The 123720-nt window shown below is 40.5% G+C and overlaps 3 protein-coding genes, 1 long non-coding RNA gene and 1 pseudogene across 9 annotated transcripts; 4 read left to right on the forward strand and 1 right to left on the reverse strand.

The window, feature by feature from the left end:
- Positions 1–11404: 11404 nt before the first annotated feature.
- TEFM (transcription elongation factor, mitochondrial) lies at positions 11405–18331 on the forward strand. 2 transcript variants are annotated; one of them, XM_028109246.2, is made up of 4 exons: positions 11405–11493; positions 12397–12860; positions 15400–15549; positions 17011–18331. In XM_028109246.2, the coding sequence occupies exons 1-4, from the start codon at positions 11463–11465 to the stop codon at positions 17446–17448; spliced, it is 1083 nt and encodes a 360-aa protein (XP_027965047.1). In that variant the 5' UTR covers positions 11405–11462; the 3' UTR covers positions 17449–18331. The 2 variants fall into 2 exon arrangements, with proteins under 2 accessions (XP_027965047.1, XP_027965048.1); XM_028109247.2 differs by lacking the exon at positions 15400–15549.
- A 1911-nt stretch (positions 18332–20242) lies between these two features.
- On the reverse strand, positions 20243–68418 carry ATAD5 (ATPase family AAA domain containing 5). 4 transcript variants are annotated; one of them, XM_028109009.2, is made up of 23 exons: positions 67074–68418; positions 60386–62289; positions 59271–59379; positions 56220–56384; positions 54376–54502; positions 53718–53799; positions 47408–47592; positions 44794–44951; positions 43681–43840; positions 42903–43232; positions 40722–40818; positions 39345–39424; positions 38755–38897; positions 38504–38654; positions 33444–33617; positions 33028–33161; positions 31708–31801; positions 30533–30597; positions 25254–25434; positions 23010–23191; positions 21654–22513; positions 21067–21222; positions 20243–20972 (listed from the first exon to the last, which is right to left on the reverse strand). In XM_028109009.2, the coding sequence occupies exons 1-23, from the start codon at positions 67137–67139 to the stop codon at positions 20894–20896; spliced, it is 5682 nt and encodes a 1893-aa protein (XP_027964810.1). In that variant the 5' UTR covers positions 67140–68418; the 3' UTR covers positions 20243–20893. The 4 variants fall into 4 exon arrangements, with proteins under 4 accessions (XP_027964810.1, XP_027964809.1, XP_087884508.1 ...); XM_028109008.2 differs by having other exon boundaries at positions 21067–21225; XM_088028382.1 differs by lacking the exon at positions 33444–33617 and having other exon boundaries at positions 21067–21225.
- On the forward strand, positions 67191–72968 carry LOC114213745 (uncharacterized). Of its 2 annotated transcripts, none has more exons than XR_015769361.1 (3): positions 67191–67338; positions 68881–68971; positions 72635–72968. It is a non-coding gene; the product is annotated as an uncharacterized LOC114213745 (long non-coding RNA). The 2 variants fall into 2 exon arrangements; XR_003610266.2 differs by lacking the exon at positions 67191–67338 and adding an exon at positions 67575–68013.
- A 3184-nt stretch (positions 72969–76152) lies between these two features.
- On the forward strand, positions 76153–111054 carry CRLF3 (cytokine receptor like factor 3). The gene is made up of 8 exons (XM_028109011.2): positions 76153–76341; positions 88475–88682; positions 91417–91504; positions 91977–92154; positions 94594–94816; positions 95506–95638; positions 108170–108282; positions 109587–111054. The coding sequence occupies exons 1-8, from the start codon at positions 76225–76227 to the stop codon at positions 109841–109843; spliced, it is 1317 nt and encodes a 438-aa protein (XP_027964812.2). The 5' UTR covers positions 76153–76224; the 3' UTR covers positions 109844–111054.
- A 4399-nt stretch (positions 111055–115453) lies between these two features.
- LOC114213993 (ubiquitin-conjugating enzyme E2 N pseudogene) lies at positions 115454–117493 on the forward strand (annotated as a pseudogene).
- Positions 117494–123720: the final 6227 nt, after the last annotated feature.

Below are 123720 nucleotides of genomic sequence, written 5' to 3' on the forward strand. Positions count from 1 at the left end.
TCTGTGGTCCCTGGGTGCCTGGTAAGGCACTCACTGCACACACTTGCCTTTCCCGCTGTAGGTAAACAGCTGTCTGTCCTATGCATATAGCTTTATGCACAAGGATGTTAGATTTCCATCCTGATAATTGCAGCTGAAGTTCTAGCCCACCTGCCTGTATCCCCAGTTCCACATACATGCATGCATACATGTGAATACATAGGGCAGCATGGTATAATGGAATGAATCCAAGAATACAGGGTTTGAATCTTGGCTCCACCACTTACTAGCTACTTGGCCTTGGGCAAATTCCTTCATTTCTCCGAGCCTTGTACTGCTCACCTGTAAAAATGCGATGTGGGAAGATCCACTGAATAGGGTCATTGAGATGTGCCGGTACGTGCGTGGCACACAAAATCCTCAGAACACAGTGGCTCCCTTGCTTTCCCTGCCCCTCTGGTCAGCTCATGGGATCATCATTTGGAATGCTGTGTATCATTTCCCATCTTCCACAGGGTGGAGGAGGTCAAGCTTCCGGGCCTGGGAGGAGGGGGACGTTAGTTACCAAAAATAACCGGCCAGGAGCGTCTGGACTGAAGCGGGTGAGACCTAGCCCAGCGGCAGCTCCAGAGGAACCAGAGAGAGCCCAGAGGAGGTCAGAGGGCATGGGGCTGGTGACCAAACAGAATGAAAGATGATTCATTTCCTCTGCTTTAGATGAAAAAAAGAGACAGAAATAAATCTCCCAGGAGACACATGGGAAAGGCGAAGGGGGAGGCAAAGAGGGGACAGGGCAAGGATGTCATTTCTCTGCTGCCCACTGCCAAGACCCCCAGCCTTCCTGGCTCATGCACCTTTGTCCTGCCCTCCTCTGGCACGTCAGAGGTCCCACAAAAGCCAGAGGTTGAGAGACTCCTTTAGTTTGCCCTCTTCCTGTCCTTATTTCTGGAGGTTTCCATTTACAGAATTCCAAGCCTTAAGGTGGAATTTCAGACATCCTCAGAGACTAAATAAATACAAAAATATTTAAGAATAAAAGGTACTATAGTATTTTGTTTGTAACGGGTTTCTTTCTTTCTCTGGGGCGAGGCCAGGGTGATAATGCTAATTAACAATTATTGACTATTTTACAGAGAGTTTCACATCATTTGATCACATCTGAGTTCCCTAACTGCCCTCTGAGGGCAGCATGCTATCCTCAGAGGAGTGAAGTTACCCAAGGTCAAGGAGCCAAAATGCGCGGAACAGGGGTCTAAATCCAGGTCTCCTGGTGTCCACCAGCCCCAGGTTGTATCACCAAATCCCACAGGACAAGCTTGCCCTCCCTTCTGTCCCTCCATTCCTGGATTTTTTTCTCACTTCTTAAAAACTGTGGTAAAAGCTCTATAATGTAAACTTGGCCCTTTTAACCATTTTATTTATTTATTTATTTATTTATTTATTTATTTATTTATTCATTTATTCATTTATTCATTTGAGAGAGACAGCGAACACAAGCAGGGAGAGAGGGAGAAGCAGAGTTCCTGCTGAGCAGGGAGCCCGAGGTGCGGCTCGATTCCAGGACCTAGAGGTCATGATCCCAGCTGAAGGCAGACACCCAACCCTCGGAGCCATCCAGGCCCCCCTCTTTTAATCATTTTTAAGTATACAATTCAGTGGCATTAATTACATTCACGATGTCATGCAACCATCACCACTATCTGTTTCCACAACTTTTTCATCACCACAAACAGAAACTCTACAGCCCAGTCGTGGGTATTGGACATGATCGGCATTCAGCTCAGGTCTGTGTTCGGTAACCAGAAGCCACTCCTGAGGGAAGAAGAGCCCTGGGCCAAAGGCTGTCATGACTGGGATCAGGGGCCAGGCTATGAGGGGCAGGGTGGGCCGAGGCAGCCTTCTTCATGGACTTAGTCCGTACAGCAGCTGCAGGGGTGAGGGGGCAGTTCAGGCCCTGGGACAGAGTGTCCTCTGTAAATAAAGCTCCCAGGGTCCCTCCAAGCACAAACATCCAGCCCTGCTCTCAGGGTCACTGTCTGTTGAGCTGAGCCCAGCCACCACAGGGCTGGAAGAAAGCTTTCAACCACATTCCCAGCGCTGGACTTGGCTCAAGATCCCTGGAGAATAGATCACAATCCCTTTTAAAATTTAAATAATTATGTTTACTAGATTGTTTTTTTAAACTATAATTACAGGAAATTTGGAAAATACAATAAAGAAGGAAGAAAACACCACCCACAATTATGACCATCATTTATTCAGGGATTGCTGTATTTCAGGCATTATTCCATTTTATCTTAAATACAACCCTGAAGTATAAACTAACTTTATGCCCATTTTACAGTTGAGGCAACTGAGACCCTGGGAGAGAATTTAAGTACATTTGTCCCAGGTTACACAACTGAGATGATGCATCCTGGATGATACGTAGTCTGGAGCTGGGATTCAAAGTTTGCCTTGGGCCCTTTCATCAATATATTAGGTTGATAGTATGAAGTTGACTTACCAAAATAGTAATGTCATGCAGTTCAACCTAGTATTATTCTTTTAATAGCTCTACCACCAGGTTTTTTTTTTTAAGATTTATTTATTTATTTTTGAAAGAGAGCACATGTGCAAGCAGGAGGAGGGGCAGAGGGAGGAGAGAGAAAGAATCCTTAAGCAGACTCCCCCATGAGTGCGGAGCCTGATGCGGGGCTCGATCCCAGGACCCTGAGATCATGAGCTGAGCCGAAATCAAGAGTCAGCACTTAACCCCCTGAGCCACCTAAGTGCCCCTCTACTACCGGTCTTTATTAACTTTTTCCTAAATTTTCTTCTGGCCGTTTTTATATATATTTTATATCCCTGGGATCATATTTTACAATTTTATATCCTTTTTTCTTTTTACTTTCTTTACATAATGCCTCTTATTGTATTGTTATAGGCGCTTCATAACATCATTTTAATAGCTACATGATAGTCCATGAGATATGTATATTTCCTTGTTGTCGGACATAGATTGTGACTGATTTTTTGCTGTTATACATAATGCTGTAATGAGTATCTTTGTGCCCAAAGTCGTTCCCCTCTTTAACGCTAGTATTTTCAAGTGCCTGCACCTCCTGTAATTGCTCACTGGTTTCCTGGTCTCCCTTACTCACCTAAGCTTCATGAGGGGCAAGGTCAGGTCAGTTGTGTCCTCTGTTGTATCCAAGTATCTGTCTGCTGCGTAGCAGGGATTTGAAAAATATGTGCAAGATAAACAAAGAAATGAATATGGGTAAAAAAATAATGAACAATAAAGCGAGAGGACTTGGGATCACGAAAGTGTTTTCCTTTTGAAGGGAAATAACAGGCAGGCATGTGAAACAGCGGAAAATCAAGTGGCCAGGCAAAAGAATCTGATCGAGTTTACCTATTTCTTTGTATATTCAATATTACTTTGTCTTTGATAGAAAGCAGCCACGAGCCCAGAGGGACTGCCCACTGCAATGCTACCAAAGTGTTTGCTCCTTCACTCATTAAATATTTATGGGGGATACACTATGTGTCAGACACTGTTATGGGTACTAGGGATATATAGCTATAAACAAAGCAAAAGGGTCCTGCTTTTGTGCAGCTTACCTTCAAGTGGGAAAGACAGAAAATGAACAGAGAAACAAATATACCTATGTACAATATAGTACCAGAGTGATAAATGCTGTAAAGAAACACAGAGTAAGGGGATAGAGAGGGATAGAAGATGCTATTTGGACAGAGAGGTCAAGGAGACGCTCTCTGAGGAGGTGATATTGAAGCAAAGATCTGAAGGAAGGGGTTGAGCCAATGAGGCACCTATCTGAAAAGAAGAGTGTCCTAGGAAAATGGGCCAGCAAGTGCAAAGGCCCTGGGGTGGTAACATCCTTGGGGGGTGCTTTGTCCATCTCCTTTGAGCACAGAGCTGTCCAACTCCATGCTGTTGTGCCTTGCTCAAGCTGCTTCCTCTCCTACTGCAGCCCCCTCCTCCTCTACCCCACCCGCTTGCCCAACCCCCACTGTTCTAGCAAACTCCTGCCTCTATGCCCAAATTCAAATCTTACTTCTTACTTCTTACAGTTTGCCCTATCTCCTTTACCTATTTTCTCACAATGTTCATAATCATCACATGGTACTATGATTTTTTAAATCTATTTTGTCCCAGTTACCAGTGATTTTGTTAAAAGCAGATTGTCCTATCCGTCTTTATATTCTTGGTGACTAGCAAGTGCTGGGCTGAAAAAATGTTGATCTATTTATGTGAAATGTCCAGGACAGGCAAACCCATAAAGACAGGAAGCAGATTCCTGGTTGCCAGAGGCTGAAGGGGGGAGGGGAGGGCCAGAGAGTGACTGCTAAATGGGTACAAGGTTTCCTTTTAGGGTGTTGGAAATGTTCTGGAACTAGATAGTGGTGATGGTTGCACAACACTGTGAATGTACTAAATACCACTGAATCGTACACTTTAAAATGGTTAAAATGGGCCGCCTGGGTGGCTCAGTCAGTTGAGCATCTGACTATTGATCTCAACTCAGGTCTCAATCGCAGGGGAATAAAATGGTTAAAATGGTGATTTTTTTGTTGTTGTTATGTAAACTTTGCCACACATACCCCTAAAAAATGTTGGTTGAATTGGGTGGAGTTGAGAGCCCCTTTATTACAGCTAATCTGGCGTGTGGGGTTTGCATTCTGAATAAAATATAAGGAGTTGAAGCATCCAGTTGTGACATCTGAAGAACCAGAAAATAAGTCCCGAAGTAACACATGATAATTAGGTGTTTACATTTTATAACATTACCTGGAGCACTGTGTGACAAGTTAGCCACAGTTTACTCACAGCTACAATTGAAGGGATTAGGGTGACATCTGTTGGAAATGTGGTTTGAACGTTGGCGTGCTAACACTGTTTTAAAATTGGGCTCAAGGGCGCCTGGGTGGCTCAGTCGGTTAAGCGACTGCCTTCGGCTCAGGTCATGATCCTGGAGTCCCAGGATCGAGTCCCGCGAGTCTGCTTCTCCCTCTGACCTTCTTCCCTCTCATGCTTTCTCTCTACCATTCTCTCTCTCTCTCTCCATAAATAAATAAAAAATTTTTTTAAGATTTTATTTATTTATTTGAGAGAGAGAGAGAGAGAGAGAGCATGAGAGGGGGGAGGGTCAGAGGGAGAAGCAGACTCCCTGCCAAGCAGGGAGCCCGATGCGGGACTCGATCCCGGGACTCCAGGATCATGACCTGAGCCGAAGGCAGTCGCTTAACCAACTGAGCCACCCAGGCGCCCCTAAATAAAAATCTTTAAAAAATAAATAAATAAAAATAAAAAAATAAAATTGGGCTCAAAAATCTAAAACTTCAATTTCCTTTAGTTATACCTAAATTAATCACATAGAGGAGTATTTTATTTTTTAAAGTTTATTTTTTTAAAGAAATCTCTACATCACACGTGAGGCTTGAACTCACCATTCTGAGATCAAGAGTCAGCAGTCTCTTCTGACTGAGCCAGTCAGGCGCCCCAAGGATTATTTTGGAAAACACGTAGGTATTATCCTCTTGAGGAAAAAAAATAGCTTCCATTGTATAACATTTTCTATTTTCCCAATGATTTATATAATTTCATTTTTTTAAATATTTTATTTATCTATTTGACAGAGAGGATGACAGTGAGAGAGGGAACACAAGCAGGGGGAGTGGGAGAGGGAGAAGCAGGCTTCCCGCTGAGCAGGGAGCCCGATGCGGGGCTCGATCCCAAGACCCTAAAATCATGACCTGAGCCAAAGGCAGACGCTTAATGACTGAGCCATCCAGGCGCCCCTAATTTCATTTTCACAACAACCTTGTAAGAGTGGTAGTTTGAACTTTATTTTGCAAAAGAGAAAACTGTTCTTACAGAAGTAAACTGAGGGCTGCCTATTTGTGGGAATCCTGGCTGTTTGAGGAGGTGATTGACTTTGACGAAAAATAAAGTAGATGATATCACTAAATAAACATTTAAACCTTATAGGATGCGGGGCGCCTGGGTGGCTCAGTTGGTTAAGCGACTGCCTTCGGCTGGGGTCATGATCCTGGAGTCCTGGGATCGAGTCCCGCATCGGGTTCCCTGCTCAGCGGGGAGTCTGCTTCTCCCTCTGACCCTCCCCCCTCTCATGCTCTCTCTCTCTCTCTCATTCTCTCTCTCAAATAAATAAATAAAATCTTTTAAAAAAATCTTATATGATGCATATCTAATTCAAATGACTTGGAGAATTACTCTTCTTCTAAAGATTTTATTTATTTATTTGAGAGAGAAAACGGTGGGGGGAGGGGCAGAGAGGGAGGGAGAAGCAGGCTCCCTGCATGAATCACTAATTTTTAATATCTTTTCCCAAACAAAATGAACTTTATAGATGTAATGTATGTGACATTCATTAATTTTTTTTTCAACAAACACTTAATGAACCCTCAGAGTGCCAGGCAATGTGCTGGGTATTACAGGGGATATGATTATGGCCTATTTCCTCATGCGCTCTAGAGGGATTTTGGAGAGGTGACTTGTCCTAGTTCATGCTTTTAGTATGGTGGGAATGGAACACAGGGTTAAAACACAGGATTGACTGATTCCAGAGTCTGAGCATAACCACTGGGCTCCTCTATCTCTAGGAGGGATGTTGAGACCTGAAAGATGGATTTTTGATATAATCTGGTTGGTTAGCTTCCAGATCCCGTTGGGTAAAGGTATAGGGAGTCAAATAAGGGGGAAAAGACATGTAGTCAAAAGCCAAACCAAAACAAAATGCCCTATAGTTCAAGACAGTATGTATTTTGAGAGAGAGAAGTCAAGTGCTTGGCAAAAAGGAAGATGCTCTGGTTTGGCAGACAGGGAGGCTTCACAGGGCAGGGGGCACACTTGTTGGTCCTTGTGAGGTGAGAATTCAGACCATTTTTTTGCAGAGGGGGGTGGGAATCTTAGGAACTGGCAGGCACAAAGGTACAGAGGTGAGACAGCGTGAGACGTGTGTGGGGAACTTCATGTCGCCCTGTTTTTCTCCTGAGTGGGTGTATTAAGCAGGAAGTTATCAGCTTCAAGTAACAGAATACTGATCTACAAGTGGCTGAAACAATTAGGTCAGTCTTTCTCTCACTGAACCAAAAGTCTGCAGATGGATGGTTTTAGGGATGATCCAGCAGCTGAACAATGTCATCGAGGCCTAGGAGGTCCCCCTCTTTCTGTTCTTCACGCTCTTGGCAGCATTGCCCGTCCTGCAGCAGGAGACTGCTCCTCTCAGCCCATCAGAGCCTCAGGAAGAAAGGGGAGGGGGCCGCTTCTCTGCCCACTCTTTATCACGATATAAAATCTTACCCTGATATGCCCCCAAACTGAATCACACCCACTCTTAATCTTAATCCTTAGCAAGGGAAATGGGATTACCATAACAGGTTCACCTTCCCTGAAGACACAGCCACTCGCCTTCAGTTAGGGACCTATCAGGAGAGGAGCGCTGTGGGTGGGGGGTGCTACAGCAGGTGCCTGGTGGAGAGCAGAGACAGGGCTAGAAGATGTAGGTGAGGCCCCACCTCAGGGCGGGAATTGGGAGATTTGGTCAGGCCTGGGGCTGTTGGCCAGGACAGGTAGGATGTGTATGAAGGGCAGGGAAGGGGTTAGGTTGATAGGCAGCTGGGAAATTGATGGGGGGAGGGGGGAGTATTTCAAGAGCCCGAGTGAGAGACATGAGACCCTCATTGGGGTAGCCACAGCAAGGGAGAGTTAAAAAAAGACATTTTGCAGTAAAGGTTGATAGAACTTCTTGTGTTTTTATTTTTTTATTTTTATTATTTTTTAAGATTTTATCTATTTATTTGACAGAGAGAGACACAGCGAGAGAGGGAACACAAGCAGGAGGAGTGGGAGAGGGAGAGGCAGGCTTCCCGCTGAGCAGGGAGCCCGATGCGGGGCTCGATCCCGGGACCCCGGGATCAGGACCTGAGCCGAAGACAGACGCTTAACAACTGAGCCACCCAGGCGCCCCTAACTTCTTGTTTTTAGGGTGGCTCAGTTGGTTAGGCGACTGCCTTCGGCTCAGGTCGTGATCCTGGAGTCCCAGGATCGAGTCCCGCATCGGGCTCCCTGCTCAGCGGGGAGTCTGCTTCTCCCTCTGACCCTCTCCCCTCTCATGCTCTCTCTCTATCTCATTCTCTCTCTCAAATAAATAAATAAAATCTTTAAAAAAAAAAAAGAATGTGTGCATTGCCATGCAGTAGTGAGTCATGAAATTAATATTGACTTCGTGGTTCCAACTAACCCAGCTTTCAAAAAAAAGAAAATCTCTTAACTCCTCAAAATCCTTTCTGTCTTGGGCGCCTGGGTGGCTCAGTTGGTTAAGCAACTGCCTTCGGCTCAGGTCGTGATCCTGGAGTCCTGGGATCGAGTCCCACATCGGGCTCCCTGCTCGGCGAGGAGCCTGCTTTTCCCTCTGGCCCTCACCCTTCTCACGTACTCTCTCTCTCATTCTCACTCTCTCAAATAAATAAATAAATCTTTAAAAAAAAATCCTTTATGTCTTTAATCTCTTTAACTTGACTTTGTCCTGTTTCCTTTTAAATCTTTCTAAACATTGCCTCTTCGTCCTTTTGGGAATCTGAATTCTCTACTCAACCCCAGTACGGGTGCTCCCAGAGTCTTCTCCTTGACTTGGTGTGGTTTTCTCACACTATCCTCTCCCTGGCTCATCCCATGCACTCTCATGGGATACAACGCCATCTCTCTACGCTGACAGCCTCCAAATCTATACCCCAGCTCAGTCCTCTCCCTTGGCTTCAGACTTACATATCTAACATCTCCACCTGATGTCCTGCAGGTTTAAAAATGGATCAGTGGGGTTTTTTTAATGAAATAAAATAGAAAATATCAAGATGCCTTATATGTAATAATGCAAGTATTTTTTAACGAAGCTTTTGTTTCACACCATACATCTATGCGTCCTGTGTCATGGCCAAAAATGTTTTAAAAACATAGAAACCAGGGGTGCCGGGGTGGCTCAGTCGGTTAAGCATCTGCCTTCAGCTCAGGTCATGATCCCAGGACCCTGGGATCGAGCCCCACATCGGGCTCCCTGCTCAGCTGCTTCTCCCTCTCCCTCTGCCCTTCCCCCTGCTCTTTCTCTCTCTTTCTCAAATGAATAGATAAAATCTTAAAACACACACACACACACATACAGAAACCAGGTAACGGGCTAGACATAATGATGAAAGGAGTGGGAGGAGCCAGGGATTTCTGCAATACAGACAAGGAAATGAGAAGGACCTGGTGTCTGGGGAAAGTTACAACTTTCATTTTGAACAGAGTCTGGTTTCCAGTAAATCATGCACCTACCGTAGCTGCCTCTTTCCTTACCATTTCCAGCTTCAGATCAAAGGATATTGAATGAATGCTCTGAGAAATGCGGGAGTTTCCCCTGAAGGTCATCAGTAATTAGCTATCAGGAAGAGGGAATGCTTTCAAGGGGGAACTAACATTTACTGAACCCTTAGTATGTGCCTGGCTCTCAGCATCCAGTTTTTAATGAGAAATCCTCTTAGCAGCTGTGTGAGGTAAGTACCATTATCTTCACTTTACAAATGAGGAAGCTGAGGTTCAGAGAGGATGAGACTGTCTAAGGTTGTGCAGTTAGCGAGTGATTTGTTGCATCTGGTGCCAGGGAACGTCATCATCTCTGAAAGCGTCAATCACCAGGGCTCCTTATGGCTCCATGTCTTAGTTTTCTAGGGCTCCTGTAACGAATTACTCTGAACTGGGCGGCTTAAAACAATAGAAATTTATTTTTCCACTGTTCTGGAGGCTAGAAGCATGAAATCACGATGTAAGCAGGGCTGGTTCCTTCTGAAGGTGAATCTGTTCCATGCCTCCCTCCTAGATCGTGATGACCCCCTGGTGATTCTTGCCTTCCTTGGCTGGTAGATGCATCACTCCCACCTCTGCCTCCATTCTCACATGGCGTTCGTATGGTCCTCTTCTTTTAAGGGCACCAGTCATATTGAGTTAGTCACCTGCCCCTACTCCAGGATGACGTCTTTTTAACTAATTACCTCTGCAATAACCCTATATCTGAATAAGATCACATTCTGAGGAACTGATGGCTAGGACTTCAACATCTTTTTTTTTTTTAAGATTTTATTTATTTATTTATTTATTTATTTATTTATTTATTTATTTGACACAGAGAGAAAGAGCACAAGCAGGGGGGTAGGGACAAGTAGACTCCCCACGGAGCGGGTAGCCTGATGCTGGGCTCGATTCCAGGACCCTGGGATCATGACCTGAGCCGAAGACAGACGCCTAACCAACTGAGCCAGCCAGGTGCCCCATCCCATGAGTAATTCTTATGAACACTCAGGACTCCATACATCTCCACTGCCTCCTGGACAATATCTACAAAGACACTGCCACCTCATAAAAACACAGGCCCACCACCTTTCCCTTCAAAAGCCACCTCCCTCCTGACTTCCTTATTTTTCCACAAAACTAGCTAAAATCTCCCCACCTTCCAGAAAGAATCCTTTCCACTCTCCTTGCATCTTCCAGGTTCAATTCCTTACGGTTGCCTGTCCCTTGGAAAGATACACTAGTTTCCTGACTCTCCTTGCTTCCCTGGCTCTTCACCTCCAATCCAGCCTCACACTTTTTTTTTATAAAAGTTTTTATTTATTTATTTATTTATTTATTTGAGAGAGAGAGAGAGCCCAAGAGGGGGTAGGGTCAGAGGGAGAAGCAGACCCCCCGCTGAGCAGGGAGCCCGATGTGGGACTCGATCCCTGCACTCCGGGATCATGACCTGAGCCGAAGGCAGTCGCTTAACCAACTGAGCCACCCAGGCACCCCCAGCCTCACACTTTTATATATGGACAATTTTCTAGTAACAAACCTCTGGTCTGACCCTATTCAACTAACCTCATTATGCATTCGGGGCCCAACCAAATGTTGTGCCAGCCTCATCTCCCCCCCCCCCCCGCCACCCCCCGACCCCTATCCCTTCCAAATGGAATGCTGCTCCGACTTTCCAGGCTCAGTGGCAAAGCCACCTCCTCCTACTTCGCCCTCCCCTGAACCCCTGCCTCTCCCGGTTACCTCATTCGCCTAGTAATAGGGTTATTTGTGTACCCGTCTATGCTCCCCACCAGACTCCGCTCCTTGCCCCCCAGGCAGGGCCACAACAGGACCTTATCAGTCCATGGGCCTGGAATAAACCCAGGGAGGCTCCCTGAAGGAGGAGCCTTGCACCTACAGTCCACCCAGGGGCTCGGGATCCGGGGACACCGCCTGGGCGGAAGTCCGCCCGGAGGCCGGCAGCGCAGGAGTGGCTCACGCACTGCTTAGCGGGACACACCTCCGGCCAGCCCCGGAACGCCACTCGGCCGGAACCTTTCCGCCGCCAGGCGGGGCACTTTGAGGCGAAGCACGTCCGGGCCGGAAGTGGAGGAAGATTGGACTGTGGGAACCAAGTGCTTTGCGTGGGACAATGAGCGCCTGTAGTCTCCTCGTGGCGGGAGGTAGGGTACCTGGAATACTGGGTTAATTTCCCACTTGTCCTTAGCCTCTGGTCCTGGAGTACTTTCTCCCGCAGGTCCCATGTCTAGCTGTCCGTCTTGGAGTCCCAGCTGAGCTGACGGGGCGCCTCGGAGCGACTGTGCTTCCCGGGCGAGGGGTCCGCGAGCGGCCCCTTCCCCGACAGTGTGGCGGGCGGAGGGTTGAGATGCTAACAGCCGTTTGCTCACCTCTGGCTGTGGTATTTTCCTGTGGCTGCAGTGTCCGAGTGACTTCCCATTGGTTTTGCAGAATTGTTTCTTACGTGGTGTTTTGTTTTTCTGCTTGCGGAAACAGTCATAGTAGAAATCTGGAAAAGTGTACCGGTGAAAATAAAAACCGCCCCGTACATCTACCACTCAGCCAAAACATGTCTTATAAATGTATACAATTTAATTTTATTTGGTTCCACCGCGTAAGACACAGCGAGAGAGGGAACACAAGCAGGGGCAGAGGGAGAGGGAGAAGCAGGCTCCCAGCTGAGCAGGGCTCGATTCCAGGACCCTGGGATCATGACCTTGAGCCGAAGGCAACGCTTAACCATTTGAGCCACCCAGGCGCCCCTAGTGAAAATATTCTTAACAAGAGATATTAATTACAGAAAGATCCCTCTAAAGTTAAAAATGTCAAAAACATTAAGCAGTTGAAATCGTTTTAAATACATGTTTTCTTATGGGCATAAAATATCTAGGTAGTAAAACTTAGGACTTATCCACAAAAAATAGAAGACATCTCTTGTGAGTATGGTATACTAGTTCTAAGATTATGGGAAAGTCTCTGTCCTTTTGCGAAGGCTCTGGTCCAGCCACAACTAATACTAAAAAGAAGTAGGACATTCCAGCTTACATTTTGCTAAATTTTCCTTTTAGGAAGGTGGCGATGTTTCCCTGTTCCATTAAGGTCATCCTTGTTCCAGGTGCTACATAATTCCTGCTGTCGGAAAAAATCCACTGCACCTAAGAAGATTATTCCCAATGCTGCTATTTGTGATGAAAATACAAAGGAGCCTGGAAACGCACTTGACAAGCTCTTCTCTTCAGAGCAGCAGGCTTCCATCTTGCATGTGTTGAATACGGCGTCTAATAAAGAACTTGAAACTTTCAGATTGCTTCGTGGAAGAAAATCTGTCAATATTATAGAGCACAGAGAGAAGTTTGGGCCATTTCAGAATTTGGAGAGTTTAATGAATGTGCCCTTGTTCCAGTATAAAACTACCATTCAAATTTGTAACTCCATCCTTTGTCCAGAGACTGGAGGGAAAAAAAGAAAGTTCCAGGACAACCGGCTCTTGAGAAAGCTCATCAAACCGGAAATAGAAAGAGGGAGACTGAAGGTATACTGTTTTTCTTAATGTCCGTTATACTACTCCCTACATATTGAGAACCCACTTTGCAAAGCACTATTTTGGGCAGCAGGACAGCTTATAGTTTAGCTGGTATGTGATCAGCACGGAAGAGTGAGATGGAGAGAGAGGAAGTGGGTAGGGAACCGTGGGCTGTACCTGTGGCGCAAAAGTTGACCAAAACCTGGATCTCAGAGAGGGAGAATGAGGCTCGTTGGAGGAGGCGGGCTTTCTAGGAAGAAAGAACAGTTGTAGAGAAATAGGTCTGTGCAAGGTTTATATAAGAGGAATTGAGGAGCTATCTGACCGTGTTTTGAGGGGTTATATTGAGAGTAATGAGAAATTAAGATGCAGAGAGGGTTATGGCCTCTCTGCATCTTAGGGAGTGACTTCAGAACGTTATGTTGGTCTTTTCAGTAGGATTTAAAGTTATTTTCTGTCCCTCCCCTTTACCCCCTTTTAAAAGGCATTCTATAAGCAAATCCTTTTCAGTGTTGTCTTAAAAAACAAATATTAGAATTACTTGGCACATCAAACGTTAAACCTTGGAGTAGGCGCTTAGGTCCTTTGTAGCAATACATGATAAAATATTCTCATTGCGTACCAATAGTAAGCACACTTTCTGGACCAGTAGTTCTCAGTTTTGGGAGAATTATGGATACTTTCTGAAAACCTGATGACAGCTAAGGACCCTCTTTTCAAGAAAAACAACCAAAAAGCGCATTTACATAGAATATTGCATACACTTTCAGAGGACTTGTAAGTTTCATGAAGTCCATTCAGGGACTATGGACAGAACTCCTCCTGCAGTTGATCTGGAAAATATTTGAACCAAAGTTTTCAAGGTTTAGATTTCCCTTCAGAGTTTTGGCTACAAATACTATTTATACTCTTATAGTGGAATTGCAATCTTATTTAGAGGGATAGGTTCTAAAGTCATTTTGTATGGGATGAGAAAAATTGTACTGACTTCCAAATACAGTATTATTTTTTTTTCCTCAAAAGGAAAAAAAAATCATTTTGTATGGAGAAAATCATGCAGTAGTCCTTGAAAAAAATCTGTTGCCCAGGAAGTACTGTGTGCAACCTGGCTCAGTAATTCTTATGTACACTAAAGCTTGAGAATCGTTGAGCTTAAGAATCAAAAGGAGGTCTGTATTTGGGGCGCCTGGGTGGCTCAGTCATTAAGCTTCTGCCTTCGGTTCAGGTCACGATCCCAGGGTCCTGGGATCGAGTCCCACATCGGGCTCCTTGCTCAGTGAAGAGCCTGCTTCTCCCTTTCCTTCTGCTGCTCCCCCTGCTTGTGTTCTCTCTCTCTCTCTGACAAATAAATAAAAATCTTAAAAAAAAAAAGTGCTTTCTCTATAACCTGACTGCTACTGGTTATCTTTTAATAATTATTCCTGAGGGGGTGCGCCTGGGTGGCTCAGTCAGTTGTGACTGCCTTCGGCTGTCATGATCCCAGAGTCCTGGGATCAGGCCCCACGTCAGGCTCCTTGCTCAGCGGGGAGCCTGCTTCTTCCTCTCCCTCTGCCCCCCACTCATGCTATTTCAAATAAATAAATAATCTTTAGGGCGCCTGGGTGGCTCAGTTGGTTGAGCAACTGCCTTCGGCTCAGGTCATGATCCTGGAGTCCCGGGACTGAGTCCCGCGTCGGGCTCCCTGCTCAGCAGGGAGTCTGCTTCGCCTTCTGACCGTCTTCCCTCTCGTGCTCTCTATCTCTCATTCTCTCTCAATAAATAAAATCTTAAAAAAAAATAAGTAATCTTTAAAAAAATAATTACGGGGCACCTGGGTGGCTCAGTCGTTAAGCGTCTGCCTTTGGCTCAGGTCGTGATCCCAGGGTCCTGGGATTGAGCCCCGCATTGGGCTCCCTGCTCGGTGGGAAGCCTGCTTCTCCCTCTCCCACTCCCCCTGCTTGTGTTCCTGCTCTCGCTGTGTCTCTCCCTGTCAAATAAATAAATAAAATCTAAAAAATAAAAATAAAAATTATTCCTGCATTTCTTTAACAATTCTCAGTTCATAAAATGGAAGTGTATTTCGTTTTATTTTTATTATTTTTTAAAGATTTTATTTATATGAGAGAGAGCATGAGAGGGGGGAGGGTCAGAGGGAGAAGCAGACTCCCCGCTGAGCAGGGAGCCTGATGCAGGACTTGATCCCGGGCTCCAGGATCATGACCTGAGCCAAAGGCAGTCGCTTAACCAACTGAGCCACCCAGGCGCCCCTATTTCTTTGTTTTAAAGATTTATTTATTTTCGAGAGAAAGAGCTCGGGGTAGGGGCAGAAGGAGAGAAAGTTTTAAGTAGACTCCACAGTGAGCTCCACAGGGAGCCCAACATGGGGCTTGATCTCATGACTCCGAGATCATGACGTGAGCTGAAACCAGGATGCTCAACCAACTGAACCACCCAGGCACCCCAGTATATTTCTATCACATAAACTGATTTGGCATTCTGAGTTTATAGCTTAAATTTTGTATCTGTTAAAATGTTTATACTTGTAATTAAACCAGCCTTTTTGTTGTAGGCAGTTAATAGTATCGTATCCATCGTTTTTGGAACTCGAAGAATTGCCTGGGCTCACATGGATCGTAAATTGGCGGTGCTGGACTGGCAGCAGAATGAGTGTTGCCAGTTGATGAAAGGAACATACTTATCATCTGTCTATTTACAAGAGGTAAAGCAACTGCACCTCCAAATTCCTACCTGCTAGAACTCCTTGTGTTGTTTAATCTTCTAGTCCTAAAGGGAATGTAATACAATACTACAGATGGATTTTCTTTGGGTGCTTATTACTCACACATTCCTTTTTTTTTTTTTAAGATTTTATTTATTTGAGAGAGAATGAGAGAGAGCATGAGAGGGGGGAGGGTCAGAGGGAGAAGCAGACTCCCCGCTGAGCAGGGAGCCCGATGCGGGACTCGATCCCGGGACTCCAGGATCATGACCTGAGCCGAAGGCAGTTGCTTAACCAACTGAGCCACCCAGGCGCCCTGAATCTTTCTTCATTTAGTTCATGAAATACCTTAACGTATCAAAGGCAGATACTGAGAAAATCGGTGGTAAAGGACATTATTCTAAATGTTACAGAACTTCATCACTATATTTATAAAGCTTATTTTTCATTTTTTTGTAGAAGTTTTTATTTATTTATTTATTCATTTGAGAGAGAAAGCATGAGCAGTGGGGGAGAGGCAGAGAGGGAAGCAGGCTCCCCGCTGAGAAGGGAGTCCGATACGGGGCTCGAGCCCAGGACCCTGGGATCAAGACTTGAGCTGAAGGCAGATGCTCAACCATCTGAGCTATCCCGGTGCCCCTTATTTATTTGAGAGAGAGCGAGTGAACATAGGGGGAGAGGGAGAGAATCCTCAAGCAGACTCCCTGCTGAGCACAGAGCCGGACATGGGGCTTGATTCCAGGATCCTGAGATCATGACATGAGCTGAAATCAAGAGTCAGGCATTTAACTGATTGAGCCACCCCCAGGTACCCCTAAGCTTATTTTTCAAAATGCTTCACTTACTGTCTCATTTGAGTCTTCAAAACCTTGTGAGATGGGTAATAATTACCATCCTGATTACACATACAAAAACTGGTATAATCAAGCATCTGACAGGATTAGTCAGTTGCAGATTGTAGGCTAGGTATTCTTTTTTTTTTTTTTAAGTAGCCATTGTGGAGCCCAACACAGGGCTTGAACTCAAAACTGAGGTCAAGACTTGAGCTGAGATGGAGTCAGGCACTCAACCGAGCTATAGGCGCCCCTGATTGTAGGCTGGGTGTTCTAACCCTTATGCTCTACCCTAGATATTTTTAAAAGGTTAACGAACGTTTTAAGTTGTCTAATCTTAAAGTCAGTATAGATTTTAGAGATTATGAAGCCCATTTTCGAGATGAAGAAACTAGTACTTGGGGGGACTAAATGATCTGCCTTAGCTCAGCGTATTCCTGATAGAACCATGAGCAGAACTTGGCTCCTGACTCCTCTGTAAAATGCTGATTTTTCAGTTACTTCAAAACTGTCAGTAGCAGTATAAGGTAAGTTATATATTTTAAAAAAATAAAAATGGGAGAGGGGACCCAAACAAAACTTAATGAATTATTTTTGTTCACTTATTTTTTCTTTCTGTTTTTTAAAGATTTCTTCAGTCATTTCAAAGATGCCTAAAGCTGACTTCTATGTTCTGGAAAAAATCGGGCTTTCGATTCAGAACTCATCTCGGTTTCCTGTAGTGTTACATTTTCATATCATGGAAGCCATGCTGTATGCCTTATTAAACACCACCTTTGCCCAGGATGGCCAGCATCGGGTGCTGAGCATGAATCGAAATGGAGTGGGGAAGCACTTTGAACTGATGATTGGGGACACGCGGACTAGTGGAAAAGAACTGGTGAAGCAGTTCCTCTCAGAGTCTGTTCTGAAGGAAGAGCCTCGGGTAGTCTTCCCCACAGAGAAGGTCGTCCATTACAGACAGATGTTTTCATCTACTGAACAACAGAGAGCAGAAGAGTTATATGATTCATTATTACAAGCTGTTGCCTTCTATGAATTAGCAGTTTTTGACACTGAACCTTAAAATGCTTAGGTTAATATAAAGAGCTCTAAGGTTATATTAATTTATATTTATTAGCCCTAAAGCTGTAAAGCCAACTGTTTTTAACATCCATGTTTATGGAGAAGAAAACACGTTTGTATTTAAAGTCAGACTTTCGGCTGTTGAATCGTTCACACAGTAATAAGCGAAATCAATAAATATCTTAGGAGATTCTGTGCCTTTTGGGTTTAAGTGTTAAACAGTAAGATGCCCCCTAAACAGCCAAAACAAGAAACAAAGTTAGCTTCCCTGAAAAGCAAATTCCATCCTATACTAATGATTTGCATCCTTCTAATAGAGAGTAATGATTTTTCTTGGTGGTACTCATCATGGGAATAATGCTAAATATAACTGAAAACACAACTTATGAAACCCTCTTAATTCTGTAAGTAGCATGTGGTTTGATGTATTGCTCCCAAAAGGGGACTATCATCAACTTAGTCTATCAGCCCAGAACAAAGAAGCTTTCATTTCTTTTTTCACTTTGAAATATTTTACTTGGACAGATCATCTTTTTTAAAAAAGATTTATTTGAGAGAGAGAATAAGTATGCGGGGGGGAGGGACAGTGGGAGAGGGGAGAATCCCAAGCAGACTCCACTGTGAGTACAGAGTCCGATGCAGGGCTTCACCCCAGGACCCTGAGATCATGACCTGAGAGCCAAAACCAAGAGTCAGGCCCTTAACCGACTACACCACCCTGATGCCCCTAGACAGACCATCTTTTGAGAAAAGTAGCACATAATTTTTTCACATCTCACATTTTCCAGTATTACATTTGCATTAGTTCAGGCTCTCATCATATCTTACCAGTGCTGAACCCAAAACTTTGATGTCAAAGCATTACGTCTTTCCTTTAGAGTGAAATATGCTTGTTGGAAAAACATTCAAATATGTAAAATAAGTAGAAGTCCTCTCTTCCAGAACCTCCCAACTCCCTAGGGAATCTGGGATGCAGGCTAGACTTACTGCCATTCACTTGTAAATCTCTACATTTATATATATGATTGTACACAAACATCTCCACCTTCCATATGTTGTAGGTATCCCAAACTATCCATCTCAAATAATCTTTCCTTCAAATCACCTCCTTTGTCATTGTTCTATACTTTGGTAAATAGCTTCACCAACCATCCAGTTGTTCATGCCAGATATGTGCATTATACCTCCCACATATTTCTGGAAATAGCTTTCAGTGAAAATGTGTTCATTTTAGACATTTATAGGATAAGATGCTAAGTACTGAGAAGGCCATCAGAATTTGCTTACTTTATGTCAAAAGTGAATCTAAATCTTACAGGAATTTATCACCTTTAAGAATTCATAATTTTGGGATGCCTGGGTGGTGCACTCAGTTAAACATCTGACTCTTGGTTTCAGCTCATGATCTTGTGATCTCAGGGTCGTGAGATTGAGCCCCACTTTGGGCTCTGCACTCTGGCTCAGGGTGGAGTCTAGGTCCTTGAGATTCTCTCTCCCTCTCCTTGCCCTTCCTGCTTGTGCTCGCTCGCTCTCTCTAAAATAAATCTTTGGGGCACCTGGGTGGCTCAGGTGGTTAAGCGTCTGCCTTTGGCTCAAGTCATGATCCTGGGATGGAGTCCCACTTGGGCTCCCTACTCAGCTGGGAGCCTGCTTCTCCCTCTCCCTCTGCTGATGCCCCTGCTCATGTTCTCTTTCTCTCTGTCAAATAAATCTTAAAAAAAAAAAATTATTTCCCCCCCCAATAATGCTAAGCCTAAAAGAAAATCTGAAATGTGTCCCTATTAGGGAAGAAAATATCCCCATTGTTTCTTGATTTTTGATCTTACTAAATAAAATCCTAGTTATTTTTTTATTTTAAAGATTTTATTTATTTATTTGAGAGATACAGCGAGAGAGGGAACACAAGCAGGGGGAGCGGGAGAGGGAGAAGCAGGCCTCCGCTGAGCAGGGGAGCCCGATGCAGGGCTCGATCCCAGGACCCTGGGATCATGACCCGAGCTGAAGGCAGACGCTTGACAACTGAGCCACCCAGGCACCCCAATTCTAAAGTTATTTTACTTTGATTATTACCAGAATTTTCTAATAATAAGACCAAATTAACAGGTAAGTGCTCTACAAATAGTGAACGCTAGGTATGCAATAGAAGAAAATCTATATACTTAAAAAAAAAAAAACCCCACAGAACTTCAGATCTATTCTTTTGTACAAGGATGAAACCTGTAAGATAGAGCCTATATCCAAACCTATAAAATATCCATATTTACCCAGATGGTTACATCTGGACCACCTATTTTAAACATTGCATTAAGTCTTTTAGCTTTAACCTTTAATTAAGTCAATATACTATCAACGAAAAAGCAGACTGAACAAATAAGAGGTAAAAACATATCTTCATACATATTTGTAAAGAGGTATACATCAATATTTTCCATCTCTACAAAATTAGGATCCTTACCTTTGAGGTAAATATATAATTCACCAGATAATGTAACTGAATTCTAGGCTAATACATAATATAAACACTTGAAATAGGAAACTATTTTCAGATATACCTGATTATATGATTGCAAAAATGATTTTAAGTGAAATGTGGGATTTTAAAATCTTGTAATTAAAAATACATACTTTCTCCAAAAACAACCTTAAGTGGAAATGACTATGATGTAGGAAGTCCATAGTAGAATCCTGTTACAATTTTAATGAATAGCAGTTTGTCCAAAATAGATATATTAACATCATTAATATCTTTATGAAATAAAACATCGCTGATATAAAAATACAAGAAAAATGTACAAGGCAAATGATGTGAGTTGGCAAAATATACAAGCAGTCACATATGAATGGTTGCTAAAAAAGATTTATGAAAAAGAATTCATAATTTTGTTTTCACTTTGTCAACATTTCAATGATTCAATGGCAATATACGCTGGAGGAATACACTAAAAATAAATTTATCGGGAAGATGGTACTTTTTGTAAAATGAAATATAATTTCTTCCCTAGGAAGTTCTCATGTATTACATAATTTTGTATTGTGTTAACTAGATTACCACCTAGATGATTCATAAATACAACTTGACAGAGTAGTGATGGTTGGGTTGGAGAGAGGTGGATTAAAGGTAACAGGAAAGAGAAAAATTATGGATTAATTTAACAGTGAAACATCTTTAGAAATATAGTGAATTCTACCTTCTAGAAACAGCTTGCTCACATGCAATAATACAACAAAGCTAAGTCAAATAATACAAAAAAATTCAGAAAAAAAAATACCACATCATAAATACAGTAACTCAATTTTTTTCATTTTAAATATTTGCACACTATTAAAAAAATACAGTCTCTTTTAAATGTACATTAAGAGAAAAAAATTCTTCCATGAAAATCAGTATAAAAATGTATCTTGAGGAACACATAATAATCTGTACAAGGCATTGTTAATGTGGAATATTAAGGGAAGCCAGCTGCCAAAGTGTTCACAGTCTCTTTCGAAATGTTAAGATGAATACCTTCAAGATAGTGTAGGAACCTGTCAAAATTACAAGGAAAAATTCAGTTTAACCATCAGATGAGGATATTTATTAATCTTGAAATAGCTATCTACAATGTTATAGAGCCTTTACCTTCTTTTACTTTTTCCTTGTTCTTTTAGCTTCTCAGTCCTACAAATGTTCCGAAGAGTTGGCAAGTACTCAATTATACTAGCTTGTTTGTTCCCCAGGTTCAGAAGGGCTCGGCTAGAAAATACACTTTTAATGACTGCTATCCTCTTCCAGGCACTGCTGTAAATGAAAAGTAATGCATTACTTTTGATTTTTACTGCCCAAGAAAAATGCAACAATCCCCAACACAACCAGCTTCTGGTTTCTGCTTCTCCTTGCTTCTGGTCTAGACTAGATTAACTGGATTCCAGGTTGACTTCCTGTATTACTTTCAACACATCACTCCCATCTAGAAAAAATCTTTAATGGCTACCCGCTATCTGCCCCAGCAAACCCAAACCCCATTCCCTGTCATTCAAGTCTCCTAATCTCTCTCATTTTTCTTCCCAGCAATCAGGCTGGTCTCCCTGTCTTATTAGAAGCTACATTATTAATATTGAGGGTTTACCATGATCAATAAAGCCCAGCATTTCAAATTTAGTAAAAAGAAACTAATCATTTCTTTTATCATTTATTACTGAAAAATCAAAAGTAAAAGGAAGACTTACTCTAAATTAGTTGCTGACTGACTAAAGTATATATTGCTGCGCTTCTGTGAAACATAAAGAGTAAGCTCTTTCGTTGGATCTCTTCCCAATTTCTTGCAAGAATTCAAGGTTTCCAGTGCCTTTGAAATAGTAGACGAACATTTAGTAAAGCTGAGAGCTTCTACAGCTGCCTTTAATTCTCCAGAGCTCTGAGAAGTCCATCCATCACTGGCCTCCAGACTAAACTCATCACAAAGTCCACTTTTCACATTTGTCCAACTGAAGTCATTTTGACCAAATTCCTTTTGTTCTCCTACGTCAGTTAAAAGTGCATCTAAGAAGGACATGTTATCCATGAACTCAGTGAGAGAATTTAAACAGTGAGAAACAAGGGCAGAACATTTCTTTTCTGCTGGTGTTTTAGGAGGACAAGGAGTAGATTCCATGTTAGACTCTAAACATTTGTTCAGTTTCTTTGTCTCTGGATTCCTTTCTTTGTCTCTGGCTTTGCTTTCTTCTGAATTTGAGGAGGAAGATGCAGGGGAAAGGCTAAGAAATTCATTAGAGAAGTCCAATTCAGTGTCAAATAAGTCACTATCATCTAGAGTTACCATCTTTTTCTTTTGTTTCTTTTTTTGTGGCTTTTTCAATGGCTTCTCTCCTTCAGAATGTTTCCTAGCAAGACATTTCATATTTTTTGTTGCTGCACCGGTGTCCACACTTACTGATGCACCACAAAAGTTTTCTGTTTCTGGAATGATCCTAACAGGTAGTGGTAGAATGAACTCAAGATTACTATATAAGAAATCTACATTCTGCATTCGGAATTCTGTAAGAAGCTGGATGAACTGATGCCATTCTTCCTTTGTTCTGACTTTGTGCTGAAAAACAATTTTGAGTGAAGTGTTAGAACACAGTCTGAACACTTTTCTACCTATATGAATACAGTGGCATCCTTAGTCTATCTGAAAAGTAATGAGTCACTACCCTCTCATAATTTTATTAATCTGTACTCCCTAAATTCATCAAAATGGTTCTGAGTCTGAAAAATAAACTTAGACTATTAATATTTGAAGAATTAAATTTTCTAATAGTTTATACCCCAGTTCAATAGTGAGAAGCTCATTTGTTTAAAAACTACTTTTCTGAAATTGTCTTTTTGATCTGAAATCTTTCTAAATTCTAGTCTAAATCCTATAATATTATGTTTATTTGTCTGCACCATTTGTCAAAGTAGTACAGTATACTAAAATCAGAAATCTAAAGCCTATAAAAATTACAGGCAAATTTAAGTTAACCTTAAGATTCAAAAGATGGGAGTGTTAGGAATTGAAAAGGAATATGTATTTGATATCCCACACTAGATACTGAAAATACCTTTAGAAATGAAAATAAATCTTCAGATGGGGAAAAAATGTTCTTAAGGCCAAACAAGGTCTCAACACAGCCAGTGTCACATTTGGGAAGGTCTATAGGACTCCTTTTAGTATTTTTAGGTTTATTTTTGGAATCAGGGCCATCTTCAGAGCAAACAAGTTGAATGTTTCTGCTATTTCCTCCTACAAAATTAATAAAAGAAAATCTTAGCCATCTATATTTTTAATAAACTGTAGCAAACAATTATTTAAAATCTAAGATCCTTTGGCATCTTTTGGACCTATACTCCCATTTTGTTTTTCTCCACATATGTATTTAACTCATAAAAATTACAATACAAACATTATTTTTAGCATACGGGGGGTAAGAGGGTTGGTGGTGGGCTTATAAAACAATCCAAAAGAAAAAAGTGCAAAGGACTATGAACAGACAAGTCACAGAAGAAAAGCAAATATCTAATAAACTCATAAAAAGATGTGCGATTTCAATAGTGATCATGGAAATGAAAATTAAAAGAAGATACCATTCGCTTTTCACCTTTTAAATTGGCAAAAGTAAAACAACTGGTAACCTAGTTTTCTCAAAGGCATACATTTAAAAAGCCATCATACACTATTCATGGGAACATAAATCAGAACAATCATCTTTGGGAAAGCAACCTGACAATACCTATCGGAATGTAATGTATTCTCTAGCCTTTGGCCAGCAACAATACTTCTAGAATTCTTTCCAGCAGCAGTACTCACAGATATGCTCAAGGATATGTGTATTGATATTCAATGCATAGTTTAATGACAAAATGAAGAAAACCTCAATTTCCTCTAATAAGTAATGGTTAATTATGTTACATTCATTCCCTATTATGGAATAGCATGCAGCTGTGAAAAATAGAGGGCTAGAATTGCACGTACTAACAATACGTTCTCAAGTAAAAAAGAGCAAATTGATTAACAATATATATAGTATTGGTTAATTTTGCTAAATAAGTAGGTAGCAATATTTGTATATACATAGATAAAGCTCTCACAGTGGCTAACTTTAAGAAGTGGTGAAAATCTTTTACTTTTTATTTTATATACTTCTGCAGTGTTTGAATTTCCAATGAATACGTATCTGTGTTTTTTAAGAAAGAAAGAAAATGCATATAAAATCTTCAAGAAAAGAAATAATGCTATACTTATTATCTTTTAAAGTTTCTGGTGTAGCATTTTATATCCAATAGTATGGCAATAGTTACTAATTTGTTTTTTATAAAAGGCTATTTTCCATGTCATATTTATCATATTTACTTCTAAGAAACAGTTAAAGATATAAGCTCACAATGAATTAAATATATATGTTTGCTACTTTGAAAAAGAAAAATATATTAAAATTTTGAATGATCAAAGAAAAAAAAACTTGACAGGGGATTAATATTACAGAACTTCACCTTGGTTTTATTTAAATATTTGTGTATTTCCCAGAGCAGGATCTGTAACTACAGAACTGTGACTATGGAGCATGAAAACCACAAACTATGAACTTCTTCAGGGAAGGAACCATGTCTTATTCATGTAAACACAGGACCTGGCATGGAGAAAGTCCTCAATAAATGTCTGTGACTTCAATTAGGTAACAATGACTGAAGATCAATAAGAAATAAAACATTTCTGAAATGATAAAGCTCTTATGAAAAATAGAATTATAGACTATTGAAGAAGCTAAAAGAGAACTTACAGTCATATAAAAATAATTTATATATATATGGAAAAATCACCAGTGTTTTTTAATAGGTAAAAAAAGGAAGCTAGTTGCTAAATAATATCATCCTATTTGTTTATAAGAAACTATGATTACAGGGCAACTGTGTGGCTCAGTCAGTTAAGCATCCGACTCTTGATGGTTAGAGTCGAGCCCCGTGTCGGGCTCCAGGCTCAGCACAGAGTCTGCTTGAGATTCTCTCTCCCTCTCCCTCTGCCCCTCCCGCTTATACACATGCTCATTCTCTAAAATAAATAAAATCTTAAAAAATAAAAAAAGAAACTATGCTAATAAATTTATAAGTAACAATTTGTTCCGTGTGCATTTTAACTCTATTTACCCACATTTAATATTTATAAAATTTTCACCAACACAGTTGACATATGTATGTTTATACATATGTTTATGCTCAAAATTTTTAAAATCTTTCAGACATTTTGGTATAGCATGTACTTTAACACAGGGTCCCACTGTAGAAATTTCTTTTATAACAGATCAACTTACGACAAAGGGATAATGGCCTTTCTTCTAAAAATCCACCTCCACTTCTAATCCAGAATTGTAAGTAAAGGATACTTTTTCTGATATCACAAGTATTTGTAGTTAACAATGTTACAAAGTCTTTCACATCAGTTCTAAAGTTCTCAGCCAAGCAGATCATCTGTAGGTAGCTGGCAACATTTAGCTGAGAAAAAGAGAAAGAGAGAAAGAAAAAAGAAACATGGTGAATTGCAGAGTTAACAGAAATACATCAGTAGTACATATCTAAAAGTAGGACAAATTTCACTAAAATTCACACTACCTTAGCTCTTGAGAATGAAACTGATCTAGAAAAATATAATAAAGGAATATACTTCCAAATTAAAAATATTTTACATATATTTATTTTAGTAACTGTATACAATCTAAAACAGCAATGAAACTTTTATGGGAGATTTTCCATGAACCCTGAAGGCAATTTTATTAAACCTTGAGACATTCCCTTAAGATTAAATAATGGTATAACTTGATGGGATACTTTACAGCCATTAAAACTATAAATATGAATACTATAATAATACTGATAGTTTTTAAATATCAAGAGCTAGAAAATTGTATCAATGCATGCACAAATGCATAAATGTAAACAAACAAGAAACATTAGGGAAAAAAATGAAAAACAAAAAAAACCCATGTGATTTTTTTTTTTTTTTAAAGACTATTTATTTGAGAGAAAGAGAGTAGAGCACACACGAGCAGTGGGGAGGGGTAGGGAGAGAGAGGGAGAAGCAGACTCTCCGCTGAGCAGGGAGCGCATTGAGGGACTTGATCCTAGGGTCGTGGGATCATGACCTGAGCCAAAGGCAGACACAACCGACTGAGCCACCCAGGCGATCCCAGATTTTTCATTTTATTTAGTGTTCCATCAATATTGCTATAATATTTTTTTGTAAAACAACAAAACATATATTATTCTCTTCCCACTGTTTATGGAAAGCTTTTTACCTTGAAAAGCTAAAACAAATAAAATTGTATTTGCATTTTGCAGATTTTACAAGACCACTAGCATTTTTACCTTAAACAAGACAATTAAAAAAAAGATTTCTCCTATTAAATCTTTGACCTCTGGGGTGCCTGGGTGGCTAAGATGGTTGAGCGTCTGCCTTCGGCCCAGTCATGATCTCAGGGTCCTGGGATTGAGCCCCGCATCAGGCTACCTGCTTGGCAGGGAGCCTGCTTCTCCCTCTCCCTCTACTGTTCCCCCTGCTTGTGCTCTCTTGATCTCTCTGTCAAATAAATAAATAAAATCTTTAAAAAAATAAAAAATAAATCTTTGACCTCATTCTATGCACATACATTACTCCTGCATACTTCTGGGACTTCTGCTTCCCATGAACTAAGAATTCTGCTTTCAATAATGAAGTACCTACTATCAGACAAATCTTGCCATCAGTAATAACGATAAACTCAATAAATCAGCTACAAATAAATATAAAAAACAAACTATTTGATAAGAATAAACTATAAAAAAAAAACACTATTTGAAGGCATAAGAGAGTAACCAAAAGCAGAAGATAACTGAAGGGAAAATCAACACTTAGAAGAAAATGGCCCTGGGTGAATTCCCACCTGCCCCCCACCTCTAAATTGATTTCTGACTTAGGACAGGATGCCGCAGTGGTGGCTAAACTCAGACAGAAACTCAAAGTGTTACTGGCTTGAACCAGAGGACAGAGTTTGGGATGCTGGCAATAGCTGGAAAGTGAGAGGGGAAGTCTATGAAAGTAGGGAAACAAATTCTTTTTTTTTTTTAGGATTTTATTTATTCATTTGAAAGAGAGAGAGTGAGGAGACAGAGAGCAAGCAGAAGCAGGGGGAATGGCAGGCAGGGGAGAAGCAGGCTCCTTGTTGAGCAGAGAGCCCAACATGGGACTCGATCCCAGGACCCTGAGATCATGACCCGAGCTGAAGGCATCTAGCTCCCCAACCGACTGAGCCACCCAGGCGTCCAGGAAACAAATTCTAGCTAAAGAAGAATGCAAACCCCTGGTTGATGCCTGAACTTCACATGTGTGGGTCTGTCTCAAAGCTGCCCAGCTAAAACTAAAAGAACTGAACAGAAACTTTAGCTGCTACATAGTACAGGAGGATATTTATTCAGAGGAACAGAACCAAATCCAGAGTATCTACAACATAATAGCAAAGTACAGGATAAAACTCTAAAACTACTACACACACAAAGAAACAGAAAAAATCACAAGACGATGAAAATGGGAGACAAATCATAAGCGACTTTTTTTTTTTTTTTTAACCATAAGAGACTCAATCTCAGGAAACAAACTGAGGGTTGCTGGAGTGGTGGGGGTGGGAGGGATGGGGTGGCTGGGTGATAGACACTGGGGAGGGTGTGTGCTATGGTGAGCGCTGTGTATTGTGTAAGACTCATATATCATAGACTTGTACCCCTGAAAAATAATACGTTATATGTTAATTAAAAGTGACGAAGATATTTGAATTAGCAGAATTTTTTTTTTTAAGATTTTATTTATTTATTTGACAGAGAGAGAGAGACAGTGAGAGAGGGAATATAAGCAGGGGGAGTGGGAGAGGGAGAAGCAGGCCTCCCGCGGAGCAGGGAGCCCGATGCAGGGCTCAATCCCAGGACCCTGAGATCATGGCCTGAGCCGAAGGCAGACGCTTAACAGCTGAGTCACGCAGGTGACCCAGAATTAGCAGAATTTTAAAACAGCTAGTAAAACTATGCTTAAAGAACACATGCTCATAATGAACAAATAAGAAAGCCCAGCAGAAAAACAGAAGCCATAAAAAGAAGCAAACAGAAATTATAAAACTAAAAACCATAATATCAGAATAAAAATTTTACTAGATGGGCCTCATAGAAGAATGGAGGTGGCAGAAAAAAAGTGGCAGTAAATTTGATGATTAATCAATACAAATGATCAAATCAAAAGTATAAACAGAAAAGTTAGGGGGGAGGAGAACAGCATGCCTCAGCGACATGGGAAACAATGTAAAATGTCTAACATACCTATAATTAAATTCCCAAGAGGGAAAGAGAAAATGGGCATAAAATAAATTTGAAAAAATAAGTTTAAAAGTGTCCCTCATTGGAGGAATGACATATATTTATGTAGATATCCAACAACCAGAAGCAGGACAGATGTGAAGAAAAATAACACCTAGGCATACCACAGGCAATTACTGAAAACTAAAGTTAGGGACGCCTTGGTGACTCAGCTGGTTAGCGCCTGCCTTCGGCTCACGTCATGATCCCAGGGTCCTGGGATTGAGCCCCGCATCGGGCTCCCTGCTCAGTGGGATGACCGCTTCTTCCTCTACCCCTCCCCCCCACTTGTGCTCTGTCTCTCATGCTGTCTCAAATAAATAAAATCTTTTAAAAAAATGAAAGAAAAGAAAACTAAAGTTAAAGAGAATATCTTGAAGATATCGGGAAAATAATGACATACTACACAGAAGGCAAAAAAAAAAAAAAGGTGACTTATAATCAGAAATACCAGGGTCCAAAAGAAAATGGAATGACATCTTTAAAGTACTGATACAGGGGCGCCTGGCTGGTTCAGTTGGTAGAGCATGCGACTTTTGATCTCTGGGTGGTGAATTCAAACCCCATGCTGGGTGTGGAGCCTACTTACAAAAAGAAGTACTGATGGAAAAACTGAGAACCCAGATTTCTATGCTAAGGGAAAAGACTCTTTGAGAATGAAGTAAAAATAAAGACACTTTTTTTTTTTAAAGATTTTATTTATTTATTTGAGAGAGAGAGAATGAGAGATAGAAAGCACAAGAGGGAAGAGGGTCAGAGGGAGAAGCAGACTCCCCGCTGAGCAGGGAGCCCGATGTGGGACTCGATCCCGGGACTCCAGGATCATGACCTGAGCCGAAGGCAGTCGCTTAACCAACTGAGCCACCCAGGCGCCCCAAAATAAAGACACTTTCAAGTAAACGAAACCTAATATAATCCACTGCCAGCAGACTAGCTCTATAAAAATTGTTAATGAAATTATTCAGGCTGAAGAGAAACAAAATCAAAGAAAAAGTCATATCTTCAGGAAGGAATGAAGTATATTAGAAATTATAAGTATATAGGTAAACATAAAAGTCAACTTTTTATTTTCCTAATTTCTTTCAAACATACATGGCTGGCTAAAGCAAAAAAGCAGAGCATTATATTGGGGAGTTTATAATGTGTAAATGTAAAACATTTGAAAACTAAAGCATACAAGAGAGAGGGATGGTAAATGGACTGATATCTTCGCAAGGTTCTTAGATTCTCTATAAATTAGTATAATACTAACACTAAATACACTATGAAAAACTGGGGCGCCTGGATGGCTCAGTTGGTTGGGCTTCTACCTTTGGCTTGGGTCATGATTTTGGGGGCTTGGGATCGAGGGCTCCCTGCTCAGCAGGGAGTCTGCTTCTACCTCTGCCTCCCACCCCCCCCCACTTGTGCGCTCTCTCTCTCTCTCTCTGTCTCTCAAATAAAGAAAATCTTAAAAAAATATATACTATGAAAAACTAAGAATGCGTATTATTTCTAAAGAAACTACTAAAATCTATGTCCTAATCCATTTCAAATGGCCTGGAAACCACCCACTAACATCCTTCATAAACGCAGACACGAAAGTCCATAACAGTATATGAGCAAATCAAATCCAGAACTACAAAAAGACATAACACATCATGACCATATTATCTTAAGAATGCAAGACTGAGGGGCGCCTGGGTGGCTCAGTCGTTAAATGCTGCCTTTGGCTCAGGCCATGATCCCAGGGTTCTGGGATCGAGCCCCGCATCGGGCTCCCTGCTCGGCAGGAAGCCTGCTTCTCCCTCTCCCACTCACCCTGCTTGTGTTCCCTCTCTCGCTGTGTTTCTATCTGTTAAATAAATAAATAAAATCTTAAAAAAAAAAAAGAATGCAAGACTGATCTGATATTAAAAAAACAACTAACATCATTCGCCATATTAACAGAATTAAAAGGATAAACCATATGATTGCCTCAAAAGATTGAAAGTATCTGACAAAACTTAACACTATTCACAATAAAAACACAGCTGATGAAGAGCATCTGTGAAAATATATGGCTAATATCACACTTAATGGTAAAAGAATGCCTACTTTAGCCCCAAATTCAGAAACAAGGCAGAGATATTCACTCTTAACTCCCATTCAACAGTGTACGGAAGATACACTGGCACTATCACAAGATACCACCTTTTATAGAACTGTGACATGATTTATGAACAAAATGAAAACTTACAAGCGAAGGAGTACTGAAATTAATTTCTTCAAAGCAGCCATCAAACATTAAACTAAATGTTGGATCTATAGGAAAAAAAGCATTTTAAAAAACCATTAAGACCACTAAATTAATTTTTCCAGTTACTTTTTCTATGAAAATATTCTATATTTCATTGGTAATGAAAATATCATTTAAATTATAAATCACTAAGGAACTGAATTTCTGTCTTGACCTAAAGTAACTTTTGATCTTTTAATTAAACTATCATGTAACCTTGACTAATATGATTTATTTCAATATTTTTAGAGTATAATCATTAACAGTCAAATGAGCTGTTGTGAGTCTAGTATAAATACTTTTTCCTATAGAAATCCATAGCAGAGATATGCTACTGAATATGTGCAATGAAAAATATTAGAAAACAATGTTATAATTCAGTGTTTATAATAAAAAAAACAAAACAAAACTACGTGACTCTTAAAATTGAACACCGAATGCAAATTATTAGGAAGGTGGACCAATTCCAGGGTCCATCGGTGGAGTGTGTGACTCTTGATCTCAGGGTTGTGGGTTCAAGCCCACATTGGGTGTACAGATTACTTAAAAATAAAATCTTAAGAAAAAAAAAGGAAGGTGGACCAATTCCATTAGGCTGGCTATGGCTTACTTTAACTAAAATATGCAATAATCCACATGGAAGTGTTCTCAGGCGATAAGGAATGGCTAAGTTCAATATTAAGGCCCTCCAGAAAGGTTGAGCTCCATAAAAAATTCTGACAAGTAATATTTGGTGATCTAATTATAAGTATGAGGAAGAGGCAAAGAGAAGGCTCTGTTACCACCCCTACCAAAACCCCTTTCCTGGATAGTTCATAAATCTCTTTCCCTGCATTCTAGGCTGTTGTAAGCACCCTAAGTATCTAATACTCAACACAATGATTCAAAGTAGTATCCAATATCCACACCACAGCTATTCGCAGGGTAATATAGTAATTTTATAATTACTCAAGGTTGTGAATCAATAGCAAATTTAAATAATTCTTCATTTAAAAATGATCTAGGAGCCTCCAAATTTTAGAAAAAAAGACTTAATTTACTAGCAGACTTTTAAAGGAACGTTTCTAACTAAAATGAGAAGCTTTCTCAAAATATTTTAACCAAAAGTAATTACTTGTAATATCACTGTTACTTACCACTAGTAGTAAGGATCACAGGTCTTTTAGTTGTTGCCATGAATGTTTTGATTGCATTCAAAAACCCAGCATCTTCTTCAAAAATAACATCAACCTAAGAGCCATTTATGAGAATAATACTGTATTGAGTAACAAAACATTTACTGGATAGGTTCTGTATATATACTAGATACACTATATGTCTGTTAGAGACAAAATTTATGAATTTATGAAAAAAAATTTTTTAAAGATTTTATTTATTTGACAGAGCGAGACACCGAGAGAGGGAACACAAGCAGGGAGAGTGGGAAAGGGAGAAGCAGGTTTCCCGCTGAGCAGGGAGCCCGATGCGGGGCTCGATCCCAGGACCCTGGGATCATGACCTGAGCTGAAGGCAGACGCTTAAACGATTGAGCCACCCAGGTGCCCCAATCTTTTTACTTTTAATAGTGTGAAACATTTTAGGCTTTCAGTGTGGGCTGAATTCATACTTTTCATAAATTTCATAAATTCCGGGGTACTTGGGTGGCTCAGTTGTTAAGCATCTGCCTTCAGCTCAGGTCATGATCCAAAGGTCCTGGGATCGAGCCCCGCATCAGGCTCCCTGCTCAGTGGGGAGTTTGCCTCTCCCTCTCCATCTGCCTTTCCCCGAGCTCATGCTCCCTCTCGCACACTCTCTCCCAAAAAGTCCATTTGAGATTCTCTCTCTCCCTCTGCCCCTCCCCCCACTCATGCATATACATACACACATGCTCTTTCTCTAAATAAAATCTTTTAAAAATTTTTAAAAAACTCAGATACAAGTATTCTTTTTTTTTTTCAAGATTTTATTTATTCATTCATGAGAGACAGAGGGAGAGAGAGAGAGAGAGAGAGAGAAAGAAGCAGAGGAAGAAGCAGGCTCCCAAGGAGCAGGAAGCCTGATGCGGGACTCAATCCCAGGACCCTGGGATCATGACCTGAGCCGAAGGCAGACGCTTAACCATCTGAGCCACCCAGGCGCCCCAGATATAAGTATTCCTGACTTTCTTGGCTATTTTATTTTATTTTATTTTTTTAAAGATTTTATTTATTTACTTGAGAGAATGAGAGAGAGAGAGAGCACATGAGAGGGGGGAGGGTCAGAGGGAGAAAGAGACTCCCCGCTGACCAGAGAGCCCGAGGCGGGACTTCGATCCCGGGACTCCAGGATCATGACCTGAGCTGAAGACAGTCGCTTAACCTACTGAGCCACCCAGGCGCCCTCTTGGCTATTTTAGAATACTTTATAGTAACACATACAGAAACCTTTTGAATAAGTTCTTATTATGAGATAACATGAACATATGCCCATAAGCCTACCTCCTCAAAAAGAATGAGAGATGTTGCATTTTTCCTGTTGGGTTCCTCAGCTCCAAATTCTTTGACATTTGACTTAGTTGTGTTTGTAGATTTAGTCTGAATAATTGGTTTTTGTTCACAAGAGTTTTTTATTCCTGCATAAATAAAATATTAGTATTTTAGATAAAAATCAACTTTTAATGGAACACTGGATGTTTCTGCAGGATAAACTCAAATGGAAACCCTCTATCAAAACTAAACAAGAGGTAGGGGAAAAAACTGAAACAAAATATCAAAACTCCTCTATGTAGGACCTTAAGTGTAGCTGAGGTTTAATAAAGGGCAATAGAAACTGAGGAAATATGATCATATTTTTATGTATCAGGGTCATTAGTATTAAAAACTGTCACATATATTTTGTCCGTTTAATGTCTTACCTTTATTATTTTCCGGAAGTACTACTTCTTCATTATTTTTTGGCTTGGAAGACACTTTAAAATAATTTGCCAAAGTTTTAGGTGGAAGTGTTCGCTTTGGTACGCTAGTTTGTGGTGACGGTGGAGGAAGTTTCCTTGGTGATGTAACAACTTTCTTAGGGGAGCTTAATTTTTCTGCCAAAAACAAATTTACTTAACGATAAGTATTCTAAAAGTTAAATGGATGGTAAGATTGAGTTCTCCACAGTCTACATTTCTACTCTTACCAGTTAAAAACTGATATAGAAATTTTCTTTCATTCTTACATTCAAATACTGTGTACAAATAGTACTGTATTATTACAGTTATTCATTCTATCATCAGAGAAGGTAAAACCAGTCATTTGAAAAAGATATTCTTTTCCAATGAAACATACATCCTTGAGGCAAAGAATGTTCAGAATCCCTCCATTCACTTTCTCTCCATCTGCTTGAGTTCAGAAGAGATTGGAGGAAAAGTGATAATGGTACATACTGAGCACATTATGGAATACTGTTATCCAACTTCAGTTTAGCCCTGTAGTAAATGGAAACTGCAAGCAGAAAATACGTTTTTCTAGAGATGCTGTGGAGGATAGATACAAAGTTTAAAAACAAATGGTTGATCTCTACCCTCCAGAAGTCCTATGGGCCAAGCATTTATTCCAGAGCATGTCCTTTTCTCCCCTGTAAGTGCTCTGATCCAGTCCTCAGATGTCTAAATTATTTTTTTATACCCCATTTTGACAGATCTTATCATATCCTTTGCATATTATGGGTGTTTGAAAACTTACTGAAAACTTTCAATTTGCCATTTGCAACGACATGGACAGAGCTAGAGTGTATTATGCTAAGTGAAGTTTGTCAGAGAAACACAGATACCATATGATCTCACTCGTGGAATTTAAGAAACAAAACAGATGAACTATATGAGAAGGGGGAAAAGAAAAAAAGGGGAAGGAAAAAAGCCATAGGAGACTCTTAACGATAGCAAACTGAGGGTTGATGGAGGGATGTGGGTGGGGAATGGGCTAGATGGGTGATGGGGAGTAAGGAGGACACCTGAGATGAGCACGGGGTGTTGTATGTAAGTAATGAATCACTGAATTCTACTCCAGAAACCAATATTGCACTGTTATGTTAACTACCTAAAATTTAAATGAAAAAAAAAAAAAAAAGAAAATTTTGAGTTGGAAAAATTATCCTAGACATGACTATTATCTCATAAAAATAGGGACTTTTTAACACAAGGTAAAAAGCACAAAATCTTAAAAAATATTTCTTTATATTGAATAGATTTCAATTTATAAAAAACTCAACATTTTGTCCTTATTTTTCTAATTTTGACATAGTACAAAGATTGCTTGATCATGGATTGGCATCAGCCCAAAGACTGGTTTTAGAAAATATGTGCCAATTTTTACTTTTGATACTTAGTTAAGTACTTGGCTAAATTTTATTGATATATTCTTTTTAAAGGATTTTCAACAAAAGCAATCAGCTCCATGGAGAGAGAGCTACCTTCTAGGTCTGAGACATCGTAACAAGCCAGAAAGCAAAAACAAGTATCAAAGATCACTGTGGCTACATCAAAAGGACACAAGCCAATTTTAGTCGGGTTCCCACTAGTCAAAGAGCAGACGATATGAGCACAAAAAGAAAAAAGGGTTCTGCTTCTGGCCAAGACATACATTGGATTTACCCATATATCTGAAATAACACCAAAAAACTAAACATAATAGATGAAACAATGCTTTCAAGACTTCGGACACCATGCAAAAAAGAAGAGTGATAGAGAGACAAGAAACAAACAAGGTGAACCCCAGAAATTGCCTAGCTTCCTGCCTTGTGAGAGAATGTCTAGGCCACAGTGAGGAAGGGGAAGCCAGTCCAGAGGTTTCCTGAGCTGCGGAGACTGAAGAGGAGCCTGGAGATGCCAAGGCAGATAGCATTCATGGGGCAGAATAGTGAAGAGAAGAGAGCTCCATGGAGTGCTCCAGAAATCTACAGACGGTCCCTCTCAAGTCTTCAACTGAGTAGTGATCAGTAAAAGATTAGGAAAAATAATCCCTGAGGCTCACAGAGAGCTGGGAATACTTCCTCTTCCACTAGACAGAACAGCAGACTTCAGAATTCATGGGGCATTGGATAGAGTACTCAGAAGGATTTTGCCTAAGTAACAGGGCAAAATTAGTCCTAAACTAGATGCTTCTATGGCCTCGCCTAATACAAGCATAAAAGATCCAAAACAATCAAACTTACAGAAAAAATTGGGCATGGTAACACAGAAGATATAAAAAGGACCCAAGTCCAGCTTCTAGAAATGAAAACTACAATGTGTGAAATACAAAATACATGGATGGCACAGACAGCATACTGCGTATTGCAGAAAATAAGATTTGTGAATTTGAGTAGTTAGAAACTATCCAAGATGAAACACAGAGAGGAACAAGAAGATTGCAAACCTGAACAATCATCAAGCTGAGACAACTTAGCATTATCCACAACAGAATGTGGTATGGAAACAACCTGAGTGCCCATTCATGAATAGATCCAGGTGTGGTATCTATACACAATGGAATACTACTCAGCCCTAAGAAAGGACATCCTGCCATTTGTAACAGCAAGGATTGACCCGGAGCGCATTAGACTAAGTGAGGTAAGTCAGAGAAAAGCAAGTACTGTATAACCTTACTTATACGTGGAATCTAAAAGAGCCAAACTCATAAAAACAGAGAGTAGAATGGTAGTTACCAGAGGATGAGGTCGGGGGGTAGGACAGATGTTGTTTAAGGGTACAGACTTGCAATGAGAAATAAATCCTGGAGACCTAATACATACTATAGTAAATACAGACAATATTCTCTTGTAATCACCAAACTTCCTGAGACTATACCTTAATTATTCCAACCACTACAAATAAATAATTATGTAATGTGATAGAGGTGCTAATATAAACACAATTGCAAACATATTACAATACATAAATCTATAAAATTAACATTTATAAATATACACAATGTTAAGGTCAAATATATTTTAGTTAAGAGGAAAAAAAACTGGGGCGCCTGGGGGGCTTAGTCATTAAGCGTCTGCCTTCAGCTCAGGTCATGATCCCAGGGTCCTGGGATTGAGCCCCGTATTGGGCTCCCTGCTCCGTGGGAGGCCTGCCTCTCCCTCTCCCACTCCCCCTGCTTGTGTTCCCTCTCTCACTGTCTCTCTGTGTCAAATAAATAAATAAAATCTTAAAAAAAGAGAGAGAAAAAAACTGCTTGGAATTTTCCAAATTTGATGAAAATATAAACCCATCTGTACAAGAAGCTCAACAAACCCAACCACATGAAACATGAAGAAAACTACACCAACGCACATCAAAGTCACAGTTGCTCACAACTAATGACAAAGAGAAAATTTTAAAAGCAGCAAAGAATAATGAACACAAGGGACTAAACACATATATACACAAATCCATGAGTTCATCATAATACTAAAAAAAAAGTAAACTACCCCAAAACTCATTGGACAACCTCGGAGATTACTAGGGCACCATTACTCTATGAACTGAAAAATAAATAGAAAGAATGAAGCATTTCTCGTGCCTTTCCTGTACAAACTATATGTCAAAGTATCCAGACACTTGATGAGGAGAACTGCTTGTGAGAATTTTAACTAATAAATTCAGAAAGGCTAAGTGAATTACAAAATCCCCATTTTTTTTAACCCTTAATGAAATAATCTACTAGATAAAGATCATTCATGGCTACGAAATACTGTTAGTTCAAAGAGTGATGGGGGAACTTTATAATGGATGGATCAGCCTGGAAACAACTGAACTCACCAATCCATGTTAATATCATAAACGTATCTTCGGCTCTGACACCATACAAAGTACACAGCCTTGCCTATGCATGTATGACAGCCCCGAAACAGAACCTGAATCTAACTGCCCGTTTACAAGTAAATAGGGAAGAGGAATATATTAACTGATACCATAAAGATACAATCAGCCAAATCCAAAATGTGAGAAATTTTATGAAAAATGACCCAAACAAATGGGTCAACAAATAAATGATATGAAAAGGATGAGGGAATTATTAGGGAGACTGAAAGAAATTCAAGACATTAATCAAATGTAAGATGTAAACCTTGTTTGGATCCGAATTTGCACAAAGCATTTGAAACAACAGAAAGCCAAAAGAGGAGTATGTATTAGATGAAATTAAGGTTAATTTCATTAGGCATAATTATGATACTGTGGTTATGCTTGTTAAAAAGTCCGATTATCCAGGGTCGCCTGGGTGGCTCAGTCTTGGTTAAGCATCTGCCTTTGGCTCAGGTCATGATCCCAGGGTCCTGGGATCGAGCCCCGCATCGGGGTCCCCGCTCAGCTGAGGAGTCTGCTTCTCCCTCTCCCTCTCCTCGTGTGCTCTCTCACTCACTCTCTCTCAAATAAATAAATCTTTTTTTTTTTTTAAGATTTTATTTATTTATTTGACAGAGAGACACAGCGAGAGAGGGAACACAAGCAGGGGGAGTGGGAGAGGGAGAAGCAGGCTTCCCGCTGAACAGGGAGCCCGATGCGGGGCTCGATCCCAGGACCCTGGGATCATACCTGAGCCGAAGGCAGACGCTTAACGACTGAGCCACCCAGGTGCCCGATAAATAAAATCTTTAAAAAAAACTAAAAAAGTCCTTATCAAGAGTGCCCGGCTAGCTCAGTCAGAGGAGTGTGTGACTTCTGATCATGGGGTTGTGAATTTGAGCCCCATGTTCAGTGTAGCGATTACTTAAAAATAAAATCTTAATACACGAATAAGTAAATAAATAAAGTCCTTATCAGTTAGAGATACCTATGAAGTACATATGGGTAAAATTATATGATGGTCTTGAGATTTGTTTTAAAACTGTACAGGAAAAAATTAAAAAGGCGTGTGTGTGTATAGGAAAAGATAAAAAAATGAATGGCAAAATGCTGATTATTATAATTCTTTTTGTAGATTTTTTTTCAATGATGTTATGACCTAAGGAAAATAATTTACTTACTTGGTGACTTGCCTAGGTTGTAACTATTAAAAAAACAAGGTTTTTGAGAGTTTACACCTTGCTTGTCCACTTGATGGGACTGAGTAGCTTCCTTCAGTTGAGATAGAATTTGTCTACCACTGCGCTGAGAAGACGCATTGACTTCAAATATCTAAAAGAAGAATATATGAAAGCAAGGCAGAACAGTTGGTTTTCCTTTAATTCAAGTGTAACTACTACATTAACATTCTCCCACTGTAGCTCTTACTAACCTTGAATCCAAGCTCCTGAGCACAAGCATACACTGCCGCCGTTTTTCCCACTCCTGTTGGCCCTGTTATAAGAACAGTATTGCAAAGGCGAGTCTCTTCTTCATCGTCTGAACTGCCTTTAAAATCTATGCTGTCCGACAGACCTGAAAAATTATTCAAATGCACATTACCATTTGCTAATTGCTCAGGCAGCAATTCTACCTCACGAAACCCAATGATCAAACCTTACAAACCTCTTGCAAGTAAATGCTGGAAATTTAATTTACAGAAACTAGAAAATCAAATATAAAATACCAGTTAAGAAATTTTATATAGGGGCGCCTGGGTGGCTCAGTCGTTAAGCGTCTGCCTTCGGCTCAGATCATGATCCCAGGGTCCTGGGATCAAGTCCCGCATCGGGCTCCCTGCTCGGCGGGAAGCCTGCTTCTCCCTCTCCCACTCCCCCTGCTTGTGTTCCCTCTCTCACTGTGTCTCTCTCTGTCAAATAAATAAATAAAGTATTTAAAATAAAAAAAAAAGAAATTTTATATAACTATTTAGCTAATCTAACTCAAAACGTCCAGTGAAATGGAGAAAATAACTCAAAATACCTTCCTGCTTCTCATCTTTTTTTCCCTTCAAGTTTTGTCTTTCTTCCAATTCAGCTCTCCTCTTCCAGTCTTTCAACCAACTGCCATAAGAAAATGTATGTTAATGAAAATAATTCACAGAATAGAGATATATCACTTTGAATCAACTAAATAGTAAACTATATTTACATGGGCATGAATATTTTTAAATGAAGTAACTTTTACCAAAACACACAAGAGCAACGTTATTCACTGCAACACTATTCATATTAGCTTCCAAATGGAAAAACCTAAAAGTACCTCAGTAGGAGAAAAGATACACACAGTACAGTGACCTAAGAAACCAGTACGGAGCAACTACAAAGAACTGAGGAGGGGCGCCTGCGTGGCTCAGTCATTAAGCGACTGCCTTCAGCTCAGGTCATGATCCCAGGGTGCTGGGATCGAGCCCCGCATCGGGCTCCCTGCTCAGCGGGAAGCCTGCTTCTCCCTCTCCCACTCCCCCTGCTTGTGTTCCCTCTCTCGCTGTGTCTCTCTCTCTGTCAATTAAATAAAATCTTAAAAAAAAGAACCAAGGAGACCCCATGATGAAAGATGTCTAATACACAGTGCTAAGTGTAAGTAGAAAGATGAAGTCCTAGTTTGGAGCTAGACTGCCCAAGCTTGAGTTCTAGCTCCCCGGCTTTAGAGCTGTGTGACTCTGGACAAATAATTCAACCTCTTAGGCCCATTCCTCATCTGTAAGATAAGGACAAGAGTATATTATAGTTTTGAGGATTAAATGAGCTAAGAACAATGCAAATACTTAGAACAGTGCTAGGCTCAAAGTGTTAACTATTATCATGGGTCCCTATTTCTTTGTGAAATCCTTTGGACCAGATGAGTTTAGAATTCAAAAATTTTCAGATATTAGAAAAGTAATTTGGTACATATACCACATATAACACAACACCTCTAATGGGGTCTGTGGCGTTACATCCACAATCACTTAATATTTCTATTTTTAAAAAATGTATATACTCCTAAGTGGGACCCATAAATTTGTAATATATAATAAAGTTAATAACTTTCGGTTTTCAGAACTTCTTGGATGTGGGAATCATAGACAAGGGATTATGGACCTGAATTAGTAGTAATATGATCCTATTTGTTAGGCAGAAGGGAGCTAATATATGTATAAAATTTTTTCTGTAAGGTTTTACAAGAAACCTTTAATAGTTGTTACCTCTGGAAAGTAGAAATGGGAGAAAAGAGGGATATTTACTTTTCACATTTTTCTTTTTTTAAGATTTTACCATGTATTACTTTATAATTTCTAGATTTTTAGTATAAATAAAACAAAGCAGTAAAACTAGATCCATAAACAATTTCTCAATTTTTTTTACAAGTTTTACCAACCTATGTAACTTTTTTATAGCTAGCTCATTGCCTATGAGTTCACTGGAGTTCTGAGGTTGATACTTTTCTGTCCAAAGCATGTCTTCAGTTCCAGAATCTAAAGCAAAAAATTTATATTAAAACATTTGTCCGTGACATAAGAATATATTCTGAGACATCTATAGTATTGTTCCATGTAAACAATGAGTATTTATACAAGTATTTATATCTACAAAATGCCAAAGGGTCAATTTCAAAACTTTACTTTTAAAATTCTTTTTAATTTTTAGTATTTTTAATTGAGAGAGGGAGCCGGGGGAGAGAGAGCATGAGTCGGGGGAGGGGCAGAGGAACAAGCAGACTCCCTGCTGACTGAGGAGCCCAACCCTGGACTTGATCCCAGGACCCTGACTGAGATCATGACCTGAGCTGAAGTCAGACGCTTAACTGCCTGAGCCACCCAGGTGGCCCACATTTAATATTTTTCATATCAAAAACCTTTCCCCTTAAAAGCTAACCACCACTACAGTGCCTGGGTGACTTAGGTAAGCGTCCAATTCTTGATCTCAGTTCAGGTGTTGATCTCAGGGTTTGAGTTCAAGCCTTGTTGGGCTCCACGCTGGGCATGGAGCCTACTTTAAAAAGGGGGGGAGGGGTGCCTGGGTGGCTCAGTTGTTAAGCGTCTGCCTTCGGCTTGGGTCATGATCTCGGGGCCCTGGTATTGGGCCCCACGTTGGGCTCCCTGCTCTGCAGGAAGCCTGCGTCTGCCTCTCCCATTCCTCCTGCTTGTGTTCCCTCTCTCGCTGTGTCTCTCTCTGTCAAATAAATAAATAAAATCTAAGAGGAAAATAAATTAATTAATTAAAAAAGGGGGGCGCCTGGGTGGCTCAGGTGGTTAAGGAACCAACTCTTGATTTTGGCTCAGGTCATGATATCAGGGTCATGAATTCAGGGTAGCAAGATCAAGCCCCATGTCTGGCTCCACACTTAGGAGTCTGCTCCTCTCCCTCTCCTTCTGTCACCCCCCCACCCCCGCACCCCGGCATGCTTTCTCTCTCAAATAAATAAATAAATCTTAAAAATAAATAAATAAATAAAAGGCTAACCACCATAAAGTCTCATGACAGTAAGGTTTAAAAATACACATTTAGGGACGCCTGGTGGCTCAGTCGGTGTCTCCCTTCAGCTCAGGTAATGATCCCAGGGTCTTGGGATCGAGCCCGGCAGCAGGCTCCCTGCTCAGCGGGGAGCCTGCTTCTCTCTCTGCCTGCTGCTCCCCCTGCTCGTGCTCTCGAGCACACGCACTCTCTCTCTGTGACAAATAAGTAGATAAATAAATAAATATCTTAAAAAAAAAGTACACATTTAGAGGTGCTTGGCTGGCTCAATTGGTACAGCATGCGACTCTTGATCTTGGGGTCGTGAGTTCAAACTCCACACTGGGGTAGAGATTACTTAAAAAAAATTTAAGTATATTAAAAAATAAATAAAAGTACACATTTAAAATTTTAATAATCACTAAAAAAATGAAATATGAAAAATGATTTATACTATAACAAATAATCTAAAGAGCAAAGGCAGCATAATTTTAGTGCAACTTCCTTTGATCCCCTGAAATAAAACATTAAACTGTCCTATTAAGTCAGCCTGGGTAAACGGACATATGCTACACTCCCATTTGAGAAGGCTGAATGTTGTAAAGATGCCAGTTCACTCCAAATTAATCTATACATTAATGCAAAATCAAAACCCCAATGGGATTTGTGGTAGGAGGATCTACAGTTCATTCAGCAGTGTAGCTACATGAACATAGTTTAAAAAAACAATAGAAGACTTGCTGTAGAGTATCAAAACATACTCTAAAGCTATGAATTAATTAATTCAACAGAATACTTTGAAAAAGCTAGATAACCCAAATAGGAACATGTCAGAGACATGTGAAACAGATATAAAATAAATTGTATAATTCCAGGTTTTTACAAAAGCACACGTATTTACAGAAGCACAGTAAAATCAAAGACCAAACACCAATCTGTTAAATGTGGTATTCTTTAAGGCTGTAATTAGTAAGGCTTCCACTCGTTTTACACACATATATTGCTTGAATGTTGCGATGAGCGATGAACATATATTAAAGAGAAGAGAAAATGAGAGGTTAAATAAACAAGTGTTCTAGGACCAGAAGAAGAAGATCTAATTTACCAGGAAAAGGAGATCTTTCTGAGGGAGACTCTTTGTCATCATCTATTATGAGAACATCAGGATCTTCAACTGCTTCTGTTTCTACTTTACATGTTGTACTCAAGGCAGTTTGTTTCTTCCTGGATGTTTTAGAAAGAAGGCCTTTACAAGAGTCTAGCTTTATCCCAGTGGAGTTGTTTCTTTTGTCAAGCTCTTCTGGTTTCCCACTTATCTTTTTTGGACTTTGTGAATACTCGTTTGGTTTCTTTCTTTTTGACTTAGGAATTTCCGTTTCCACTCGTTTCCTTTTGCTTTCTTTTTGGTTGACACTGGGCTCTCGTTGTGGACTTTCTATTTCAGAAATTACAGAAATGCATGTGCTTACTAATCAACGAAAACCAAATTTTAATATCCAACCATCTTAATGTCACTTCAAAATATCCAATACTCTTACTACTACAAAATGAAGAAGAATCAAATGTGGCACACTGAAAGCAAGCAGGCTACCTTGTTATTTAGATTGCCTTTTATACAAGCTATGTAAATTCAAATGATCTCATCTAAGGCTTTCCTTAAATGAACTATTAATATTTTAACATAGTTAAAGCTGTCTTTGGGCTCGCATCTGTGGAAAACGGCAGGGGCCAACACTGCACTGAACAAGATGCTTTACTTCAGTTGAACAAATTTCCCTGCCAACCATAAGCAATATTCTCTGTGGACTTGCAAGAGTCAATGACCAAGACTTAATGCTTTCAAAAGCAAAATGTTAATGTAAATGATAATACTTATCACTAGCCTTGTTTATGATGACACTCAGAAAGCACCTGGTGCTCACTTCGTTTTTTTAGAAGCAAAGAAAAATATTTCCTCAAAGAAAATTCAGGATTTGACCACCTAATTTCCTCCAGCAAAAGATTTCTTACTTCTTCAGTCAAATCTTTCCTTCTTTCCACAAACTGCAATAAAGAATAAAATGCTCAGTAACAGACATTGTCTATTTTTTTAAAGATTTTTATTTTTTTTTAAATAATCTCAGGCGCCTGGGTGGCTCAGTCAGTTAAGTGTCTGCCTTTAGCTCAGGTCAAGATCTCAGGGTCCTGGGATCGAGTCCTGCATCGGACTCCCTGCTCAGCGGGAAGCCTGCTTCTCCCTCTCCCACTTCCCCTGCTTCTGTTCCGTCTCTTGTGTCTCTCTGTCAAATAAATAAAATCGTTAAAAAAAAAAAAAAAGATCTCAGGGTCCTGGAATTGAGCCTGGCATCAGGCTCCCTGCTCAGGGGAGGCGTCTGCTTCTCCCTCTGCCCCTCCCCCCACTTGCTCTCTGTCTCTGTCTCAAATAAATAAAATATTAATAAGTAAATAAATAATAATCTCTGCACCCAATATGGGGCTCAAACTCATAACCCTGAGATCAAGAGTCTCTTGCTCCACTGACTGAGCCAGGTAGGTGCCCCCTACACTGTCTATTAATATTAGTCACAACTACTTTCTGACTATAATAAGTCAGTATTAATGCAGGAGAAGCTTTAGTGACTAAATACAACCTTGACAATGAAGCTGCATTTGCATACTTTTGAAGGACTTAGTTCATATTTTTTTTGTTCCATCTTTCAACTTACACATTTATTACACTAGAATGCTAACTTATACAATATCTAAATGTGCTATTAATCTAGTGTTCTTTTGAAATTGGCTACCATTAATTTTTTGGGGGGCTACCATTAATTCTTAAAGCATTTCTAAAGCTCTGGGAATATTTAAGAGATGTCTACCCCAATTGGGATTTATTTTTTAAAACTGGATTCTAGGGAAAAAAATGAACTTCAGACCATAATAGATTTCCATATGTTTTTCCCTTTTGAAAGAGGTGAAGGAAACACCCTGCAATGGATGAGCTCTACAGTACTTACCCCAACAGCAGACTTAGTACTTTTAGAATTTGAATTCAATGTTGAAAATTCACCAAGAGCAAGAACACATTTTGAGAGATCTAGTACTTTAGTATTCAGTTCTTTAAGTTTGGTTAAGAGAGAGCAAGTAGGTGGTTTCAAATGCCACAAATGGGATCCTAAAGAAAAATAGAAAACAAGTATCTTAATTACTTGCGTTCACATACATCAAATGCCAAATATGCAAACATGAAAAGACTTGACAACTACATAGTTAAACACAAAGATTCCAGAACTCAGTGAGCACACAGCAAACCCATTCTTCCTGCAAACAAATACAATAAAAATTACTGAGCCTTCTGTTCCAACTGTTTAAAATAACCAAGCAACAGCAAACTTTCTTTTCTTTTTCTTTCTTTCTTTTTTAAAAGATTTTATTTATTTATTTGACAGAAAGAGAGCACAAGCAGGGGGAGCAGCAGACTCCCCGCTAAGCAGGGAGCCTGACATGGGGCTCAATCCCAGGACCCTGAGATCACGACCTGAGCCGAAGGCAGACGCTTAACTGACTGAGCCACCCAGGTGCCCTCTTTTCTTTTTAAATCAACCTTGCTACTCAGGGTAAAAATTTCAGGGGCAGTTGGCATCCTGCTTTAAAATTTAAACTTTGAAGTCAGACCTGGGTTCAAATCCAGACTGTGCCACTTGCTAGCTAGGTGAGCATGGGCAAGGTCCTAAACCTTAGTTTCTTCTTCTCTACAATGGGGGTGGCAATAGTCAACATCCTAGAGTTGTTATGGAGATTAAATTAGTCACGTATACAGTGCTCAGCAGAATGCCAGATACTAGTAAACCAATGTGCAGTAACTCTTTTAAGGTTCTAAAACAGATTCCCTCTGTGCTTGCCTCATCTCCTCATCTACAAATACATATGCTAAGTTTTACAGTAGCACTCTGGTGAAAAAGTGTTTATTAATATCAGGGAAGAAAAACAGAACTAATTTCTATAGTTGAATATACTATTAAAAAATGCTGTAGGGGCGCCTGGGTGGCTCAGTCGTTGAGCATCTGCCTTCGGCTCAGGTCATGATCCCAGAGTTCTGGGATTGAGCCCTGCATCGGGTTCCCTGCTCTGTGGGAGGCCTGCTTCTCCCTCTCCCACTCCCCCTGCTTGTGTTCCCTCTCTCGCTGTCTCTGTCAAATAAATAAATAAAAATCTTTAAAAAAAGTTGCTGTATAAAACTAAACTGGTGAAAATAACAAGAAAGATTTCATCAACTGACTGGCCAATGGCTGAGTTAGGGAAAAAAGGGAAAGTAAAATATCATTAGAAAGACTGGCTAGGAATTTGCCTGTATAAATGGGAGTATGAGAGGCATCTGGGTGGCTCAGTCGGTTGAGCATCTGATTTCAGCTCAGGTCATGATCTCGGGATCTTGGGATCGAGCCCTGTGTCGGGCCCCCCATTCAGCGGGGAGTCTGCTTGTCCCTCTTCCCCTGCTCATGCTCTTTCTTTCTCTCTCATAAATAAATAAATAAACCTAAATGGGAGGCTGAAGAAAACTCAAAAACTACCAAGGTCAGGGGCACCTGGGTGACTCAGTTGTAAAGCGTTAAGCGTCTGCCTTCAGCTCGGGTCATGGTCCCAGGATCCTGGGATCAAGCCCTGCAACAGGCTCCCTGCTTGGTGGGGGGCCTGCTTCTCCCTCTCCCACTCCCCCTGCTTGTGTTCCCTCTCTCGCTGTGTCTCTGTCAAATAAATAAATAAAATCTTCAAAAACAACAAAAAACTACCAAGGTCAGAAACACAAAATGAAAAGAGAACACAGAATATATTTCGTGAGTAGAGGGAGTGCATTAAACCAAACCACAACGCCAGCTAAGAAGAATACAAGGGCTTTTGTGCTGGCCAAAAAAACAAAATAAAACAAAACCAAAAACAGACACCTCTAGGCAGGGACAATGATGAGAAAGATATAAAGCTTTATACACTTTTGGTAATTAAAAACTAGATAAGTAAAATAAGATTGTGGTTGCTACAGCATTTGAATCCAAATAGAAGCATATTCTGATCAAGCTAAGACCACTGTGCAAGCAGCTCACCCTTGTGCCTGGTGCATGTGAGGAAAGGGTGAAGTGGAGCGTGCAGCACTGCGACTTGTTACCTATTCCAGCAGATATTTATATGGTTTGAGAGAGGAAAAGCTGTTCTGGAAAGGAGGCAAACAGATTGCTCTTGAACATTCAACAGCCCATTGGAAAGAACAGAGCTGCAGCTCCTCTGAGAAAGTCTTAGCGATGATCTGTTCACACACAGGCTACGTGTGTGAAGAGCACTGCCTTCCATTTAGAACACAGTGCCTCTCTGGAGAACAACATCCACTGGGGTCCCCCCCACACGTGCCTGTTCTCCACCAGCACAAGGGGTGCACAGCAGCTGAGGGCTGAGGATGCTGCTGGCTCTCTTGCCCCGACCCCCCCATTCGGGAAAGTGGGTCCAAGAATGAAACACATCCTTCGAATTCCCACTTAAATCCCCTTAAGAATTATCTTTAAACCTTAGCCTCATTTTAAGTCAACTTACGGTTTCACGTTACTTCCAACATTTAAAAATATTTCATTATGACAAACGCACCATCATCTTTTTGTCGTACGTGGACGACTCTCTGGAAACCAGCACTCACTGCACTGTACGCATCTAATGCAGCAGCTTTCTTTGCAATCTGTCGTTTCAGCAAATCCGGCAACCCACTCATTAGAAAGTCACGCTTTGCTTTAAACTGCACATCATAATCCTGAGACTTTTCGGATGTATCTTGACTTTCAAGAAAATGATGTGAAAGAAGAAAGCTAAGGTTATACACACTTAAAAAAAATAAACTATAAAACACTTCTAATTGAATTTGAAAAAATCAGCTACCTGAGATGTTAGCTGGTCAAATTCATTTTTTGCTTATCATAAAAACAAGTCTATCAGTTGTAAGAAAATAAGGAAAAATAAGTATATATAGAAAAATCATTTGAAGGACATCCACCAAAGTGTTAACAGAGACTATCTTTGAGTGGTGAGTTTTTGCCCTTATGTCTTTTGTCTTCTTTAAGAAACAAGCATTTATATTATAATCAGAAAACAAAGTAAGTGTTGTATTTCAAAAAGTTAATGCAAGAATTTCTAATGTGATACTGTTTCCCAAATAATAGCAAGAACATTACGGCCCTTACTACTGATGCCTCAGTTTTACCTGGCTTATCTTCATATTGCTAATCATAAGAGTCTTGACTTCAGTGGGAGGGAGGTGAGGGGGTAGGGGAGGATGGGATGCTGGAGTAGTGGAGGGGGGAAGAGTGTGGTCTCACAGCTTATTTGCCCCTCCTAGCCTGTCATATACACAGTGAGGATTCTCTACAAACAGAAATTTGGGTTGGTAATTAAAAAGAGGCTACAAAAACTTCCATTTCTTGTTTCCTTTTCTATTTGAGAGAAATGAGGGAAAGATGAGATCTAAAGCCCGAGTGAAGGAATTAATCTTAGAAAAGAGGTGGTGTACCTTTTTTACTGTTAATTGGAAGGAAGGAGGAAAAGATGGGTGAAGCTGTAGCTAAACGAGTATGTGCCTGGGGTGCCCGGCTGGCTCAGTTGGTAGAGCATGTAACTCTTGATCTTGGGGTTGTTAAGTTTGAGCCCCATGTTGGCTGTAGAGATTACTTAAAAATAAAATCTTAGAAAAAAAACAGTATGTGCCTATAGCAGAAGGTAAACTTTAGGGTAGTAATGTAAAATATATACATATTATATATATGTTATACAATATATGTTATATACAATTATAAATAGTTTGGGAGCATGTGTGCGCGTGTATGTGTGTATTTCCTAGCTTTATCCGCTAAGAAGGCCTAGAAGCATTGATACCTCAGGAGCAATGAGTAAAATAAGCACCTAGATCTTGTTTTCTAAATACCATCCTCCACTAAAAGGAACCAGGGCTCTGTGGAGAAAAGGCTATTTTACAAAGCTGGGAGAGGGCAAATCAAAGATGAACCTGGAACATCTTCCTGTTTCAGAAAGTAAGGAATGCTGAATAAATGACGGGGATGTGTCAAAGGGGCACAGAAACCAAGCTTTTTAGCCAGAAAGCCTCCCACTGGCTAAATGAGAAACAATCTGAGTATCAAAATAAACATTAATGGATTAAAATTCCATAAAAAATAGGAAATAATGAATAAATGAATAAATAAGTAAATGAGATATGTAGAAGCACTTTCTCATAGCAGCCAACAAATAGAAAAAGAACAGATAATCAGCAACAGCTAATCACCATTTGACAATGATCATAGTGTGGTTAATCCAGGTGTAAGCCATCAATGTTAATGCTAATAACTGGAAGTCTGCTGAAGAACAAGATATTGGCATTATCTTAGAATGCCTTCCCCCAAATATGAATCAGTTTCAAAGAGAAAGGGTGAATCTAAAGTGGAGAAATACAGCAGATGTCAACAGTCCAGCTGCTCAAGGTCGGCATCACTAGTGATGAGAGGGGTTAAGGTCACATACACCACTTTATGTGATGTACTGAGAAGAGCAGAGCACCGTTTCTGTGGTAATCCTGACAAGAATGTAGAACCATAGTCTCATAATGAGGAAACATCAGACAGACCCAGGTTGAGAGTCATCCTACAACACACACAGTCTGCGCACGTCAATAAAAATGGTCAAGGAAATGGGAAATCTTGGTGAAGGGGATACGGAGTTCTTTGTAGTATTCTGGCAACTTTTCTTAAAGTTATTTCAACATAAATTATTTTTTAAATTCTTTCATTGCACACCAATTTAGGAACATAAGAATAATTCTAAGAAACTTAAGTAGTCCAAAACCAGCAAATTTCTTCCTTCAAACAATTCTACTGGCTAAAGCAAATGCATATAAGATGAAATGCTAGACTGTGGGATCTATAGGTTAAAAAAAGAAATCAATTGTATTTCTATATACTAGAAATCAACAATTAGAAAATAATACCATTTACAATAATATTAAATACATGAAATACTTAGAGATAAATTTAACACAACATGTATAAAACCTCTACATTGAGAACCACAGAAATTAAAAACTCAAATAGAAATATATACCATGTTCTTGGATCAGAAGACTTAATATTATTAAGGTATCAATTCTCTCACAATTTAATACAATCATTAGCAAAATCCCAGCAGAATTCTACATGAAGTTCCTAACATCTTTATTCACAATAGCTTAAAACTGGAAACAACCCAAATGTCCACCAACAGGAGAAGAGACGGACAAAGGTGGTGTATCCATACAGTGGAATACTACTCAGCAAAAATATAACAATGAACTACCGATATATAGTTGACCCTTGAACGTGGGAGTTATGGGTGCCGACCCCCTGTGCAGTCAAAGATGCATGTATAATGTTTGACTCCCCCAAAATTTACCTACTAATAATAGCTTACTGTGGACCAGAAGCCTTCCTGACTCACATTAACCACTGATTAACACATAGTCTATGTTGTGTGTATTATATGCTATATTCTTTACAATAAAGTAAGCTAGTGACAAAAATAGTAAAAAAGTCCTAAAGAAAATATATTTTTACAGCACCATAATGTAAAACATACATGTAAGGGGGCCTGTGCCATTCAAGCCATGTGGTTCGTTCAAGAGTCGACTGTATTTGAGGATGAATAAATCTCAAAATCAGCACGCTGAATGAAAGAGGCCAGGTTAAAAAAAGGGTACATATGATTTCACTAATAAAGAATTCTAGAAAATGCAAATTAACATAAAGAAAAAGAGATTGGCACTTGTCTGGGCCGGGACTAGGAGGAGGACTGCTGGAGGGCATGAGGAGTCTTTCGGAGGGCAAAGGAAATAAATCCGTATCTGTATGGTGGGGTGGTGCGTTCACTACATATCCAACTGACAAAGCTCATCAAGCTACGTGCTTTCAATGAAGGTGACTATATGTAAATTATACCTCAATGAGGTTTAAAAATTTAACTTATCGATTAAAAATAATAATAAAAGGTAGGGGCGCCTGGGTGGCTCAGTCGTTAAGCGTCTGCCTTCGGCTCAGGTCATGAACCCAGGGTCCTGGGATTGAGCCCCACATCGGGGTCCCTCCTCGGCGGGAGCCTGCTTCTCCCTCTCCTACTCCCCCTGCTTGTGTTCCTGCTCTCGCTATCTCTCTCTGTCAAATAAATAAATAAAATCTTTAAAAATAATAATAAAGGGGGCGCCTGGGTGGCTCAGTCGTTAAGTGTCTGCCTTTGGCTCAGGTCATGATCCCAGGGTCCTGGGATCGAGCCCCGCATCAGGCTCCCTGCTCTGCGGGAGGTCTGCTTCTCCCTCTCTCACTCCCCCTGCTTGTGTTCCCTCTCTCGCTGTGTCTCTCTCTCTGTCAAATAAATAAATAAAATCTTTAAAAAAAATAAATAAAAATAAAAAATAAAATAAAAATAATAGTAAGGTGAAAGAATAAAAAATATACCACTGTAAACCTATACAGAATGGCTAAAATTAAAAAGTCTGATAATGCCAAATGTTAGAGACTGGAACTCTCATACACTGCCCGTGGGAATGTAAAATGGAACACCACTTGGGAAAACAGCTCGGCAGATTCTTATAACGTTAAACATACACCCACCCAGTGACAGAGCAATTCCATTTCTAGGTATTTACTCAAGAGAAATGAGAACACTGTTTACACAAGTGTATGCAATGTTCACAGCAGCCTAATTAATAATAGCCAAATACTGGAAACAACCCAAATGACCATCAATAAAAGAATGGATAAACGAACTGTGGTATATTCATATAAGGAATATTATTCAGCAATAAAAAAGAACAGACTACTGATACATTACCCTGACTGAAAGAAGCCAGAGACAAAAGTGTATCTCCTGTATGATTTCATTTCTATGAAATTCTAGGAAAGGCAAACCAATCTATATCAACAGAAAACAGATCAGAAATTGCATGGGAGTTGGAGGCAGGGATTAACTGCAAAGAGGCACAAAGGAACTTTTTTGAGTGTGATGAAAATGCTTTCTCTTTATTGTTGTGGTGATTACACAGATGTGTGCATTTGTTAAACCTCAAACTGTTTACTTGACATTGTATGAATATGATTGTATGTACATTAACCTGAATAAAGGTGATTTTTTAAAAAAGTGTGTGTCCTGAACAAAAGCAATTAGATATAAAAGAATACATATATAAAGTTTACACGAAGTTCTGAAACAGACAAAACTAATCCATGGTGACAGAAATCAAACTAATCAATGACGATGAAATCAGGATAGTGGTAACCTTTTGTTGTGGTAGGATGGGAATAACAGAAAAAGAGTAACCTTTCAGGAGTAAAATAAATAGGTTAAATCTTGATTTAATGTACTTTTGAAAACCGTTATGCTGAAGAATGATGCATTTAACAAAGCCAATGAACAAACAAAACAGAAACGGACTGATGACACAGGAAACAAAGTGTTGGCTACCAGAGTGGGGAAGGGGAGGGGGCAGACAAAATAGGGGAAGGGGATTAACAGGTACAAACTTTGAGTCATAAACCAGTTAAGTCACGGGGATGAAATGTACAGCACAGGAAGTACAGTCATCGACTGCAGCAACTTTCTGTACAGTGACAGATGGTAACTTATGGGGATCTTTTTGTAACATATAAAAGTATTGAATCACTATTACGTATGTCTCAAACTAACAGGATATTGTATGTCAATTATACTTCAATACAAAAAAGATTTGTGCATTTAACAGTATGTAATTATACCTCAATAAAAGTGGAAGAGGAAAAAATAACCTGAACCATGAGGTCCCTAAACCTGGTCTTCTGCCATCATGCCATCCACTTGCACAGGGATACCAGAACTTGAGTGTCATCCTCACACCTTCCTCTCTCCTACCCCCAGCCCCCAGATCTAATTAATCATTATGGATTTTGATCTAGCAAACTGATCCAGCAGTCAGAATAAACTTTCCAAAATTCCAAATGTTTATGTCCATACCTGTGTTTAAAACCCTCTGACTGCTTCTTATTGCCCTTAGCATAATGACAAAATTCTTGCACATGGTCCAAAGGTGCTACGTGGGCTGGCATCCACCTCTCCAGCTTAATCCTACATTTCTCTCGCCTCTGCTCTCTGTGCTCAAGTCACACTGGCATTCTTTCAACTTTCTCTATTTGCCATGCTCCTTCCAGCTACAGGGACAATGCAGACTGTTCCCTCTGGTTAGAACACTGTTCCACCCCAATGAACTCCTGCTCATCCTTCAGTTGAGGTGACATTTCCTCAGCAAAGCCTTGTTTGACCAGACCAAATCCACTTAATATAAACTTTAGTAGAACTTGGTACCTCTCCTTAATACAACTGCAATTTTTCATTTGTTGGCCCAGTTAATGTTTAATCATAGATTATCTTTCCTCTAGAGTATAAGCCTCATGAGGACAGGGAATGTGTCTTGTTTTGTTCCCATAATATTCCCAGTGCCAAATACATTGCCTGGTACATAGTAGGTATTTAAAGATTTTATTTTATTCATTTTTTTTTTAATGTAATCTCCACCCCCAGTGTGGGGCTCAAACTCATGACCTCGAGATCAAGAGTTGCACGCTCCTCCAACTGAGCCAGCCAGGTGCTCCATAGCAAGTATTTAAATATTTACTGAATAAGTTCATAATCAGTTCTTCGGTGATTTTGGTTTATTTCTCCACGGTTTCATCTAGAGATGGGCCACAAAGTGTCTGATCTTCAAATTGCAGTTGTAGCACTGTCAATATTGTCATCTTTAAAAGTGCATTTATTAAAGCCTCAAATGATAACGTACATGCTTTCTCATCAAAGTAAAGGAAAAAATACAAAAAACATTCTGTAAGATACTTCGGCATTTAAAAATTTGTATTGGACTGACCTGCTTTCATCAAAACCAAGAATAGGATCAGCTGTTTTTTGAGCCTTTCTGGTAAGAAATAAAGGAGCAACTTTCATTTTCCCTTAGAAAAATAAATACTTAGGTTAGTGTCAATGTTTATAATCTCTACTTACCTCCGGTTACTTTCAAATTATATCTCTACCTTCTTAAACTTAAAAAAAATTAACCCTTTTAATTTTTTTAACCTTTAAAAAAACTAACTTTTTAATTCAAAAAATTTCTATATAATGATCTGGTCTCCTAATGTCATTATCAGAATCTCCTGGCAACTTTTTTTTTAAACTATAGATTCTCACAACCCACCTCCAGAGATTCTTAGTCAATATGCCTAGGGAAGGACCTAAAGATTTAAGAAATTTTTTAATTTACTCTGGTGATTTTGATGATCCATCAGGTTTGGGAACCTCTAAACTTAACAGGCTAAATAGATAGGTAGAAATGAAATAACCTGAATGTACTCAATTACCTTTATAAAACTCTTCACTACCTTTTAACTTTACTTATTAAAATAGAAATACTTAATATAATTAAAAGTGTACACTGTAGAAGACACGGAATTAAAATGACAGCATTCAGAGCAATATAATCCCTCTAAAACATTCTAATGTTCATCATAAACATTATCAAATTTGATTACCAGGTACATTTTTAGGAGTCTTGTTTAGTTTTTTTCCTAGCACATCATTCAGACACTGAAGTTTCTTCTGATTTTTCTCAGGATGCTTTGAAGAAGTACGATTTGAATCGATTATTATTACAGAGTCCTAAGACAGAACAATAAAAATATTTTAAAAATATGTCATGCAATTGATGTTTTAAAATAGCAAAAGGATTATGATGCTAGAAGCCACAAGTAAGATGACACTAGCAGGTCCAAAGCTCTCTCCATCAGACACCACCTCACCAATACAGAAAACATATAGTGACAATAGCCTACACTACATCATACAAGTTCACATATCAAAGAGTGGATTTATTATGACCATGGGTCTTCTTCTTTTTTTTTTTTACGATTTTATTTATTTATTCGAGAGAGAGAGAATGAGAGATAGAGAGCACGAGAGGGAAGAGGGTCAGAGGGAGAAGCAGACTCCCTGCCAAGCAGGGAGCCCGATGTGGGACTCGATCCCGGGACTCCAGGATCATGACCTGAGCTGAAGGCAGTCGCTTAACCAACTGAGCCACCCAGGCGCCCCATGGGTCTTCTTTTTTAAAGAAGCAACTAACAGATTTTATTCCAGACAAAAGAATCAATATGACCAAACTATAAAAATTTTAGCTATACTCTTTGAAAGCTATACATCCTATAAATGTATTAGATGAAGTCTGATACGTTTCCATGTGGTCAGCATACATTTACTGAGCATCTCTTATATGCCAGGCAATATAGCAGGCACTGAAAGTACACAGTCAGATGAAACAAGAGTTGGCTTCAAGGTTACACCAAGGCTTAGGGGACAGAAGGAGAGCTAGTCTATAAGTAGGTAGTTCTGAAACAGTATGGTGAGAGCAGTATTGACCAAAATACAAAAAACTGTATAAGTCTACTTGCCTTGAAGGCATCAGTAAAGCTTTCAAGTGGAGGCATTATTCCTAATAGCCAAAAAGCAGAAACAACCCAAATGTCCATCAAGAGGTAATGGGTCAATAAAATGTGATATATATCCATACAATGGGGTATTATTTGGCAATAAAAAGAAATGAAATATTGATGCTACAACATGGGATGAAGCTTGAGAACATTATGATGGGTGAAGCCAGACACAAAGGACCATATCTTGTATGTATGATACCATTTATATGAAATGTTCAGAATAGGCAAATCTATAGAGACAGGAAGTAGATTAGTGGTTGGCTACGGCTGGGGGAGGAGAGATTAGGAAGTGACAGCCAAGGGGAATGGGGGTTCTTTTTGGGGTAATGAAATGTTCTAAAATTGTGGTGATGGATGCACAACTCTGTGACTATATTAAAAGCCATGAATTGTACACTTTAAATAGTGAATTGTATGGTATGTGACTTGTATCTCTATAATAAAGCTGGTTTTAAAAAAAGAGGAATTGTTAGCATTTAGCAGGACTTAATGTTTGAGTAGGAATTCTTCAGGTAAAAGAGAGTACTTGGAATATGCATTTCAAGCTGAGACTACAAACTGGAAAAAGTAAAAACTGCACCATTTGGGGAGAAATAAATAATTTAGTGTGACTAGAGCAAATAGTGTATGAGGAAGGTGGTTGTTTTGAGGAAAGGGAAGAGCTAATTCGGCCTATAAAGGATCTCAGATGACTTAATAAGGATTCAGACTGTATTATTCTACAGGCAAAAGAACCAAAAGATTCTAAAACAGAACTGAAAACATTCTTTCTACCACCTCAAGGGTATCTTACAGTTCTACCCTATAACTTTATAATGGTTTCCTTCTCCCACTCCAAGCACCAGAATAGGACAGAACTCATACCAATAAATATTTCTAATACTTACTTCTGTTTCTGACAATTGCTTCCTTTCAGGAGGTGTCTGATGTCTAGATGAACGTCTCAAGGGTGTCACTATTTCTTCAGTAGCTTTTGACCTACTAATGTGTAAAGCTTTTGCTTTTTCAATCAATTGTTTTGCTTTAGATACATTTTTGGAAGCACTGCTTGCCTAAACAAAAAAATATGAAATATTAATTTAGGTCAGTGGCAAACATTTTATATTTAATAATAAAAAAATTAGAAAAGGTAAAACTTTGGAGACAGTAAAAAAGGTCAGTGGTTGCCAGGAGTTAAGTGGGGAGGAAGGGATGAACAGGCACAGCATAGAGCATTTTTAAGGCAGTGATATCGTACTATATGGATGATACTATAATGGTGGATACATGCCATGATACATCTAAACCCACAGAATATACAAGACCAAGAGTGAACCCTAATGTAAACAATAGACTCTGGGTGATAATGATCTGCCAATGCAGGTTCATCAGTTGTAACAAATGTATTACTCTGGTATTGATAATGTGGGAGGCTACGCAGTGTGGGGGCAGGAGGTATATGGGAAATCTTGGTATCTTCCACTTAGTTTTGCTGTGAAGCTAAAACTGTTTTTTTTTTTAAAGATTTTCTTTATTTGACAGAGAGAGACACAGCGAGAGAGGGAACACAAGCAGGGGGAGTGGGAGAGGGAGAAGCAGGCTTCCCGCCAAGCAGGGAGCCCGATGTAGGGCTCGATCCCAGGACCCTGGGATCATGACCTGAGCCGAAGGCAGATGCTTAACGACTGAGCCACCCAGGCGCCCCAAGCTAAAACTGTTCTAAAAAATAAAGTTCAGGGGCGCCTGGGTGGCTCAGTAGGTTAAGCGTCTGACTCTTGATTTCAGCTCAGGTCATGATCTCAGGGTCGAGATAGAGTCCCAAGTCAGGCTTTGCATTCAGCTCAGTCTGCTTGTCCCTCTCCCTCTGCCCTTCCTCCTGCTCAAGCTCGCTCACTCTCTCTCAAATACATAAATAAAATCTTTAAAAAAAAAATAAAGTGGGTTACCTCTAGAGAGTAGAAGATGAAAAGTTTTCACTTTTAATTTTATGCATTTCTGGTTTTTTTAACCAATGTTTGCTGTTTTTTAAAAAGCACTGAAAAGCATAGGCCTGGGTATCCAAAATATGTGTAAGGGGTTAGGAAAACAAAGATTTGCTTCTGTACAGTAGAGCAACAGATGTGTTGTTCTGCTAGCAAACTTTTGGGCAGGTTAATGAAATCTTATAAATTCTTACAAAATAATTGACCTAAATTTAAATTAACAACTCAATTATTGAAAGAAACTGTTACACAAAAAGATATGTTTTAGTGAAGGTGTGGGAAAAAAACATACACATACACATTTTGGCAAGTAATTCTGCTGTTACTTGAAAACCATTTTTTTCTAATAGTGGTTTGTTTAAAAAGATTTTATTTATTTATTTATTTGAGAGAGTGGAAGTGAGGCGGGTGGGGGAGAGGGAGATGGAGAGAGAATTTCGAGCAGACTTCATGTTTAGCACAGAGCCCCACCAGGGCTTAATCTCTCAACCCTATGATCGTGACCTGAGCTAAAACCAAGAGTTGGACGCTTAACTGACTGAGCCACCCAGGCGCCCTAGTTATTTTTTCCTGATAAAAATTTTAAAAAGTTCATGTTTATAAAAAAACAAAACAGAAAAATAAACTAAAACCAACCATAATCCTATCACCTTGAAAACAGTCATTTCCAACACCCTACTTTCTGACCTAGTCACCCATCCTCCTAGCCTTACTTGATTACTCCTGACTACATCAGAAACCTCTCTTGATAGCACTCTTTACTTTCTCCCTGTTTATCAGCCTCTACTCCACCCCACGCAGCTTGGATCCCACTGTACACCACTTCAACTACTCTTAAAAATGTTCTCACCTCCTTTGGCTCCACTGTTCCTTCAAAACAGGGTTAAATATTTATGAGATTAATGGTAAGTATTAAGCATAGTACCTGGAATGTGATATGCAGTCAAAAAACATGATAGCTGTTAAATAACAACAAAAGAGATGCCAATCTTCTGTCACAGTGGTACTCACCCAAGGATTATGTCACAGCCACGTTGGGGGCTTTTCAACATACACATACCTGTACCTACTCACCCTGGAGAGAATTCAATTCCCTCACAGTGGAGAAAAGCAGATTAGTTTGTAAAAGCAGCTAAATTATTCTTACATATCATCCTACCTCTCCCTTTAGGGTAGTGGTTTTCAATAGTGCAGGGTGAGGGGGTGGATTTCTTTCCCTCCCAGGGATATTTGTTATATGTGGAGATATTTTTGGTTATCATAACCAGGGGAGCTGGAGAGCTACTGGCATTTCCATGGGTAGAGGCCCAGGTTATTGCTAAACATCCTACAATACACAATCAGTTCCCTATAACAAAGAATTATCCAGCCCAAAATGTCAACAGTACCAGGGTTTTTAGACCTGTACCAGAGTTACACACCCCACTTTTTAGCCTCTGATCTACAGAAATAAACCAAAAATTCAATCATGACCTATAAGCAGCCTTAAGGAAAATGATTAGAATGTAACTCTTACCAAAAAAACTTTTTTTCCCCTCTTTTAAAGATTTTGTTTATTTTAGAGAGAGAGAGGGCGCATATGTGCAAGCACGGGGAGGTGCAAAGGGAAAGGGACAAGCGGACTCAGGGCTAAGAGTGGAGCCCGACACAGGGCTCAATCTCACAATACTGAGATCATGACCTGAGCTGAAACCAAGGGTCGAACACTTAACTGACTGAGCCACCCAGGTGTCCCCAAGAAAACTTTTTCTAAGTGAATTATGCTGTCCTTATCAATTGCTTCCATCTCACTGTAAGGTATGTTGACTGCTTAATAAACTAATCAGAGGAATAGAATAATAGTAACAGTATATGGCTGTAGTTAACATAACCAATCTATAAAATATGTGTATCTTCTTTTGGCATACTACTTCTTAAAGTAGTTGTTGTTTTAGGAAACAGAATACCACTTACACAACCCCCTAATATTTCAATTACCTTTCTAGTCTGAGAAGTAAAATCTCCATCAGTTGCTTCAGATTTCTCACATCTTTTCTTAGATTTTTTCTTAGATTTCTTAGGAGTACTAATTCTGGTGAATTTCATTCTGAAAAAAAGACATTCAGAAGCATTTCCATGATTATGTGTAAGAATTTCAATTAAATATAGAAAAGAATCAACTAGGGCTCCAATTTCTGGACAGTTCTTTTTTTAAAGATTTTATTTATTTATTTGACAGAGACAGCGAGAGCAGGAACACAAGCAGGGGGAGTGGGAGAGGGAGAAGCAGGCCTCCCGCCGAGCAGGGAGCCCCACGTGGGACTCGATCCCAGAACTCTGGGATCATGACCTGAGCCGAAGGCAGCCGCTTAAAGACTGAGCCACCCAGGCGCCTTGGACAGTTCTTAAAAAAAAGTACTCCCAGTTAGATTCAAACTACTGATCCAAAGTAAGCCAAACTCAAAGCTAAACTCTCAGAAAATATAAAATGTTTCCTTTTAGAAATCATAAGCTTTACAGAAAATTACCTCCTAAGATCACTCTTCCATTGGCCAAAACCAGCATGCAAGTATATACCTCATATATATAGCTCCATTTACCCAAGAAATAAAACTCTTACTTATTTTTAATCTGTTTGTTAGATGAACAGAATTCATTTTTTTTTTTTAAGATTTTATTTATTTGACAGAGAGAGAGAGAGCACAAGCAAGGGGAGCGGCAGAGGAAGAGGGAGAAGCAGACTCCCCACTGAGTGGGAAGCCCGATGTGGGGCTTGATCCCAGGACCCCAGGATCTCGACCAGAGCCGAAGGCAGAGGCTTAACCCACTGAGCCACCCAAGCGCCCCTAAAATTCATATTTGAAAAATATTTCTCCAGGGAATTAATAACCCTGGTAAGAGTTTGAACTCATCTAAAATACATCTAGAATTCTTCTAAAATCATGCCTGGCTTTAAATTAAACGTGGGAAATAAACAGCATTTTGAAACTGTTTTTTTATAAATCAGCTGTGTTCTAGAAAAAATAACACTCTCCAATGCTTGAACTATTTTCCTTCCCAGCTAATAATATACGCAGAATACTCAGAGCTTCAGAACAAAAACAAAACCTTACCTAATAGGGCTCTCTGAATCAGAAGGTACTGTTATTAATTCTGCTGTATATAAACTGTGCTTTTCTAGTAAGTTGGCTGCTTTTGGAGTGGAAGCCTTTGCTGGACTACCATCTTCAGAATCAGTACCGCTAAGGACTATTGTAGTAGGTGTGTTGCTGGTTCTTACAGATCTTCTGGTTGGCTTGGGTGTGGAAACATTTATCAAACTGTATTCAGTTTCAGCTTTAGAATGTATAACCTTATCCTTAACTGGTATGCTGGTCTTTCTTGAAGACTTTTTGTTACACCGAGAGGAAATCTTTAGAAGGTCATCATTTGCTAAATCTTTACAAATAAGACTTTCACTGTAAAATAATGTGTTTTTGAAAACTTCTGTTTTCTTTTGTCTTAAACTCATTCTAAGTCTATTTTGATTCTGTTTATCTCCAAAGGAAAAAGTTGCTGCTTTCTTTTGAATATTTCCCCGTCTATTTTCACCTGGAGTAATACCAGTACCTAACATTTTCTTATCCTTTTTCTTCAGCTTTTTACTTTTCTCGTTAGGAAAACTTCCTTTCTCAGTGTGTGACGGTGAACTGCCATCATTTGAAACCACCTGAATGTTAGGATTTTCCATGATTTTTTTAGAATTATTGTGTCTTCCTTCCTCGTTTAAAGATTTTTCATTGAGCTCTTTCTGCTTCTCAGAAAACTTTCTGACTCCATTTTTAAGTGCATCGGATGCCGGCTGCCTAAATGCTTTCATAAACTGCTGTCTTTCTTCTAGGGTGCATTTCGGTTTCACGGCCTCAGCATTTCCAGCTTCCAGCACTGCCAATTCTAACTCTTCCTCCTGTATGACAACGTTAGATTTTCTTTTCTGAACAGTCTGCTCATTCTCAGGATCAGACAGACTATTTTCCATTTCCAACTGCTTCTGTTTCAAGAAAATGGAGGGTATTTTCCTTGTCTTTCTGGGGGGAATAGGGTGAACTTGCGCAAGAACAGTAACTGTCTTATAGCGTACATGTTGGGAAATTTCACAGGTTCCTGGGTCACTTATACAACCACTTTTGACCATATCTTCAACAGTTTCAGAGGGAATACAAATTGACATTGTAGAGTCTGGTATGTGTTCTGCTTTATTTTCCTTGTGACTTTTTAAAAATTCCTCATAGGAGACTGTAATTGTACTATCATTTAAGTGGGCTGTTTTAGTTATATCACCTCTGGAATCATTTGCAGTACTCTCGATCTCATTAGTTAGGGAAGGCGTTATCTGTTTCCTATCTTTACCATCTTTCTGATGGAGATTTAGCTCCTCAGCCCATGGTATGCTTTCAGATAGATCTATTATATCCCTGTGCTTCCTTTTTCTCATTTTTCTGCAATCATTTTTTGTGATCCTTTGTTTAGGATTCACTTTCTTAGAGCTTTTTATGGAGGTCATAGTGCTTGAGTGTTTTTTATCTTGAATACTTTCTGCAAGTACCTCCACATGTTTCTTGCAGAGTAACAAAGAAGTACTACTTTCTATAAAATCATTATTTAGACTAGTGTCTTCTTTGCTACCAACACTACTAATTTTAATTAGAGATTCATTTTCAGTTTTAACACTATTTAGTCGATGAGATAAATTAACTCTCTTTCCTCTCTTCTTAAACTCTAGATTTGAGAACACTTCCAAAGGTGTTTTACAGTCTTTGCCACCGTCAGCAGGCAATGGTGCAGATGACTTTATCTTGCACTCTTTTGCTGACTGTGTCTTTTCATTTGTGGGGGAAGTCTTTCTAAAATAATCCAGAATATTACTGGATTTTGGTGGAGAGAAAACAGTGTCTCCAGTTTTCCCTATTGGTGATAAATATTTTGTAATTGTTTTGCAGGAAGATCTGTCATCATCTTTCCTTCGCCTTTTGCATGCCTATCAATTTAAGGAAAAAAAAAGCAGTTATTTCAAACAAAATGATCCAAAACATAAATTGTAAACACAGATCTAATATTTTACCTAACTGGATAAAAAAAGGAAGGCTCCCTTAGGTAATGAACCTGATATATTAGAAAAAAGAGCTTTTTTTGCTTTTTTAAAAAATTTGTCAGAGAGAGAGCACAAGCAGGGGGAGCGGCAGGCAGAGAGAGACTCCCCGCTGAGCAAGAAGCCCAACAAGGGGCTCCATCCCAGGAACCTGGGATCATGACCTGAGCCAAAGGCAGACGCTTAACCGACTAAGCCACCCAGGCACCCTGAAGAAAGAGCTTTAAAATTAAATCTACATTCAAATCTCAACATCACATCAGGCCATACACTTATAATTTGTGTATTTTACTTTATATATACTTAAATAAAAAGTTTCAAGGCCACTATACTTATGTACAAATCGTGTTCATTTCTGTTGGCCTCTGTTTACTCTATAACCTTTGAATAGTACCACCCACCCCACAAAATTTGTAACGAACACAATGCATAAAAATATGTGAAGTCAAATGCATGGTGGGGACTCTACAAATATTAATTCCATTCCCTTTTTCCTTTTTTAGTTAAAAACAAATTATTCTTGGGGCGCCTGGGTGGCTCAGTCAGGTAAGCATCCATCTCTTGATTTCAGCTCAGGTCATGATTTCAGGGTCATGGGATCAAGCCCCTGGTCGTTGGGTTCTGTGTTTTTGCTTTTTTAAAAAAGCAGAGATTCTCTCTCTCCTTCTCCTTCAGTCCTTCCCCCTCCTGAACTCTCTCCTTCTCTCTAAAATAAACAAATAAATCTTTAAAAAAAATCGTTCTATTTCTAAGAAACAGACACATAGTGAACAAACCTATGATCCTCAAATTCACTAATCAAGTAAAAATTATGGTGAAGGACACTTACCACAAATTAAAAAAAAAACTTACCAGTGTTTTGTTATTAAAAGTTACTGCCTGCCTCCTATGTTATTACCCTCACATATCAAGTTGACTATAATACTATAAAGTTATATTTCTGTTGGTCATAAATTAGTAACTTACATAACAGAAAAAATTATTAGCTACAAAAAGCTCCATCAATCTTTTCTGTCATTTTAACTTCCCTTGGTTCATTTGTTAAAATAAACTTTCCAGAATGACAAGGAAATTTTTAGAAAAAGGTAAGTAATGAGGGGTGTCTGGTTGGCTCAGTCAGTAAAGCATGCGACTCTTGGTCTCAGGGTTGTGGGTTCCAGCCCCATGTTGAGTGTAGAGCTTACTTAAAAATAAAATCTCAAAAAAAAAAAAGATAAGTAATGAATGGGGGAAATATACTTCTAGAAAATTAAAAGGATCACAAAGCTATCATCATTAAAAACAAAGTACGCGGGCGCCTGGGTGGCTCAGTTGGTTGGGCGACTGCCTTCGGCTCAGGTCGTGATCCTGGAGTCCCGGGATCGAGTCCCGCGTCGGGCTCCCTGCTCGGCGGGGAGTCTGCCTCTCCCTCTGACCCTCTTCCCTCTCGTGCTCTCTATCGCTCTCATTCTCTCTCTCTCAAATAAATAAATAAAAAAAAAATAAAAAAAAAATAAAAACAAAGTACGGGGGGGGGAGAAGATAGCAGGAGGGGAAGAATGAAGGGGAGTAAGTCAGAGGGGGAGATGAACCATTAAGAGACGATGGATTCTGAAGAAAAAAGAAAAAGAAGAAGATAGCAGGAGAGGAAGAATGAAGGGGAGTAAGTTAGAGGGGGAGACGAACCAGGAGAGATGATGGACTCTGAAAAACAAACTGAGGTTTCTAGAGGGGAGGAGGGTAGGGGCATGGGTTAGCCTGGTGATGGGTATTAAAGAGGGCACATTCTGCATGGAGCACTGGGTGTTATGGACAAACAATGAATCATGGAGCACTACACCAAAACAAATGATGTAATATATGGTGATTAACATAACAATAAAAAATTAAAAACAAAAAAAAGAGACGATGGATTCTGAAAAACAAACTGAGGGTTCTAGAGGGGATGGAGGTGGGAGGATGGGTTAGCCTGGTGATGGGTACTAAAGAGGGCACGTTCTGCATGGAGCACTGGGTGTTATGTGCAAACAATGAATCATGGAACACTACATCAAAAATTAATGATGTAATACATGGTGATTAACATAACAATAAAAATTTAAAAAACATATATATATAAAAACAAAACAAAGTACTGGGGGCACCTGGCTGGCTCAGTCAGTGGAACTTGTGACTCTTGATCTTGGGGTTGTGAGTTCGAGCCCCACACTGGGTGTAGAGATTACTTAAAAAAAAAAAAAAGCATAGTACTGATACATGAATAAGGTAGCCAACATAATGGAATGGATTAGAAAACCAGAAAAAGAAATAAGTAAATATTTAAGAACTTGGTATATGAGGGGCGCCTGGGTGGCTCAGTTGGTTAAGCGACTGCCTTCGGCTCGGGTCATGATCCTGGAGTCCCGGGATCGAGTCCCACGTCGGGCTCCCTGCTCGGCGGGGAGTCTGCTTCTCCCTCTGACTCTCCTCCCTTTCATGCTCTCTGTCTCTCATTCTCTCTCTCTCAAATAAATAAATAAAATCTTTAAAAAAAAAAAAGAACTTGGTATATGAGAACAGTAGCATTCAAGTTAGTGAGCAAATAAGTAATTAATAAATGGTATTGGGACAAATTTCTAACCAGTTGGATAAATATGAGGCAAAATTAATTACAAATTAAAATTTTATATGTTAAAATGAAACAGTAAAAGCATTAGAAGAAAATGCTAATGAGCTGTTAGTATTATCATTACCCTGAGATGGTATCAAAAGTATGATACTATGGGCTCTGGAGTCAGGCAGATTTAAGTTCAAGTGCTGGCTCTGACATCTACTAGTACGGCGCCCTAAGCATATTACTTTTAACTTTAAAAAAATTGTTTTTTAAAGTAGGCTCCACACTGTGGAGCCCAATGCAGGGCTTAAACTCACAACCCTGAGATCAAGACCTGACATGAGATCAAGAGCCGGACGCTTAACCAACTAAGCCACCCAGGTGCCCACTTTTAACTTTCTAATTTACTTTTTCTTTTCTTTTTAAAGATCTTATTTATTTATTTGACACAGAGAGTCTAAGGAGGGGGAGCAGCAGGCAGAGGGAGAGGGAGAAGCTGGCTCTCCAATGAGCAGGGAGCCCGATGTGGGTCCTGATTCCGGGACCCTGAGATCATGACCTGACCCGAAGGCAGATGCTTACCCGACTGAGCCACCCAGGCACCCTTCTAATTTACTTTTTCTAACTTAATTTACTTTTACTTTTTTTTAAAAAGATTTTATTTGAGAGAGAGAGAGAGAGAGAAAATGAGTGCGGGGGAGGGTGCAGGGAGAAGTAGAGGCAGAGGGAGAAGCAGGCTCCCCACTGAGCAGGGAGCCCGATGTGGGGCTCTATCCCAGGACCCCAGGATCATGACCTGAGCTGAGGACAGACACCTAACAGACTGAGCCACCCAGGCACCCCACTTTAATTATTTTTTTACTTTCTTCTGTCATCCGTATGGATACAGATAATGATACCTCAGCACAGGGTTGATATTAAGCAAAATAATGTATACAAGGCCCTTACCCTTGCAATACTAAAAGGAAAGTATCATTACTATGAAATAAGGTAAGCAGAGCACCAAAAGCAGAAACTCTAAAGTAAAGCTTGATAAACTGACTGTACAAAAATCAAGAACTGTCTAATTCAACTACCAAAAGTCCTTCTTCACACCCAAGAAAGCTGAGCAACTGCCTTGATTTAGAAAACAAATATCAGCATAACAACTATTAGCAAGTAGACAAAAGTTATTCAATTCTAAAAAATAAGAGAGAGTCCCAGTTCTATAAGTGAACGTACATCTTGGCTCACTTCAAGGACACGAGTATGTGTATTTCAGTTAGAACGCTAGCTTGAGATGAAAAGGTGTAAAAATATAGCAACCATCACTTTTGAGATGCTACTCCATTAGTTCAGGGCATTAAAGTATCTTTGTAAGGACTGCTCAGTGCATTTCACTGAAACTTGGTGAATACATAAGAATAACAGCGTTCCATGCTACTAACTGCAGTATCTTAAGCTCTAGAGCCATGAGAAACAGATTTTTTTTTAAGATTTTATTTATTTATTTGACACACAGAGAGAGACAGCGAGAGCAGGAACACAAGCAGGGGGAGTGGGAGAGAGAGGAGCAGGCTTCCCGCCGAGGAGGGAGCCTGATATGGGGGCTCGATCCCAGGACCCTGGGATCATGACCTGAGCCGAAGGCAGACGCTTAACGAATGAGCCACCCAGGCGCCCTGAGAAACTGATTTTTTAAATAAAATTACTTTGTTTCATTCCTGTAGTGACAATCTAAGCGGTAGTCCTAGAACAGGTAGGTGGACAGAGTAGTTGAACTTAAAGTCTTTTCAAGCTAAAGTTCTGACTCCTTACGATGAACCCACACTTGATCCTGGGATCCTCTGTGACACTTCACAAGTCCAAAACATCAGGTTCCACCAACATTTGTATCTGGGAACTGGTCGAGGTATCTTTTCAATCCTGACTTTCCTGGCCCGCAAACATCTCACAATCTCAATGTTTGTTAGTACCTATCACGACTTTAGGAAGCGACACACTCCAGCAATTGTTGCACACAATGTCACAGGCGGGGCCTCAGGAGGTCCCTCCTTTCCCCTCCTAGAGCCAAAATCGGAATTACCTTTTACCCACCTCGTACAGAGATACACTAGCTTACCTCAATCTCGTAGTCCTTCACCGGAGGGGGAGCAGCTGCCGCCGCCATGGCCAGGACCCCCACCATGCTCCCGGCTTCCCGGAATACCGGCTCCTAGGGCGTTGTGCGGCCGGGCCCCGCCGGCCTGGAGGCCATGGAGGCGGCCGGCTCCCGCCGAAGGAGCAGCCGGGCCGCGGGGTCCGTCTGCGACTCCCCCGCGCCCACCGGGACGGAACGGTTGCGGAGGCTGGGCCCAGCTCAGCCGAGTCGGACGCGGGAAGAGGCGGTAAGAAAGCGCGGGCAGCGAGGACTCTGGGACGCGGCCGGCGAGCGCGGGGTGCCCTCGATGCGGGCGCCCCAGGCTGAGCGCCGGGGACTGCTACCCCGGCTGGGAAAGCAGGCCCAACGCAGATCGGACCCGCGGGCTTCGGAGAGAGTTCTTGTCAATTGGGTTTTCGCGCCGTCCGGAGCGCAGGGGGCGGAGCTTACGATTGCTTCGGGACGCTGCGCGGACGGTGAACAGAGAGGGTCAAAATAATTCTCGGGCGAAACTGAAGGAGGCGGGATTGGTCTCGCCGTGGGATTTCAAACTAGCGGGAATTTTGGAGATTCGAACGTCTCACGCCCAGTTTCACGGATGAGGACATGACTAAAGCCCGTTGGTCGCAGAATTAAAACTCTAGATGTTGATGCCCCAGGCTAACCCTTTTTCAAAACTGGAAATTTGAAAAATACAGGAAAGGAAGTAATTGATTACATTTCTCCCAGACGGAATGTTATTTTGGCAAGCGTCCTACCTTGAAATACGCTCTGCCGGGATCCGAGATTGCGACTTTTAACCCTTAATTGAGCTAAAGAGGCATTTCTTCCCATGGACTTCGTCCTCGCGGGCAACTAGGAGCGCATCATGGCCTCAGCTGGTTGGAGTGCTCAGCTGTCGCAGGGTACCAGTATTTTGCTGGTTTGTAGTGATGATAATCTCATACGTCATTTGCATTGCTTTCGTGGATTGGTTTGGCTTTGACTTTTTTTTTTTACATCAGTTGCAGTGACATATAGAGTATGTTTACTTTGTTTGAGTGCATAGTTTTGACTGCATGGTATTAAGTGCAAAGTAGGGCAAGTAAAAGGATATATCAAATAATAAGGGAAGCCACCTTGTTACGTCGGGTTATGCATACTCTTTTCAACTACTGACGTAATTGTGTCCATCTTTATACCATAAAGATGGTATTGCTGTTGTTTTGACAGCATAAAGGGTACAAATTTTTCCGATGAAACTGGAGGTAATTATTTTTTCTTTTAAAATTATTAGCCCCGGAGAAGTTTTTTCAGGGAGACTGCACTACCTTCAGTCTTCTATATATTGTTTTGTTGTTCTGTTTTATTATTATTATTACTCACCGTAGAGTAAGAACATTGCCCAAGGAGATGGATGAGGAAGAGGACAAGGCAGAGAAATAAAAGAGAAAATTACAGAGAAAACTGAAAGTCCCCTTGACTTTGACCCCCAAATTCAGTGTCTTCCTCTTGGCCCCAGTAGTGGCCATTATTACTTATTTGGTGGGTAGCACTGCAAACATATATACTTTTATATGGATACGTATATGTATCCATAGAAAAATCTTTAATGTTGTTTTTAATTATAGAAAAGGTAACACTGTAAATATCACTCAGCCTCCTGCTTTTTTCATTCATTATTGTTTTCAAGAGCTATCCATGATACACGTAGATCTGATTCATTCCTCTTCATTCCTCAGCATTCCATCCACCTAGACACATTTTATTTATCCATTTCCTTCATGTTGTCTCCAATTTTCTGTTTCAGTGAATAGGTGAACACTTTTCTATGTCTCCTTGAACATGTGTAATGTTTCTCCAGAAGACACACCTAGAAGTGGAATTGCTGGGTTATCAGGGTATGTATCTCTAGTGCTTTTTATTCTTCTCAGTTACTAAGCATTTAAACTGCACTGGTTTGTTAAGCATTTGCACTGAGTTCATTTTTAAATATGTAGTTAGTATTTTACACAACTCTTCTTTAGGAGTTAATGACATTTATAAGTTTTAAATTAAATGAGCTCTCACATTTGTATAGCAATTTAGCATTTATGATGTGTCCATGGGGTGTTTTATTATCTTCCCCATCTGGCTAACCCCTACTTTTATTGATTGATTGATTGATTGATTGATTCCTTTTTAAAAAAGGGGGTTGGGGGAGAGGAGCAGAGGGAGAGGGATAAGCAGACTCCATACTGAGTGCGGAGCCCATCGGGCTCAATCCCAGGACTCTGAGATCATGATCTGAGCTGAAATCAAGAATCTGAGGCTTAACTGACTGAGCCACCCAGGCGCCCCACCCCTTTTCAAAAATTAACTTTTATATTTATCAAAGTAATGCCTGTATTTGGTTAATAAATGTCAAAGAGCATTACAAAACTTACTATCAGAAAAGAGCTAGAGCACCTGGGTGGCTCATTCAGTGAAGCATCCGACATGATCTCAGCTCAGGTCATGATCTTAGGGTTGTGAGACTGAGCCCCATATCAAGCTCCACATTCAGTGGGGAGTCTGCTTGATATTCTCACCCTCTCCTTCTGCCTCTGCCCTGCCCCCTGTTTGTGCTTGCTCGCTCTCTCTCTCCCTAAAATAAATCAATAAATCTTAAAAAAAAAAAAAAGAGCTGATTTCTTTTTTTTCTTTTTAAGTAGGCTTGGGATGCCTGGGTGGCTCAGTCGGTTAAGTGTCTGCCTTCGGCTCAGGTCATGATCCCAGGATCCTGGGATCAAGCCCTGAAGTGGGCTCCTTGCTCGGCAGGGACCTGCTTCTCCCTCTGCCTGCCACTCCCCCTGCTTGTGCTGTCTCTCCGACAAATTTTCAAAAAAATTAAAAATAAAAATAAATTAAGTAGGCTCTATGCTCAGTGTGGGGCTTGAACTCACCATCCTGAGGTCAAGAGTTACACAATCTTGGGACACCTGGGTGGCTCAGTTGGTTAAGCGTCTGCCTTCGGCTCAGGTCATGATCCCAGGGTCCTGGGATCGAGCCCCGAATCGGGCTCCTTCCTCAGCAGAGAGCCTGCTTCTCCCTCTCTCTCTGCCTGCCACTCCCCCTGCTTGTACCCTCTCTCTCTCTCTCAAATAAATAAATTTTTTAAAAAAGGAAAAAAAAAGAGTCACATGATCTACTGACTAAGCCAGTCAGGTGCCCCAAAAAAGAGCTGATTTCTATGTCATACCCTAGTATAATTTCCCAGAGGCAGCCACTTTCAAAACTCTTCTAGCACTATAAATATCTCCTTATTTTTTTAAAGGATTTTTTTTAAAGATTTTATTTATTTATTTGACACAGAGAGACAGCTAGAGAGGGAACACAAGCAGGGGGAGCAGGAGAGGGAAAAGCAGGCTTCCCGCTGAGCAGGGAGCCCAATGCGGGGCTCGATCCCAGGACCCTGGGATCATGACCTGAGCCGAAGGCAGACGCTTAACGACTGAGCCACCCAGGTGCCCCTAAAGGATTTTTATTTATTTATTTGAGAAAGAGAGAGAGAGAGAGTGCTCATGCACAAGCAGGGGGAGAGGCAGAATGAAAGAAAGAGAAACTGGAGCAGACTCCACGATGAGAGTGGAGCCTGATGTGGGGTTTGATCCCAGGACCCTGACATCATGACCAGATCTGAAATCAAGAGCCAGCTGCTTAATCAACTGAGCCACCCAGGCGCCCATCTCCTTATTTTTAAATAGAGCAATATGTTTATACAGCTATTTCTTGATTTAACAATTTTAAACAGTATTCATTAATGTCCTTTTATGTTGGTTAAGGACTTCTTATTTTTAAATAGAGCAATAAGTTTATACAGCTATTTCTTGATTTAACAATTTTAAACAGTATTCATTAATGTCCTTTTATGTTGGTTAAGGACTTCATTCTCTTATAACACCACCCTCCACACTTTCTCTCTTCCCACCTTCCCAGTATAGTTATATTATAAAGAATTGTATACCTGTACACAAATGTTCATAGCAGCTTTATTTGTAATAGTAAAAAACTGGGAACAGCCCATCAGAAAGCAAATGAATAGACACATTGTGATACATCCATATTATGGAATACTACTCAGCAATAAAAAAGAAATGAACTATTAATACATGAAACATGGATGAATCTCAAAATCCTTATACTGAGTAAAATAAGCCAGATGAAAAAAAGAGTACACATTGTATGATTAAATTTATTTAAAATTAGAGAAAATGAATCTCTAAAGACAGAAAGCAGATCAGTCCTTACTTGAATTCAGGGGTTGAAGGAGGGGTGGATTATATGGAAACTCTGGGAAGTGAGGGAAATGTTTATCTTGGTGAGGGTTCCACAGGTATCTACTTAGGAAAAAGTTCATCAAACTGTATACTTGGCAGTTTATTGCAAATCAGTTACACTCAATAAAGCTGTTTTTAAAGATTGTTAAAGCTAATTGAAGGTTTTCAGCATGGGTAACTCATTAGTGGGATGCTGTCCCTACTATAGGTATGATCAGATGAGCTGGCTTTTTTTTTTTTTAAGATTTTATTTATTTATTTGAGAGAGAGGGAGAGAGAGAGAGAGAACAAGAGAGCACAAGAGCACAAGCAGAGGGGAGGGGCAGAGGGAGAAGCAGACTCCCTGTGGAGGAGGGAGCCTGACGCAGGACTTGATTCCAGGACCCTGGGATCATGACCTGAGCCAAAGGTCGACACTTAACCAACTGAGCCACCCAGGCGCCCCTAAATTCCTGTTTTTGATGGTGCATTGTGGGTTCATAGAAAAATGTACTAAAGGAATCTGGCAACTTACTCTCAAATGGTTTATTGAGGGGAAAATTTTTTTTGCATTTTATTTGCGATTTTTCTGTTGACATCTGAGATTTCTGTAAAATTGAGTTCTCAAAATTAAAAATATATGGCATTAATTAAAATGTTACAAGTTACAGTCAAGATTAGAATTATCTCCTAATTGGGGCACCTGGGTGGCTCAGTTGGTTAAGCATCTGCCTTTGGCTCAGGTCATGATCCCAGGGTCCTGGGATGGAGTCCAGCACTGAACTCCCTGCTCAGTGGGGAGCCTGCTTCTCCCTCTGCCTGCCCTTCCCCCTGCTTGTGCTCACTCTCTCTCTCTGAAAAATAAAAAAATCTTTCAAAAATGTTTATTAGAATTATCTCTTAATTATTTTTGATTGGACAGTAGTATTTCTTTGTATGAGTCCCTATTCAAAAACGAGGTACTAAGACTTACTTAGTTGTAGCCAGTTGATTCTAAAGAATGTGTTAATGGCTTTAAGTGTACAAACAGGGGAGTGAAGAAACTAAAGAAAATAAATTGTCTGTATGTGCCTAATACAGTTAGGAGCTTTCTGAGAAGAAGCTGGAGAGAGGGGAGAGGAAGCCTTGGCTGACCAGATAACCAAAGTATTCTGGACTGAATCCATGTTTGCCAAACAACTCTGGTTATGACCTAATTTTCCAGCTGTTGTAATCTTCGGAGCAATTATATTCTTATTGTAAATAAATAACTTAGCAAGTTGCTTTATTTGTTTCTTGTCTTATTAGCACGAGGAGTCTGACCCTGAATCTGCTCACCTCTGGGTAAACTCGAAAAGTCAATCCTAGACCAGTGTGACGCGAAGGAGATAAAAATGTGTAAAGCTCTGCCTGCTGGCCTGCTGGCTTCTATCACTGCCACCTCTAGATCAATCGTCCGGTTACTGACCAGAGTATTTACTTTGCTCTAAAGCTGAAAATAAAACATCCCAAAATTTTAAGCCTGGGAGGGGTGGTTTCACAAGATCTTCTTCAGTTTTCTTTGTATTATTTTTCTGTATAATGTGACTATATTAAATACATTATTTCCTGCCTCCCATCAGGTCAAGGAAATAAAGCTGAATGAAACCAAAATTAGTGTCTTGGCCTTGTGGACATTTTCCTTTTAATTTTTTTTCTAAGTTTATTTATTATTATTTTTTATTTTATTTATTTATTTTTTTAAAGATTTTATTCATTTGACAGAGAGAGAGAGACAGCTAGAGAGGGAACACAAGCAGGGAGAGCGGGAGAGGGAGAAGCAGGCTTCCCGTGGAGCAGGGAGCCCGATGCGGGGCTCGATCCCAGGACCCTGGGATCATGACCTGAGCCGAAGGCAGACGCTTAACGACTGAGCCACCCAGGCGCCCCTATTATTATTTTTTAAAGATTTTATTTATTTATTTGACACAGAGAGAGACACAGCGAGAGAGGGAACACAAGCAGGGGGAGTGGGAGAGGGAGAGGCAGGCTTCCCCCAGAGCAGGGAGTCCAATGCGGGGCTCGATCCCAGGACCCTGAGATCATGGCCTGAGACAAAATCAGGAGCGGGAGGCTTAACCAACTGAACCACTCAGGCACCCCAGTTTGTTTGTTTGTTTGTTTAACTAATCTCTACACCCAACATGGGGCTCCAACTCATGACCCTGAGATCAAGTATCACAGGCTCCTCTGACTGAGCCAGCCAGGCGCCTCCAATTTTTCTTTCTTTCTTTTTCACATAGTAAAGTTTTCCAGGGTGGGATCCAATTCTATTCAATTAGCTTTAGAAAGCACACAGAACATACTGTGTTCAAGATCATTTAGTATATTCAGGGGCGCCTGGGTGGCCCAGTTGGTTAAAGGACCGCCTTCGACTCAGGTCATGATCCTGGAGCCCTGGGATCAAGGTCGGGCTCCCTGCTCAGCGGGGAGTCTGCTTCTCCCTCTGACCCTCCCCCCTCCCGTGTGCTCTCTCTCTCTCTCATTCTCTCTCAAATAAATAAATAAAATCTTAAAAGAACATTTAGTAAATCATTTTTTCACTGACTCAATCTGTGCCTAAACCCTCCTATTTCCTTGCACCATTTGACTATCTTTTCCTCTGCTTTACTGTCAAAACCTCTGTAAAGGTCAACATCCTAATTCAAGCCTCTATCATATCATAGCCGGACTCATGCCCATGGTCGTTCCTTATTTACCACTCCATCCAGCTATCCTATGTATTTTCATTTCACTGAACAAATATTTATTGAGAATTTACTATTGCCAACCCCTACTTTATTTTTAAGATTTTATTTATTTATTTGAGAGAGAGAGTGTGTGTGTGTGGGTAGTGGGAGGAGCAGAGGGAGAGGGACAAGCAGACTCCGTGCTGGGCATGGAGCCCATGTGGGGCTTGATCACACCTGAGATCATGACCTGAGTGGAAACCAAGAGTCGGATGCTTAATTGACTGAGCCACCCAGGCACCCGTTCCCCTACTTTATCTTTAGACACACCAAAGTGTCATGCCTATCATTTGTCTTCCTAAAACATTGCTTTGCAAATGTCACTGCACTTGCAAAAACCTTTAATGTCTACTCATTAAAGTCAAAACTTCTTAACCTCAACTCCATGGCCCTTATTCTTCCTCAACTTCATCTCTCAGAATATTATTCAGTTCCACCATTCCTATTTCCAAGACCTATCCGTTTCCTTAGTTTTGGCCTACCTAGGGTGCATTTCCACAGCCCTTTTGTTTAGTTAATACCTAGATTTATTCTAGAGGTATTTGTTGAGTATTTACTAAGTGCCCAGCTACCTTACCTTCAAGATAAAGCTAATTTCCCATTTTCTCCAGTTGGGCTTCCCTTTTCTAAATTTCTCCAGGTCCAAGTGTCATTTACTTAGCACAAAACAGGGTGGTCGAGAGAGCTTTATTCTGGCCCAGGAAAACTGCAATCTAGCTTTTATTACAGACTGGTTGTGTAACCTTTAGCAAAACATGTTTCATCTGTTTCCTGGCAGAGGCTACTTTCAGCTCTAACATCCTTGGCCAGGGGTCAGGAAATTACCACCCAAGCCAAATCTGACCCACTACCTATTTTTTTTTTAAGATTTTATTTATTATAGAGAGAGAGAGAGCAAGAGAGACAGCACAAGTGGCGGGAGGGACAGAGGAAGTGAGAGAGGGAATCTCAAACGGACTCCCACCGAGCGCCCCTTGCAGGGCTCCATCTAATGATCATTACCTGAGCTGAAATCAAGAGTCTGGCGCTTGCTTAGCCAACTAAGCCACCCAGGCGCCCCAGACGCACTACCTATTTTTGAATGGCCCTTCAGGGAAGAACGATTTTTATTTTCACTTATTTATTTCTTTTAGAGAAGGAGAGAGCGCGCGCGCGCAGAGGAGGAAAGAGGCAGAGGAAAAGGGAGAGAGAAAATCTTAAGCAGGCTCCACGCTCAGCCCAAGGCGGACACCGGCCTGGATCTCACCTCCTTGAGATCGTGACCTGAGCGAAATCAAGAGTCAACCGCTTAACTGACTGGGCCATCCAGGCACCCAGATTTTTTATTTTTAAATAGCTTTAAAAGGATGCAAAGACATTTTGTAACAGGTGAAAATTATCTGTAAACATAAGGTTTTATTTGCACACGGTCACGCCCATTTACCTCCGACTTTGCAACTGAGACTTGATGGCCCACCAACCTCCCAAGTTTTACTACTTGCCCCTTACAGAGAAAGCTTGCTAACACCCATCTTGGACTTCTGCCTAGATTGCTGTACCTACCGCAGGTCATTGTCCTGGCTCCCTCATTAGACTGCGAGCTTCTGAGTGGTGTACTCTCGTCTGACCCTCTGAGCGCGGTGCCTGCTTCACAGTAACCTTTTAAAACGCCTGCCGCAGCGGGGACGCTCCTTTGCTAGGGAGGTGGGACAGTGACGATTTAAGAGCCATCTGGGTTGAAATACCGACAACTTGAGAAAGTTGATTCCCCTCTCTGCCCGTTTCCTCCTCCGTGAAATGGAGGCGCAAGGGAGGCTGGTAGTGAGGCCCAAATGAGCCAAGATGGGGGAAGCACTCCGCAAGGGGAAGTTACTAATCTTTCCCCGACCCCACGCGTCTCTGAAAGAAGCACTGAGGTCAGGCGCTGCTTGGGAACCGGGACACGGCCGCGTGGACATGGGGGCGGCAGGCGCTGGGATCGGGAGGCGGGTCGTGCCGGGAGCCGGTGCGGCTGTCAATCAAGTCGGCCGTGGGGGCGGGGCGGGGCGGTGCTTCCGCCTGCGCGTGGTCGAGCCGGGCCGCTCGCCGGCGCCCGGGACTGTGGGGAAACCGCGCCCGCAGCCGCCGGCCGCGCGGCCGGACGAGGGGGCGATGGAGCTGGAGCCCGAGCTGCTGCTGCAGGAGGCCCGGGAGAACGTGGAGGCGGCGCAGAGCTACCGGCGGGAGCTGGGCCAGAGGCTGCAGGGTTTGCGGGAGGCGCGGAGGCAGGTCGGAGGGCCGCTCCCGGAGGGGCGCTGAGGGCCCCGTGGAGGGCGCGGGGTGCCCGGCGGGTGGGTGGAGGGCTCCGAGGGCTGCGAGGGGCGGGAGAAGGGAGGAGGCTCTGAAGGTGCAGGGAGACCCAGCAGGGTCTGGGAACTAAGGTGGGTGCTGGCTGGCGGGGGTGGAGGGGTCTTAAGGCGAAGAGACAAGTTTGGGGGATCGAGGGAGAGTGTGAGGGGGCGTTCCCTAAACTGTGTGGGGCGGTGATGGGGATAGGGGTGGAGGTCGGGGAGAGCGAGCGAGCAGAGCAAAAACCCGAGGGCGTCGTCACAGAGGGTACTGAGGACTGGGGAGAGTTGGGGGAGGTGGAGATTCTTTGGGAAAACCTGCCTTGGGGATGGAGACTGATTTTAGAGAGCCTGAATGGGATATTGGAAGGGGGGGACTAAAGAGACAGAGACAGGGTAATTGAGAAGCAGTAGAGTTAACACTAAATGAATGGGATTAATGCCTGAGAGTAGTATTTAATATCTCATGTAATCTTGAATGCATTAAAAAATACCATTTAACATAACCCTATTCTAGATGGTTTAGAATTTTTAAAGTGGAGTTGTGTTGGAAGGGCAAAAGAAGGAAATTGAAATACTTGAGGGATAGAATACAAAAGTGTAAGGAAATGGAAAAAGATTTAAAGAAAGGAGTGCTGAAAGGAAAAGCTAACTATACTTTCAAGTGACAGCATTATCTGTTCTATGGGGACATGGTTATCAAAGATATAGGAACACCCTGGAACATATACAGAAAAAAGATATAACCCACTGCCAATGTGTAGTGGGACAGATAATCCTCAAGCAACTGTTAACACAGGATCTTCCTAAATGCTTTTGGAGTGAGTTTGCTTCCATCTGAGTGGAATCATTTGAGTGAGTGGGATTTTTCTATATCACACTTAATCTTTTTTTTTTTTTAGATTTTATTTTTATGTAATCTCTATACCCAGTGTAGGGTTGGAACTCACAACACCGAGATCAAGAGTTGCAGGCTCTTCCAACTGAGCCAGCCAAGCACCCACACTTGATAGTAATCTATGTTGTCATTCTAGTAACTCCCATGCTGCACAGAATCTGAAAATGTACAACTGGTAGAATAGTGCTGTGAAAACGGTACCTTTGGATATTTTCATCATTAAGAATACTTGGCACGCTCTGGGTTTTCTATATTTTGAAAACCTCGTAGAGCTCCTGTAGGCCAGGCATTATTCTGTAGTTTAGTAGCAAAACTGGGAGCAAAATCTAGATATGGTTATCCAGTTTGATGAATGCTTTTCATGGCCTTCCAATGCATTCATCTTGATTTCCATTTGAAAACCTCTGCATTATTCCTTCTGTTTTGAAATAGAGGTTCTAAATCTAGGACATTGTTTCGAAAGAGATTAAACTATCTCTTATTATATGATTAATGTTTCAGCCAGTTAAGATATCTTCCATATGAGCAGGTTTATTTAACTGCATCTGCAACTAAGAAACAATAAAGTTGACACTAAATGAATGAGTTTAGCACCTGAGAGTAGTACTTACTAATTCTTGTGTTAATTTTGAATTCACTTAACAAATTTAGTATGATCGCATTCTGAATGGCTTAGAATTCAGTTTCCAGACCTGTATTTTAAATTTTATATCCAATAATGTAAATACAGGACATACTTTCCTATAAGTTAGTGTAGTTCATTATGGGTTTTTGTTTTGCTTTTGAGGCCCATTGTCTCAGGCTTGAGACAGAAAACACCAAGAGAACATCCATCACAGTTAGGTCCCTGATGACATTGCCTTCTGATTAGACTAATAGTGTAGTTCTCTTTTGTGAACTGGATTGTGTTTTGTGCCAGTTACAAGGCATCTCTCCTCAAAGCTAATTCTAGTGGATTTTGTACATTTGGGTTTGTAGAATAAGTCCTCTGTCAGCTTGGATTCGAAGGAAGGTCCATGTTACAAGAATGTTATCAAAATAAGCAGCTGCTTTTGTTTGGTGGTTAGGATATTTTTAGGGTTCCAGTCATTTTCAGAATAACTACTATTTGGCTTTTCAGTCAAAGATTTTGCATGGGGGAAGGATGAGCAGAGAGGAGAGATGCTCCCCTTTGTGTATATTTTTTACTTGCTGATTTTATTTCCTTTTGGCATATGATTTTTTTATTGATATATAATTTAGATACCATAAAATTCATGCCTTAAAATGTGCAATTCAGCATTTTTTAGTATGTTCTTTTTTTAAAGATTTTATTTATTTATTTGACAGAGAGAGACACAGTGAGAGAGGGGACACAGCAGGGGGAGTGGGAGAGGGAGAAGCAGGCTTCCCCTGAGCAGGGAGTCCAATGCAGGGCTCGATCCCAGGACTCTGGGGTTATGACCTGAGCCGAAGGCAGACGCTTAACTAACGACTGAGCCACCCCGGCGCCCCATTTTTTAGTATATTCACAAAGTTGTGCAACCATCACTACTACCTAATTCCAGAACATTTTCATCACTCCAAAAAGAAATCCCATACTGACAACCACTAAACTACTTTCTCTATTTGGATTTGCCTATTCTGGACATTTTGTATAAATAGAATCATACAATATGTGGTCCCTTGTGACTGGCTTCTTCAACTTAGCATGTTTTCAAGGTTCATCCATGTGGTAGCATGTATCAGTACTTTAATTCTTTTTGTGGCTGAATAGTATTTGTTGCATGGATATACCACATTTAATTTATACATTCATCAGTTGATAGATACTTGGATTACTTTCACTTTTTGGCTCTTATGAATAATGTTGCTGTGAACATTCATTTACAAGTTTTTATGTGGCTATGTTGTCAGTTCTTTTAGTGTATACTTAGGAATTGCTGGGTTGTATGGAAACTCTATTTAACTCTTTCGAGCACTTGGCATCCTGTTAGTCTTTGCTTTTGTTTCTTACGCTTTAAAAGTCTCTCACGAAATTTGTCTCATGTTAAGAAACCATGCCTATGAAAGAAGAGTAAAAATACTTTGTTATTCTGTCAAAAACAACTGCCATCGTGTGGCAGTTTCTCTTCTTGTGGTTAAGTTTAGGCCCTACCCTCTGTCTTTACAGAAAAGGAAGTGCTGTGCAGGAATGCATGGGTAGTCTTTAACTCTTACTGTTTAAGTAAGTTAAAGGCTAGAGAGATATGTTCATTGTCTTCAGGAAATCAGATCATGTTTACAGCCAGCCTGGCCTAAATGTTGTTGAAATCATTAAGAATACCTCTCTCTAGTTCCCTGGAATCCTTGGTACTAAGATGTAAATACCAAAGAAATTAACACCCACTCTCCTTAAATACTCATTTGTTCATTCACCTAGTAAATATTTATTGGGTGGGTCAGAGATGCTTCTAGGTCTTAGAAATACCATGGTGAGGGAAATAGACTAGTGCTCTCATGGATTTACTCTTCCCTTTGTTGGTGGGTCATTGGACTATTGCTCTTAAAAACAAAACAAATAGGAAAAACCTAAATTCTTGTGTCCTCATTTTTAGATTTCACTTCCATTGTGTTTTCATTACTTGTTTATTTGTACGGGGTTGGCTTTCCTGTTCGTTGTAAGTAGAGATAGCTGATCGAGATGTCACATGGTGATGTCAGCTAGCCAGTCAGGTGCGCCTCACAGGGTGATACTGCCTGGGTGATATTGCCATTGTCTGGGGCCTAATCCTTAAGCTTTGCAGGTCCAGAAACTGCATCTTTGTACATTATCAAAGGGGGATTAGTTTGAGGCGCTGGAGGTGCCTACAATGAGAAATACCAATGTTCTACAATGAGAAATACCAACTGTTCTGTATACGGTTACAATTCATGCTAGAAAATGAACGTGTTGGCCTTCATGTGCCTTTTAAATGTGATTCGGTGTCTCTCAGGGCATTGATGAGAGCAAGCAAGTCTCTGCTCTTTCAGAGTAAAGGGCCAGATCCTGTTACCTAATTAAGATACTATTTGGTGAGGAGCCTGCCTAGCTCTGGCCAGTGGTATCCCTTGGATCCTCGCTACCACAAATGTGATCCATCACCTGAGAGCTTGCGAAGAATGCAAGAATCAGACCAGACCTACTAAATCATAATCTGCACTTGAACAGGATTGTCAGGTGTGATGTGTATGCACATTGAAAATTGAGGCACACTGTCTTAGAGTATACCATTACCAATTTGTCAGTTCTCTACTGATTTCTGTAGTTTAATCTAACCATAAGTGTGTTGTTATAAATTGCCATTGTTTATCCTCAAGATTAAAACCTGGCTGGCTCAGTTGGTAGAGCTTGCGATCTTAATGTTGGGGTCATGAGTTTAAGCCCTGCATTGGGCATAGAGCCTCCTTTATTTATTTATTTTTTTCAGAGCCTCCTTTAAACAAAACAAAATGTCATTTGAAATATCATAGGTTTGTTACGTAATTATACAGTGATATACAAGTGAATAATTGACATAAGCTAGCACTTGTTCTAGCATGTCTTAACATCTGTAATATGACCCTTTGTCTTTATAATATTTTTTTCAATTTTTAATAGTTGATTTCAGACAATTTTTTGAAGATTCAACTAGCAGTCTTGATATTCTTTTTTTTTTTTTTTAGATTTTATTTATTTATTTGACAGAGAGAGACACAGTGAGAGAGGGAACACAAGCAGGGGGAGTGGGAGAGGGAGAAGCAGGCTTCCTGCGGAGCGGGGAGCCCGATGCAGGGCTCGATCCCAGGACCCTGAGATCATGACCTGAGCCGAAGGCAGACGCTTAACGACTGAGCCACCCAGGCGCCCCAGCAGTCTTGATATTCTTAATATACAATACCATGTCTTCTATAGATCATTATTCCCACGGGGTTTGAAAACACATAGCATACTAGTTAAAGACTGGGACAGATCTAGAATTCAGCAGGGGAAAAAAATTATTTCAGAAAACCAGGGCAGGAAGTCTTAGTAGCTCAGCAAAGAAAAGAATGCTATTATTGCTTCTTTTATCTCCCACTTCCCCTTCTGTTACCCATTTTCAAAACAGTCCAAAAATCTGTCTGAAAATGATGTTACTGTAGTAGTACTTATCATAGTGTACTAAGGAAAGGTTAAATCTAGAGCTGGGAAAAACCAAGAACAGATGAAATAATTTTAAAATAACCTATAATTCTACTACTTACTGACAACCACTGTTAACATTTTGGTGTATCCTTCTAGACATATTATTTTGCAAAATTCAGGGACTACTATATATGCAACTTCATATCCATTTTTTTTCTTTTGGTTAGTATTATATGGAGCATTTAGCAACTGATGGAGCATTTGTTGGTGGTAAGCTGAGATGTATTGACTTAGGTATGCCGAAATACTAGAAGCAACGCTGTAGAAGCAAAACTAGATAATCAACAGCCAAGGGTGGGGAGAAAAAGCTGAACACATATTTGTGTGCAGAAGACCACATGTTTACATTGGCTTTTGAGTCATCTTTTCTCAAATAAGTCTTCTCACGAACATCTTTAAACATGGCACTCTGAAAGCTGCTTATTGAGTCCAACACTCACTTGAAATAGAAAAGGATATAGATGAGAATTAAAACATGTATTCTGAATCAATAATGTTAAAATCCATGATGTTAGTTAAAAAGTGTGTGAATGTCACAGAGGTGCCCAGGTTTTCTCTGTGTAGGTATTTTTTTCAATGTAATTGTAGTATAGGTATGATTCTGATAGAGAAAGGGGCGCCTGGGTGGCTCTCTCGGTTAAGCCTCCAACTCTTGGTTTCTGCTCAGGTCATGATCTCAGGACTGTGAGGTCCAGCCCCGTGTAGGGCTCTGTGCTCGGCATGGAGTCTGATAGAGATTCTCTCCCTCTCCTTCCCCCTTGCTCCCCCCCCCTCGTTCTCTCTAATAAAAATAAATCTTAAAAAAATTTTGATGGAGAAAAACTATTATCACTATAAATCTCATAAATAATGTGGCTAATTTATGATCTAAAAAGCCAAACGGACCACTTATGTTTTCTGTTATTTTACTTTGTTAGCATTTGCTCCTATTAGCCATGAGATCTTGAGAAACTTCCCTTTTTTTGATCCTCACTTGCCTTATCTGTACAGAGAGGATAAGGGTAGTACCTGCTTTGCTTGGCCAATGTGGGAATTAAGATGAGGAATATATGTAAAATCCTTAGCGCCATGCCTGGGACATACAAAGTGCTGAATAAATATTACCCATAATAATAATACCAATAAATATTGTTACTCAGGGTGACATCCCCTCGCCTGCTTCTCCAAATGGTAACTTATTCTTTAAATGTCTTTCCCAGCAGAATGCCCTTTTTGAGCTCAGATGGCAATTTGTGGCTGTCCCACTTATGTAAGAACTTAATATATTTTATTATAGTTATGTGTGCATTCAACTAGCTCCTTTACCAGAATGACAGTTTTTTTTTTAGGTCAGGCCCATGCTTTATTCATCTTTATAACCCCAGCTCCTGGCACATACTAGATCTCAATAAATATTGAATAAGTGCCTTTATGAATGTTGTGGGTGTAATTTTGCAGACATTCTTTTTAGATTGTCCATGGTCTTGATTATATGTACCCTATTCATTAATGCAGATAATCAAGAATTAAACTTTTGTTTTATCATATGGTTTGGTTATTTGTTGCTACATAATAAACTGTACCAAAGTGTAACGGCTTAAAAAGCAATCTTATTTGCTTACTATGCTAGGGATCGACTGGGACTTGGTTGGGCAGTTCTTCAGATTTTGCTGGCAACACTTATGTAATTGCAGTCAGATGGCAGCCAAGGCTGGCATGTTCAAGAAAGAACGTTCACTTACCTGTTTGGAGACTTAGTGGCTGCAGGACTCCATTGGAATACTGGCATGGCTGGACCTGGATGCCAGTCTTCTTCCCTTCCTCCCACCCTTCCCACTCATCTACCCCTTCCACTCTCCAGAAAGGTAGCCAGATGTCTTACATGGTGGATCAGGACCCTCAAAAGTGCAAGAGCGGCGGTTGCCAGGCTGCTAGACCTGGAGCTGGCACAACCTCCATTCCACTCTGAGCGATGCACTTAAGCCTGCAAGTGCTCATCACAGCCCCACTGTTTTCTCGGGGAGAGGACTGCACAATGATAGAGTATTGGGATGTGTGCTTCGTGGTTCACTGGGGGCCACTAATGTAACAGACTGCCAAATCATAGAAAAAGGATTTTCTTTCTGAATGTTTTCAAATAGGCATTAAAAAAAAAAAAGGCGAGGCAAGATGGAAATGTGGCAGCACTTATGAGTCCATAAGAAGAGTCATACAATTCAAATTCTCTGTCACTTTACTAGCTTTCTGCTGTGGGCATGTTTATCTCTCTGACTCCAGCATGTTACTCATCTACAGATGCTTTCTTCATAGGGTTGTGGTAGCATTTAAATGAGACCATGCGTGTAAGTAGCTGGCACACAGTAGGTGTTCAGTAGATGAGAGCTGTTGCTGTATTATTGCCATCATCATCATCATCTTATTTTTAGTGACTAATGTCTTCGTGTCAGGGTGAAGACAAGTACCTAATGTAGTATATGTCACATGAACTGAGAAGAAATATTTTGGTTAGCTTTTTCAAGTTCACTTGACTATTTTTTATATTTACTTTGTCTTTTATTTTTGATTATTATGTTCTTGTTAGCTAAGTGTTTAAAAGGCGAAAGATTTTTGTGATCTGAAGAGAAACCAGAGTGTAGCTAAGTGTTTAAAGCCAATGTCTAATTTTAAAATAGTTCTGGGGTGCCTGGCTGGCTCAGGGGGTGGAACATATGACTCTTGATCTCAGGATTGTGAATTTGAGCCCCAAATGTTGGGTGTTGGGTGTAGAGATTACTTAAAAATAAAATTGTAAAAATAAAATGAAATCGTTTTAGTTTCCTGTTACCAAATGGGAAAATAAATTCTTAAACTTGGAGAATAAAAATTATTTTCTTCTATGAAATCATAAAAATGCATGTTTTAGAGGAGATAGAGGAGATTCTGGTTACTTAATTTTCTAAAATACGCTGTTATATTTATTGTATTATATTGATATAGCAACTGTATATTGCCACTGAAGACCACAGATGTTTTAAGTCAAATTCTACATAGGTTTTTATGAGTTTGTTAGTAGCTAAACTCCGGAGGAAAGTATGTCAGTCAATGTTGTCTTGGAGGGTTATGAAGTATATATTTACTAGGCTTTTGCAAGCCTTAGTCTTGATGTGTAAACTTGATGACTTTTTGCCATTTTGTGAACTCATCCTCATGTTAAAACTTCAAAATACAGTTGCTTAGGGATTAGATTAAATTGCAGTAAAGGTAACTTGTTTTTTTTTAAAGATTTATTTATTAGAGAGAGCGGGCATGCATGCGAGCGAGTGTGCATGCATGCATGTGCTCAGGGGGAGGGGCCAAGGGAGAGGGAGAGAGAGTCCCAAACAGACAGCACAAAATGGGGAGCCTGATGTAGGACTCGATCCCATCACCCTGAGATCATGACCTGAGCCTAAATAAGAGTCAGATGCTCAACCGACTGTGCCACCTAGGTGCCCCAGTAAATAAGTTTTAATGGTCCATTACAGTAGAGGCTTTAGTGGAAAATTGGTTTGAATATTATTAATCAGCATAAACAGTGTATATGACGGTTTCCTTTTTAAAAGACCTTGAGTTGTGTATCATTTGTATTCTACTTAAATCTACTGTTACTATATGTAGCAGTTGTTTTGCCCTAGAATGGCTAGATAGCATTTGGGGCTGTGTGGTTGTCTACCACATGATTCTTGATGCAAGGATAAGAAATACAAGTTACAGCAGGAAGTGTTTGCAGTCAGTACATAATTTCTAGGTTTTCCTGGGAACTCCTGAAAATGGGAAAAGTGGAAAGGCCATGATCTTTGGAGTCAGACTGTTTCTGGCACTGTGAAGCCTTGGGAAAGTTATTTGACTTCTTCAAGCTTCACCCTCTTCAATGTAGACAGTAGAGACCCACCTCTCAGAGTCACTGTGAAGTTAATGAGCTGACAGGGCACACATGGACCATGGTACCACATCAAATAAGAAGAAACCACTCAGCAGTGAAGTCCGCCCGAGGTTTAGTTTCATCAAGCAAAGCAAATGAAACAGCAGTGGTTGGTATTCTATGAACGAAAGGGACTACGTTTATAATGGAAGTGTAGGAGGTGCATTTGGAAATGGAGTCTCCCCTGCCCAGTCCTCTCACTGCTTTATGTTCACATACTTCCTCTTTTTCTTTCCTCTGAGGTTCTGAAACAAAAACAAAACATAGTTGAGCTCTGAAACTGTTGGAGCTTTTGAATTCTTTCTAAAGAGGAAATTGACTTTACCTAACCAATGCACTTCCTGTATGTGCCGTATCCGTTAAAGAGTGAGACAGGACTTCATTGGTATACTTCTCAACTGCAGAATTTCCTCTTGGTGGTGGGGGTGTGAACTGTATTACAGTGCCTCAACATGTCTTCATTTATTTTGGTATCTGTAAGGTCTATCGTAGTTCACCTGGGGATCTTGTTTAAAATGTAGGTTCTGATTCGGTAGTTCTGGGTGGGGCCTAACAGTCTGCATTTCTAACAATATCCCAGGTGATGTATCAAAATCATAAAGCATGTAGGGGCGCCTGGGTGGCTCAGTCGTTAAGCGTCTGCCTTCAGCTCAGGTCATGATCCCAGGGTTCTAGGATCGAGCCCCGCATTGGGCTCCCTGCTCAGCGGGAAGCCTGCTTCCCCCCACTCCCACTCCCCCTGCTTGTGTTCCCTCTCTTGCTGTGTCTGTCTCTGTCAAATAAATAAATAAAATCTTTAAAAAAAATCATAAGGCATGCTCTCCCTGGTTCTTTAAAAAGGTCTTAAACATGTACATGATTAACTTCATTTTTCTTCAACAACATTTATTTGCCAGGTGCTATATGTATGTTAGGGCCTGAGTCTTAAGGACCCCACAGGTAAGTAACGAGCCTGAAAGTTTTGAGTATGGCCCCCTCCCTTTTCTTTTTGAATTTTGGTTTTGGTTTATTTCATAGAAGCTCCCTAGTACAGAGACTACTTAACAATTAAACTTATATTAGGGTCTCTCTGTTTCTTTTTTTTTTTTTTAAGATTTTATTTATTTATTTGACAGAGAGAGACACAGTGAGAGAAGGAACACAAGCAGGGGGAGTGGGAGAGGGAGAAGCAGGCTTTCCGTGGAGCAGCGAGCCCAATGCGGGGCTCGATCCTAGTACCCCAGGATCATGACCTGAGCGAAAGGCAGATGCCCAACGACTGAGCCACCCAGACGCCCCGAGTCTCTCTGTTTCTTTCTGATTTAAGGTATTCCTCCATTTACTGCACACACACTATTGTAAGTTACATTACTGTCAAAAGGAGAAAAAATTATTTCCATAATCCATTTCAGCCAATTAAACTGTTCCCTTTTTTTTCCCTGTATTTTTTTGTACTCCTTGAGCATTGACATCTTTTGTTTTTACATGGTTGTGAACATTTCTGGATTCTGCTTTTTAAATTTAGTATTAGAGAATAGATGGAAAACTTTCTAAATTTCTCTGTTAACTGTGGAAATCCTGTGCTTTGTGTATTTTCTTGGACTTCAAACACTCTTGGAAAGATAAAGTTAGCAAAAGGGTTAGAGTAGTAAATGTAATAATGTCATTATGAAACTAATTTAATATCTGCAAAGTAAAGTATGTGTTTGCTTTGATTCAGCTATTTGGCTTTTAGAATTTTCCTGTTAAGTGAGAGTGAATTGTGTGTTGTATCTTTAAAAAAAAAAAAAAGAAAAGAAAAGAAAGAGTTGTATCTGTGTAGACAACTGGTTTGTTTTCAAAATAAGTGTGAGCTGTAAAGATTTCCCTGTCCTATCTCCCAGAACAGCAGCTCTTAATCTGAGCTCTGTGGACCTGACGGCAGTGTTTCTCAAAGTGTGGGCTGCAGAATCACGGGTGTGCTTTTGAAACTTGAGAACTCCATCCATACACTCCAGCCCTCCTTGAAGGTTCTGGATCAGTATGTCTGGGATGGAGCCCTGCAATCTAAATTATATCAGGCAGCCTACATGATTCTTCTGCAAACCAAGTTTCAGAATTACTGCTGCAGGCAAGCCATGGTTGAGATTTGAGGGAACTTGTAAGCTCTGAAATTGAATTAATTTCTTTAGGGTATGGATTATTCATTTTATTGGAAAGAGAGGGTCTGTGAACCTTTCATTGAGATTTGCAAAGAGGAACATAACTCAAAAAAGATTATTGTCCCAGAGGTGTGTTTTCATGAACATTTCTCTGCCTTCTATGAGCCTCTTTGAATTTTAAATAAATTCTTAGCTTTCTCCTAGTATAATGAGGGCATTTTATCCATTCGGTGATATATTTTTCTTTTTTTTTAGTATCATGGCTTTCTTTTATTTATAATTTATTTATTTATTTTAGAGGGAACCGTGGAGGAGTGGAGGGAGGAGGGGCGGGGGAGAGGGAGGAGGAGAGACTCCACACTGAGCGTGAGTATGACATGGGGATCCATCTCACAACCCTGAGATCATGACCCGATCTGAAACCAAGAGTCAGACGCTCAACTGACTGAGCCACCCAGGCGCCCCTATACTATGGCTTTCTGATTTACCATTTATTTACTACTTTTCAGTAAAATGAATTTTAATCCCCTCCTAATTTAAATTTTTTTGTGCTGAAACATACTGTTTCCAAGAACAACTTTGTGCAGGTAATGATACTAATATTTTTTTATTGGGAGCTACAATGTGCCAGTTATTTTACCAAGCGTAATACACATTATTTAATCCTATTAACAGCAACTCCATGAAGTAAGCATGATATTCATTTGACATATAAGGAAATTGAGGTGTGGAGTGCTTAATTAACATGATCAAATTGACTTAGTTTGTGAATGGTGGAACCAGGGTTTGAGCCCATTCTGTCTTACCTGAAGGCCAGTACTATGCATTTCTGCAAGTTTGTGCAAATGAATCACGTTCAATTTGTCAACAGATGGAAGATGATCATTGTGTAGTGCCTTGGGATTATGGGTCATGCCTGTGGATTAGCCTTTTCTAGAGATTCTGATTCTGTGTTTTTATGTTCTTCCTTTTCAGATCAAAGAGAGTGCATCACAGACAAGAGATGTTCTCAAACAGCATTTTAATGATTTAAAGGGAACCCTTGGGAAGCTCCTGGATGAGCGATTGGTGACCCTTTTGCAAGAGGTGGACACGATTGAACAGGAAACCATTAAACCTCTAGATGACTGCCAGAAGCTCATAGAGCATGGAGTTAATACTGCAGAGGACTTAGTCCAAGAAGGTGGGAGTCCAGGGCGCTGTGAAGTGGGGCACATTCAGATTGGCCCTTTGCTGATTTCTCAGGGTGCCAGCAGGCTTCTTGCCATCTGTGGGGTGCTTAGACTGTTCCTGCTTCAGGATAGTTTGTAATATAGGATGACAGATACACAGTGAGGTATCCCACGGTGAGTGAGTGCAGTTGAAGTGTTAATTATGATCATTTACAAAACGAGGCGTAAGTGGTTTTTCTCAAATGGTTTTATGATAGTATCTTATTTACTGTTAACACTGTGACTTTAAAGTCCTTTTGAGTCTGTTCAGATATTTTTCAGTGTTCGTAGAATTTAATTCCATTGCTAGTTTTAGAAGGTTAAAAATTATGATTGGTGTTTACTCCTGAAATCATAGCGATTATATACCTATCTGCAGCCAATTACTGTGCTTAAAGCATGCCCACATCTTGGCTTGCTATCTTCCTGTCTTCATGTCCACCTTCCTTCTTTCACATAGATCGTTGTCAAGAACACTAAATCAAAAGGTAATGGTTCTGCCCTTTGGGGTTCACAGCGCAGAGAGAGGCATATGTGCCGAGAGAGAGCTAAGACTTCAGAGAAGGGAAAGCGCTTAGCTGTGGGAGAGTGTAGGATAGCTTTCTGTGGGAGGAGTTCCACGGAGGCTCAAAAGAATTCATTAAGCGGACAAAGGAAGAAAAGAAGTAACAGCACGATTGGAAGCAGAAGTAACATCATGAGTGAAGTGAATGGCATATCAGGGGTCTATTGAAGTATTTTAGGCAGTGGAGTTACACAGTCAGATTTGCATTTGAAAAAAAATGATGCTGGGGCGCCTGGGTGGCTCAGGTCATGATCCCAGAGTCCTGGGATCGAGCCCCATATTGGGCTCTCTTCTCAGCGGGAAGCCTGCTTCTCCCTCTCCCACTCCCCCTGCTTGTGTTCCCTCTCTCGCTGTGTGTCTCTCTCTGTCAAATAAATAAATAAATAAATCTTGAAAAAAAAAAAAAAACTTTTCAGAGAGAAAAGTATTGACGATTTTACCTATCAATGAGTGTTGATTATTGGTGATTGCCTGGAGATAGGTTGGAGAATAAAGGGAAGGATTTAGGATGACCAAAACCAGCCAGATTTTGGATGACCAGGTTGGAATGTGCTGTTTACTGACGTAGGAAATAAAGGAGAAGGGTGGGCTTCAGTGGGCAGTCAGGCATTCAGTTTGGGGCATTTGAGTTCGAGGTGCTGTGGATGCCCAGAAGGTAGTTGGGCATGTGGCGTGTGGCTTAGGAGAGAGATCAGTGTGGCAAGATGGCAAGTGATGGTGTGTACATCAAGTCTGAATCCATGGGAGTAAGTAAATCTTCCAAAGCTAGTGTATAATATGAGAAGAGAGGGTGGCAGAGGATGCCAGCATTGAAAGGACAACTGAAAAAGGAGCCAGAGACTGAATACCATCCATCCTGCACTGAGTGCTGTGAGTGGCATGGGATGAAGAGGGTGCATGGCTTACAAGGCTGTCACTCTAACTGGAAATTCATCCCCTTTTAGTCCCATTTAGAATGTGGCACTGCTGTTATCTTTGCATGCTAATGACATTTTGTCTCATCTTCAGGGAGAACTGCTTATTTGTCACTGACCGTAACAGTGCCTTTGAGAGAATTATTTTTAGGGGGGCCACAGGGTGTTTTCCCCAAGAGACTTTGCATTTGGAAACAAACCCAGAAGCAGTTCACAGGGCAGGAGTGTACACCCATCACCCTAAGGACTGAGAAATGTTTTTATTTTAGAAAATAAATCCTTTGAGGCACAAACTTGTTTGTTACAGCATCTGATGCTTAAATGTTTTTATACTTCAGAGATATTTTGAATTTCAGTCTCTTTCCTCCCTCCCAAGGGATAAAAACTCATTTATGGAATTTTGAGGACTTGGAGGCAGTGTTCCATATGTCCTGTTTTCCTTTTGGTGATGGAGAATGTCATGTGGTCCCAAAAAATTTAAGTCACTCCAGGGCACATTCAGATGGAAAAGAGTTCTGGTAGTGTTTCTTTGGGGGTGTGGAAGGACATAGAAGTTGGTCTTTTTTTTTTTTTTTAATGTCTTTAGGTACCTTTTCCTTTTTCTGTGGAATAATTTCTAATATGTGATACTCTTTTAGGAAAACAGCTGTATCATTTGACTTTATAAGACCCCTTGCCCATGGGGTGCCTGGGTGGCTCAGTCAATAAAAGCGTCTGCCTTAGGCTCAAGTCATGATCCCAGGGTCCTGGGATCGAGCCCCGCATTGGGCTCCCTGCTCAGGGGGGAGTCTGCCTCTGCCTCTCCCCTTCCCCCCTATTTTCTGTCTGTCTCAAAGAAATTAAAAAAAAAAAGACCCTGTGCCCTATTTTTCTATCAGGGTAACTCCTGTTGGAGTTTTATAAATAAAGATTCTGTAGGAGCGATGGAAAAAAGGACCCGGACCTTCTCCTTTGTATAAAATTGGTCGACAAACCAGATTTCTTTGTGTAGAGCAGAATCTTTCATCTCTGGTAAAATGTTACCATTATGTACCCCTTTTTTTTGTGAGCTTCACCTTAGAGTCACTTCTAAAGTAGTTTCTACCTTTACTTTTTGGGAACTTGACTGTGGAATCACTTAAGAATTATTTGCGAGAAAACCAGAGACTCACCTAGACATGGACTATAGTGATTACTTTATAATGTGACTGTTTTTTGCTGTATTTATTCTCTCATTCTTGATTGTAGGGGAGATTGCCATTCTTGGTGGCGTAGGAGAACAGAATGAAAAACTGTGGAACTTTACCAAAAAGGCCTCACACATTCAGTTGGACAGGTAAAGGAGTTAGTGCCGTTCAGGCTTAGTTTTACACATTTAAACTGCCTGCTTTTTTTCCCCCCCTTATTAAAGATTCTGAGTAAATGAGATAGAGAATATATATTTCAAGGTTCACTGCTCAATACCAGTATTAGTGGTATGAAACAGTAGCGATTGTAATTTTTGGCATAGTATTACTGTAGATTTTCTTCAATTCTAATGTGTAAGAGAATTACTAAATTTTAGAAATCTGAACATACTGAAACTGATTTTTTGGTATAAACTTGACAGTGGTGATCCTAGCAATTTTCTCTTTTCTTGCTTATATTTATTTGGGAAGAGAATCTGTCTTCCAAAGCCCCTACTGCCATTAGCATTATTTCCTGAGGGCTTCAGCATCTTTATGTCGTATGTGACTGATCTAAACTATGATTCATAATTTTAATCCTCAGTTAAGAGCCTCATAAACACATAAGCTTTGTTTCCTCAGCTTACCAGAAGTGCCTTTACTGGTTGATGTGCCTTGTTTGTCTGCTCAGTTGGATGACTCAATTCTGAACATAGTGAAAGACCACATTTTCAAGCATGGAATGGTAGCATCTCGCCCACCAGTTCAGATCGAAGAGCTAATAGAGAAACCGGGAGGCATCATTGTTCGATGGTGTAAGGTGCGTAATTAAGACTTGTAGACGTGGGCGCCTGGGTGGCTCAGTTGGTTAAGCGACTGCCTTCGGCTCAGGTCGTGATCCCGGGGTCCTGGGATCGAGCCCCGCATCGGGCTCCCTGCTCAGTGGGGAGCCTGCTTCTCCCTCTCCCTCTGTTCCTCCACCTGCTTGTGCTCTCTCTCTCTCACTCTCTCACTCTCTCAAATAAATAAAAATCTTAAAAAAAAAAATCCTAAAATGGTGGTTTTGTCACATTCTCAGCATGCTGGGAATTTTCTGTATTAAATCATGTTATGTATATGAGTTACCATATTGTAGATAGAAACCATGTCCAAATGAATCATAAGTGTCTTGGCTGTTGACAAATACATCATTCAGAATGGGTGCTCAGCTTCTGGAAATGATTGATTTTTCTTAAATGGATTTTTTTTTAAGATTGTATTTATTTATTTGAGAGAGAGCATGAGCAGGGGGAGGCGCAGAGGGAGAAAGACAAGCACTCCCCACTGAGCAGAGAGCCCAACACAACTCTTGATCCCAGGACCCTGAGATCATGACCTGAGCCTAAGGCAGACATTTAACCAACTGAGCCACCCAGGTGCCCCTAAATGGATTTCTTTTTAAAGATTTATTTATTTACTTGAGAGAGAGAAGAGGGGAGAGGGGCAGAAGGAGAGGGAGAGAGAAACTCAAGCAGACTCCCTGCCAAGCGTGGAACCCAACATGGGGCTGGATCTCACCACCTTGAGATCAGACCTGAGCTGAAATCGAGAGTCGGAATGGAAGCTTAACCAACTGAGCCACCCAGGTACCCCTTAAGTGGATTTTTTTGCTGAGGCCTTGTTACAGAAGAAAAAAGTAGGGATTTTTTTGTTGGTTCAAAACAAAGACTCTTATTCCATTTTTATTCTTTTCCCTGTCAGTGGCTCTAGAGTTTCCATTTTTTTTTGCTATAAACATTAGTATTCATGTTCCTTGGTGTACATGTGTAAGAATTTTTCCTCAAGTATATACCCAGTAAAATTATAAGGTCCTAGAGTATTGGATCTATACTCTAATAGAAATACCAAATTTTGGGGGCGCCTGGGTGGCTCAGTCGTTAAGCGTCTGCCTTCGGCTCAGGTCATGATCCCAGGGTCCTGGGATCGAGCCCCACATCGGGGTCCCTGCTTGGCGGGAAGCCTGCTTCTCCCTCTCCCACTCCCCCTGCCTGTGTTCCCTCTCTCGCTGTGTCTCTCTCTATCAAATAAATAAATAAAATCTTAAAAAAAAAAATTCTCCACTCTAAAAAAAAGAAATACCAAATTATTTTCAGTGTGATTGTACCAGCGTTTCCTTCTACGAGCAGTGTTCCCGGTACTCTGCATCCTGACCAAAACTTGGTATTGTCACACATTACATTTTTGCCAGTATGGTATCTCATTCTGGTTTCAAATTGCATTGTCTATATTACAAATTTGGTTAAATACTTTTATGTATTTTTGGTTACGTATATTTCTAATTCCATGCTTATTTGTGCCTTTTGTTCATTCTCTTATTGGGTGGTTTCTCCCCTATTAAGTTTTAAAGGAGTCCTTTATATATTCTGGATATTAATTATCTTGGTTTTGTGAATGATGTAGTTGTGGGATTCTTTTTTTTGTTTTTTAAAGATTTTACATATTTATTTGGCAGGGAGAGAGCAAGAGAGGGAACACAAGCAGGGGGGAGTGGGAGAGGGAGAAGCAGGCTTCCCGCTGAGCAGGGAGCCCGATGTGGGGCTCGATCCCAGGACCCTGGGATCGTGACCTGAGCCGAAGGCAGACACTTAACAGCTGAGCCATGCAGGCACCCCAGTTGTGGGATTCTTATCTTTGAATTTCCAATATTTTATCTTTGGCATTATGGTATAGAAAACATGCCATTTCAGAATGCTTGGGTGGCTCAGTCAGTTGAGTGGCCAGCTCTTGATTTTGGCTTAGGTTGTGATCTCAGGGTCCTGGGATCGTGCCCCACATCAGGCTCCACACTCAGCGGGGACTCTTTTTGGGGATTTTCTCTCTGTCCCTCTCCCTCCTCCCCTCCCTGCTTGTGCTCGCTCCTCTCTTTTAGAATGAATAAATAAATCTTTTAAAAAAAAAGAAAGAAAAAGAGAACATGCCATTTCTTCAAAGGAAGCAGAGTTCTGCAAATCAGACTGGGAGGTATATAACACATGGTTCAATAAAGGGCAGTAATGATGACATATTTCCTATGACCTTCCTGAGAGTAGCCCAAATTCAGCACGTGGGCTTCTGTGCTCGGCCCCAGAATTCTTAAGCCATGATGCTGAGAGAAACTGTTCCCTGATTTTTTTTTTTTTAAGATTTTATTTTTTGATAGAGAGCGAAACAGCAAGAGAGCGAACACAAGCAGGGGGAGTTGTTCCCTGATTTTTATCTAACACAAAGCCTTTCTCCTTAGGTGGATGATGACTTTACAGCCCAGGATTACAGGCTCCAGTTCCGCAAATGCACTTCAAATCATTTTGAGGACGTATACGTAGGCTCTGAAACTGAGTTCATAGTGTTGCACATAGACCCCAATGTTGATTATCAGTTCAGAGTCTGCGCCCGAGGAGATGGCCGACAGGAGTGGAGTCCTTGGAGCGTCCCCCAAATGGGTCACTCCACGTTGGTGCCTCATGGTATGCTGTTGCCTTCTCACTCCCGAAGCATAACGATGTCTCAGGACGCTGGTGCCTGTGCTCAAGATCACACACTGACAGCCAGGTTTTCTGTCGGTAAAACCTGCGTTGGTGAGAACAACATGGAACATGTTCTGTTCAAATTACTTTGCGTGAATTTTGAGACATTTTCATCGGTTCTTATCTCGAGTCCAAAAATAGTGCTAGGCTGGGTTATTAGCATCCCCTAAATCCAAAGATTTTAAGTGTTGCGACAAGATACTGATTTTCAAAAAAAAATGGGTACTGATTTTCCAAACCTTCAATTACTTTCTGGATGGAGGTCTTATGATTTGAAATTGGTCTGTCCTATATTACTATTTTAAAATATTCAGACTCATTTGTTAATTAGTTGTTAATCAGGTTGGAATAAGCTCAATTATGCTTCACCCTGATTTCATTAGATAGGAGATAACACTCATTGATCTTCCGTCTATTCCTGCCAGAATTCTGCAGGAATAGACTAACACATTTTTTGTGATTTTTTAGGATTAACCAGGATACCTGTCACTGAATCTCTTCTTTTATGGGGCTTGTCCGTGACCCCTAAGAGTAGCTGCTTCTGCTTCCAAGTTTTATTTAATGTATCTGTGTTGAAGATATACCTCAAAAGGTTTTAATAATTTTCGGTATCTTTGCTTTCTAAAAAGAGTGGACAGCTGGCTTTGAGGGGTACAGCCTGAGTAGTCGAAGAAATATAGCCCTCCGGAATGATTCTGAATCCTCGGGTGTGCTCTACTCCAGTGCTCCAACTTATTTCTGTGGGCAGACATTGACATTCAGGCAAGTAGATCTTACAGTATGTTTGTCATGCCTTAGGCAGTAAAGTGACGTGCATAGAACATATATGAGCTTTGGATTGAAAGTAGACCTGAGTTTATTTCATCATTTATAAGCGTTACTTTGGGGAGAGGTCCTCATTTCTTTTTGCTTTGGTTTTCTCAGATGTGTTCATAGAGCTAATATGAAAATGAACTGAGATAAAGTATATAAGATGTCTTGCTTATGCCTGATACATAGCACGTACTTATGTTTATGTCTCTTTTCTTCTCGGGAGATAGAGGTAAGTAGACTACCTCTCAAAAGTCAGTCATAAAAAATCAGAGGCCAATAATTTTTTTCCTTTGTGAATCAATATGAGCAGGTGTCTGTGAGAGAGAACCTGTCAGTGTAAACGTACTGAGAATTACATATATAATGTATATAATTCTCTATAAAATATATGTGTACATACATATATATATATGTATGTAATTCTCTGTAAAATAAAACTGAAAGCAAGCTCTCCTACCACCAGTTTTCTATTTCTTTATCCATTTCTTCCTGTATTAGAATAATTTCCTTGTTTTCATGTTCTGAGATGGTCCTATTTCTGAATAGCTCTTCCTAGAAAGCAAAGCCCAGTTTTGTTTTTTTTTCTGTTTTGTTTTGTTTTAAAGATTTTATTTATTTGAGAGAGAGAGAGGAAGAGCACAGAGGGAGAGTGAGAGGGAGAAGCAGACTCCCCACGGAGCAGGGAGCCTGATGTGGGACTCAATCCCAGGACCCCGAGATCATGACCTGAGCTGAAGGCAGACGCTTACCCTACTGAGCCACTCAGGCGCCCACAAAGCCCAGTTTTGATGTGGAAAATCAGGGAAACAAACTCTCCTCTAATTTTCAGGTTTTGAGATCATGAGGTTTTATGGTGAATGCTTGCTCCAAGTTCCTGTTGTTGTTCTCATCTCAGTCCCTTGTCATATGAAGCATGAGAGTAACTGAAAGCTTTATGTAAGCTAACGTGACCGTGTTCTCCACCAGCCAAGTCATTTGAACTGTCAACAATTCTCAGAATGCACTAGTTTACACTTTGTCTCATTTTTGACATCTCCTCTCACCCCTTACGTTATGAAGAATGACTCAATGACCAGAAAAATACCAACAAAGAAAGGGAGAAATAAAGAGTCTAGTTACCTGAAGTCCACTTAGTTATTCCCCAAAGGGGAATTCATGAGTTCTGTATGCTAACAAACGCTTTTTCTGCTTATGTCCTTTGTTTATATACTGTCGTTAGTGAATCTCCTGAGAACAGTGTGCTCCCGTGTAATGATAGGGCTTCCTGAGTTGATATATTCAGGTCAGATATCTCAGACAGTAAGAATAGTAATCATAGTAATAATAATTGCAGTTAATAATTAAATAGCATTTACTATGCAGGAGGTACTGTTTTAAGCACTTATATCAACACATTTGATTCTTACAATAGCCCAATGAAATAGGTGTAATTACCCATTTTAGGGATGAGGATACTGAGGCGCACAGAAGTTAAGTCACTTACCCAAAGTCACATAACTGGTAAATGGCAAAGCTAGTCTGTATCTTTTCATTTTGTCTTCTTCATGGGAGTGTAAATGTGATTCTAGTTAGTGTTGGAATCTACGGTTTCTCTACATCAGTATCCTTAGCTCTTTTCCTTTTCCCTCCTCTATGACCTGCCCCCCCACCGGTGATGGTGACCCGATGCTGTCCTGCTTTTAAATCCTTCCTCTGTGAACATGGGAAGGTCTGATGGATGGCATACTTAGGTTTGTTTTTTTTCTGTTATTCAACAAATATTTAAGACATTGGAAATTACCCAAATTGATGTAAATCCACTTACTATCCGTGGACTGTGGCCTGACATTTAGTAGGCCTCAGTAAACCTTTAGTTCTTCCTCCTCTCCCAGAGATGTCTGGTCGGGCCCCACTTGGCAGGGCGATTAACAGAAACTTCATTCGACTCACTATTATTGTAGCCAGACCTTTGCATTTTTGTCATTTTTCTTTTGAACGTGGAATGAAAATGTCTTCTCTCCCTGTTGGAAGTAATTGCAGGCATCAGCAATGAATTCAGAAGGTTGGGGGGTGGGGGGCGGCCTGTATGGGGGAGGGGGCAGATGGGTCTACTTGAGTAAATGTAAACTTTATTCAGTTTTTGGGGATGTCTGAAGGCCTCACACTTAGAAGGAAGATTATGCTCCTGAAGGCAGTGCCCAGTCTATTCCTGCTGAAGTTGCTGGAATGGGTAGAGCTGTGGAAATCAAGTAACCTGTTACTGGCAGGCTCTGTCAGTCTCTAGAGCCCAGTCTCATTTGGTAGCCAGATCTGTTAAGCAACCCCCTCCTGCTAGGCCTCTCCTTGATTTTCTGTCTGAACATTCCTACTTTCCCTTTCCTTGCTTCCAAGATTTCCTGATTTTACCATTTTTTTTAACCATACTTCTATTTTCTCTTCTCTACCACCTCCTTTCTTTAAAACAGCATCCTTTCAAACAGCCTGCTTTAATCCTCATAGCCTAGGAGGTTATTGTCTTCCTTTTACAGAGGAAGAAAAAGAAGCACAGGGACCATGGGACCTGCCAGTATTCGAATCCTGCCAGCCTAGCTCTGAAAGTCTGTGCTCTTAACCCTGTGCTGCCTGCCTCCCACAGGTCACCCGAGGTGGTAAATCAAAGGCCAACAAGGCTATTTTTTATTAATAAACTTTTTCTTTAAAAGAATATAAAAAATTAATGTTACAGTTAAACAGTTATTGATTGCTGTGTAACAAACCACCCCAAAACTTAGATGTTTAAAACAATAGTCATTTATTTGGCTCGGGAAACTGCAGTTTGGGGTGCCTGGGTGGCTCAGTCATTAAGCGTCTGCCTTCGGCTGAGGGCATGGTCCCAGGGTCCTGGGATCGAGCCCCACATCAGGCTCCCTGCTCTGCGGGAAGCCTGCTTCTCCCTCTCCCACTCCCCCTGCTTGTGTTCCTGCTCTCGCTGTCTCTCTCTCTCTGTCAAATAAATAAATAAATAAATAAAATCTTTAAGGAAAAAAAAAAGAAACTGTCGTTTGCAGAGCTTGGCAAGGACAGCTCATCTCTGCTTCTGTGTTAGTAGCTGGAGTGGATCTACTTTCAAGATGGCCCACTTACATGGCTGGCAAATGGATTCTGGTTCTGGGTGTCTCTCGGTGGAGGCATCTCTATGGGTTGCTTGGGCTTCCTCACAGCGTGGTGGCTGGGTTCCAAAATTGAGCATCCGAAGAGATAGGAAGTGGAAGCTGCAGAAGCTGCCAGTTTTTTAAGGCTTGGGCCTAGAAAATGACATAATATCACTTCTACCACATTCTACCCTTCATTCAGAGCCTAGATCCCAGAGAAAGGACATAGACCCCACTTTTTGATGGCAGAAGTGTCAAAGAATTGGGGGGTTTTATTTTAGAAATGCTATGGTTGATAGCTGTTAGAAAGGGGTCACTTGGTTTAATGCTCACCTTTGTTAAGTGTTAGCATGACCTTTTCTGAATACGTTTAAGCTTGAGGAGATCTTTCTTTTTCTGTACAAGACTGGTCTCTGTCATTACCAGGTATATCTTCAATTCTGTTAGCTCCTCATATTAAAAAAAAATCTTACTAATTAATTATTCCTGGGAAGATTAGGAATAGTGCATAGTCCCTACTAGGATTAAGAAGTTAATTTGTTTTGGGATACCTGTCTTGCTCAGTCAAAGGAGCATGCAATTCTTGATCCCAGGGTCATGAGTTCGAGCCCCACTTTCGGTATAGAGATTACATCAATAAATAAACTTAAAAAAAAAAGTTAACTCAGGGTCTTTGAAATCTTGTTGGTTTCTCCTTACATTAAGACAGAATGCATTGTCCTGGGGAGAATCCAGCTTTGCTGGGTTTTACTTTTTGCCGAAGTGGGCCCCTCTAGAAATAGGATATGTAGTCCTTTAGGTTAGAGTTTGGCTCTTGTGACAGACCTAGGGAATGCCAGACAGAAGAGTTTTCCCCACAGACTCTTGATTATATAGACTTGGGTGAGGTAAGACAGCTGGTTTCCTAAGTAGATCTCCTTTCAGATTCTATACCCTAGCTTTTAGTTGGTCTGTGGATGGAGGGTTCCATGGTATCGTGAAGGTGTATCTGCTTTGAAGTGGTCACATATAACAGTTCTTCCAAATAATCTAAGGAATGTTTCTTAGGCCTTTTTCCCATCCATACTCTATCTGTCTTAAACTACTTTTTTTTAAATGTAAGTACAGATCTGATCAACTCCAGTCTCATTACGCTAATCATTTCATTCAACCTTTACTCCATTCAGATGGTATCTATAGTATTTGTTACTGCCAGGAATGTGAAGTTTAAGAAAAAGAAAAAAAAAAAACAAAAACAGAATTTTTGACTCAATATAGAGTAGGACATTTATAAATTAGTATAAGAAAGATCCAGGGACAGCGCGTGGGTGGCTCAGTGGATTGACTGTAGATTTCAGCTCAGGTCATGATCTCAGGGTCATGAGATGGAGCCCCGAGTCAGGCTCGGAGCTCAGCGTAGAATCTGCTTGTCCCTCTCCCTCTGTTCCTTAGCCCACTCGCCTGTTCTCTCTCTCTCTCACACACAAATAAGTGAATAAATAAAATCGTAAAAAAAAAAGAAACATCCAGATGCTCTGTGATATGGAGGAAGGAAAAGTTACTTCTATTTTATTATTATTTTTAAAAGATTTTATTTGAGAGAGAGAGAGCATGAGAGAGGGGGGTAAAGGGAGAAGTAGGCCCCCTGCTGAGCAGGGAGCCCGATGCGGGGCTTGATCCCAGGACCCTGGGATCATGGCCTGAGCCGAAGGCAGACGCTTAACCAACTGAGCCACCCAGGCATCTCTGAATCTGGATATATTTTAAAGGACGGACTGACAGGATTTACTGGTGGATTTTTTGTGGCGAGTCAAGTATGACTGCAGGGTTTTTGGTGTAAGTAACAGTTGGAACAGAATGGTCATTTACTGAGGTCTGTAAGACTGTAGGAGGAGCATATTTCTGGGTGAATAAGCCGTTTGTTCTTTCACAAATTAAATTTGAGTCCCTTGTTAGACCTACAAATGAAGATGTGGAGTAGACTTGGATACACAAATCTGGAGTTCAGTGGAGAGAGCCAAGCTGGAGATATTAATTTGAGAGTTTTTAGATGGAAACATTTAGATTAAATGAATATCTAGGATTGTGATTTCTGGGTCATACTGTGTTTGTTTATCTGTCTAAGGAACTGTCAAACTGTGTTCCAGAGTGGCTGTGCCATTTTACATTCCCCCCAGCATGTATGAGATTTTCAGCTGTTCTTCATTCCTGCTCACATCTAGTATTGTCAGTTGTTTAGTTTTCGCTTTTTTAAAAATTTATTTTATTTTTAAAAGTAGTCTTTGCACCCAACGTGGGGCTTGAACTCACGACCCTCAGATTAAGAGTCACATGCTCCACCAACGGAGCCAGCCAGGCCCCCTTGTTTTTGCTTTTATTTTTTATTTATTTATTTTTTAAAGATTTTATTTATTTATTTGACAGAGAGAGACACAGTGAGAGAGGGAACACAAGCAGGGGGAGTGGGAGAGGGAGAAGCAGGCTTCCTGCTGAGCAGGGAGCCTGATGCGGGGCTCGATCCCAGGACCCTGGGATCATGACCTGAGCTGAAGGCAGATGCCTAACGACTGATCCACCCAGGCGCCCCTTGTTTTTGCTTTGAATTTCAGCTATTCTATATACGTGTAGTTGTACCTTACCGTGGTTTTAATTTTCTTTTTAATAGCCAAAGATAGTATCTTTTTCTGGGCTCACTTATGGGCCATTTGTATGTCTTCGTTGGTGAAGTGTCTTTTCAAATCTATTGCCTATTTAAAGCAATTTTTTTATTATTGAAATTTAATTAATATAAGTCTGTTGTTAAGTATGTGTTTTGAGGGCGCCTGGGTGGCTCAGATGGTTAAGCGTCTGCCTTCAGCTCAGGTCATGATCCCAGGGTCCTGGGATCAAGTCCCGCATCGGGCTCCCTGCTCCTTGGGAGCCTGCTTCTCCCTCTGCCTCTCTCTCTCTCTCTCTCTCTTTCTCTCTCTGTCTCTCATGAATAAATAAATAAAATCTTTAAAAAAAAAAAAAAAGTATGTGTTTTGAAAGTGTTTTGTTTTTTTACCAGGGCTTGTCTTTTCATTTTCTTAGCAGTGTTTTTTGTAGAGTTGTTAATTTTGATGAAATACAATTTATCCATTCATCCAGTGCTTTTGGTGTTGTATCTAAGAAATCTTTGCCCTAATGCAAGGTCACGAGATTTTTTCCTATGTTTTCTTCTAGATGCTTTATGTTTTTAAATTTTACATTCAGATCTATAAGCCATTTTGAGTTTTTATTTTATTTATTTATTTTTTAAAAGATTTTATTTATTTATTTAACTGACAGAGGGAGACAGACAGCTAGAGAAAGAACACAAGCAGGGGGAGTGGGAGAGGGAGAAGCAGGCTTCCCGCGGAGCAGGGAGCCCAATGTGGGGCTTGATCCCAGGACCCTGGGATCATGACCTGAGCTGAAGGCAGACGCTTAACGACTGAGCCACCCAGGCGCCCCTTGAGTTACTTTTAGTATAACATGTGAAGTATGGGTTAAATAGGGTTTCGTTTAGGATCTGGTCCAATAGGCCTGCACTATTTGTTGAAAAGACTGTCCTCTCTCCATTGAATTGCCTTTTCACCTTTGTCAAAAATCAATTGACCGTATCTGTGGGGATCTGTTTCTGGACTCTATTTCATTGCTCTGTGTGTTTCTCCTTTCCCAGAACTGTAATCTTGACTGTAGCTTTATAGTAAATCTTGATATCAAGTAGTAGGATTCTTCCCACTTACTCTCTTTTTGTTTTAGTTATCCTAGTTCCTCTTTCTTTCTATTTAACTTTAGATTCAGCTTGTCCATTTCTAAGAAAAGTTTTTTTACTGGGATTTTGACTGAGATTGACTTGAAGCTATAGATCAATTTGGGAATAATTGGTATTTTAATATTTTGATTGTTCCAATCTGTGGATGTAGTATATTTCTTAATTTAGTTTTTAAAAAAATGTCTCTCGTCATTGTTTTGTCATTTCTCTTTCTCTTGTCTCATTACACTAGCTAAGAAGTATGATTCTGAATAACAGTGTTGAAAGCTGACATGCTTATTCCACATCTTAGCAGGAAAGCATTCAGTCTTTCACATTAAGTATGATGCTAGCTGTAGGTTTTTTTTGTTTGTTTGTTTTATTTTCTTAAGGGTTTTACTTTTAAGTAATCTCTGCACCCAGTGTGGGCCTTGAACTTATAATCCTGAGATCAAACATCACATTCTCTACTGACTGAGCCAACCAGGCGCCCTAGCTGTAGGTTTTTTGTAGATACCTTCTATCAGGTTAGGAAAGTGCCCTTCTAGGGGCGCTTGGGTGGCTCAGTGGTTCAGCATCTGCCTTCGGCTCAGGTCATGATCCCGGAGTCCCTGGATCAAGCCCCACATCGGGCTCCCTGCTCAACGGGGAGTCTGTTTCTCCCTCTCCCTCTGCTCCTCCCCCGACTTGTGCACTCTCTCACTCTCTCTCTCAAATAAAATTTAAAAAGAAAGAAGGGACGTTCCCTTCTAATTGTGCTTTGCTGAGAGTTTTATCCATAAGTGAATGTTTAATTTTGTCTCATTATTTTTATACATCTGTTAACATAATCATACTGTTTTTCTTCTGTTAATATGGTGAATTACAGTGATAGATTTTTGAACACTGAACCAGCTTTGCATTCCCCAGAGAACCTCCACTTTGTCGTATATTATCTTTATATATATTGCTAAATTTGGTTTTTAATATTTTGTGGGGGATTTTTATATCTCTACATGAGAGAGATATTTATCTTTTTTCTTATGATGTTTTCAGTTTTGGTTTTGACCAGCCTTACAAAGTGAGGCAGGAAATGTTTCTTCCTCTTTTGTTTCCAGAACTGTTGGTGTAAATTTAGTATTATTTCTTCCTTAAATATTTGGTAGAATTCACCAATCAATTTGCCATCCTAGAATTTTCTTTGTTGGAAGATTTCCAATTTCTGTAGTAGATAGAGGACAATTCAAGTTATCAGGTTTGTTTTGAGAGAGGATAACAGCTATTTTAGGATTTGTATAGTAAGCAATATATTTCTGTTTCAGATATATTTCAGAAATCCTCCTTTCCAATGACTTGACAAGGCAGCCCTTCTTTCTCTTATTCCTGACATGTCAAGATGTGCCATGACCTCTTTGTTGATATATGGCTCATTCTCTATTCTCTGGGCTAGTGTTCCTATTAGTGACACACAGACTAACTGGCTGTGTTCCTGGAAGCACTTTGCAGTCTTCCCAGCCGTGTGAGGGTACTGATGTCACTGCATCCTTGTCAGTATTAAGTATTGCTGTTTTTAATCAATATGTAGCTGCTAGGCTAAAATAAAAATTTCATTTTATTTCTTTTTTTTAAAGATTTTATTTATTTATTTGACAGAGAGAGACACAGCAAGAGAGGGAACACAAGCAGGGGGAGTGGGAGAGGGAGAAGCAGGCTTCCCGCCGAGCAGGGAGCCCGATGTAGGGCTCGATCCCAGGACCCTGGGACCATGACCTCAGCCGAAGGCAGGCGCTCAACGACTGAGCCACCCAGGCACCCCTCATTTTATTTCTTATATTTATCATAAAGTTGGACTTTTTCATATATTTATTAGCTAAGCAACTGAATTTTTGGATTTTGCTCCAAGCATTTGTTGCAAAGAAAAACATTAGAGATTGTGTAAGAAAGAGGACGTGTCACTTAAATACAATCAAAGTTAGCTGAAGTGCAGAGTAATGGGGATAACAGATTAGCCCTCTTATTGCCATCGAAATTGCTCCTGTTTTGGGCCATGTTCTCTCTCATAACAGTTTACCTTTGAGAAAAATTATTACCCAGGACGTTCTACTCCTTTACTGTGTGCAGTGGATGTATTTCTAGTAACTTGTCCATAAATTAATTTTTTATTAATTGTATTTCAGTCGTACACGCATTAGAGGAAGTCACTGTACCCTACCATAAATTATTTTGGATAGCATTTTTCTTTTTTATATAGTTTCTTAAAAACTGGTTTTATGTGAGAGAACAACTACAGTAGTGTCTGAGTATATACTGTCCTGACTACTTGTCTTACAACTTAAAAATTCAGTGATTTTAAACCTCCATTCTATTTCTTAGTGAACTATGAAAATAATTCTGTCTCATTTATTAGCGATTTACTTTCCTGGTTCATTCCATGTTCAGAGCAACTTTTGTAAACTTTTTATGTCATGCTTATCTTTATTATATGCTGTTTTGGTGAAAGATGCTTTTAGAAATTATTTTGTAATTTATTCAGATTAGGAGTTTTTTTCTTTTTTCTCGCTGCATTGAGGGCCTTTTCTATTTTACTGCTATTTCTTCATTTATTTGAGAGATAGCAGGGGGAGGGACAGAGGGGAAGGGAGAGGGATAAGCAGACTCCCCACTGAGTGCAGAGCCCAACACGGGGCTTGATCTTATGACCCTGAGCTCATGACCTGAGCTGAAATCAATCAAGAGTCTGACACTTAACCGACTGAACGACCCAGATGCCCCCACTGATAGTCCTATGTGAGTTTCCTTGTACATGATGAGTCACTTTTCTAGTGCTGCTTTAAAAAGTCTCAGTCTTTGAGTTTGGACAATTTGATTATAATGTGTTTCAGTGTGATTTCTTGGGTTTATCCTAGTTGGTGTCCATTAGGCTTTTTGAATCTAGATGTCCATTTCCTGCTCCATATTTGGGAAGTTTTCAGCCATTATTTCCTTAAATGAACATTCTGCCCCTTTCTCTCTTCTCCATAAGTCTCTTAGACTTTCTTCATCTTTTTTCATTCTGTTTTCTTTTGTCCTTGTTGTTGGATAATTTCAAATGACCTCTCTTCTAATTTGATGTTTCTCTCTTCTGCCTGATTGTGTGATGTTGCACTTCTCTTGTGAATTTTTCAGTTATTATTGTATTCTTCAGCTCCAAAACACTGTCTAGGTTTTTTTTTTTCATCTCTTTGTTGGTATTCTCCTTTTACTCATGTCTTATATTTTTGACCTTGTAGAGCATCTTTATGCTTGTTTCAAATTGTTTGTCAGATAATTCATGTCTCCGTTTCATTAGGATAATTTTTAAAAAGATTTATTTATTTGAGAGAGAGAGCGCACGTGAGCTCGAGTTGGGAGAGGGAGGGGGAAGAATCACCAGTAGACTCCGTGGTGAGTGTAGAGCTTGATCTCACAACCCCGAGATAATGACCTGAACTGAAATCAAGAGTTGGACGCTCAACCAACTGAGCCACCCAGGTGCCCCCATTAGGGTAATTTTTCGAAATCTATTTTAGTTTTTTGTTTGTCCCATGTTTTCCTGTTTCTCCAAATGTGTTATAAGTTTGTGTTGGGATCTTTACATATGAGAAAATAGCCACCTCTCCCAGTTTTTATGACCTAGTTTTGTGCAGGAAAAGACCCTCGCAAATGAACTCAGCTAGAGATGCTGTGAACCTCTGAAATCTTTTTTGGGAGGATGAGACTTCCTTGGGCTTGTGTGTGCAATTTCTCAGCTAGAGAGCTTTGTGGGTCTTTCAGGAGGTCCTAATCTCTTGCTCCCTCTGGTGCCTGTTTGTGGCACTGCCTGTTTTCTGATGTTAACGGCAGCAAGCAGCCCTGTTCTCTCTTGTACTCAGTGGCCACCAGGCATCCAGAGTTTGCCAGCTCCCCATCAGTGCCCACATCAAGTGAGACAGGTACCATACCCTTTAGCAGCCCTGTAAAAACCTGGTGCAGAAGCACATTCCGTTCTCTTTTCCTCTGAGAGAGAGAAGCCTCAAGTTATGCACCTGCTCCCAGTCACACCAAGTTGTACTGGCTCTTGGATGCCACCCCTCCCATTTCTTTGGTCTTAGCAGCATTCAGGCAACCATACTATGGTTGTTCTGTCAGTGCTGTAAAGAGGCACAACAGATACCAGTCCTTCAGGCAGCCTTCCAAAGAGTTGGACGTTGGATGCATGCTCCACTCCTCTCTCTTTCCCCGTCCCAAGGGAAGAGTCCAAAGCCAGGGTGTTCTTACCAGGCACTGATCTGTGGAGCTTGGGAGAGGCCCTGACTTGGGGAAGTGAAATTTCTCTTCTCATCCATTTCAGTGCAGCTGTTTTCAGCTTGTACTCCCTGGAGGTATGATAGCTTCTTAACTGGATTCTGGAAACCTCATAAAGGTATTTTGGTCTGTATATCATTGTTAAAGCACTGTTTCTGTGGTAGAAGCAGGACTGGGACTTATGAATCTGCCATCTTGCTGACATCACTCTCCTCTTCCCCGTACATCTTAAGAGCGCTGGTTTAGGGGCGCCTGGGTGGCTCAGCCGGTTAAGCGTCTGTCTGCCTTTGGCTCAGGCCATGATCCCGGGGTCCTGGGATCAAGTCCCGCATCGGGCTTCCTGCTCCTTGGGGAGCCTGCTTCTCCCTCTGCCACTCCCCCTGCTTGTGCTCTCTCTCTCTCTCTGATAAATAAATTAAGAATCTTAAAAAAAAAAATACTGCTGGTTTAGAAGTGAAAGGACTTCAGAAACCCGCCCACATATTTATTTTGATCCTGCCTGTTTGGCACTTTGTAACAAAAGACATTTTGAGGCCAAACCAAGTATAAATACATCTTCCCTTGGTACAGCTACATTCTGTTCCTTGCTAATTTTTCTTTTTCTGTCCTTCAAAGTCTGGATTTCTGGAACGGAGGGAGAGATTCATCTGGTGGTAGAGATATAGGTTGACTTTATATGTAAGTTTCCTATTTCTAGAGTGCATGATGATGTATTTTGAGACTAAAACACAAAAAGAAATGCTTAAACCTTCCACATATGAAGTTCTCCAAGCAAAATATGTTAATAACTATATTATCTATTTTTTTAAAGATTATAATGTCTATTTTTAAAGGCTTTAAATACTTGATAAACAGTAAGCAAACCACTGCATAGACTCTCGCGTTGAAGGTTTAGGTGATGGCAGGAACAATCACGTTTCTTATAATGGCAAGTGTGACAAGTTTTTTCCGTGTCTAGAACCAGAACCTAAAATGGGAATGCATTGTCATAGCTGTAAATAGTTCACATAGAGCCTACAGTCCGAATGCCTGAATTCCTATCATGGGTCGAGCACTCAGCCAGGCAATCAGGGTCAGGTTATTTAGCCTCTTTTTAATCTTTTTTTTTCTCATGTATAAAATGGTTACAGTAATCATAGCACCTACCTTATGGGTTGTTAGGTGAATTCAATGAGATGATTGATATAGATAGATATAAAATTTTTAGTTCAGTGCCTGGAATTTAGGAAGTGCGGAATCATTTTTAGCTATTATTAAGAGCAGTTATGATGAGATTGCTCTTTTTAACCTTAGTAACTGTTAGATATCATGTTAAAAAAAAAAAGATTAAGGACCTTTCTACATCATTTACAGAGTTGAAACTGTGGGACAGCCAGACAGAAGAGACAGTATAGGAGTGTGTGCAGAAAAACAGAATGGATTCGACTCTCTGCAGCGTGATCAAGCAGTGTGCATCAGTACAAATGGTAAGAGATACGTAACTGCTGTTTCTTTGAAATACGTGAATTAGTGTAGTAAGATCCGAATCTGTCCCAACATCACACATTTGTAGCAGGAGATGAGAAAGTTTAAGTCTTTATGACATATCTGTATGGCGACTGTGTACCAGGCATTATTCTATTCCCTTTACAAATAATAAATCATTTAATCCTTTTAGCAGCTTGTTGAGGTGGGAAGTAGTATTAACACCCATTTTATAGATGATGAAAACCGAGCCACAGGGAGGTTGAGTGACTGGCTTAAACTCCCATAGCTTAGAGGTGATTGAGTTGGGATTTGCACCAGGCAGTCTATCCCTGGTTTCCGTGTGCGTAGGTCATCTAAATTCAACATCAGTTGGTGAACCGAGGAGAGTTTACTTAATTTTTTATATTTCCCTAGCATTCTTTGGCCCCTTACTCTACAGTAATCACACTTTTATATATATTTTTAGATTTTATTTTTAATTTTATTTTTTTAAAGATTTTATTTATTTATTTGAGAGAGAGAGAATGAGAAGGGAGGCGGGAGAGGCAGAGGAAGAGGGAGAAGCAGACTCCTTTCTGAGCAGGATCCCGGCATGGGGCTTGATCCCAGGACCCAGAGATTATGACCTAAGCCGAAGGCAGACACTTAATCAACAAAGCCACCCAGGCACCCCTACAGTAATCACACTTTTAAAATCCCCTCTGAATTGGGCGCCTGGGTGGCTCAGTTGGTTAAGCGACTGCCTTCAGCTCAGGTCATGATCCTGGAGTCCCCCGATTGAGTCCCGCATCGGGCTCCCCTGCTCAGCAGGGAGTCTGCTTCTCCCTCTGACCCTCTTCCCTCTCGTGCTCTCTATCTCTCATTCTCTCCCTCTCAAATAAATAAATAAAATCTTTAAAAAAAAAAAAAGATGTGTTAATATGTTGTGGTATGGGTCAAGCAGTAGATAGAACAACATTCTTGTTTATCTCATGTGCAACAATGTTGCTGTTCCACAGGATATAATCTTGTAATGGAGTCAAATTTCTTTTGATGCCATCCCTGTGGGAAACTCAGTCTCCATTCTAAAAGAGTAGAACCCTGGACCAGAACTCTAAAATGTGATTAAAGCTTTAACTTTTTCTCCTGCCTTGGGGCTGGAAGTTAATTAGCATATTGGAATGCATTCTCTTTGACTAGTTGGCATAACATAATGTTTTCTTGATCTGAGTTGGGAAATTACCTGTGTTATCAGTAATCTAGAATCCATTTCAGTTCTTCATTGTTGCTCACATGTGAATGACTCTTTACCTTAACGTTTTAGGTGCAGTTTTTGTAAATGGAAAAGAAATGACTAATCAGTTGCCAGCAGTTACTTCTGGGTCCACTGTCACATTTGACATTGAAGCTGTGACTCTAGGATCCACCAATAATAACGAAGGAGGAAACTTCAAGCTTCGAGTAACTATTAGCTCAAATAACAGAGAAGTGGTTTTTGATTGGTTACTTGAGCAATCTTGTGGTTCTCTTTATTTTGGTTGCTCATTTTTCTATCCTGGATGGAAAGTGTTGGTGTTCTAGATTTTTGGATGATTGGCTTTGGTTTTGCGGGGTTTTAAACGTAGCTGTCCTCAGCTCAGTTTAGTTGTAATTGGTTAAAAAAAACTGTTAGATTCATCTCTCAGTTAAGCCATTGGAAATGGAAATTGTTTACTGGATTTTTGGGAATATTTTAGCAATAAGAGATTTGACTGTTGTGGACAAAACTGTAGTGCAGTCAGTCTTGAAGCGTAGTATTAGTTGAAATATCAGCATCACGATAAAAATGAAATTGGCTTTTAACGTATGAGGAGTTACGGAAAGTCCTGTACCCTTCCACTGTGTACTTCTTGAAAAGTTGATTATTAGAACAGAAAAGCTTAATGGAACATTATCTTATTAAATTTCTGTTTTTTAAGGATCCCAGGCCATGTAAAACTTTAGGATCAAACAGTAGGAATAGACCAGCTGGAAGCCGGAGTTCTGTAACATACATTCAGTTGTGTGCTCTCCACATGCGTGGTGAATATACTCTCCATATTCAGGTATTTGTAAGCAGTATTGAATTTTATCTCATGTTCAGTAATTTTTAAAGTCCCAAAAACGTGATGATATTTGCATTCTTAAAAATTACTGGGCAAATGTCTACACTAGGCAGAGTATTTTCTTTTCTTTTTCTGTGCAGTTCGATTCATGATAGACTAGAGGATTTTTACAGGGTGAAACTACTCGTGAGAGTAGTCTGCGCAGCACTAGCTGTTCACGTATATGTAATACGCACACGTGCATAGCCAGCCTCAGCGACGTGCGTGTTCCTGCTCGCAGGGCATGAGCCTCAGTCCAGCTTAATGTCAGTTTTATAAACGGTCTTTTAGTGGGACCAAACAAATATAAGGTAAATACTTGACCTATTTTTTGAAAAACTTAAATTTGTTTAAGATATTTATTTGAAGGACTGACTTAGTGTTTAAAAATGATTATCTTAACTTGCTATGCCAGCCTACAGATTTTTTTTTTAATGTGAATTTTTTTCCTTCATTTTTAACAGTAGAAATGTGGAAAAGCAAGTTTGATATTTTTCTAAGATAATTTATTTGGGGATCAAGTTCCCTGTTAGACAATCATGACCTTTTCCCCTTGCGTTTTTATGTATAAGTAAGCCGTCTTTCATTTGTCTAGTGATTGTTAAGATGTGCTAGAATGTAGATGCCTCGTCCAGCTGTCTGAAACAAAATAAAAAACTAAAAGTTAAATGTGTGTATTTTTTTCTTCTGTGAGATTTGATGAATCCAATTTTAATTTTTTTTAAACATTTATTTTTTTATTTTTATTTTTTTTTTAAGATCTTATTTATTTATTCATGAGAGACAGAGAGAGTGAGAGAGGCAGAGGGAGAAGCAGGCTCCCAAGGAGCAAGGAACCCGATGCGGGACTCGATCCCAGGACTCTGGGATCATGACCTGAGCCGAAGGCAGACGCTTAACCATCTGAGCCACCCAGGTGCCCCCAATTTTAATTTTTTAAGTAGAGGGAGGAAAGGATTTTCTGTGTCTTTGGTTTGTTTTTGTTTTTCTTTTTTCTTTAAAGATTTTATTCATTTATTTGAGAGAGAACACAGACTGGGGGAGGGGCAGAGGGAGAGGGAGAGGGAGCAGCAGACTCCCCACTGAGCGCAGAACCTGACATGGGGCTCAATCCCAGAACCCTGAGATCGTGACCTTAAGTCAGATGCTTAACCAACGGAGCCACCCAGGCGCCCCTTTGTCTCCAGTCATTTTAATACAAACATCATTGTAACTTGTGACAAGTTACTTATACTTTCTTATATTCCGTGTATGTGATACTGAGCACAGTGCCTGACACATAACACGTGTACGGTAAATGTTGGGGTGAATGAATGTGGTTGGATTATTTTCTCTAGAACATCTTCATCTTGTTCCCTTCATTTGTCAAATATTTATTGAACATCTTTTTTTCTTATCCTCCATAGGAGAGTCACATCTTAAATTTATACCTATAGAATCTGCCTTTTCACAGAAATGACTAAAGCCTACCCTAATTCTAGATCGGCGTGGATTGTAATATTTTGACCTCTGAAGCTAATTTAAATATTGCTTTCTTTTCTTTTTTCTTCTTTTCTTTTTAAAGATTTTATTTTTAAGCAATCTCTACACCCAACATGGGGCTCAGACCCACAACCCCCGAGATCACGAGTCTCATGCTCCACTGACTGAGCCAGCCAGGCACCCCTGCTTTTATTCCCCTTAAACTGTGAATTTAACATTTTGTTCAAACCCAACTCATTCTGTTTAAACAGATAAAGGAGCCCAGTGGGGCGCGTGGGTGGCTCAGTCGTTAAGCATCTGCCTTCGGCTCAGGTCATGATCCCAGGGTCCTGGGATTGAGCCCCACATCGGGCTCCCCAGTCTGCGGGAAGCCTGCTTCTCCCTCTCCCACTCCCCCTGCTTGTGTTCCCTCTCTCGCTGTGTCTCTCTCTGTCAAATAAATAAATAAAATTTAAAAAAAATAAAAATAAAGGAGCCCAGTATTCCAAACCTGTTTGTGTGCTTGGAGGGACGAGAGAGTTTGGGTGATGATAATTATAACAACTATAAGAATTGATATTTATTGAGCCCCTACTGTGTGCTGGGCACCATGCTAAATTTTCAAAATACATTTATTATCTCATTTAATCCACATAATGCTATTTACTATGCTGTTATTACTGTTATTCCACTTTACAGACAAAACCTAGGCTCAAGAGCTGTGAACTAATTTGTCCAAGGTCAGGACTAGTAACTAGTCTAGTCAGGATCCTAGCTCAGACCTGATCCACTCTGGAGCCCCTGCTCGTAACTGTTGTGCTCTCAGGAAGAGTGGACACTAAGGAGAAAGTCTCGGGTAGATAAGAACCAAGGGATCAAGGGTAGCACTGGAGTAGCTGGAGTAGCACTGGAGATCCTGAAGTAGCACTGAGAAAGGAAGGGCTGACCGTCTCTGGCTGAAGATCTCAGGGAGCAAAGTCAATCTTAAAAGGGTAGTGGAGATTTGTGAAGCCCAGAACTGGCATCTGAAGCAAAAGGGAAAACACTTGTAGTCCTGTTGGAGGTAAGAATAGCATGTGTCACGGCCGTGGGACTGGTATGTGAGGCCGCAGTGAAGGGCTGAGGGGTACAGAGAAGTCGCATGTGGTGTGTTTGTTTTGAAACTAACAAACCCATTTCCAGAGAGACTAGGCCATTTTCACATGCCCACCCACCAGCAACATATTCTCTGAAATCCTCCCAGGATTAGTTGTCACTGCTTTTTATTTTAGCCATTCTGATAAATGGGTGGTGATCTCTCAGTGTTTTCAGTCTGCATTCCCCTGATGGCTAATGAGGTCGAGCATCTCCTCACGTGCTTATTTGCCATCTTTAAATTCTCTTTGGTAAAATGTCTCTTACCCATTTTTCTATTTGGATTGCTTATTTACTGTTAAGTTTTAAAAGTTCTTTAGACTTTTAGCTGCCAGTGCCTTGTTGGACGTATGGTCTGCAAATGCCTTGTCTCCAGCTTGTCTTCTCATCCTTGGACCAGGGTCTTTTCCAGAGTAAAAGTTCCTAATGTTGATGAAATTGAGTTTATTAATTTTTCCTTTTATGGATTGTGCTTGTGGTGTCAAGTCAGAGGACTCTTTACCTAGCCCTAAATCCCAAAGAGTCTTTCCTGTGTTTTTTCCTACAAGTTTTATAGCTTCACATATTACATTTAAGTCTGTGATCCATTTTGATTTTATTTTCTTATAAGGTTAAGTTTCATTTGGGAATGTATCTGTTCATACAGATGTTAGGTCACTTCAGTGTAGTTTGTAGCAAAGGCTGTCTTTCCTCCATTGAATTGCTGTCAAAATTTGTTGGACATATTTGTGTGAGTCTATTTCTAGGTTCTCTGTTTGTTCCTTTGATCAGTGAGTCTGTCCCTCTGTCGTACCACAGATTACTGTAGCTATATGAGGTTTTAAAATCCGGTAGGCTGATTTCTCTTTTATTCATCCTCTAAGAAATTGTTTTAGTGGGGCGCCTGGCTGACTCAGTTGATAGAGCATCCAACTCTTGATCTTGGGGTTGTGAGTTTGAGTCTCATGATGAGTGTAGAGATTAAAAACTAATACCTACCTACATACATACATAAATGCATAGTAAAAAAAAAAAAGGTTGTTTTAGCTATTCCGGTTTCTTCACTTTCTCATGTAGATTTTAGAATAATGTTGTTTTTATCTATAAAAAGTCTTTCTGGGATTTCAATAGGAATTGTGTTAAACCTATCAATTTGGGAAGAGTTAACATCCTTACCATGTTGAGTCTTCCAATCCATGAACATAGTGTCTCTCCATCTATTTCGGTCTTTGATTTCTTTTATCTGCATTTTTTTTAAAGATTTTTATTTATTTATTTGACAGAGAGAGACACAGTGAAAGAGGGAACACAAGCAGGGGGAGTGGGAGAGGGAGAAGCAGGCTTCCTGCCAAGCAGGGAGCCCGATGCAGGGCTCGATTCCAGGACCCCAGGATCATGACCTGAGCCGAAAGCAAACGCTTAACAACTGAGCCACCCAGGCGCCCCTTTTATCTACATTTTGTAGTCTCCAGCATACAAGTTCTACAAGTTTTGTTACATTAACACCTAAGTGTTTTGTCTTAGTGATTGTAAATGGTCTTGTATTTTTAATTTTGGTTTCCACATGCTCATTCCTAATCTATAGAATGTCTTTGTATGTTTGTCTTGTATCCTGCTGAATTGATGAACTCTTTTTCCCCCTCAAGATTTCCCATTCAACTCATGGATTTCCTAGAAATGTGTTATTTAGTTTCTGAGTGTTGGGAGATTTTCCTGTTATCTTTCTGTTATTGACTTCTGGTTTGATTATATTGTGTTTGGAGAACAGTCTGTATGATTTCTATTCTTTTACATTTGTTGATTTATATGCCAGGATATGGTCAGTTTTGGTATATGTTCTATGGACACTTAAAAAGACTTGCATTTTCTACTATTAATGGGTAGATTGTTTTGATCTTGTAGAGTTCTGTATCTTTGCTGATTTTCTGTCTAGTTGCTCTATCAGTTCTTGATAGGGGAGTGTCAAAGTCACCAATTGTAATTGTGGATTTGTCTGTTTCTCCTTTTCTATCATTTTTTGACTTACATCCTTTGTAGCTCTTTTGTCTTATGAATACACACTTAGGATTGCTGTATCTTTTTGGTGGATTGACCATTTTATCATAATGTCCCTCTCTGCCTCTGGTAATTTTCTTTCCTCCAAAGTCCACTTCATCTGATATAAATCTAGTCTGTCCTTTCCTCTGATTAATGTTTGCATGATATGTATTTTCCATCCTGTGCTTTCAACTTTTCTATATTAATATATTTGGGGTTAGTTACTTGTAGATAACATATAGCTGAATCATGTTTTTTTTTGTTTTTAATCTACTCTGTCAGTCTCTGAGTTTTGTGTGGTCTATTTAGACCATTTACATTTACTTTTACCATTGATATGTTAAGGCTTAAGGTTGCCATTTTTCTTTTTTGTTTTCTGTTTTCTCTGGTTTTCTTTTTTCTGCATTCTTGTGGGTTGCTTCAACATATTTTAGAATTCCATTTTGATTTATTTATAGTGTTTTTGAGTGTCTCTTTGTGTAGCTTCTTTAGTAATTATTCTAGGTATTAAAAATATACATATAGGACTTCCACTTGTGCGTGAGGCGAGCAGAGCCAGAGTTGAGACCAGAGGCCGAACTCGGGATCTGACAAGATGGCCGGCCTGCCCCACAGGATTATCAAGGAAACCCAGCGTTTGCTGGCAGAACCAGTTCCTGGCATTAAGGCAGAACCAGATAAGAGCAACGCCTGTTATTTTCATGTGGTCAGTGCTGGCCCCCAGAATTCCCCCTTTGAGGGAGGGACTTTTAAGCTTGAACTATTCCTACCAGAAGAATACCCGATGGCAGCCCTTAAAGTATGCTTCATGACCAAAATTTATCATCCTAATGTAGACAAGTTGGGAAGAATATGTTTAGATATTTTGAAAGATAAGTGGTCCCCAGCACTGCAGATCCGCACAGTTCTGCTATCGATCCAGGCTTTATTAAGTGCTCCCAATCCAGATGATCCATTAGCAAATGATGTAGCAGAGCAGTGGAAGACCAACGAAGCCCAAGCCATAGAAACAGCTAGAACATGTGCCATGAATAATATTTAAAATCGATCTGATCATCAAGTGTGCATCACTTCTCCTGTTCTGCCAAGACTTCTTGCTTTTTTGTTTGCATTTAATGGACACAGTCTTAGAAACATTACAGAATAAAAGCCCAGACATCTTCAGTCCTTTGGTAATTAGAAGCACATTAGCAAATCTATGTCTTGTCCTGATTCACTGTTGTAAAGCATGAGCAGAGGCTAGAAGTACCATCTGGATTGTTGTGAAACATTTAAAAGCAGTGGCCCTTCTCTGCTTTTGTTCATTTCCCCCATCATGGTTTGAGTATAAAGCACTGTGAATGAAGGTAGTTGTCAGGGTTAGCTGCAGGGGTGTGAGTGTTTTTCTTTATTACTTTTTTTGAGGGGGAGAGGTAGTTTTATTTTAATTTTATGGGCTCCTTTCCCCCTTTTTATGGTGATCTAATTGCATTAAAAGGAGCTAACCAGTTCTTTAGAATATGCTCTCTAGCCAAGTCTAACTTTATTGAGATGCTGTAGATGGACAAGCTTGATTGTTTGAACCAAAATGGGAACATTAAACAAACATCACAGCCCTCACTAATAACATTGTGACTTTGCTGTCAAGTGTAGAATCCTTCCTTCAAGAAAAAGCTTGTGACCATTTTGTATGGCTTGTCTGGAAACTTCTGTAAATCTTACGTTTTAGTAAAATATTTTTTGTTATTCTAAAAAATATATATATACATATGTATATAACCCACCTATATACATAGAATACACATATATACATTAACGTATATACACACATTTAAGTGTATTATACATATTACATATATATGTTGTGTATGTTTGTACAGATATATATGTGTGTATACCTACATCCACATTAGTATGGTAATGGCTTTTTTAATAATTGCAGAAGTCCTCTGGATTTCTTTGCATTAGTGAAAACAGGTACTAATGTAGGTCTTTCGTAAAGTAAAGTGGTGTAATGTGAACTTTCGGAAAGCAGGGGATATTGTTCACTTTATGCCATTTCAGCTTATGAAAAGTTTCATAGGAACATTCCACTTTCGGATAGCGGAGGATATAATAAATTTATCAGTTAATTGGTGTCATCATTTTATCAGTTCAAGTGAAATAATCCTTATGTCTCTTTATCCTTCCCCATTTACAGCATAATTTTGTTTCTTAAATATTTTCTCTATATACATTTAGAACTATCAGTGTTGCCTTAACCATAAAAAAAATTTCAGAAAACTCAAGAGAAGAAATGCCTATTGTATTTATATTTCTGTGTTATGTTCCCTGTATATTTGTGTTCTTTTTTCCTTCATGATGTTCCAAGTTTCCTTCTGTTACCATTTCCTTTCGGTTTCAAGAACTTCCTTTAGCCATTCTTTTATAATAAGTCTGCTGGTGAAAAATTCTCTTTGATTTCTTCTGTATAAGAATGTTTTGATTTTCCCTTTATTCCTGGAGGATATTTCACTGAGTATAGGATTCAAAATTCTTTGGCGGGGGGGGGCGGGGGGTGGTGGGACTTGAACTCATGACCCTGAGATCCAGACCTGAGCTGATAGCAAGAGTCAGATGCTTAACTGATGGAGCGACCCAGCTGCCCCAACAATTCTTTTCTTTCAATACTTGAAAAATATCATGCCACCCCCCCCATGGCCTCTGATGAAAAATCTACTGTCATTTCATTGTTTTTCCTTGTAAAGTGTCATTTCTCTGTAGTTGCTTTGAATATATATATATTTTTTGTTTTGTTTTTTAAAGATTTTATGTATTTATTTGAGAGAGAGAGAATGAGAGAGAGAAAGCACATGAGATGGGGGGAGGGTCAGAGGGAGAAGCAGACTCCCCGCCGAGCAGGGAGCCTGACGCGGGACTCGATCCCGGGACCCTGAGATCATGACCTGAGCCGGAGGCAGTCGCTTAACCAACTGAGCCACTCAGGAGCCCTCAATATATATGTTTTTGTCTTTAGTGTTTAGAAGTTTAATTATGATGTGTCCTTGCATGGGTTTCTTTGGGGTTATCCTGTTTGGGTCCCTCAGCTTCCTTAATTGTTAGGTTTATGTAACATGCCACCTTTGGAAAGTTTGCAGCCATTATTTGAAGTACTTTTTTCAGCCTTGCCCTCTTTCTCCTTTCCTTCTAGGACTCCGGGGACACAAATTTACATCTTTTGTGTATTCCCACTGCTTCCTGAGGTTTTGTTTGTTTGAAGTTGGTTTTCTGTCTGTCGTTCAGATTAGCTAATTCCTGTCATTTTGCTTCCAGTCTGCCAAGTCTGGCCTCTGTCACGTCCCTTCTGCTGTTGGGCCCATCCACTGAGCTTTTCATTATTTATCTTGGTTATTGTATTTTTCAGTTCTAAAACGTCCATTTGGATGATCTTCATACCTTCTATTTCTGGGCCAGGCTCTTTATATTCTTTGCTGAGGCCATTCATTTTTCATCTGTTTCAAGTGTGTTTGTAAGTGCCTTTTGAAACATTTTATTTATTTATCCATTCATTCATTCGTTCGTTCATTTATTTTTAAGATTTTATTTATTTATTTGATAGAGACATAATGAGAGCAGGAACACAAGCATGGGGAGTCGGGGAGGGAGAAGCGGGCTTCCCGCTGAGCAGGGAGCTTGAGGCGGGGCTCGATCCCAGGACCCTGGGATCATGACCTGAGCTGAAGGCAGATGCCTAATGACTGAGCCACCCAGGAGCCCTTTGTTGAAACATTTTAATCATGGCTTTGGTGATGGGGGGTCTTTTGTGTCCATTCCACTGGGCCAAGGGATGTTCAGATAGCTCATTAAAACATTATTCTGGTTGTTTGGTGAGGGTGTTTCTGGAAAAGATTAGCATCTGAATTGATGGACTGAGGAGAGCAGGTAAGACTCTTCCCAATGTGTTGGGCCTCATCCAATCTGTTGATGGCTTAAATAGAACAAAAAGGCAGAAGAAGGTTGAATTTGCTCTCTATTGAGCAAACATGGATCTCCTGCCCTCAGTGCTCCTGGTTCTGGGGCCTTCATATCTGGACTGGAATCTACACCTTTGGCTCTCAGACCTTTGAACTATATCACCTGCTCTCCTGGGTCCCCAGCGTGCAGACAGCAGATCTTGGGACTTCTCGGCTTCTATAATCATCTATTGGTTCTGCTTTTCTGGAGCATTCTAATACAGTGCTTTTAAATCTTTGTCAGATAATTCAGATATCTTGGTCAGCCTGGTGTCAGCATCTGTTGTCTGTCTTTATTCAGTTTGAGATCTTTCTGGTTCTTGGGATGACAAGTGATTTTCTACTGAAACGTGGGCATTTTGTGTTATGTTCTGAGACTTGGGATCTTATTTAAACCTTCTCTTTCAGCTGGCTTTTTGACGCCGGTCCAACAGGAAAAGATTGAGGGGCACTGCCTCATTACCGCCACATGGAGATGGAAGGATGGCTTCCCCTTGACCTGCATTGACAGCCAAGAGGGGAGCCCTTGTTATTGGTTGCGTGGGCAGGGGAGTTCCAGTTCCTTGTGTAGTCTCCACGGACGCTGCAATGGGGGTGGCCTCGTTGCTCTAGGCAGTGGTAAAAGTCTGGAGTCTCCACTGGTTTTTTCTGAGGCTTCATATCAGAGAGAGGGAGAGCGATCCTGTGACTGCTGGTGGGGGCGGAGGTCCAGGCTCCTCTCTCACCACGGAGGTGGGTGGCTTCATCGCTGCCCAGTGGGTGACACCATTTCTCAGTGCTGTTGGGGTATCTTGTTATAGCCTCATGAGTGTGGAAATCTGGGCTCCCCACTTGGCCTTTGCTGGCGTGGACCAGGGGCAGGACACAGTTTTTTCTGTAGTTGTAGTTCCCTAGGGCTTCCATCACAAATTTCCACAGTCTGGGTGGCTTAAACAGACAAATTGATTCTCACAGTTCCGGAGGCCAGAAGTCTGAAATCCCGATGTTGGCAAGACCGGGCTCCCTCCCAGGGGTCTAGGGAGAAGACTTCCCTGCCTCTGCTGGCTTCTGGAGGCTTCAGGGCCTCCTTCGCTAGCCACCGCCTAACTGCAGTCTCTGCCTCTGGCTTCTCATGGCCCCTCTGCTTCTTACAAGGACACCTGTCCAGATTTAGGACCCGCCCAGGTAATCTGCAACGATCTTATGTCAAGATCTTTAGCTTATTTATATCTGCAAAGATTCTTTTTCCAAATGACGCCACATCACATGTTCCAAGATGTGGACATGTCTTTTTGTGGGCTACCATTCAACCCTGTACAGTGGTGTTTGGTTTGAAGAGAGCCATGGTGGGCGACAAGTTTTCTGTCTTACGAGGCTGCCCCTTTTGTGGTCCTTTGGCAAGAGGGACCAGGCGTGGAGCCCAATGCGGGGCTCGAACCCAGGACCCTGAGATCACGACCTGAGCTGAAACCAAGAGTCAGATGCTCAACCGACTGAGCCACCCAGGCTCTCCCTTTTCTCAGAGAAGCTATATATTTTAATATCAAAACATAAAAATGGAATAGTAAGTAGAGACAAACAGTAAAGAGAGCCTTTATGAGGGATTTGCCTGTAGAAAGGTAAAAAGTAAGCATCTGAGGGCCTCTGTTATATATGAAGGATTAGGGCAAGAACAAGAAGTGAAACATAGGGGCGCCTGGGTGGCTCAGTCATTCAGCATCTGCCTTCGGCTCAGGTCATGGTCCCAGGGTCCTGGGATCGAGCCCCGCATCGGGCTCCCTGCTCAGCGGGAAGCCTGCTTCTCCCTCTCCCTCTGCCTATCCGCCCTGCTCGTGCTCTCTCCATTTCCTGGAGAGCTTTTAAAAACAGCAAAAATTCTGATGTAATTGGTGTCAGCGGAGCTCGGGCTTTTTCTGGTGTGTGTGAGTGTTTTAAAAAACAAAATGGTTTTATTATGAAGGCAGTAACTTGGGAGTTAACTGCTCCAAAGTAAGTAACTGTCAGTCCCCACCATGATTGTTTTGCAGATCTAAATGTGTTCTACTGAAGACTATCCTTTATTCTGAAATAATCTTCCTTGCTCTTTTTGTACTTTTATAAAATGAAAGTGCCAATAGGTGTCAGGTTTGATTATTTTGTTTGCAAATCCTCTTACCAGACAAAACAAAAAGAAATGTGAAAAATGTGTATTACTGCCCAATGGGTGACACCATTTCGCAGTGCTGTTGGGGTATCTCGTTACAGATGTGTGTACTGTGAAGTACACAACTCGGGGATCTACTCAACACCCCGCATCGCCTGACATATGGCCATCTGAAAAATTCTTTTTTTTTTTTTTAAAGATTTTATTTATTTATTCATGAGAGACAGAGAGAGAGAGAGAGAGAGAAGCAGAGGGAGAAGCAGACTCCCTGCGGAGCAGGGAGCCCGATGTGGGACTCGATCCAGGGACTCCAGGATCATGACCTGAGCCGAAGGCAGTCACTTAACCAGCTGAGCCACCCAGGCGCCCCTCTACTTACTAATCTTACATATGGCAATGTTAGAAAGCTTGTAGTTTTGTAGGAGAATTAGACTATGTCAATACAATCTCGGGAGACTTTTCCATGTTCTGAAAATAGCTGTGGAAGAAGAAGTTTATACAATGGAGCATGTGATTCTCTTTGGAGGTGAGCACGGAGATTGAAGTTGGTTGTAGGAAAGGAAATGGTGATGTAAACCAAGAGCAGGTTACTGTGCTAGGTATCTTTTGGAAGGAGGCATTTTAATCTCATTTTATGGTTGAGGAAACCCACTCAGTGTGTTTAAGTAACTTTCTGCATTTTGAAGCTGCAAAAGCACCAAAGTTGGCATTCAGATCCAAGCCTATCAGCTCTCAGTTCTCCCACCACTCTAAGGGTAGTGTCCACACTAGCCTCTGTCCCCCAGGACACTACTTTGATATTAGATACTTTGGAATGTGGTTTATTAAAAGATAGTTGAATGTTTCCCTCTCTGGAATTTAAGATTCATGAGGACAGGAACAATGTCTGGCTTATACATCTTTGTATAAACATGCCTAGCTAAGGCAAAGGCCATAGTAAGTGCTCAGTAAGTATTTAATGAGTGAGTAAGTCTCCGTAAGCCTAATGACTCACATGGTAACCCTGGTCCGACTACAAAGCCTCACAGAAGAACTAACCCCCCAAATAAAAGAAATAGGGACACTATAGACAGAATCCACTCAAAAGAAAATCTCAGTTGGATCCCTGCTATAGTTTGGTAGTGCACTAGGTGACTCATAAATTTAAGTGTCAAAATATAAAAAGCTTTTCTTCTGATACCTTTATAACTTCACCCTTTCTCTGCAGTTACAAGCAATGAATCTACTAAAGAAATAGATGCTTATTCAGGGACAGAAGGAAAAAGAAAAGTGACTCTGGTTTTGACCCATGAGGCCCCGGGAGAATCCTTGAAACAGGTTCTGAGTCTTATTCAACATCTCATTCCCTGCTTGGGACAAGCGTTGGCATATTTAATAGATGAATGAAAAAATGGCTGCTAGTGGCCACATGCTAGAAAGGCAGGTAGAAGCTCTTTGGGTTCTGAAAAAGGATGGAGTAGCTTGGACACAATATGATGGTGCACCTGCACATGGCCCCTGGTTGAAGCTTTGCCATGTGGGTAGGATGGTAGTCAAAAATGGGAAAATAGATAAAATACAGTAGTCCAGGAGGTATCAACCCTGCTGTCTAGAACCAGCTTTATAGAGTGATCCCATGTGACGTTAAAGTAACGATCTTACATTTGTCTCAGAATGTACTTGAGTAAATTTTTATTCCTATATAAAAATGGACCATACCCTCATAGGAACTAGTACATAGGAACAGAAGATGGTCCAGGAATTGGATCATAGACTACATACTGAGAACACCAGAGTGCATGTATGTACTTAGATTCTGCTGTGCCCTGGGACTCCACTTGTTTGGAGGGGGGACTGCATACTGAGATAAGACTGGAGAGATAAATGAAGTCAGGTCAGAAAGAGTATGATTTTTATTGACAACAACCCAGGAACCATTAATGGTAAGATCTCTGCTTTAATATGGTACTTGACATAATTAACAGAACCTCACATATTTCCACTTTTCTAGGAGGGGCATACTATTTGTTACTTTAACAAAATATAAATTGAATTTTTAGAAACTATTTTTGACAATGAACTTCCTGTTTTACTTACTAGAAATTTACTGTGTTCTAAGCTGTGTACTAGACACTCATCCCTTCTGCCTTTTTCCCAATGAGAACATCATCCTTCTTGAACTCCCTTTTCTATTTTCTGTACTAAAAATTGTTTAGAGGGGCGCCTGGGTGGCTGTTGGTTAAGCGGCTGCCTTCGGCTCAGGTCATGATCCCAGGGTCCTGGGATTGAGCCCCACATCGGGCTCCTTGCTCAGCAGGGAGTCTGCTTCTCCCTCTCCCTCTGCCTCTGCTTGTATGCTCACTCACTCTCTCTCTCAAATCAATAAAATCTTTAAAAATTTTTTAAAGATTTAAATATAAGAACTATAAAATTTTTTAAAAATGGGTAAATTGAGATGTCTCAAAAATGGCAGTGAAAAGCCTGCCTCTCATCTGTTTTCTCCAGATTACCTTCCCTAAAAGCAGCTGTCTCTATGTATCCTTTAGACATGCTATAACCCAAACAAAATGGGCACATTAACTTTTCAATTAAAAAATTTGGAGCACACCAGAAACTGTTCTGTACCTTTTATCTTGGCAGTTATTTCACATT

This window comes from Eumetopias jubatus, unplaced genomic scaffold, assembly GCF_037043125.1.
Source record: "Eumetopias jubatus isolate StellerSeaLion01/CBP00866 unplaced genomic scaffold, mEumJub1_p1.0 scaffold_10, whole genome shotgun sequence".
Lineage (NCBI taxonomy): Eukaryota > Metazoa > Chordata > Mammalia > Carnivora > Otariidae > Eumetopias > Eumetopias jubatus.

Excerpts from the sequence above, each read along its gene's own strand:
- TEFM (XM_028109246.2), top strand. The coding sequence starts at position 11,463 with ATGAGCGCCTGTAGTCTCCTCGTGGCGGGAG. Across the intron at positions 11,494-12,396 it reads TAGTCTCCTCGTGGCGGGAG|GAAGGTGGCGATGTTTCCCT; the intron begins GTAGGGTACCTG and ends TTTTCCTTTTAG. Across the intron at positions 15,550-17,010 it reads CATCTGTCTATTTACAAGAG|ATTTCTTCAGTCATTTCAAA; the intron begins GTAAAGCAACTG and ends TGTTTTTTAAAG.
- CRLF3 (XM_028109011.2), top strand. The coding sequence starts at position 76,225 with ATGGAGCTGGAGCCCGAGCTGCTGCTGCAGGAGGCCCGGGAGAACGTG. Across the intron at positions 76,342-88,474 it reads TGCGGGAGGCGCGGAGGCAG|ATCAAAGAGAGTGCATCACA; the intron begins GTCGGAGGGCCG and ends CTTCCTTTTCAG. Across the intron at positions 108,283-109,586 it reads AGTGTGCATCAGTACAAATG|GTGCAGTTTTTGTAAATGGA; the intron begins GTAAGAGATACG and ends TTAACGTTTTAG.
- ATAD5 (XM_028109008.2), bottom strand. The coding sequence starts at position 67,139 with ATGGTGGGGGTCCTGGCCATGGCGGCGGCAGCTGCTCCCCCTCCGGTG. Across the intron at positions 43,841-44,793 it reads GTACTAAGTCTGCTGTTGGG|TTTGTGGAAAGAAGGAAAGA; the intron begins GTAAGTACTGTA and ends TCTTTATTGCAG. Across the intron at positions 38,898-39,344 it reads AAAAGATGAGAAGCAGGAAG|GTCTGTCGGACAGCATAGAT; the intron begins GTATTTTGAGTT and ends ATAATTTTTCAG.